General features: G+C 35.4%; 9 protein-coding genes across 10 annotated transcripts; 7 read left to right on the forward strand and 2 right to left on the reverse strand.

Moving 5' to 3' along the window:
• Nucleotides 1-7461: 7461 nt before the first annotated feature.
• LOC110938140 (plant UBX domain-containing protein 4) lies at nucleotides 7462-11389 on the reverse strand. Its single transcript, XM_022180611.2, has 4 exons — nucleotides 10869-11389; nucleotides 8608-8893; nucleotides 8435-8530; nucleotides 7462-7954 (listed from the first exon to the last, which is right to left on the reverse strand). The coding sequence occupies exons 1-4, from the start codon at nucleotides 11312-11314 to the stop codon at nucleotides 7580-7582; spliced, it is 1203 nt and encodes a 400-aa protein (XP_022036303.1). The 5' UTR covers nucleotides 11315-11389; the 3' UTR covers nucleotides 7462-7579.
• A 39413-nt stretch (nucleotides 11390-50802) lies between these two features.
• LOC110935337 (chromatin remodeling protein EBS) lies at nucleotides 50803-52648 on the forward strand. The gene is made up of 4 exons (XM_022177754.2): nucleotides 50803-50976; nucleotides 51170-51503; nucleotides 51678-51746; nucleotides 52421-52648. The coding sequence occupies exons 1-4, from the start codon at nucleotides 50922-50924 to the stop codon at nucleotides 52515-52517; spliced, it is 555 nt and encodes a 184-aa protein (XP_022033446.1). The 5' UTR covers nucleotides 50803-50921; the 3' UTR covers nucleotides 52518-52648.
• A 9280-nt stretch (nucleotides 52649-61928) lies between these two features.
• Nucleotides 61929-66539, forward strand: LOC110938141 (serine/threonine protein phosphatase 2A 59 kDa regulatory subunit B' gamma isoform). The gene is made up of 2 exons (XM_022180612.2): nucleotides 61929-63528; nucleotides 65232-66539. The coding sequence occupies exons 1-2, from the start codon at nucleotides 62386-62388 to the stop codon at nucleotides 65634-65636; spliced, it is 1548 nt and encodes a 515-aa protein (XP_022036304.1). The 5' UTR covers nucleotides 61929-62385; the 3' UTR covers nucleotides 65637-66539.
• Nucleotides 66540-68710: 2171 nt separating this feature from the next.
• Nucleotides 68711-71810, forward strand: LOC110938142 (ribonuclease 3-like protein 3). 2 transcript variants are annotated; one of them, XM_022180613.2, is made up of 4 exons: nucleotides 68711-68868; nucleotides 69867-70216; nucleotides 70658-70804; nucleotides 71341-71810. In XM_022180613.2, exons 1-4 carry the CDS (start codon nucleotides 68763-68765, stop codon nucleotides 71605-71607), a joined length of 870 nt encoding a protein of 289 aa, XP_022036305.1. In that variant the 5' UTR covers nucleotides 68711-68762; the 3' UTR covers nucleotides 71608-71810. The 2 variants fall into 2 exon arrangements, with proteins under 2 accessions (XP_022036305.1, XP_022036306.1); XM_022180614.2 differs by lacking the exon at nucleotides 70658-70804.
• Nucleotides 71811-75512: 3702 nt separating this feature from the next.
• Nucleotides 75513-79462, forward strand: LOC110938144. The gene is made up of 3 exons (XM_022180615.2): nucleotides 75513-75844; nucleotides 77269-78552; nucleotides 79088-79462. Exons 1-3 carry the CDS (start codon nucleotides 75662-75664, stop codon nucleotides 79313-79315), a joined length of 1695 nt encoding a protein of 564 aa, XP_022036307.1. The 5' UTR covers nucleotides 75513-75661; the 3' UTR covers nucleotides 79316-79462.
• Nucleotides 79463-84327: 4865 nt separating this feature from the next.
• On the forward strand, nucleotides 84328-94760 carry LOC110938145 (condensin complex subunit 2). The gene is made up of 13 exons (XM_022180616.1): nucleotides 84328-84689; nucleotides 84811-84912; nucleotides 86070-86187; nucleotides 87295-87365; nucleotides 87445-87505; nucleotides 87577-87777; nucleotides 88938-89227; nucleotides 89947-90091; nucleotides 90861-91114; nucleotides 91208-91238; nucleotides 92201-92346; nucleotides 93291-93386; nucleotides 94335-94760. Exons 1-13 carry the CDS (start codon nucleotides 84429-84431, stop codon nucleotides 94527-94529), a joined length of 1971 nt encoding a protein of 656 aa, XP_022036308.1. The 5' UTR covers nucleotides 84328-84428; the 3' UTR covers nucleotides 94530-94760.
• Nucleotides 94761-96499: 1739 nt separating this feature from the next.
• Nucleotides 96500-100393, forward strand: LOC110938147 (fatty acid hydroperoxide lyase, chloroplastic-like). The gene is made up of 2 exons (XM_022180618.2): nucleotides 96500-96941; nucleotides 98945-100393. Exons 1-2 carry the CDS (start codon nucleotides 96549-96551, stop codon nucleotides 99977-99979), a joined length of 1428 nt encoding a protein of 475 aa, XP_022036310.1. The 5' UTR covers nucleotides 96500-96548; the 3' UTR covers nucleotides 99980-100393.
• A 1196-nt stretch (nucleotides 100394-101589) lies between these two features.
• On the forward strand, nucleotides 101590-105416 carry LOC110938146 (fatty acid hydroperoxide lyase, chloroplastic-like). Its single transcript, XM_022180617.2, has 2 exons — nucleotides 101590-102052; nucleotides 104213-105416. Exons 1-2 carry the CDS (start codon nucleotides 101663-101665, stop codon nucleotides 105245-105247), a joined length of 1425 nt encoding a protein of 474 aa, XP_022036309.1. The 5' UTR covers nucleotides 101590-101662; the 3' UTR covers nucleotides 105248-105416.
• Nucleotides 105417-106102: 686 nt separating this feature from the next.
• Nucleotides 106103-110856, reverse strand: LOC110938149. The gene is made up of 3 exons (XM_022180620.2): nucleotides 110475-110856; nucleotides 108058-108081; nucleotides 106103-106778 (listed from the first exon to the last, which is right to left on the reverse strand). Exons 1-3 carry the CDS (start codon nucleotides 110686-110688, stop codon nucleotides 106453-106455), a joined length of 564 nt encoding a protein of 187 aa, XP_022036312.1. The 5' UTR covers nucleotides 110689-110856; the 3' UTR covers nucleotides 106103-106452.
• Nucleotides 110857-119214: the final 8358 nt, after the last annotated feature.

The following is a 119214-nucleotide window of genomic DNA, read 5'->3' on the forward strand; positions in this document are numbered from 1 at the left end:
TATTAATAAAACTTTGGTTGGCACCAGAGTCAAATAATACTTTAGCAAAAATATCATTAACTAAAAACGTACCAGCAATGACGTCTGGGATCATCTTGGCTTCGTCTGCAGTCAGAACAAATGCTCTAGAATTTCTAGGATTCTTGTTGTTTGCAGCTGAAGTCAACTTTGGGCAGTTTGTCTTAATATGACCTGGTTCCCCACAGTTGAAGCAGACCCTGCTATTAGCTTTCCTCCTGCAATCTTCTTCCTTGTGACCTGAGAATTTGCAGAAATTGCAGTATATGGGGCATTTTCCAGAATGCTTCCTTTTGCAATACTTGCAATAAGGTGCAGATGTAGAACCTACATTCTTACGGTTGAAATTCCTAGAACGGAATTCTTGAGTAAGCCGTTGGGATAAATTTTTCCTCTGATCTTCTTCCCTAGTACGGATTAGTTCATCTGTCAAGGTATTGGCTAGTTCTACAGCTTCTTCTATGGTTTGAGGTCTAGCTGCCTTGACTACATGTCTAATTTCTCCAATTAATCCCCAGATGTAACGGGAAATTAATACCGGTTCAGGTGATGCAAGGCTTGGTACTATCCTAGCATATTCAAAGAATGTGGTAGTGTAACCTTTACTGTCTACCCCAGTCATTCTAAGATTTAGAAACTTATTTGCTATTTGTTCTTTTTCATTGGGAGGGCAGAATTTCCTTTCTACCATGTTCTTAAATTCCTCCCACTCCATGTTATAAACCCTATCACTTCCTCTAGTTTGGAGAATAGTGTTCCACCATTCTAGGGCTGCATTCTTAAACAGATTTGAGGCAAACATTATTTTATCTTCTTCAGCACACTTGCTTATTTTCAGAACAGCCTCAGTTTTCTCTATCCAGCGTAAAGCTGCAATAGGTCCTTCATTGCCCGAGAATTCTATTGGTTTGCAGGACCAGAATTCTTTGTAAGAACAACCAGTTGGCATGGTTCTTCTTCTTTTGGGAATGGGCGCTTGAAGTATAAGTTCATTATTCACGCTGTGTTCTGGTTCAGTTGGTCGCTTACTGCTATGCTTACTTTTATTATTCGCTTCTTGAACAGTTTGAATAATAAAGGGCATTGCATCTATAATTCCCTGTGCCACAATATGCTGAATGGCACTATTATCCATTTGGTTTCCGTTGTTATCGTTGTTCAGAATTTCGTTAACCACGTTATTGTTACTCTGGTTATCGTTATTCAGATTTTCTTGATTTCCCGCGTCGGCCATCTGAATTTTTAGACATTTACCAGATATTAATATCACAAATAATATTTATATATAACCAATCACATAACACGCACGTTTAACCAAAAACGTCGAGCATTGCGACTTTTACTCTTTTTATATACTATGCATCGATACACAACAGTACAGAAATTTAAAATTACAGTACCGACTGAAATGTAAAGCTACAATACTATTAGTATGCATCCGTAGTTTTTTTTTTTTTTTTTCACACATACACAAATATATTATTATATTATTATTATATTTATTATTATTATTACTACCATTTTTACCATCACCTTCACTGATATGGATTCATCCAAAAATCCATATTACGCTCATCGTATTTCCATACGAGGCGTTCTCCCACCTGTCGCATACGATCACTGCTTTCTAAAATCTCTTCCCCAAAAGTCCTAAGTTCCTGAACATTTTCTGCACTCATTGGGGGTGCAGGTTCTAGGATTGGGTTTGGAATTTGTGGTGCGGGTGCCTGATATGGGGCCTGGTAAGGGTATGGGTTTTCTAAGATTTCCCTAACATAAGCATCAGTAATATTGTAGGGATCTTGTGGATCTAACCCTGGGTAAGCTCCTAAATTTGGCATCGGCACATTTTCCTGAATTGGGTTTTGTTGCACATAGTCCCTAACATCGTCCCACCAGGGGTCGTAGTTGTTTGGGTCTAGAGGATCAGGTGCAGGTACCCTAGGTATTTCCTCCGGGTTGAAATCAGGCATTTCTATCTGGTTTTCTATTTCCATGGGTTGATCAGGATTTTGTGGTTGGGGTGCTAGCATTTGTTCCAGGTTTGGATTAGCAGCAGTGGTTGCTAAAATATGGATATTAGCGATACCCCTATTGAGCATATCCTGATTATAAGCATCAGTTTCTCTTTTTGCTGCGGCTAACACTCGCTGTTCCTGCAACTTTTTCATTCTTTTCCTACGCTCGTGCGCTCCCCTACTGAACCATCCCCTCTTTTTCTGAGGAAATGGCTCTTCAGACTGAGCCTTAAACACAAAGATTCCTTCTTCTGTGTCAGCAGAATACCCTGAGAGGGCAGGCTGAGAAGAGGAGGTGCCTTCGCTCCTAGGCGAACCAGACAGTTGACGATAGGCGTCAGAAGGTCCTTGGTCACTCATACTGTAAACTAACAAATAGTCAGATAACACAGAGCAAGAAATACAATTATATACGTATTTCCATAATTTATTTCCTAACACTTTGAATTTTGATGTCAGCAGAACACTTCTGTGGCTGAATCAGTGGCATAGCTCTGATACCACCTCCTGTCACAACCCCCGATCCCTATTTCCCAGGAACGGGCGGCCGTGAGCCAGTTGCGGTGGTATCACGTTATTATTTCATTTGGCAGCGGAAATTTTCATCAGGACCGTAGTTAGGAAATATTTAAATCAGAGTAAACCACCTCGTTTTATAATATTAAACAAATGGGTAAAACCCAAGTTTTTATTACAAACTAAATTACAGGGATAAATCCCACTTTATTGAAATAAAACGCTTTCTTTTATTTAGGTAACTTTTATTGCCACTTTTCCAAGCCTTCAGTGCTGTCCAGCTGGCTTCTATTTGGCTTTCACATTTTGTTACCTGAAACGCGTTTTAAAAACATTTTGTCAGTGGAAAATACTGGTGAATAATCTCAATTTAATGAATTCAATTTAAACAGTATTGAGGGCGATTACAATGTTTATATCTACCCAATTACTCATTCAGTAGTGTCAAGTCTGACTAGAGGGTCATATTACGCATTGGCTAACTCTTCGTCCAATGGTAACGTTACTCCAATTTTGTATACAAAACCCCAACTTACCGGCAGTAATTGTAGAATTACAAAGACTCAATCACTGCTAAATTGCGTTGTAAAAAGGTTAAGGTTTTGTAAAAACAGTTGGTAAAAAGGAGATTACTCACATTGCTATTTTAGGGTTTTCCTTTATGATTTCCTGGTGAATATCTATAATTTACACAAATGCACGTGTGTTAGTATAATAACCCAATTTAACATTAGTAATACCCTTCCCGAGACGGCATTCCAACGACTACGTCGGGCAGAACCACGACAGCCGTTACGGAACCCTAGATCAATCGGGCAGCGTATCTAATACGTCTCCAGGGGTTATAATACTTACATCGTAGCAGAACCTCGCTATTTTAGGGGGTATAATACCCGGGTATAGTGTACACTACTCAGAATTTAAGAAAGAAAGAAAAGATTTGAGCGAGCAGACTGAAGGCCCGATGCCTCCTATTTATATTGCTGAAATTGGACTCCCACGCGGCCCGCGTGGAGTTTGGGCCAAGTCTACGCGGCCCGCGTCAACAGGCGGTCAACACGTAGCTTGGTCCGGTCAGCGTATAGCTTCGACACGAGTTGGACACGTGGCTTTTCCGGGTTGTGCCACAAACCAGGACACTCGCGGCCCGCCTTCACTTATCCAACTATGTACGCGGCCCGCTTGGGCTTGAGGTTTTGGCCATGTCTGGTTCTCCTACTCGCGCGGCCCGCGTTAGGTTGAGGTGAGGTCCATGCGGCCCGCCTCAACTTAACTTTTATTTATTTTATATAATATAATATATTTTGGGGCTCGGTTTTCACATACGGGGTACATATAAAGACACATTGGGCTATTTCAAGATATATTAGGGCGTTAAAATTATTATGAGGATGTCGGTTTTACCGAGGGTTGTTATAGTTTGCAGCCTTATCCTAAACTACAAAACATATATAACACTTGCACGCATGGGCGGTTCTTAGAAGAAGAATGGCAGGGCCACGGCCCGGGCAAGTTTTTCGGCCGTAATGCTAATTTTCCGCATTTTGATCGAAATTTTTTATATATACTATGTTTGGCCCAGGCTTTTTTTAGTGTCTGTATCTTTCGGTCCTGACACGTTCATCGGGCAAGATCCTCCACTGCTTGCACGAGATACAACATGGACCTTCTCATATACATGGTGCTCATAAAAGGTATTGCCTTGGGCGATAAACCTCGGTGGTAAATTTTTATTTTGACTCATACTAGGTTTTTTTTTTTAAATATATATAATGATAGTAGAAACATGTGTATTGTAAGTATTTAATAAATGAAATATTAAATAGTTTAAAATTGTGATTTAGGAATTATTAATCGATATTAAATAGTTACTATGTGATAACTTAAAATATTATGGTTAAATATTATACTGAGTCTGAATGGTTAATACCTTTTATCTGAATTGGTCAGACATTTGACTTTAAATTGTTAAACATTATAGTGACTCTTAATAGTTCAAACATTTTGCTGGTTCAGCATTTAATGGTTCAAACCTCTTACTGGTTCGGCATTTATTCATTCAACTTCAAGAGTTGCCAATCATCTCCTAAGGTTTAAGAGGCAAAATTCTCTTAAACACAATTCTAAAATATAACACAATTTATCCAAAAACTAAACTAGTTTAAAACACAACTCAACTCAAATTATGTTATTTCTTCTTGTAACAAATAGTTCTATATAACCAGGAAGTCTAAAGTACAAAAACACCGTTTTTTAATTAGAGTAAATTACGTTTTTGGCCCCTGTGGTTATGTCAGTTTTACTATATTAGCCCAAAATAAGAATTTTTAACGTATCTGCCCCCATGGTCCCTATATCTAACCATTTTAGCCCCTAATTCTAACCAAACCCCAACTCTGGTTAACTTCTTGGTCACATGGGTTGCACATGATGGGTAATATGGTAATTTCACCTCCCCCTTTTAATGACTTTGTAAAAAAATCCCAGATCTTCAACCAAAAAAATCTCAGATCTTCAACCAAACATCATCATCTTCAACCAAACATCATCATCTTCATCTCTATGGCAGCCGCAGGTGGCGGCGCACGGTGGTGCACAGCGGTGGCCCCACATAAACTCAGTGAATGATGATGATGGTTATGTAATTAAAGATCTCCGTTTGATGATGATATGTTCTTGAAGATCTGGGTAAGAAGACGAAGTTGTTCTTGAAGATCTGGGTTTGAAAGTGGTTTGAAGATATTCTTGGCAACAAGATCGTCATCTTTAACCATCATCATCATCCCCACATAAACAACATCCAAACACCCCCTAACAAAACACAAACACCTGACCACCTTCAACCATCATCATCATCCCCTAATCATCTTTAACCATAATCATCATCCCCTAACCAAAACCCACATTTCAGTTTCCAGATCTTCATGAACAATAACAAATCAAAAACAACCAAAACCCAAATTCAATAACATCTTTTCTTCACAAATCAATTTCCAGATCTTTGCGACCGTCTTTTCTTCATGATTTCACCCTCTCTTTCTGCTGCAACTACCACAAATCCCCCAAATCGGTATAAATAACCCAGATTTACTTCTACCAAATCTTCAAACGAAAAAAGAATCATTCAAAAAGAATCACACACAACCAACACCTGGTCTGACATCGCTCGTCGGAGGACCCTCAACCCACCGCCGTCGCTTCCACTGCCGCCGCCGTGAGCGGCGGCGCCTAATCATCTCGTCGCCCTCTCTCTCTCTCTCTTCGATCTTTGTCGCCGGAAAACGGGGGTACGGGGGAGGTGTGGGTGTTGTCGGCTGCTGGCCTTCATCGAGAAGGAAGAGGGTGAGCAGGAGAATGCGTCATGTGTAGGTGTGTTTGAGATGTGAAGGAATTGAGGAGTTGTTTAAGTTTTGTTTGTGTTTTTTGTTTAGGGTTTTCTAAGGTAGAAGAAGAGAGAACAAGATTTAAAGGGGAGGGGAAATTACAATTTTACCCATCATGTGCAACCCATGTGATCAAGAAGTTAACCAGGGTTGGGGTTTGGTTAGAATTAGGGGCCAAAATGGTTAGATACAGGGACCGTGGGAGCAGATACGTTAAAAATTCTTATTTTGGCCTAATATAGTAAAACTGGCATAACCACAGGGGGCAAAAACGTAATTTACTCTTTTAATTATTAATGTCTAACTCAAGTCAAATTATGTTATTTCTTCTTGTAACAAATAGTTCTATATAACCAGGAAGTCTAAAGTACAAAAACACAGTTTTTTAATTATTAATGTTTAATATCCAGAACCTAAAATTTGTTTTGTTGAATAACAACTTAATAATTCAATTATAACAATGGTTTCTGAAGGGGTATGGTCCCATATCTCGCACCAGGTTTGGGCGCGAGTCACCATCACCCGGCTTATTGTCCCAATCGACAGAGAACTTGCCTCAGTTCGTGCGGGCACGCGCGAACCCGGTTTGCTTTCCCACTCGGGGAAAGATGAGAAATTTCACATTGTGTATGAAAATGGTTGTTTTCGTCAACATTCACATGATGCGGTGATCGCTGCTAAAGCTGATAGTAGTTTACTACATTCACTTTGTGTCAAACACATTTCCATGCTTCGTTCCTGCATGGGCGCCCGCAGGGCGGCGAAGGAAGCGCAGAGCGACGTACAAATGTGTTGACCTAGATATACACAGTTTAAGCAACGTAGTGAAGCTGCGCAAGACCGCATCCTATTGTTATACAAGTGGAACTGTCACTTTAACTTTTGTGACCAACCAGCAAGTGGTATCCCTGGGCACTGACAACAGTGGTCAGCTGACCGCCCAATACGTAGCTGCCCAGCCCACTTGCATAAAAGCTGATGGACAGACTGACAACCCCAGCAGGCCACGTGGCGGGTATTATTTCGTGTAATCAATACAGCAGGACACGTGACAACACCTCCGCATGCGCCCAACACTCCTGTGACCTGCACCCCTATCAGGTCTACGAAAAGCTGCAAGTTGTCAGTCGGGCCGTAGGCCCATCAAGCGACCCATTGGCCCTTCTCCTTCACTCTTCGTCCCATCAAGCGGCCCATTGGCCCTTCTCCTATACTCTTCGGCTATAAATACTTCACTTCGAACCAGGTTTGAGGTAATTCTAATCTGCTCACTCACAATTACTACTTAACACTTTTCTTGCTTCCAAAGCAAATACTTATTCTCACGCCAGAAGATGGTAACAAGGAGCAACCCCCACTCATTCTCCTTGTTAAAGAGTCACGGTATGTTTTACTGTACAGGTGACAAATCAGAGGACAACCCAGCCATCAATGGAGGAAAGGAGGGATTAACCTTACTTGACGAGAGTCGACCCATGGACTAAACCCCTGATCTGTTTCTTCACTTCCTTACCCACACATAAATATTAAAAATAACCTTAATATAATAATGTAACCATTCAAAATAACAAGCGTCAATATAACCCAAAGGTTCACTATCCAAAAAAATTACAAGAACAAGTAGCAAATTTAGTGCAAAACATATTAGAGCTTTTGGATCACAACCGAATTGGCTAACCCGGCTTCTTCAATTGTCTGGTTCAAATCATTAAGCTGTTTTGGCGGGAACCCCATCGTCAATAACTGATAAGCCCGAGGGCCACCGGGCCTTGATGCATCAATGAAAGAGCGAATGTTGCTTATCGTGTGATGGAAATTGAAACGTGAAACCATACGAGTCCCGTCAGCCAGTCTAAGTTGAATAGAGGTTGACGGTAATGCGTTATCAACAACTAGCCCAACAAATGGGGTTGGGGCTGCGGTTGCAGGTGCCGGGATGGCGGCAGTGGCGTCTTCTGAAGTGGTGGAGCCAAGTGTTCTACCGACCCCCACAAAGGCGGCCTGGCGGTGTTTCTGGACCTGCATTATTCAAAAAAGTTTAGATTATTCCCCTCGACTTTAAAAATGACATGTTTAGCCCCTCAACTATAGGGGTGAGCAAAAGGAAAAACCCGACCCGACCATTACCCGACCCGAGAACCGATCAAACATAAAATACAGAACGGATTCACTACCCTAAATATAGGGTCGGTTCCAGTCCATAGGTCCAAGTCGGGTTTCACCATGAAAAGAACCGAGAACCGACCCGACCCGACCCTATTTTATATGAAAAATTGGAACCGATCTAAATACCTAGGTACTTGGGTTCGGGTCGGGTTGGATATATTTTCGGTTCGGTTGTCGGTTATTTTCGGTCCGGACCTAAACTTGCTCACCCCTACTCAACTAAAACATCAAACAACTTTAACTCACGGGATTTGCTTATTTTTATCTACGTTTCGAACCCGCTGCGGAGCGTGGGTGGTAACCGACGCATTAGAGGTAAAAAAAAGGACTTACAGGATACTCCTCCAACTTTCTTACAAGACTAACATGATCGGGAGCTCTTCCTGTTGCAGACTTAAGTTCTTCTGGACACTCGGATTTCCTTATGCTCTGTATAACCGAAAATGTTAAGTAGAATAAATAATAATTAGAGGTCAAAATCAATGTTAGATATGAAGTTATATTACCTCCAAGAATGATGCATTTTGGGGATCATCAAGCCTCCTCAAAGGGCCATCATTTACAGTGAAACCATTGGTCCAGAAAGTGATAGTGTGTGTGAGAGGTTCCGGTTGCTGAGGTGGAGCTGATGTCGTCTCTCCAGATAAAAGTCTTCCTCTTCCAGCGAAGCTTCTAGAGCTTGAAGACGGTTGAAATTGATCAAGAGGTCGTTCTTCAGCTCCTGCTTGTCTTGCTTGATTAAACAGAGATTCCACATCATTCATCTTTCTTGGATCTTGAACAAGCATGCCACTGCAATCATTCACAAATGCCAGATTACATCTTTATGTATATATAATTAGAGTAAACTTCCGTTTTGCTCCCTGTGGTTTGGTCACTGTAACGGTTTTGCCCCAAACCTTTAAAAATAGCCATTTTACTCCCTGATGTTTTGGTTTTGTTGCCAGTTTGCTCCCTGCGGGGAGCAAAATGGAAAAACAAACAATTTGGATGGAGTTAGAGGCGAGGAGCAAACTGGCAAAAAAAAAACGAAACATCAGGGAGTAAAATGGCTATTTTTAAAGGTTTGGAGCAAAACCGTTAAAGTGACCAAACCACAGGGAGCAAAACGGAAGTTTACTCATATAATTATGTGGAAAAACAAAGCAATTCACAAACAAACAGTTTTAATAAAGAATTCCAAACACCCCTCTTAACACAAAAGCTAATGCAACAAGGTTGTGTGTTACTATAGAAAGACAACCATGAGATCGTGTACTAGGGGTGTGCAAAAAAATCGAATTAACCGAATTAACAGACAAAACCGAACCGAAATAACTGAACCATATAAAAGCCGTTGGGTCAGTTAATTGTTTTTTTGAAAACCGAAAATAGCGGGTCGGTTATGGTTATCAATGTTTCCATACCCGTCATAACCGAACCGAACCAACACATAGTAAAATATTTGTCAAATTTTGGACTTTTCACCATTTTTTTTTCAATATTTGATGTTTTTGGTTGAAGATTGTTTGAATTTATGGTATCATTTTGGTTAAACATTTGTTTGAATTTATATGTATAACTTTTATAATATACTTATCAGTAGGGGTGTAAACGAGCCGATCCAAGCCAAGCCCGGGCTAGATTAAGCTCAAGAACAATTTATTCCATGGTTAACCGACACAAATAATGCACAATTATATTGTTTTAATATACATTTAGCTAGGCCCAAATTTACGGTTAACCGACCCGCTATAACCTTCAAACCGATTAACCAAAACTACCATAACTGATCGGCTATGGTTATGATTATCCATTAACCAACATCTTAGTTAGGCCACAGGGTGTGGCTTAGCGCCACCCCGCCACCTCTACATCTATAGCGCCCTGGGGCGCTATACACCATCCCCTCCAAGTTAATAGGGGGGCGCTATGGGTTCTCCGCCATGGTGCTAACGAGCGTTAAAGGTGTATGCAGGTGGGGCCCACCTCTTTTCAGCCAATAAAATCTTCTTTTTTTTTTTAATTTTGTTTAATAGGGGGCTTTAAACCATTGCATGCAAGTTAAAGGGAGGGGCTTTAAAGCCCCCATATGACGTGGCGCCTAGGTGGATCTTACGTGGCGTGATAAAGCCCCCTAGGGGCTTTATACCACACCCTCCAGCCTTAGGCTGGAGGGTGTGGGAGGAGGGGCTTTATCAACGTCACGTCACACAGGGGCTTTAAGGCCTCTCCCCTTAACTTGAAGGGTGTGGGATAAAGCCCCTATGACTCTATTTCCCAAAAAACTCAATATAAAACCAACGAAAACCACAACTTTTATCAAACATGTGTAATAGGAATCATACACCTCTCTTCATCAGTGCCCTTTGCAAAATATATATTTTTTTGTTAGAATTAACTTAAAGCTAAAGGAAGCATATACTTCCCTTCAGTTCCAATCAACCAGTCTGGAGGTCATAACTTAGCCCCAAATCAAATTTTATCAATCTCAAAGGTTTAAAAACTAAACAGATAATCGTGTTCGTGTTTAACCTAAAAGATCATAATTCATGACATATCAATTTCAACATAAATCATCCTATTGATTAGACCATGAAACTACACAACTGAACCTACATTTAAACCTATAATAATCACAATAACAATTAAACCTATGAAACTAAAAAATTAAACATATAAATCACAATAAAAACTAAACAATTAAACATATCATAATCACAATAGCTATCAGGTACTCTCAAAAACCTAAAAACCACAAAAACAAACACTACATTATTATTATTACCTCTTCTCACCACCAGTATAATACTCCTGAGGCTCATCGGAATCACTCCCGGAGTCACCACCAGTCCGATTCAGATCCGAAAAAGTCCGAATCCGTCCACTAGACCTACTACCAGACGCCTTCTTCTCCGCACCAGTATTCCTCGACCGCAAATTGTACGGATTTGCACCGTCCAATTGCTGTAACCCTAGCGACGGAGGCGGAGAGATTGATCGCGAACGAGACGGTGATGAAGACACCGGAGAACGAGTGTTCTCCGGAAGAGCGTGTTCTCCGGCGTCGGCGTCGTCTGCGGCGGTGGCTTCGAAGAAGGTGGAGAGGGCGGAATCGAGATCGTAGTTGTGTGATTCGAGGTAGAAGGTGGCTTCTTGTGTGGAAGCAGATGTGATGTTGGAGAACTGTGCGATGATGGCGTCGTTAGGGTTTGTTGCAGGTGCGTCTTCCATTGTTGTTTCTTGCGTGAGAGGGTAACTATTGATGTTGATGAGTGAGAGAGTTTATATGATGGCAAAGGGTCGGTCTATTTGGGCTGGTATTGATTGATTGATTGCGTATGGATTTGAGAGTATTCAAAATTACTCGATAACGATAACGGATAACAAGATGTGTCGCTACCACTTTTTGAATAACATAATGTTTGTTTGTTTTATAGAATGTAACGGATTGGAGTTGAAATTAAGGTGTGTTTGTTTAATAGAAATGAATGAAACCCTTGTAGATTATGAAGGGGTATGGTTTTAAAACCTGTGCCGACCAATCAGGTCGCGCGTTGGACCATACTCTTATGTGACTAATCTGGTAGGTTTCTCAGCCTCGCGCCGGCTAATCAGGTGCAACCTAGGTCGCGTGTGGGTTCAGGGCCAACACAAGACCAGATTTTACACTTAGCTCCTTGGATGAAAACCCCTTACTTCCTGGACCTCGGGTCGGCTAATCAGGTTAGGTCGCGTGCGGGGTCAGGGCCAACGCAAGATCAGATTTTATCCTTGGATGAAAACCCTTACTTCCTGGAGCTTGCGTCGGCTACATGAGATATCCCCGATGGCCGCGCGGAGGACAGAAGCGCATGTAATCATAGGACAAGTACCAAAGGTACAAATGCAGAGCAGTAGTCCAATGAGCATCCAATGGGCTGTATCCGATCATGCTCCACGATTGACAATCGTACAGGAGACAAAAAGGTATACAAGGACGCATACGTGGCACCAATCAGCGTGCGCCGACAACTGTCCACACACTTAACCGCTGATGATATACCAGACAACAAGGACAACGGTCAGACCACGTGGATTCATTCAGCGTGCGCCAACTTCCCTCTCGCCTAAAAGCACCAACGGTCGTGGCAGAAGGGACAAAACAGATATTTCTTGTTGGCGACTACGTGCCCATCAGCCCATCTCCTCCCCAAACCACTCCGGCTATAAGCAGTGAGCTTCACCTACAGGTTTAAGGATTCCGCTTCCTTGCTCTCTCACTCTTAATCACACACTTTATCCTCAAAATATATACTTATTCTCACGTCGGAGGGTGGTTACGAGGAGAACCCCCCTATTCCCCACCTCATAACGAGCTTAACGGTGTGTTTAGTGTTTTGCAAGATAATCACCATAGCAGCTTGGACGAGATAAAGAAGATTAACCTTATTTGTCGAGGCACAAACCACAAACTAATCACCAGATTAGTTTGGTGTTTCTTCATTGGCGCCCACCGATTTTTTTACAATCACTTTTCGTCTTCTTTTCTGAGTTGTTCTTTTTCTCTCGATTAATGGCTAATCAGGGAATCCCTTTTTCCACCCGTCGGTGCACGCTCTCAATTAGGTACGGTGGAGGACATCTCACATGTCCAAAACCTACCCAATGACGAGTATATCGAAGGGGAGGGCACGAATGTTGGGGCCATTCGCGCAAGTGGTATCCGTACCACTCAAACGGTGACTCTAACAAGTCATGGTGCTAGTCCGTCAACACTAGCGCCATCAGGAATATCTGCGATGTTAGGACTACCAAGGGGGGAAACTCCCGCCTCCTGGTATGCAAAGAGTCAAGCGACATTGAATCTCATCTACGCGCAGCTGAGCGCGCAACAGACGCTAATTCAAACCCGGACACAACCATCTCCACTGGTGACACCTGCACCGAGACAAGTGGATAACCAGACTCCGCACCATGTACGCGCGCGGAGTCAACAGCATGAAAGGTTGTCCTCACCAAGAAGGCAGAGTGCGCGCGATACGCGCGACACGTATGGAGAAACAGAGAGTCACTTCGACAATCAATCTCACCCACAGCGAAAACCTCTGTTGAGTAGCCGGCTCAGGTCGCACAACATAAACAGCGAGTGGGACCGAGACACCGTTGAAGAGGACTCGAAAGAACCTATGATCTATCGCTATAGCTGTGAATCTGAGTACCATGCAATGGCTAACACTCCTATAGAAGTTGTGTGGATTACGCATCTACTCCCTGAACTTCATGCGTTACCACCAATATCATCCAACCATACTCTGCGATAATCGTAATGCACTATTTCTTACACACAATCCATTCTCACATATATGTACTAAAAATATAGATCTTGATTACCACTTTATTCATGAACTTGTTGCCTCAGGAAAATTTTACACGAAGTTTGTTCCTACCGAGCTCCAGGTGTCTAATATATTTAGAAAAGTTTTCCAAAACCTCAATTTTCACACCTAGCTTCGTTTGGGTCCTCCACCGTCTCACTTGAGGGGGGATATTAGCATATAAATAAATGTTGTATTTAGTCTTTTTGTATCTTACATATCTACTACTTCTAATAAAGCAAAATAATTTTAAGCCATTTGTCATAGTTTTAACCTATTACTTGCCACTTGGCAATTGACTAATCCATTTTTTTTTCTAATGACCGCCAAAACCAAGAATCCTCACTTTTCTTTTATTTTCCTTCTTCTTTCTTTAACCTAATTAATTCACCACCGTTTCACAAAGAAATCTCTTCATCTTCACTCCAATCATCTTCCCAAAATACATTTGGTTTCCTTACATAAGAATGAAAATCGCTGGTTCTACATATAATCATTGGATTCGATTGTTCTACTTCTTCATCGACGCATACGTTTTCTTTTATCGGCGATTCATAGAAGATTCTGAAATCGATATACAAATCCGTAAGTTGTTTATGTTAAATTTCTTCTTTAATCATTATGTTGTGTTTCTTCGTTTCTTTACTTTCTTAAATTTATGTTTATGTTGAATAAACCCTAAATATGATTGTCATTGATAAATCTGTTGATTTTGGGGTTTTAATTTATGTTTATCTTTACAAATATGATGTTTATGAAAAACCCTAAACCCGATGCAGGCTGCTGAATTATCTTAATTTATATTGTTTTTTCATTCATTCAACTTTGTATGAAACCCTATTCCCGATTTGGATGCTGAATAACTTTGATTTCTATAATTTTAACTTTTGTATATTAATATTATTTGATTTTTTGATCTGTAATTGTTAATAATTCTGTGATTCTGATTCAACAGTCTATATCCGATTTTGCATATAAAAATGAATTGATTTTGGGGGTTTAACAATTTGTTTTGGAATGAATATATTTTATTTATAATGTTTATGTATTCTATCAAGTTTATACGAAACCCTAGATCCGATTGTTATGGAATATCTGTCTTAAGTTTTATTTAAATTGATGTAAAGTAAGTTTTATTTGATTGTGATGCAAAATAAGTTTGTGATTGTGATGCAAAAGCCTAAATCTGACTGTGAGGGATTGTGATGCAAAAGCCTAAATCTGTTTGTTTTTGTGAGGGATTGTGATGCAAAAGCCTAATTCTGATTGTGATGCAAAATAAGTTTTACTTGATTTGATTTTGTATTCTATGAACCTCATTCGTTTATATCGTTGTTATGAAGTATAGTTTTTTATTTGATATGATTCTGTTTATGTGTTTTCAGTCTGATTTTTTGCTTATGGTTATGTTATACAAACCCTGATTCTGATTTTCATGGAAAATCTGATGATTTTGTTTTTATTTCACATGTTTATGTAATCTATGAACCTCCGTTTATATACTGTGTTAAAACTGATGAATGATTTTTCGTGTTAATGTTGTTTTTTTTGCTTAACGATTTGATATTGTGATTGATCATCGGATTATGAGTGTAGTGTTTGTAATTTGTTGTTAGGCTAGATAAATTTGTGGAAATTTAGAAGTGTTTGGTTGTTTTTTATTTCATTATATTGTCGAATCTTTGCTCCACTTTCCTATTGTTTTGTTTGAAGATTGATTGAATATCATATGTGTTCTTGAAGTTTAATGGTTTGATCCTTGATGTTTGACAATTTATTTTCGGATCATGATAACGGTTCGGTACTATCCACCAGTTTGTTACAAAAATATTATTGTTAATTATTATTTCCTTCTTTAGAGGATAGATAATAACTTGATTTTAAATTCAAAAATTTGATTTGGTTGATAATATGGAAGTAAACGATTCGGAGTTAATAACATTAATTGGATTTCCTTTTTAGGTGGGTTCAATGTACCTAGACATGTTAGTTGTTTAAAATTTAAAATTTTATATATAATTTTGATTAAATTCTTCCAACATATTATAGTAATTTTAAATTTAAATTATATTTGACTTATTTTTAAATAAAGTTATCTGAAATAGAAGTTGACTACATTCATTTTTTATAATTGCTAATTATCCCCTAATTTTTAGTAACCTCTAATCAACAATTATTGGTTTCTAAATAACTAATTAGATTCAAATTATTCAACAATTATATTAAAAACATTTATTGATTGTTATTATATATGCTTTAAATCACTAAAATAATAGATACGGAATTGACTTTTGAACTTTCAGTGTATTTTAGATGATTATGTCCCTCAAGATACTAGCATTTGTATGTTTTCAAATATCGTTTTAATTATTAGAACTCTGTTTAAAGAATATATTAATATTCTTAAAAAACATCCAAAAATGTGTTTTTAGTATTTTTGGCTAATAATTTCCTTATTTAGATTATAGATAATAACTTGATTTAAAATTAAAAATTTTGATTTGGAGGATATTATGGAAGTAAACGATTTGGAGTTAATAACAATAATTGGATTTCCTTTTTAGATGGGTTCAATGTATCTTGAAATGTTAGTGGTTTAAAATTTAAAATTTTATATATAATTTTGATTAAATTCTTTCAAAATGTTATAGTAATTTTAAATTTAATTATATTTGACTTATTTTTAAATAAAGTTACCTAAAATAGAAGTTGACTACATTCATTTTTTATTATTGTTAATTATCCTAATTTTTAATAACCTCTAATCAACAATTATTGGTTTCTATATAACTAATTAGATTCAAATTATTCAACAATCATATTATGAACATCTATTGGCTTTTACCATATATGTTTTAAATCATTAAAATAATGAATGCGGAATTGACTTTTGAACTTTCAGTGTATTTTAGATGATTATGTCCCTCAAGATGCTAGCATTTGTATGTTTTCTAATATCGTTTTAATTATTAGAAGTCTGTTTTAACAATATATTAATATTCTTAAAAAACATCAAAAATATGTTTCTAGTATTTTTGGCTCATAATTCTTTATTTAGAGGATAGATAATAACTTGATTTTAAATTTAAAAATTTGATTTGGAGGATAATATAGAAGTAAACGATTTGGAGTTAATAACATTAATTGAATTTCCTTTTTAGTTTGGTTCAATGTACCTAGACATGTTAGTGATTAAATTTTTATTTGTGTGTTTTTAATTATGGGAAATCTTGGTTTTTGAAATATGTTAATTCGTTTTTAGGAGTTTATGGATCAAAGTAGTTGGGTAAAAAGTCAATCTGGATTCAAGCTTTCGATTCGGTTGACCCAAATCATTTTTAATTTAGTAGTGTTTTCATTTGCTTGAATAAAATGAACTCTGATGTTTTGGCATGTTTTCAGTATTTATATTATCTGTTTGACCCACTTATAGAGAAAACATAATATGAATCACAACCCAAACACAAAATCTATATAACCTTTGATACTATTATCTGCAATTCTTGATTTTATGGCTTTTAAACGGGTAGCCATGAGGTATTATCATTTGTTATCTAAGTGAATCTTATTTGAGTAGTAACATACCAAGTTCATTAATTTTCCACTTCAAATACTTGGCAATTTCTATGGTTTTTTGAGGTTTGTTTGTTTTTAGTTCCAGGTTCTACTTTTATTTTTCCTTCTATAAATCTATAATATGTAGGACTGTAACCGTAATGAATGAAACATTAAAGCATGTCGAATGCTTGCCGACTCGGACATGCTTTGCCATGATGCAATATTGTGAAGGAACCCTTGACGCCATCAGGTGATTTTGCAATTTTGGGTGTGTCATCGTTCCTTCCCAGAATTTTGGATTTTTATTTTTTTAGTTTTCTATCTTTTGAGTTTTTACTTGCAAGTCCTTATTCTAATTCAAGATAATGTGAAACATTTTTGAGTTTTTCTTTGTCGTTCCTTTGTTAAGATAATCATAAACTTTATAGGTTTCATCATTTTTTTTAATTTAAGAATTGTCATTGTGTTGTCTTTCATCTTTTGCAACTTTTCATTTTTTTAACACATCCAAACATGTCTTCCATGAAATCTTTGAACAGATTATCAGGACACGGTATCAAAAGGCGCTGGATCTGAATCTTATGCAGGTTTTCTTTTGATGAGTTAGATATTTACATGATAAAAACCATGTCTTTTATGGAAACAGACTGAATTAAAACTATAGTGAAGCTTTGCAAATTTGTAGGGCCTTCAAAGTTGTTCATGTTCGTCAAAGCTTCTTTTTCTTTCAATGTGCCTCTCCACTTTATTCTCAAGCGTGATTATAGATTCAATAAAAAGGTAATGTTTAATTATCGGAACATTTTTATTTGAGCATGTTGATGGCTTCAAAAGACCTATATTATTTTAAGTACTTTTAGAATGACCAGCTCTTTTTAAATTATTAAATCGTATCGAGTTTTCTTTACTAATGGTTCCTCTTATAAGCAACTTTACTAATAATTGATAACATATATATTGTATATATTCATACAAATCTATAACCTAGAGCTTGATACTGCACATTCATATTTATTTGTTTGTTATCTATTTTTTTTTTTTTGCCACATTTAAAACTCCATCTAGAGTTTCAAGTTATAGTTGCTTTTAGAGGTTGCAAGATTAGTGGGATGGGTAATTGGTCAAAACGGGTAGTAGGTTTGGATCATATGTGATGCTGTCCTTTTACAACTCTATTTAGATTTACAGGCTACACTTGCATGTAGAGGTGGCAGGTTGGGTCACATGCTAAAATAATTAAATTTTAGTTGTTTAGGCAAAGCTTTTTAAAGGCGTTTGGAGGAAAGCATACTAGAGTTGACCAATCAAGTCAAGGTAAGACTAACAAATTTTATCAAGCTTGGATCTTTGACTACAACAAATGATCAGTTCGAAATAAAAGCAACCTGATATTTTCTAAATGTCGTTACAATTGATCATTTTATCTTAAGGCTTCCTAATCGCTTAAATACACTAATTTGCATTTTCTCCTATAAGTAATAAAAATTCTTCTTATTGTTGTGACCTTATAAACTCCATTTCCTTAGTCATGTCCTGAACAAAATGTAACTGAAATCTGTGGTATTGTTTTGCTTGGAGTGCTCTGAACCTTTGATCATATTTGCTTTATGCAGTAGCAACTGATCTATGAAGGACTGGAGAGGCGAAAGATCGGTTTTTTCAGCATTATTCCTATCGGCACCAAAGCTGCCAAGGTATAGACCCACATTTAAAACATTCTCAAACTTACATTGCTTCATTTATTACAAGTTAGGAGTGTTTTGTTTAAAAAAAAGACCAAGTTCTTATCAAATGGATATAAAACACAACCCAAATGGGTTTGAGTGAAGAGTCAAAAAGTCATGACTCTTCAACTTTTAACATAAACAAACTTAGTCAGTTGAAATATGGTTTGTATACTAATAGTTTTTCATCCATATTTATAAACCTTTTGTAAATAAATAATGCACTAAGTGTGATAATTAAAGACAATATTATCACATTAATAACATGCATTTAGGAGTTTTATGCACAGTTATGATGAACCACAACTCAAATGGGGTTGAGTACCAGGTGAAAACGTTAAACAAGTCCTCTTAACACAACTTTTATTAAATAACCGGTGCAACAAAGATTATTATTATTACAATAATAGTTGTAATTAACTACCTATTTGATCCGTTTGAGATAAGAGACAAATAACATGGTTTAGTGACTCATCTTTTGCTTATTCTAGCATCTGTCAATTTAGGAAAACCAAGATTGTAAAACATATTTCATTCCTGTTCTTTGTAGGTTATCGAGAAAGTTTTGCTAGCCCTCAATGGCACATTGAGCCAAATCGCCCTCCGTGTGACAACCATGGATGTCTCGGACTTGACCATGAGAATTGAAAGGTCATCTACTTATGACTAGGACAAGGCCGCCACAAGCAACTTTTGAAAGTTTGTAAAATGTAAATAATCAAATTATCTTTTATCCGTTATATAAGGTTTAATGTCGTCGGGAAAGGTGATTTGATGAAGGTTATACGAAGCCACTAGGTATTGTTTCTCGAATGGTTGGTCTGCTATGGTTCGTAATGTTGGTCTGGAGGATAAAGATGTTATTGTTTTCCATGTTTTTGATGCTCAGATGCTAAAGTTCACTCATTTTAAGGCTGATTGTCTTTCCGGTGTTAAAAACAAGTTTTTTTTTGTAGAGATGTTATTTCCCGAGAACGGTAACTTGGTAATTTCTACTTTACTACTTAGGATGAAGAACCAACTGACCTTTTTATTGACGATTGCATTTATTCTTTATTTAGTGGTTGCCGAAAGAGTTTATGAACAGGTATTTCAAAACGACACTTTGGACGATAACTTTACTACAATTCGTTTTGGAGGTACATACATGTGGAATGTCAAAGTGAATAGGCTCAGGGGATCGAACTACTTCATTCAAGATTTCTCACAAATCAACAAAGAACTTCATCTCATATCAGGTGATGTAATCGTTTTTGAGTTGGTTGCGAGACGTATTTTCAACATTCTGGTTTTCCGTCCTAATGGAATATAGTCTGTTGTTCCCGAGGTTGCCAATAGTGTTGGTGTTGAAGAAGAGGAAGACACATAACAAATGGATGTTAGTGAAGATTTGTTATTAGACGGCGAAAATCAAGACATGGAAGATGACATTGTAGACGTGGAACATGATGTGCCAGTCATTGTAGTGGATCCTGTGTTGGAACCAGACTTTGTTGACGTTCCACATATTCCGGCCGTTGTTCATCAAGCCAACCAATAGGAACTAACATGGTGTCCATCTTTTCGTTTTGTAAGTTTTTCATACTCTAAATGCTTTATTTTAATATTATGTAACGCTTTGAAGTTTGTATTTTGTTTATTAGTTTTTTAATTTGTTTATTTTATCGGACTGTAATGCAGCGGTTCCCAAAGGCATTTGCAGCAAACGTAGATATGTCTGTCCTTGATGAGATGGTAGTTCAAACTGAAGACGGGTTTTCAATGACACTAGAGATCCGGCAAGAAACGGCACGTTGGAAAATGCTGCAGGCTGGGTTGGAAAATGGAGCTCAGTTTTTGCTGCGATATTATAGGGATCAAAACACGTTGCGAATTCTTAATCCGAAACCCTAAGTGATGTATCTATTGACAGATAGCGTCAGAAATAAACAGCTAATATCGTTACCAAGCATGTCGTATGTGTGGTAACAGTTTTGGAACAATTATTACTATTTATGTTTTGTTTACAAAAACTTAATGTGTAACGAACATTATGTCGATGTACTTTTGGGACGTGCTCAAGTGTCTCAAAATATTAGGTTTAACAATCAAAGTTTAAAGGTTCTACGTTTAAATTATTTTATGTGTTTAGTTGGTGTTTAGCCACCCGCGAAAGTCGCGGGGTCTTAGGCTAGTTCCTACTGTACCAAAGTGTAATTTGTTTATGTATATATTGTTGGAAATTTAGATATTATGAATGGATATTAATTTAGTGAGATTATAATTTAATGAAATTATAATTATTACTAGATTATTCATATGAAACATAAACTCTTAAGTAGAGATTTTATGTCAATTTATTAGTGTTTATTAGAGTTTATGTCTCTAATAAATCTATAATTAAGTAGTAGACTCTTCGTATGTAACATAAACTCTTAAGTAGAGTTTTTATGTCAACTTATTAGTTTTTATTAGAGTTTATGTCTCTAATAAATCTCTAATTAAGTGAGACTTGTCTCTACTCATGTCTTTTGTATTAAAAGTAGGCTATGTGCCTAACTTGATGAGTTGTAAATATAAAACTACAAGAGTAAAAATACAAGTCGGAGATATAATATATGCATGAAGAGTCTTTGGAGAAGTAGTATTGGATGACCCATATGTTGGGAACATATAGAGATAAGTTTCTCTACATGATTCAACTACTTTTCTATTTTTAGTTTCTAAAACGTTTAACACTATGTTTTTATCTGGTGTAACCTCGGGCGTGTGGCCTTCTCCGGCAGTACAAACTGCTTCGGCTGTTGTACCCTGGGAAACAGACGCGTCATCTTCAGTAGAGGCGCGAAATCTGTTTTAAGGGAAGCGTGTTGAACACGTGCCTCAGCCACAACCATCAACATCAGTTTGTTCATCTTTGCAGCCAAGAAGGATCTCACAAGGAGACGCGGTTCAAGTTCTCGTGGCAGAAATTATACAAGAAGACGCTTCTCAAGCTATTGTCAAAGACAACGATTTGAATCGAATTATTTAAATATGTTGTATTTCATATTTAATTTTGTATGGATTTGTACACGGTACGGGTACTACAATTTCCCAAATAATATGTAAAGAGAGTGTCTTTACAATTTTGTATTTATTTATATATTTTTATTATAATTGTGACCCAATATCCTACAAACTTAAAACAGATTTCGTGAGATTGTGGCTACAATCTTAAAACCTTATTTATAAGGATTTTGGGTTCACGAAAAAATTTATAATAAAAAAATTTTTTAGAGATTATGATCTTATAATATTTTTTTTTTTGGGAAATATGTTAGTAGTACAACTTGTTGTGTTTTGATTTATTGAGATTGAGATACAATCTTAAATCCTATAGCGTGGTACAAAACGAACAGTTTTGGTTCAAACGTTTGGTTTTGAAACGATTTTGGAAATGGTTAATTTTTCTAACTTTGTGTTAGATGGGTTTAATAGTGTAAACCATACGTTTAAATGTAGTATTTGTAACAACTTGGTGTTGTTTTAAGCATAATTGTCCAAGTTTAAAGTTTCAAGATGAAATGGGGAACTTGTACTTACAAGTGCATGGAGTCTTATTGAGGGAGTACCTCAAGACATGCCATGGGACGATATTGTTGAGAAGATTTCAGTCAGATTATAAAGTGTTGAAGATAAAAGCACTTTGCTATTTGATGTCTACATATTGTCTATGCTTCCGTTTAAATTTCAAAAGTGATTGACATTTATGATTTAGTTTCCAATGTATTTTATTGTTTTGTGTTCAATATCTTCGGATAACACATGCAATTTTTTACAAAGAAACAAATCACTAATGTTTGTGACGTATAAATTATTTTTGAGAAAATAATTATAACGCCAATTATACATCGTTTAACAGAATATGGTTTTAAACGGATAGTACATGAAAATTCTTGGACATAAACAACTTAAGAGTTGTTGCATTTACTAAATGTCCAAGACGAGACATCAAATGTGTAACCACATCATGAGAGAATAATGAAAGAACGTACTAAGTGTATTGAGATGAAATACACAAACGAGATTCATGTCGACATACTTCGTTAGGAGTCATTGGAAAATTCATAAGTGTGAATAATAAATCTTGCGAGATTTGTTCCAAGTGATCTACATGTAGATGCGTCTACCACTTGATTATTGTTAGAACTATATGGAGATTTTACCTTTATTTGGGAGAGCATCCTAAATATACATATCTCCTAATGAATAACAATAATTGTGTGCAAATCACTTATAGCAAAATTATGAATGCCATGTTGTTGAGTGTCAATCTAATTGACTCTATGTCACACATAATAGTGATTGTAGACGAGGAACATTCATCTTGTTGGTGATGAATGTGTTCCACCAAGTGACTTGGATTAAGACTTATGTTTAAGTCCTTATGAGTCAATGGTAAAGTGTTGGAGATCAAAGGTAAACAAGTTATGTTCCTTAAATGAATGATAAAATTTAGCTATGTGCTATATATAATAATTTGTGAGACCTTCCTAAATATTGTTGTTTTAGGATTATGAATAACTCTCATTATTTTGTCTTAACAAGGGATGAATGTTGCAAAGTGATATTATGATATCCTTAGGGCTGTGAAGAATCAGAATGATGCATCTTCTGTTCACATGCTAAAGTATTGTAGTCTAAAGCATGCTAGACTAGTACTTGGTTAATTGTGGGTCTTGACGGAGACTAATTAACTCTAAACATTCAAATGTGTATGAACACCAAAAGAATTTGTGTATAGACAAAGTTGAGGGAGAATTTTCATTCATTATAAGGAAAAGGCATGTAACATTTTAAGAGTTTGTTCGAAAAGCTAATGAGGAGAACTCATTTTCTAAGCTTATTCTAGATGTTAAATTAGAATTATTCTAAGTTGGTGACAAACTTATGCTAATGGCATGTGTTGCTTTGCTTAGCTCGGAAGCTTATGTAAGCTAATGCAATATGAGTTGAATCAAATGGCAAGAAATGTGGGGGAAGATCCATTTAAGAAACAACCCTATAAGGGTATATAGAAATGGTTCTCATTAACCCATCTAGATGTTATCCAATAACACTTAAATGTGGGGGTGTCTTGCATTTGTACCATAAAATTTTGGCAATAGGGATTTTGTAATCCAATCTAACATTGCAAACAGACGACTAAGTGGAGGACACAAATGTCGTACTGCATAATGGAGATGTGTTTGCCTTATATAATAAATGTATCATTCTAAGACAAATATTATAACCAGATTCAGGTGGCCACTGAGGTTATAGTCTTAGAAGTTGACAATAGGCAATGTTAACTTTCGAGTTACGAACACGTCATGACAATTGATCTCAATTGCAAAGTTATCTTCAGTGACTTGTCAAAGACAAATATAAAGTTATGGATCCAACAACCTGAGGGTCTATTAGAGATCAAGTTGTGGAATGAGACTAAAGCTCATGGAAAAAGGGTGTGTGAAGGAAACCTACCTTAGTTGACTGGAGATCCCAAGATCTAAGTTCAATAGGACAACGAATTCATATGCCTATGGGCGGTCACTGTGGGGGCATAGCTGATATGCATAAGCTAGTATATATGGTCATATATACCCCCTAAACGATAAAAGGGTGTTTAAATACGTCCTAGTTCATTCCTATGAAATTCAGTGACAAATTGTGAGGCTAAGCATATTATGAGGTAAATGATTTTGCGTAATCATGATAACTACGATGCTTTTAATGATTTAAGGAGAATCACCTATGTTAGAGAGAAGTGGGGTCGCTTCGAATGGAATTGGGGGCACAATTCCTAGAGCTCTCGCAGAACCAGGAAAGTGTTCCACGACCATTATTGGACACGACTATGAGGGGATGACCCGGCTAAGGAGAGTATTGTGTGAAGTGTATTGTCGTCTACACAAATGGGGGTTTGTTCAAGGACATCGTGTCTACAAACCACTAGGAGGCTAAGTATGCTTCACAACGGAAAGTTCAAATGGACACCTACTTATCCGGCAATACTCAACTGTCGAGGTTCCATTGGAAACTTTATGTGTTTTGATCAATCTCCATTCATGTGGGGGATTGTTGGAAATTTAGATATTATGAATGGATATTAATTTAGTGAGATTATAATTTAATGAAATTATAATTATTACTAGATTATTCATATGAAACATAAACTCTTAAGTAGAGATTTTATGTCAATTTATTAGTGTTTATTAGAGTTTATGTCTCTAATAAATCTATAATTAAGTAGTAGACTCTTCATATGTAACATAAACTCTTAATTAGAGTTTTTATGTCAACTTATTAGTTTTTATTAGAGTTTATGTCTCTAATAAATCTCTAATTAAGTGAGACTTGTCTCTACTCATGTCTTTTGTATTAAAAGTAGGCTATGTGCCTAACTTGATGAGTTGTAAATATAAAACTACAAGAGTAAAAATACAAGTAGGAGATATAATATATGCATGAAGAGTCTTTAGAGAAGTAGTATTGGATGACCCATATGTTGGGAACATATAGAGATAAGTTTCTCTACATGATTCAACTACTTTTCTATTTTTAGTTTCCAAAACGTGTAACACTATGTTTTTATCTGGTGTAACCTCGGGCGTGTGGCCTTCTCCGGCAGTACAAACTGCTTCGGCTGTTGTACCCTGGGAAACAGACGCGTCATCTTCAGTAGAGGCGCGAAATCTGTTTTAAGGGAAGCGTGTTGAACACGTGCCTCAGCCACAACCGTCAACATCAGTTTGTTCATCTTTGCAGCCAAGAAGGATCTCACAAGGAGACGCGGTTCAAGTTCTCGTGGCAGAAATTATACAAGAAGACGCTTCTCAAGCTATTGTCAAAGACAACGATTTGAATCGAATTATTTAAATATGTTGTATTTCATATTTAATTTTGTATGGATTTGTACACGGTACGGGTACTACAATTTCCCAAATAATATGTAAAGAGAGTGTCTTTACAATTTTGTATTTATTTATATATTTTTATTATAATTGTGACCCATTTCCTACATATATTATCCCCTCCTCTTATTTGTGAGGCAAGGAATTTAATCTAAATAACGAGAAGACTTGATAGGTGTGTATAGTTGTATTCGAAGCTTAGATCTTTGGCTTGAAAACTTGCTTTAGGCATTGCTTATGCGGTTGTTGCATTTGGGTATAAATTAGAGTTGTAGTATTCCTTTATACGTTTCCTATGTACTAAGATACACGTCTTTGTAAAAGTTTAAATCCGGGTGCTTAAATATTTGATACAATTGGTCACAATTAGGGCTCATTTATGCGGGGTGTGACACCTTGGATGCCTTAGGATTTGATGGTTACAATCTCTTTTTTTTTGTATGAGTGTGGCCAACATCTTATAACTCACCCCTCATAGCCCAAATATCTCATTCTTTGCTTCTTGATCATCACCCTGATTTCATTATGAAGGCTTGAGGCTTTCATTCCATAAAGTATTTGTCAAGAAATAACCTTTTACGTTCATTCTTGTTAACAATTTAACGGAAACAAAAAAAGTTAACACACGAAGAAAATGATAGAACTGAAGCAAGAAAACGAAGAACAATAAGATCAAAGGCTTAAGGTTTTCATAATTGATCTAAGAAAGATTACAAAGCACTACTCAATTGAAGAAAAGAACAAGTAATTGAATGGAATGAAAAAAAAAGACTAAGATAGCGTTTGGTATGAAGGAATGGAAGGTGGAATGGAATGGATCATTCTGATGGAATGAAAATAAACATGTTTGGTTATCATGTGGTAATGGAATGGAGCATTCTAAGGGAATGTAACTCCTTCCAAATATAATAATTTTCATTCCTTGGTATGTAGGTGTTTTTTTTCCATTCCCTCAAGGAATGGAAAGAAATATGTTGTTGTTATTATTATTATTATTATTATTATTATTGTACTTATACTTTTATTTGTATTTATATTTATATTTATATTTATATTTATATTTATATTTATATTTATTAATATTCATACTAATATTAATATATATGAAAAATCTATTACTAATTTTTTATCATTAATATATTATTATTATTATTATTATTATTATTATTATTATTATTATTATTATTATTATTATTATTGAGTCAATTATATTTTTGTCGTTTTTAATACAGTTGTGTTTCGTTACTTCATCTTTTTTTGTTTATCAAATTGTACAAAGTAATAATTCATTCTATTCACATATGAGTAACCAAACATCACAATGGAATGGAATGATCCATTTCATTCCGTTGTCCATTCCATTACCTCGTCCATTCCATTCTCTCATCTATTCCATTACCCCATACCAAACAGACCCTAACTATTTAACCTAATCTCCAGCTCTAACGGTCTTTAACAAACATCTTTCCACCTTTACACTTTGAGTCCTCCATCTTCTGTCATGTTGTAAGAATATAACTAAACTTATTAAACACTTCTAAAACAATAGGATTGCACTTTTGGTTCTTCAACCTTATTTGAGCCTTTGACTTTAAGCATAAACAACATAAAAATCTCCACCTTTTATGCTTCAAGATTAGAAAACTTTTAAAATTTCAATCAAGCTTCTCCAACTCCCAACAGATTAAAAAAAAATACTCCCTCCGTCCCACTAAAAGTGTCATGTTTTGAATTTTCAAAGTCTTTATTTGTAAACTTTGACCTTAAATAATTTTGTTTGTGTTAGATAATACTTGATGAAAGTTATATGATTTGAGTGTGTTTTACAAGTATTTTTATCGGGTTAATTTTCATCAAGTTTTATATAACACAAAAAATATATAATAAAAGTCAAAGTTTATAAATAAAGAGTTTGAAAATTCAAAATAAGACACATTTAATGGGACGGAGGTGGTACTTAAATTTTGACACTGGAGTTGACTTGGTCAATACATCAGCAACATTATCCTTAGTGTCAACATACTTCACACTAACCTCCTTAGAATTAGGTGTTGTTTGTTTTTCCTGAAAAGGTCTTTAGAACCTCTTATTTCTGCGCCGCGCAGACCTTTGGGTCTGAAGACTGTTTGTTTTCTCGAAGACCTTTCATTAAAAAAGGTCTGCGAGACCACTTATTGGTGCAGACATGGACCAATGTCTTCATGGGTCTACAGACTTCTTCTTCTTCACAAAACCCTAGCACCTCTTCACCCCTTTTCCTTCACCCCTTCTCCTCCACCCACCGTCCGCCACCACCTCTACCTCCGCCGCCCCTCCACCTCCGTCGCCCCACTCCAGCCGACACCCACTCTCCTCCACCACTCTAGCTTCTCACATCTTCTCCTCTACCACCTGTCCTCCACCACTCAAGTTGCCGCCGCCGCCTCCACAGCCCGTCACCTCCATCGAGATCTCCGTTAGCTGTCACCTCCGTCGAGATCTCCACAGCAGCGACACCTCCACAACAAGTAACTTTGTTTCGTTTGTGATTTTTTTTTCATGATTTTGCCCTAATTTTGACAGCCCTATACATCGTGAAAGATGAAACTATGTTGCTGTGAATTTTGTTTCTTGATTTTGCCCTTTTTTTACCGCTCATCAAGGTTTTTATTTTTTTCGAATTCAAACAAGTTAATGATACATTAGTTTCAAATATTAATTAAGCTTTTGTTTGCGTTGTGTAACACTTCTGGATAGTTACTACTTACTAGTTTGTAACTATTTATGTTGGGTTTGGGGTTTTTTTTAGAATTTTGTTGATGGTATGATGTTTAAATGCAGGTGTTTGATACACCAGAATCATTTTCCAGACATAAGACATGTTCACAAGAATTCCAATCCGATTGCTTGTTATCTTAACCAAAAACCTGTATTTCTGCAACATAGTATTCATTCATTAAAGTCACATGTTCGATTTGCGCCTCTGTGTTAGGATATAAAGGGGGTCGTTGCTGAAATCCAAAAGGACAAAAACACGCCTCTTGTGCAAAAAGTCTCAATAATGTTCATTGTTATGGCTTTTTTTTTCATTTGATAATTTTGTTCTAGGCACCATATTGAGTACATTTGTGTTTAATTACGAAGAAGAACACGAAAACTGTTGTAATAAGCTTTTGTCTTTTTTTTTAATATTATTTCAGTATTGTATCTTGCAGAAGGTAAAAAACAAACAGTCTTTTTCTTGCAGACTGCAGAGGTTTGGTCCACCTCTTCAGCTGCAAATGTCTGCAGATTTGGTCCGCAGACTACAGATGTTTTTACCTTAGATGTCACACTCAACCTTGTATCTTCAAACATTTATAATGCCATATTATTTAATTATCAATAAAGAAACAAATCATTTTCCAATCGTTATTGATACACCTCCAATTATTTTGCAGGTTTCATCCATCTTGCAAGTGTATAAAAAATAAAGATGCAAAGCGACTAAAGAAGTTATTTGCTCTAATAAGTGCTCCAATGATGATAAATGATCATAAGAAGGCTAAATAACTAGGGTGTTTTTTAATATTTTTTAATGGTATCGAATTAATCCTCGTACATCAATTTGAAATTTGGAAACTAGAAGAATTGATTTTGTATGCAGATCTTATGGATCACAAACTTGCCTTACACGAAAACAGAATACATGGAGGCAATTTATTATGTGAACTTTGACGACGACAAAAAAAAAAAAAAACAACTTTAGCCCCTCATGTATTTGTAAGGTTAAAAAAAGAGTTAAATAACTGGTTAGTCCATGTGGTTTGCACTTGTGTGGTCCTTTTCGCTAACCCATGTTAGATTTCTTAGTCTAGTATGTATGAAATGACATGATTGCCCCTGAACAATTAAAAAATAAGGGTAAATTACACTTTTCGTCCTTTATGTTTGTATCAGATTGCAATGAATAGTCTTTAACTTCAATAATTACAGTCACAGTCCTTTATTCGGAGAACTCATTACACGCTAGGTCCTTTTCCACTAACCTAGTTAAAAAAACCAGCTAACTCTAGTCATGTGCATTGCACATGAGGACAATTTGGTCATTTTAAACATTAATAATATATAGTATAATAAATAAAATAAAAAAACTTCAAAACAATTAATTATTTAGTTAATATTTGTTTTGGGTAAGTATCATTTCAGAAACATAAATATTTACAGAACTCGCAGAACTTCTAATAAACAATCTTTTTATTTATATATTTTTATGTTTAGGATAATTTTATCATTTATTATGTGTATTTTTATGATTACATACATGTTAAAAGTAATTTTATTATTATTATTTTTTTTGTAAATTTATAATTACACATATGTGAACTAGTTTTTTTTACATATATGTAATTAGTTATTACATATTTATATAATTTGGCTATTAAACATATGTAAACTACTTTTAACATGTATGTAATGATAAAAATACATAAAATAGATGATAAAAAGATCCTAAATACAATATATATATATATATATATATATATATATATATATATATATATATATATATAAAATGATTGTTTATTAGAAGTTCTGAAAATTCTGCAATTATTTAGAATTCTGAAATGAACCCAACCCTGTTTGTTTTATAATTTATAATACTATGTATTATTTATACAACCCATCATCTGCTCTAACCTAACCACAACCATCTCCATCTCCTCCACCACCACCACCATCCCACCACCAACTTCGCACACAACCACCACCATCTTTGCAACCAACACCGTCGGAACTACTTGGGAAGTAGGGTGCAACAAATGAAACCACTGATCCGCCGTCGCTGATCTGTGCACCTCCGACCAAAATGGTGCTGATAACGTCTCTTCGCTAGGCTAAACTGTACAATCCAGCTCACACGAATCAAACCTATGTGACGAACTCCGCCACCGCCACCATCGCAATCAACTCCGGCCAGGTTACCATCTTGAGGCAACTTTGATACCAATCAACTCGTATATAACTACTTAATGAAAGCCCTATGTTTTTGTTCCTAATCTGTAGTCACAAAACTCCAATTTTTTAATTTAAATGGGGGAGATAGTAGTGCTTTTGTTCCTAATTTGTAATCACAAAACATATTTCTTGTGTTTTGGGGGTTGTGTGGTTATAAGTCAACTTTTGTCAATGAGCTCCATATGCACCGGATCGCTGCCCCCGTCTTCCTACATATAGAACGAGACCAAAAGATATAAAAGGTATAGGTCATATTTCTGAACTTACTTGTTGACCATAGAACTCCAGATGCAGCAGGGTTGTGTGGTTATAAGTCAACTTTTGTCAATGAGGCCTTCTAAATGTGGCTTTGGTTTGATCATTGTGGAATGATGTTCACGTTCAATACAGAACTCCAGATGCAGCAAGACTTTGCAGATCTGCGAAGGGTTAGGGCGGTGGGTGTGACGTGGTAGTGGCCCGACTAGTGAACGGTGGCTGGAGCAGTGGTGACGAGAGTTGAGGCGGTGGGGCGGATGTGGTGGTGGTGTCAGGATATGGTGGTTAGGATTAGAAAATTGGGGAAGATGTAGTGTATATGCAATTTCTTTGGTTTTAATTATGAAACATCTAAATAAAACATGGATCGACCAAAATACCCTTAAGTGAATAAACTTAACTGAAAGTTTTAATCTGGTTAGTGCTAAAGGACGTAGAGTGTAACGTGTTTTTCAAATAAAGGATTGCGACTGTAATTATGGAAGTTAAACGTTATCCGTTGCAATCTGGTACAAACATAAAGGACGAAAAGTGTAATTTACCCAAAAAATAAAAACAAAAAGAGATGGACCCACCCTTCACTTCTTCTTCTTCTTCCTCCTCCGCTCTTTTTCTCTCTCTAAAACAATACAACCACCACCACCTCCACCTTCAACCCACTACCACCTCCACCGTCAATCCACCACTACCTTCAACCCACCACCATGAATCTGGCCGGAAAACTTGTATGCCCTCCACAAGCTACCGCCCAAAAACGAATCTGGCCGGAAAAACGAAATACACGAGTTGTCGCCCTCCTATATGCCCTCCACAAACTGTCGTCCTACGCACCACAACCTCACCTAACACTCAACCACCACAACACCCCCCAGCCGCCACACATAATTAAGGCCAAATCAAAATAGATAAACAACAATCCGCACATAACTAAGCAATCAAATTACCAGAATTGGAAAATTTACCTGTGAATTTTTGATAATGTATCTGTGAATTTTGATTATGGATCTTGATGGGATCCAGGTCAAGAGGTTATTGTCTTGTTTTGTGAAGGTGGAGATGTGGAGGTGGTTTGTGAAAGTGGTGCTGATGATGAAGGTGGTGGGGAAGCTACAGGTGATCAGATGGCGGAGGTGGTAATGGTGGAGGTGGTTTGCAGATTGTGGTGTGTTGTGAAGGTTAGGGCTAACATATCGTGTATACCTGTACACGACAAGACACGACACGATAAGACACGATACACGAAATCCCATACACGAACATGACATGATAACTTATCGTGTCCTTTTTTTCAAACACGAACACGGCACGATATACACGAAAATTACCTGTTAATGCCTGTTAACATGACTGTTCGACTATTATGCACGAAAATTACCTGTTAATACCTGTTAACACGAACAAAAACATGAACACGACATGCTATCAGAGAGCTACAGAGGGAGTTTAGGGTTTTATTTTTCTTGAATCGAATGAGGAATGGAAATAGAAAGGAATTAAGGAACCCACACGCACATGGCTGATGAGTTTTATTTAATTTAATTTCTTATTGTGTACTAACGGGTATTAACAGGTAAACAAGTATTTAACAAGTTTATACACGAAAATTAATAGGTAATCTCGTGTCTACCTGTTTGGTACACGATACCTGTTAAGACCATACACGATATATGTTAACTTCGTGTAGGTTCGTGTCGTGTATTCGTGTAAAATTGCCAGCCCTAGTGAAGGTGGAGGAGGTGGTGGTTGTAGAGTTTTTTCAGAGAGATAAAAGGAAAAGATGAGTGGTGGCCATCTTTATATTTTTTTTAACTGTTCAGGGGCAATCATGTCATTTTACACACAGTTAACTGAGAAATCTAACATGGGTTAGCGATAAGGACCACACAAGTGTAAAAATTACAATCACCGGGATCACGTATGTAATTATTGAAGCATCGGGACAAGGTCTGCAATTTTTGAAAACCACAAATACCAACCAAGCATTTAACTCTTAAAAAAACATTGAACTTTGTTTGCACTCTCATGTTACATTTCGAATATTAGCATAAAAAGGTCCTTGTAGTTATTTTGTTTGGAAAACATGAATTCAACTTTATAAGACTTTATATTTTTATAACTTTATTTATATAAGAACAAAGTTATTATAAAAGAATTTTAACATTAAAATAGAAAACAAGTTTATAATATAAAAATATGGGGGTACAAATACAATGATAAATATTTGGATGATAAAACACGTTAGAAAAATATAGGATGTTACAGTTCTATGAAGATTTTTATCATATATCTAGACTAGCCTAAGACCCCGCGAGCTTCACGGGTGGCTATACACTAACTAAACACATAAAATAATTTAAACGTAGAAGCGTTAAAGTGCGATTTGTTAAGCCTAATATTTTGAGACAGTTGAGCACGTCCCAATAGTACATCTACATAATGTTCGTTACAAATTAAGTTTTTGTCAACTAAACCTTCATGATGTCTTCTTTAACTCCACTATCGCATTTATCCTCTGACATTATCAATTCCAATCAGGACGACTTAGAATATAAAGCTCTATAGCTAGATTATTAAAAAGAGTTAATTACTGTTTTCGTCCATGTGGTTTATCAAAAATCACTATTTCAGTCTATTAGTTTAAAATTTGCGATTTCGGTTCTTGTGGTTTCACTTTCATAACCATTTCAGTCCACCTCATAACCATTTCAGTCCATGTACTTACACGATAAATGGATTGAAATGGTTACGAAAGTGAAACCACAGGGACTGAAATAGTCACGAAAGTGAAGCCACACGGACTAAAATCGCAGTTTTTAAACTAGTGAACTGAAATAGTGATTTAACAAACCACAGGACGAAAACAGTAATTATCTCAAAAGAGTTATATAGAGAAAATAATAGAGGAAACAACAAAAATACCATCACATTGGAATTTCTATAATAGAAAAAAAAATTAAAGTAAAGTACACCTCTATATTTACAGGGTCACATATATTCAACCCTCAATATTATTATTCTGAGTGTGTAATATCTAATATGATTTTGAAAAGCTTCATTTATACCACAGCCTCACCAATTTTGAAAAGACTCATTTCATCAGTCATCACAACTTGTTTTAAACGAGTTAATCACAGGTTATCCTCTAAATATCTTTTGACATCTATACATAAAATAAATACAAACAAACTAATCATAAGTCCGTCTTTAAACAATTTTTTAAAGTTTACCTACTTGAGCAATTAGAGATAAATATAAAGCAAATCACCCGTTAGGTAAAAATGGTTGAAATTGCGTTTTTTTTAGTAAACCAAACTTTATTAATCACCAAAAGAGGCATACAAACAACAATTAAGCTTCCAAAAAAAACACACTAAGATACGTCCAAAATACTCTTACCCCATTACACATCCAATCACTTTTAAAAAATTATCTATACACATACACTAACCAAAGTCTAAACCAGAGAAAGTGGACCAGATTGAGAGATTGACGCCTATCGATCTGTTAATCATCCACCAGAGAGTAGCCTCCTTAATGTCTTGCACTATTTTAGTTTGAAAAGCATCGAGCCCTTTGAAGATCTTATCATTTATCCTTAACCATAGCCTTCATACTGTCATGAGAAATACAATATAAATCGGCATTTTTTTCGTGGGTGTATCCAGACTAATTCTACATACACAAACCTTCCAACATATTGATTTAGCGAAGATACGTGAAGCGAACAAAAGACAGGAAGAACATCTTTTATATTTTTTTATCATACCTGTAATCATTTTATATATAATGCTATACAAAATTACAGGAAGAGAAACTGTTATAGTTATTTTTTTATAATATCAATCATAATGCTATACACACCTTGTCATAGCATAAACACATTTCTTCAGATTATGGCCCAATTTGATCAGATTCTAAAAAAAACAAAGAAAGATTATCATGAGATACTGTAAAACTGGGGTTTAGGATGTAAACCATAAAAATAACAAATTAATTTAGATGATAGCCTTGCAGAAAACCCAAATCGGGAAAGTTTACCTGAATCGTTAATGGAAAAAATTAGACTCAGATTGGGTTACTCAAGCGGATATTAATCACTGGAATAAGATCGGGTATCAAACATAAGAGCACACGTGAGTTCATAAACGGAACAAAATGGTGAGGAGAAGAATATACATCGGTGAATCGAATAGAGATCAATTTCCCACGGATCCCATTTAAGATATATAGATATAGATAAAGAACGATGCAAGATATATCTTTCCTTCAACTTCTCATAGGATCCCATTCAAAAGTTCCTTGTAGGGGAAGGAGTCTGAAAGAAGCCCATCACCTAAAATTACAAAACACAATATGAATTAGATATGCAACTCGAGTACAAAAACAACAGTCGAAGAAGACTCGAAGCATCCCTAAAATTACAAATAATATAGTCAAAGCATCTCATAAAAAAAACAATAGTCGAAGAAGACTCGAAGCATCCCTAAACTTACAAATAATATAGTCAAAGCATCTCATAAAAAAACATCAAGATTTCAAAGCATTCAAAATTTAAAATCAAACACGATAATGGTTCACTTCAAAATTTAAATTTAAAATAATGATTGACTTCAAAATTTAAAATTTAAAATTTAAAATCTGAAAATCAAATCACTAATATCCAATCCCGTAAATCAAGCAAACTTATTAGGAAAGTCTAACATTTCAAATTTAAATTCAATTTACAAATTCGAAATTTAAAATCAAACACATTAATGACAAACTTTCAAATTTAAATTTAAAATAATATATGACTTCGAAATTGAAAATTTAAAATCAAACACAATAATGGTTTACTTCAAAATTTAAATTTAAAATAATGATTGAATTCAAAATTTAAAATTTAAAATCTGAAAATCAAATCACTAATATTCAAAATTTGATTAACATGTCCAACGAAGTTTAATAGTCCGGCAATGGCATAATATTTAGGGGTAACCATGAAAAAATAAAAAAACAAAACAAAAGAATCATTAATACATATTAATACAATACAAAATTTATTAGTAAAAAAACAAAGATTTTCAAATTTCAAAAAATATCATAGTTAGATTTGCCAAAAAAAAACAAAATAACATAAAAATTACAGAGATTAGCATAAATGATGAAAACTATCATTATACCGGATCAAAAAACACCAAAAAAACGATAACATTAAACTTATCTCTTGTGTTCGAAAAAGATTCAGACTCCTGCAATTGCATAAAAATTAGGGTTTATCATGAAAAAACATAAAATAAAATAAAAAAATCAGTAAGAGCATCACTATTTCAAAGACATCAAGAATAAATTCATTAATAATATTAGATTCGAAAATTTAAATCATCATCAGCAACACAAAAAATACAGAAAAATGATTAAAAAGAGTGCGATTAATAGGGCTGTAAACGAGCCGAGTCGAGCCGAGCTCGACCCAGCTCGAGCTCGGCTCGAACTGAATTCGAGCTGGCTTGGCTCGATCTCGAATTTCAAATCAAGCTGAGATTTGAGGCTCGAGCTCGACTCGATTAAAATTCGAGCTAGCTCGACTCGGCTCGATCTAGCTCGAACTAACAAAGAACCGCAAAATTTACTAATTAAAAAGCTATAAAAATGAATATTTTCATATACTAAGGGCCATAATTGCAATTTCATTTAACCAAATGGCTAAATATGCAAGTATAAATAGTTAACTCACTTTGTACATTTTCTTACATTCTTTTATAGGGGAAATACTCCCTTAGTTTTTGTCTTCTGAGCGATATGGGACAAAAAATGAAAGTTGTAAACCTTATCGAGCCAACTCACGAGCTCAGAGCCGAGCCAGGCCAAGCTCGAGCTCGGCTCGTTTACAAACCGAGCCGAGCCGAGCTGGCTCGTTTACAACCGAGCCAATTTCGAGCCGAGCTTTTTTCGAACTTTTTCGAACGAGTTTCGAGCGAGCTGCGAGCCACGAGTTTTTTGAACACCCCTAGCGATTAAGCATTTAAATATATAACAATCTAATCTAGTTTACATACCTGCAGAATAAGTGGAATGATCTACAAAAAAATAAGAAGAACAAATTCTTAGAAACTTGAAAATTAACGTGATTGTCGAAAATTATGGAAACTAACCCAAAATTTGGAAGTAATTAAAACTTTATATAAGTTATCTTGATAAATTTGGAAATACGTTACAATTTAGACAACTTTGATAAGTATCCATAATTGATATAAATTTCAAAAATCCATATTTTGAAATAAGCAGTCATAAGAATTTACCTAAATAGTTAAATATTATTCAAACTTAAATTCAAAACCAATGAGTTAATATATTCATAATATAATCAATATCTAAATGATTGTGAAAAAAAAAAATCAATCACAAAAAATACAGAAAAAGGATTAAAAAAATGCGATTAAACATTTAAAATACAAAACAATCTAATCTAGTTTACATACATGCAGAATAAGTGGAATGATCTACAAAAATAGAAGAAGAACAAATTTTGAGAAACTTGAAAATTAATGTTATTTTAAAAAGTTATGGAAACTAACACAAAATTTGGAAGCAATTAAAACTTTAATATAAGTTATCTTGAAAAATTTGGAAATACGTTACAATTTAGACAACTTTGATAAGTATCCATAATTGATATAAATTTAAAAAATTCAAATTTTGAAATAATCAGTCAAAACAAAGGACCTGCTTGCAATCGATTGGAAGAATGATCAGCTCTCTAAAGGACATGTTGTCAACAAAAACATCACAATTTTAAGGATTTAAATAGAGAATGATGGATGAAACATTGCTTAAGCTTAAACAATAATCTGTGCTATAACCTTTCTGGTATGCCAAATCATCACTCCCAACTGTTGAACTGTAATAGTGTCAGCAAACAACGTGACCTCTGACAATTGCTCAAAATCTACTTCAATACGTGAATTTAATCGGAAAACCTAAAGATGAACATATGATAGAGAACATCAAACAGGAAGCGACATTATCAAACATGAATCGATATTTGAAGAATTGTTACCTATTTGTTGAATCGTTTGAAGAAGACAGTGATGGATCCCATCTTTCAAAAGCACCAAATCTTGAAAAATATCACAGAAGCACTCAAGAAATGAATATAGGTATTGATGAATGCATAAATCAGAAATCACTAAAACCCTAAGAAGAGGCGGCGGCTAGGTCTTCCAGACACCAACAACGCCGCAAAAAGAAAATTGAAAACACGGATACATACCTTATACGCCTCATAATAAGGACTGGTTGCTTCCACTCGCGATTGAAGATGAAGAAATCTAGGGTTTAGGAGATTGCAAATAACATATTAAAGATCGATAGATGATATCTAGGGTTTAAGAAAGAAATAGATAGTGTTTAACAATGACAAAGAAAAATCAAAGAGGGAAAAGAAAAATAACATACCTATGTTTTTCGAAGATCAATCGATGAAGAAGGAAGAACCGGATGCAGGAGATGGGTATTAGGGTTTTGGAGTGAAGTGAAGCGTATTAAAGAAGCTAAGGAGGATGGTTTTGGCGGAAAAAAACAAAAAAAAAATGGTGTAAGCAAATGCCACGTGGCAAGTAATGGCTTAAGCTAATGTCATGTGGCTTAAGTGTCACGGTCCCTGACCTGGTTTGACCCGTTCAGGACCCGTGGAACAGAAAATCTGCGGTAATCTGTTTATTGTGAGTTTAGCAGCGGAAAATTTATTTCACAGGATCGGCTAAGTTAAAACTTTTCCCGATTATTTTTATTTCATAATTCGGGTTAAAATCCCGGGTAATTTACAATAACAAGTTTTTAGTAATAAAACACATTTCTTTATTTTATATCGAGCCACTATCTTAAGCTTGAAATGCTTCCCCTGCATTTTTCCTGAATTACAGCAGATCACCTGAAATAGGTTTGAAAAAGATTTTGTCAGCGGGGAAATACTGAGTGAATTATTCTAGTTTCTGCAAATGACACATTTGTTATAATTCACAGTGATAAGATCTTTTACAATGTATCCTGATATCAACCAACTACCCACAGTACTTTACCACTCGATCCATTGGCCCATACGTCCAATGGTATCTGTGATTATGGTCATATCACCCAATGGCTGCCCCAATGGTGACGATTATCAAGTAATGTATACAATACCCCACATACCGGCTGTAATTTGGTGATTCACATAAACTTAATCACTGTAAGTTATAATTCTGAAAATACTTTGGAGTATTGTAAACGATCACAAACTGTGATAAAAGAATTTATAAAAAGAGAATAACTCACATTGCAGATTTAGTGTTGGTAGAATTTAGATTTAATCCCTGTTAACCTAATTTCACAATAAAGCACACAAAACAGGATTAGTGATCAATACAACGATTATGATAATTCCCCGGGATCAATTTTGACAATGAATATCCAAGTGCAATACTTCGGCTCATTTATCAAAATGACAAACGATAAAGTATGGTACTTCAACTCGTATATCGAATTATCGACAACGACAAAGTACAATGCTTCAGCTCATTATCGAATTATTGACAACGATAAAGCATAGCCCAATGTGGGCAGCACTTAGACATTCTTTGGGTATATTGATCCCGGAAACTGAATCGTAATAGCGATCGACTAATTACCCTGTTTTGCGGCAGCGATTCGATAATTGTGTGTGTGTGTTGGACTGTTTTGCTTATAACTCGACCTACGTAACTCCGATTTTCGTCGTTCAAGTGCCAAAATTCAAGTCCCAACCCCTGCTATTTATACTGAAATTTTGACACCGTCGCGTAGCGCGAGGGGTACCCCCTTAGCCGTCGCGCTACGCGAGTGACCACCCTATTTTCATAGAGTAGCCCTTCGTGCATGTAGGCTTGCTGTGTCGATGGTTTTATAAATTTCGAATTTTATAATGAGTTATGAAGATAATCGTTATTAGGGTTTTGCCCCCCCCTGAGTTTTAGGGCCCCTGATCCTGATTCTGATTGCTCTGGAAATTCTAGGGTTAGTGCAGAATTACTTGGGTGTCTCAATTAGGGTTTTCTTAATAGCTAATTACTATCCTAATTATTTAAAATTTAATGAGAGTTGTTACATCCTCCCCACCTTAGGAAAAATCTCGTCCTCGAGATTCACTGGAATAGATAAGGATACTTGCGCTTCATTTCTGATTCCAGCTCCCAAGTGTATTCTGGTCCTCTTTTTGAATTCCATTTGACTTTGACTAATACCAGTCGTTTGTGTTTGAGAAACTTGATTTTCCTGTCTTCTATTTGTAAAGGTTTTTCTATGAATTTCAGCTTCTCATTTACCTCTATGTCTTGAAGAGGTACTACCAGAGATTCATTTGATAAACATTTCTTGAGATTGGATACATGAAATACATCATGTACTCCAGCTAGTTCTTCTGGTAGCTGTAAGCGATAGGCAACTGGCCCGATTCGTTGAATTACTGGAAATGGTCCAACATATCGGGGACTCAGTTTCCCTTTCTTACCGAATCTTACAATACCTTTCCAAGGAGAGACTTTTAAAAGTACTTTGTCTCCTATTTGGAATTCAAGCGGTTTGCGACGATTATCTGCATAACTCTTCTGGCGATCTCTTGCTGTTTTTAGTCTTTCCTTGATCTGAGTTATCTTATCAGTAGTTTCTTGTACAATTTCTGGACCTGATAATTGACTTTCTCCGATTTCTGCCCAACATACTGGAGTTCTGCACTTACGTCCGTACAGTGCTTCGAATGGTGCAGCTTCGATACTTGAATGATAACTATTGTTATAGGAGAATTCAATTAATGGTAAATGGTTATCCCAATTACCTCCAAAGTCAATTACACATGCTCTGAGCATGTCTTCCAGAGTTTGGATTGTCCTTTCACTTTGTCCGTCGGTCTGTGGATGATATGCAGTACTAAGATTAAGTCGAGTTCCCATGGATTCTTGGAAACTTGTCCAAAATCGGGAAGTGAAACGACTATCTCTATCCGATACAATGGAGAGTGGAACTCCATGTAAGGATACTATTTCATCCACATATAGCTTGGCTAATCTTTCCATGCTAAAGGTTTCCTTGATTGGTAGAAAATGAGCTGATTTGGTTAATCGGTCCACGATTACCCAAATAGCATCATTACCTTTTCTGGTTTTGGGTAACTTAGTAACAAAGTCCATTGTTATAAGTTCCCATTTCCATACAGGCATTTCTAATTGTTGCAGTAAGCCTGAAGGTTTCTGGTGTTCAGCTTTAACTTGTGAACAAGTTAAACACTTAGATACATATTCAGCTATGTCCTTTTTCATTCCTATCCACCAGAAATGTTTCCTTAAATCTTGGTACATCTTATTATTTCCTGGATGTACAGTATACCTAGATTTATGAGCTTCTTCTAAGATTTTTGATCTTAAATCTCCTTGTTTAGGTACCCAAATTCTGCTTTGATGAAATTTCCAAATTCCATCATTTCCTTGTTTTAATTCTTTTAGGTAACCTTTCATTCCTTCGGTATCGTCCTTGATTGCCGTTTTCTGGATTTCTTTCACTTGTTCCCGTAAATCTACTTGTAGATTTATTCTAAGAGCACGGACTCGCTTTTGCTTTTCATGGAACTTACGACTTAAGGCATCTGCTACTACATTGGCCTTTCCTTCGTGATATTGAATATCACAGTCGTAATCACTCAGGACTTCCATCCATCTCCTTTGTCTCATGTTTAACTCTTTTTGCCCGAATATATACCTTAAACTCTTATGATCTGTATAAACAGTAAATTTACTTCCATACAGATAATGTCTCCAAATCTTAAGGGCAAAAATTATGGCTCCTAGTTCTAAATCATGAGTCGTATAGTTTTCTTCGTGCTTTTTCAACTGTCTGGAGGCATACGCAATTACCTTCTTGCGTTGCATCAACACACATCCATATCCTAATTTTGAAGCATCACAATATACTTCAAAATCTTCTGTTCCTTCTGGTAAGGCTAGGATTGGTGCATTGGTTAATTTCTGCTTTAAGATTCTAAAGGCTTCTTCTTGCTTTGGACCCCACTCAAACTTAGTGGCTTTACAGGTTAGCTTAGTTAATGGTACAGCTATTTTGGAAAAATCCTTAATAAACCGTCTATAATAACCGGCTAAACCTATAAAACTTCTAATTTCCATTGCAGTTTGTGGAACCTTCCAGTTGGTAATTGCTTCGATCTTAGCAGGATCTACGTGAATACCTTCGTGATTCACCATATGGCCTAAGAATTGCACTTCTTGTAACCAAAATTCACATTTTGAGAATTTAGCATACAACTTTTCTTTTCTTAACAAAGTTAAGAGTGCATGCAAATGCTGACAATGCTCGGCTTGACTTTTGGAGTAAATAAGTATATCGTCGATGAATACGATCACAAATTTATCCAAATATGGTTTACAGATTATGTTCATCATGTCCATGAATGCAGCTGGGGCATTGGTTAATCCGAAGGGCATGACTGTAAACTCATAATGACCATACCTAGTTCTGAAAGCAGTTTTAGGTATGTCTTCTTCTTGAACTTTCAATTGATGGTATCCAGATCTTAAATCTATCTTAGAGAAATACCTAGCTCCTTGTAATTGATCGAAAAGATCATCAATCCTAGGTAATGGGTATCGATTCTTAATTGTAACTTTATTCAATTCTCTATAATCAATACACATTCTCATTGATCCATCTTTCTTTTTCACAAACAATACTGGTGCACCCCAAGGGGATGAACTAGGTTGTATAAATCCTTTGCTTAATAATTCATCTAATTGCTTTTTCAATTCTAACATTTCGGTAGGAGCTAATCGATAAGGTGCTTTGGCTATTGGTGTAGTTCCTGGAATTAGATGAATCCTAAATTCTACTTCTCTATCTGGTGGTAACCCAGGTAATTCTTCGGGAAAGACATCTGGGTATTCTGACACTACAGGAATTTCCTTGAGTTCCTTGTCCTTAGTACAGATGATTACAGAAATCATATATACTATTCCTTGGTTTCGTTCATAACTAGCAACTTTCATTACTGATATGAACTTCAATGGTTTCCGAGGTTTATCTCCTAAAATCTTAATTATCTCTCCTGTAGGTGTTTGAATTTCTATAGAATTCTTATCACAAATGATTTGCGCATGGTTGGCTACTAACCAATCCATTCCTAAAACCACATCGAATTCAGCTAATTTCATAGGAAATAGGTTTGCAGTAAATTTATGACCTACAAGTTCTATGTCTACTTTCTGCAAAACCTGATTGATTTCTACTGAATTCCCATCCGCAGTTTTGATTATCAAAATCTGTCTAACGGTAGATAATGGTAACTTAAGAGCTTGACAGAATGAAGTATTGATAAAACTTTGGTTTGCACCAGAGTCAAACAATACTTTGGCATAAACGTTGTGAACTAGAAACGTACCGGCGATCACATCTGGGATGAGTTCTGCTTCTTGAGTAGTTAGCTGAAATGCTCTAACATTCTTCTTAGTAGTTCCTTCAGCCGTCTTAGGTTTGTTATCAGTGATTTTGTTCAGTTTAGGACATTCGGTTTTGTAATGTCCCGTTTCTCCACACTGAAAACAAGTTACAGTTTTCTTCTTACAGTTTTCTTCATTATGTCCTATGGATTTGCAGAAGTTACAAACTGTATTGCATTTTCCAAAATGCTTCCTTCTGCAATTTCTGCAAAATGGCGGAATGGAAGGTTGTCTCGCTCCTTTCTTCCTGAAATTATTACTGTTACCCACCTTAAATCCTTGGGTAATTTTCTGAGCCAATTCTTTCTTCCTATCTTCATCTCGTGTGCGGATTAGTTCATCAGTTAAGGTGTTAGCTAATTCGACTGCATCGTCAATAGTGCGAGGTCTCGCAGCTTTAACGATATTGCGAATTTCGCTAATTAATCCCCAAATATATCGAGAAATGAGTACCGGTTCTGGCGAAGCCAAGTTAGGTACCACTCTCGCATATTCGAAGAATGTTGAAGTATAACCACGACAATCCACCCCGGTCATTCGATGATTTAGGAATTTATTTGCCATTTGTTCCTTCTCATACTCAGGACAAAATTTCCTTTCAACAAGATTCTTAAATTCTTCCCAGGTCATAGCATAAGCCACCCGTCTTCCTTTTGCCTGTAGCACCGTGTTCCACCATTCTAGTGCTCCTTCCTTAAATAGGTTTGAGGCATACATGACTTGATCTTCCTCAGCACATTTACTTATTGCAATTACTGCTTCGGTTTTCTCCAACCATCGCAGCGTTGCAGTTGCTCCTTCGTTGCCTGCAAATTCAGCGGGTTTACAAGCAAGAAATTCTTTGAAAGTGCAACCAGGCGTTGCAGACTTTCGCTTCTTAGGGCGCTGGGTGTGCTGAGATTCATTGTTATGATTTATATGGTCATTGCCCCCGTTGATACTATTACTGAAATTATCTTCAATAGTATGTTTGCTAGGTACAATATGTTGCGGATTACTTGGATTTTTCATAGCAGCAACGAACATTGGAATTGCGTTGGCTATTCCTTGGGCAACCATATTTTCAATATCTTGTTTAGTCATATATTGATCTTCTGGTTGTTGCTCCGAGTGATTAACTTCATTTACTGGTTCGTTATCGTTATTTGCCATCTGATGATAAGTTTTTTATGAACAATTAGCAATTAATAATAAATTATTTAAACAACTTATAACACATAAAGCCAAAATTATCGATTTCTCGATTGCATTTCATATCAGTATAGTATGCATCAATACACACCGATATTTTACAATGTTTTATTTGTTATGTTACAACTGGTTTCACTATTTACTTTTACTATTATACAAGGATCATTTCACCACCCTCCTATTCGTCATCTCAGAAACGGAATTCCCTCTCGTCATATTTCCAGGCAATCTGTCCCCCTATTTCCCTAATTCTATTCCCTGCATCCATTAACTCTTCACCAAAATGGCGAAGTTCAGCCAGGTTTTCATTGCTCATCGGTGGATTAGGTAGGGGTTCTGGGTCGAATTGTGGAAGAAACGAGTAAGGACTGTTGACAATGTTTTGGAATTGCCAATCGTTAGTCCACCATTCTTCTGGTTCTATAGGTTGGTCATGGACTATTGGTTCAACGATTGTTGGTGTAAGGTTCATCGGTATTGGGTTTTCAACAGGATAGGTAAAGATACCTGAGTTGATAGGTTGCATAGTTTCACACTTTTCTAGTAAAATATCTATTTGATCCTGAAAAGTAACTCTCCTGGTTTGATTAGAACTCTCTCCGACTTCTACCTGAGTTGGGTTGGAATCTTTTCCTATTTCTATTGCTATTTCCTGAGAGTACTGCTCGAACTGCTCCTCCATTTGCCTACCCTCATTAACGTCAGTTTCCTGTTCCGGTGAATTAGGGTTTTCCTGAATTATAATTGCTTTTCCTTTGTCTAAGGGTTTACTAGTTTTAGGGGTTTTTGTAACTGTCCTTCTCTTACGTATACGACTTCCCCATACATAATTTTTCTTTGGCCTTCTTTTTGGTTTGGTTACTGGTGGAGTAGGGAGTTCTACAGGTTCATCCACATCAGCAACGTATCCCGTAAATTCATGAGAAACTTCAATATTTACTGGGTACAGATTGAGGTTCTGAAAAGCTTCAGAGATCTCGTTCATGCTGTGTAGCATATATGCAAAATGCACAAAATATCAAGTTAAAACTTTGGAACAAAGTTTACCAAATAAACACAGAAGTTTTATTGCATACTTATTTGTACAAAATACAGGGAATGCTAAATTTTATTTATCTACTTACTGAGAATTACTAGTACTATATTCAAGATACTTTTTAAGGATTAGCATTTTCTGCTACAGTAGCTAACATATATAAATTAGCCCATTTTTCATCAAGTTTATCCTCCCAAGGGGATTTCTTAAGTAATTCCAGGGTTTCCTTTTTAATTTTCCTTTCCTTGATTTGCTCCTTACTTTTCTTAATAATCATACTCCTTTTTCTAGGAGAAAGCGGATTTTCGTAATTCGCTTTTTGCACAAATATTCCTTCCTCAGGAATTGTAGGGAGCTTTGAAATTTTTGTTTTAGAAGAACTACCCTCTTTGTAAATTGATCTATTTAATTTAAGATGGATATCTTGCAACTTCTGTTTATTCATACTGTAACTAACAAATAATCAGTTAGAAGCATGTAAACACATAATCATATATAGTAATCAGGAAAAATTAAGTATCGTTTAAATACTTAATTAGCTTAACTTAGTGGCTCTGATACCACCTTATTTCTGTCACGGTCCCTGACCTGGTTTGACCCGTTCAGGACCCGTGGAACAGAAAATCTGCGGTAATCTGTTTATTGTGAGTTTAGCAGCGGAAAATTTATTTCACAGGATCGGCTAAGTTAAAACTTTTCCCGATTATTTTTATTTCATAATTCGGGTTAAAATCCCGGGTAATTTACAATAACAAGTTTTTAGTAATAAAACACATTTCTTTATTTTATATCGAGCCACTATCTTAAGCTTGAAATGCTTCCCCTGCATTTTTCCTGAATTACAGCAGATCACCTGAAATAGGTTTGAAAAAGATTTTGTCAGCGGGGAAATACTGAGTGAATTATTCTAGTTTCTGCAAATGACACATTTGTTATAATTCACAGTGATAAGATCTTTTACAATGTATCCTGATATCAACCAACTACCCACAGTACTTTACCACTCGATCCATTGGCCCATACGTCCAATGGTATCTGTGATTATGGTCATATCACCCAATGGCTGCCCCAATGGTGACGATTATCAAGTAATGTATACAATACCCCACATACCGGCTGTAATTTGGTGATTCACATAAACTTAATCACTGTAAGTTATAATTCTGAAAATACTTTGGAGTATTGTAAACGATCACAAACTGTGATAAAAGAATTTATAAAAAGAGAATAACTCACATTGCAGATTTAGTGTTGGTAGAATTTAGATTTAATCCCTGTTAACCTAATTTCACAATAAAGCACACAAAACAGGATTAGTGATCAATACAACGATTATGATAATTCCCCGGGATCAATTTTGACAATGAATATCCAAGTGCAATACTTCGGCTCATTTATCAAAATGACAAACGATAAAGTATGGTACTTCAACTCGTATATCGAATTATCGACAACGACAAAGTACAATGCTTCAGCTCATTATCGAATTATTGACAACGATAAAGCATAGCCCAATGTGGGCAGCACTTAGACATTCTTTGGGTATATTGATCCCGGAAACTGAATCGTAATAGCGATCGACTAATTACCCTGTTTTGCGGCAGCGATTCGATAATTGTGTGTGTGTGTTGGACTGTTTTGCTTATAACTCGACCTACGTAACTCCGATTTTCGTCGTTCAAGTGCCAAAATTCAAGTCCCAACCCCTGCTATTTATACTGAAATTTTGACACCGTCGCGTAGCGCGAGGGGTACCCCCTTAGCCGTCGCGCTACGCGAGTGACCACCCTATTTTCATAGAGTAGCCCTTCGTGCATGTAGGCTTGCTGTGTCGATGGTTTTATAAATTTCGAATTTTATAATGAGTTATGAAGATAATCGTTATTAGGGTTTTGCCCCCCCTGAGTTTTAGGGCCCCTGATCCTGATTCTGATTGCTCTGGAAATTCTAGGGTTAGTGCAGAATTACTTGGGTGTCTCAATTAGGGTTTTCTTAATAGCTAATTACTATCCTAATTATTTAAAATTTAATGAGAGTTGTTACATTAAGCTTGTTTTGCTTTATTAAAAGTAGTAGATCTATATTTGTACTACTATATAATGTATTTTAGATGTGTAAAATTTTACCTGGGCTAGGATGATTAATTTAGAATTATTGGGATAGTAGAGTAGAGTAAATGTAAAAAAAGACGGAAAAAAAATTAAATTCATACTCATGTTACAAATTCAACACAAGTCATTAATTCAACTAGCAATTAAATAGATTGAAATTTAATGAAGTTAGCCTATTAGCTAATTATATATTTATATCAATTATTATTATTATTATTATTATTATTATTATTATTATTATTATTATTATTATTATTATTATTATTATTATTATTATTATTATTATTATTATTATTATTATTATTATTGGGTGGGGTTCCTCTTTATAAAGTGTGTTTTTTTTCTAATAAGTGTAAGAAGTGATCATGACTATTAGATTATGGTAATGGATGGATGAGATTAAATAAGTGGTAAAATTGTAATATTTGTTTTAATTAAACTGATTTATTAGATTAAGGGTATAAATGTAAATTTAGTGTGCCTTAAATTTATGAACTCACATGCAAGTCACATTCAACTTCCCCCGTCTTTTTAAAACACAAGTAACTTTTTTATACGTAACTTATTTAAAAAAAGTTACAGCATAATAACAAGCGTTTTTTAACTTTAATATGAGTAACATATTGCTACATACATTAAAATATTACTTTTCAACTAGTTGATTTGTTTTACCAGTTATCGTGTGTTTTAAATAATAGCGTGGTGTGTTTTATAGTTTGAAATTGAATGACCAGTTATGATGTGTTTTATGTATGGCGTGTTATATATAATATAACATATCGTGAAGAACCTCAAAAATTATAAAACACAACGTCAAGAAAATACAAAGGCATGTCATCTGTGAATCAAAACTGGTATAACACATCATGGTGAAACCAATACATGATAAAACACAACGTCAATAATTACACAAATACATCTCCTTCTTGAAACATAAACTGCTATAACACATTGTGAATACACTTGTAACTGGTAAGACACATCGTCAAGACATTGCTCATGCATTATCGTTTTACATGCAAAAATGAAAGCTATAACACATTATGAATGAACCTATAACTGGTAAAACACAACGTCAATAATTCATAAAGAGTTAGACATCAACATTTTTTTACCCGTAGAATTCAATTGAATCAAACAAAAAATCGTGAAGAATGACGATCGAAGTATGCTTGAGTCGTAACAAAAAAAATGAAGTTTTAAAAGATACAACGTTTTCATAAAAATCTCCTTTATTGTTTTAGAAAAAAAATCCAGAACAACTTAATTATTGAATTACTTTTGTCCTTTTTATTAAAATCCACTAGATGTCACATGTCACCACAAGAACCCTTCTTACACTTTGTAGGAAAAATGAACTATGTAACCAACTCCTACCCTGTTGTTGTTGTTGTTGATGTTGTTGTTGTTATTGTGAGTGCAAGAAATATTGATAAAGGTGGAGAGTTAATAAAGTTATTATTAATAAGGCATCTCCAAAGAATTTAGTTAAGGGGTAGGGATCTTGTACATTAATTCAGAAGTGTGAGAAGTGTATTATAACAGTATATATAACACTATATAACACCATATAAACACCGTATAACACTATGTAACACCATATAACACTATATGACACTATATAACAATATATAACACTATACATCTATCATAGACATGCTATCAGACAAAACTATAGTGTTATATTTGTTATATAGTGTTACATAGTGTTATATGGTGCTATATGGTGTTACATATTGTTATACGGTGTTTATATGGTGTTATATATACTGTTATAATACACTTCTCACACTTCTGAATTAATGTACAGGATCCTCTATCTTTAGTTAAGTATTTGATCTTTGGGTAATATTCATAAACTTAGTTAATCATTTAATGCTCTAGTAATAGTTAAAGAATTGTGGTGAATCGCATTACGCGAGTTCCCTTTAGTAATATTCAAAGAATTTTCCACTTATCCCAGCTCAGTTGGTGGGGAAGCCGGCTGTCTTCTTAGGAGGCACCGGTTCGATCCCTGGCTGAGGCTGGGTATTTGGACATCTCGGTGAAGGCTTGGCCCGGGGTTTTACCCGGGATCGAGTCCAAGGGGGGGCGCGGTTTTACCTATTCCACGGGGTTTCCGCGCATCAGGGGTGTGCTACGCTTTCTAGCGGTGGTCGAGTAGTCGGCCTTTGGACATAGCTCCGAAAGGGTGGGTTTACACGTGGAAAGCAGTTAGCCGTTCAAAAAAAAAATATTCAAAGAATTTAGTTAAGCATTTAATGCTCATTGAATGTTCTCACCAAAATTTATGAAAATTGTGTTGAGGCCTTTTGTAAGCAGACAAACCACCGTGCTTTTGTAGACCATAATTTGATGGTCTTATATTGGTTACACTTTTGAGCGAGGATTTTTCAAATCATTTGATAAGGATAATAATCTTTCATTGTATTATATTTGTTCCTTGATAATCTTTAGCTTTTCTTGACTTTAGTAAACGTTATACTTTGTGTTTCAAAATATTTTTAAATACCATTTAATGTTATGTCTGATAAATTCATCACCCACCCCAGTTAAACTGCATCCACTCATTCCCCCTTTACACATATGTATGCAAAAGAATAAAGTTCAAAAACTATGAATTAATTGAAAAAAATGAAATGATAGATTTTCTTTTCTCGCAACAATTAAGTATTCTATGATAATTTTCGCCAGATGATCAAGTGGTGAAAAGCTTGCATTTCTCTTGAGAGATGCAAGTTCAACTCCTACTTGGCACAGAGTGAGGCATTGATGGGCAATGATAGGAGACCTAGGGAAACCTGGGTTCGATCCTTGAGCCAAACGGGTTTTACTGGTAATTTTACCGTCGTGCCTATGGGTGGGTGGGTGGCTTATCGGGTTTTCCTCGGAATTGGTGGTGGACTCGGGTTACTCTTGGAGTACTCTGTTTGGTCTAGTGGGTGCCTCGAGAATTTTCGGGATTGATTCTGTTGGCCGTTAAAAATATATAAAATAAATATGTTTTTACATACCATTTAATGTCTGCCATAAATTATGTTCGCGATATATTCATCACCCACCCCTATTAAAACACATCCGTTATTGTCGACTTTTCTCAAATTCTCAAGTTCGCCATTTTTTCTTTGCGGTCTCTCACATTTCTGTTTCTTTTGGTCATTTTCTTCTTCTGTTCCTGTTTCAGTTTCAAAAAGAATTCTGGCCTTAATTTAGTATCAACAATGGTGCAGAACGTAAATTCCTACACAATCAACGGTACCAACATAATCATCAAAGGTATGACATGTATATTTTACATCGCGCATTATGTACGCATATCATGTAAACACTCAAAGTTCAGCCATTATGATTGTGTAACCTGAAAATTAAATGATGTGGAACTTTTTTCATAGTTATATATTTTTATCTTACACTAAAAATCTATTTATTGCGAGACTTAACGATGTTGTTGGTTTGTTTGTATGTACAGTCGGTGATTATGTGCGTATAAGGTCTCATGACCCTAAAACATCCGTTTATGTTGCTCGAGTACAGTCGTTGGATGTTGAGCATCAAATGGTTCGGATTCAGAGGTATTATTTTCCAGAGGAGACAAAGCAGGGGAGGAAAAGGTTTCATGGTACAAAGGAGGTGATTTCGTCTAATCACTATGATGTACAGAGCATTCATGCCATCCAAGGGAAGTGTGTTGTTCGTTCCTTAGAGAACTACATGACCCTAAAGTGTGTCGGCGTTGACGATTATTTTTGTCGATTTGAGTACGATTGTGTTGAAAAATGTATCGTCAATGATTCTGTTGCCGTGTGAGTATTTTGATTCTATCAACTACATGTTATTCACTTTATTTTATGAGTGTTCATGTCCCAAAATGGCATATATTATGTTGCTTTTAATTTATAAATGTTATAATCTTCATCACTTCATTTTTCTATTTGACAAGATTTATGAACTAACTGGTATATACATGATACATGAAGGTATTGTGATTGTCAAATGCCCTGCAATCCAGATCTCTTTATGGTGCAATGCAATGGATGCGAATGCTGGTATATCTTGTCCAAATATCATCAATAATCACATGCATAATGTTCATGCTACAGATGAGACATTTTTTTATTTTGTATTTAAAAAGTTATTTGTAAGCTGACAGAATCAACATTATATCATTAACGAATTTATAATGCTAGGGTAAGGATAGCGTAAAAAGTGCTCAAAGTGTGAGAAGTGTATTATAACACTATATATAATACTATATAACACCATATAAACACCGTATAACAATATGTAACACCATATAATACCATATAACACTATGTAACACTATATATCATTATATAACAAATATAACACTACAGGTTGTCTTATAGCATGTCTATGATAGATGTATAATGTTATATTTGTTATATAATGATATATAGTGTTACATAGTGTTATATGATATTATATGGTGTTACATATTGTTATACGGTGTTTATATGGTGTTATATAGTATTATATATAGTGTTATAATACACTTCTCACACTTTTTACAGGATCCTCTACCTATAATGCTATTTTGATTAGTTATCATTAAATAAACAAATCATTTTTATATATTTAATTTCTAAATTGTGGATGAGAAATAATTTCCAATAGTTTAGATAATTATTAGCTTAATTTATTATATGAGGTTGTTCTTGGATTTGTACATGTTATTGATGCACATCCGGTTATTTTGCAGGTTTCATCCATCATGCAAGGGCATGAAAGATAAAGATGCAAAGCGACTAACGAAGTTTCTCTGCTCTAAGAAGTGCTCCGATGATGATGCAAAATAATCCTGAAAGTGCTAAATAACTTGGGCGTTTTTTAACATGTGCATCTTTATGGTGGTTTTGTATTTGTTTCTACATTAGTTAGTATGTGGTCACAAGATTAAGCAATAATACAACTTAATTTATCTTACTTTCTAAGCAGACATCAGTTAGTATATGGTTACAAGATTAAGCAAACATACAACTTAATTCATCTTACTTTCTAAGAAATATGAGTTGTGTGGTTCATAAATGCCCATATATATTAATTATTAATAACTATTTGAGTTAATTGCCAAGATGATCCCTATGGTTTGTCATTTTTTACCTTTAATCCCCACCTTCTCAAAATGGCATGTTTGTTCCCTGTGGTTTGATCAACTATTACTCGAATAGTCCCTCAATGGACAGACATTGGTTTACTTAGTTAAGTCTATGTAAAATAACTAAAATAACCTTCTATATTATAAAAGGAAATTTAAAGGATGTATTTAATTAAGGAAATTGGCCTGTAATAATCCTTAGCAGACGTCATTGGCCATTGACAGTCCTACTGTTGAATATTCCCCCTGCCAGTCCAACCTTTCACCTATTTTTTCTCCACTGGTCTCCCGTTAAAAAAACTTAACTGAGTTAAGTTTTTTTTTTTTGAATTACAAACAAATGTTTTAGGGCTTTTGATAAGAACAACGATATGAGTCAATTGATGGAAAACTTACCTCGAAACAGTGCTCAAAACGACGAAAATGATGCTTTAATTTAGGTGTTTAAACTTCCAATTAACAAAAATCAAGTCGTTTGGAGCACCGTTTCGAGGTTAGTTTTACATCAGTCGACTCATATCATCGTTATGGTAAAACCCCTAAAACATTTTTGTGTAATTCGTTAAAAAATTTAACTCTGTTAAGTTTTTTTAACACCAGTGGAGGAATGTAACAACCGTAAATTTTCGTCCAATTGTGAGATTCTTAAATATATATATATATATATATAGAGTAAGGTTAACATACAAAAAGCCTTATCATACATCACGTAGGAGACAATGGTAACCGTTGGATCAGGGGTATAATCACGCATGGGACCACATAATCACACATGGGACCACATAATTACGCATGGGACCACATAATCACGCATGGGACTATAATCACGCACGTTCTATGATAATAACGCACGTTATATTTTTTGTCATGTATGTTAATGTAGGTTAAGCCTTGAAGTACATTATACTTTCTCTATATATATATTATTTAATATATAAAATCATTTATTCAACTGTGTAATAAACGAAGTTTTTAAAAATAAATTTGTTTTATTATTTAGTATATATAAAGTTATATTCATTTAATCTGTGTAATACACTACACGGGGTTCTAATCTAGTCTTACTATATAATAAAATAAACCACTTTAGGGACACTTGTCATCATATTAGGCAATCTCTTATAGATAATCATTATTTTAGTTTAATCTCTTTTAATTAAATATAATTAATTATAGATAACTCTCCTACTAAATATTATTAGTTTAAGAGTAGGAGTTGGGTGGAAAGTGTGTTTTTCCTAGAAAGTCTAGGAAGCAATAAGAATGCGACATGTGGCATTGAAGGATTTTATCTAAAAGGGCATTTATGTACTTTCACAATCTATTTTTATTTTAGGAAATTATCTTCAATAACTAACTATCCATAAATTTCGGAATTTTTTATTTTAGATTTCTGATCTCACGTAATATCAATAATTCCTTCGTTTTCTTGCTGGAATCTATCAGCATGTTCTTGATACTGTGTTTTAACAGTTTGTTCTTGGTGATGTGTTTTAACAGCAAGCAGATTCATACAGTTGTGTTTTATTATTCAGATTCATACAGTTGTGTTTTAACAGCAAGAAGATTCATACAGTTGTGTTTTAGCGTTTTAGATTCATACAGCTGTGTTTTAACAGCAAGCAGATTCATACAGTTGTGTTTTAGCATTCAGATTAAAACAATTGTGTTTTAACAGCAAGCAGATGCATACAGTTGTGTTTTAGCATTCAGATTCATACAGTTGTGTTTTAACAGCAAGCAGATTCATACTGTTGTGTTTTAACAGCAAGCAGATTCATACAGTTGTGTTTTAGCATTCAGATTCATACACCTGTGTTTTAACAGCAAGCAGATTCATACAAATGTGTTTTAGCATTCAGATTTATACAGCTGTGTTTTAACGGCAAGCAGATTCATACAAATGTGTTTTATCATTCAGATTCATACAGCTGTGTTTTAACAGCAAGCAGATTCATACAAATGTGTTTTATCATTCAGATTCATACAGCTGTGTTTTAACAACAATTCAGATTCATACAGCTGTGTTTTAACAACAAGCAGATTCATACAAATGTGTTTTACATCAGCAGATTTTGCCCCAGCTTTCGATCGGCTTCCGGTAACTGTTCCGCTGCTATCTATCCTTTCCAAAGTTTCCTGTTTTTTGAATCTCTTCCCTGCAACCAGCAAAATACCGTCAATTACAAACAAGAATCACCCGTAATCGCTTTGTAAAACACGCAGTACAATGAAAGCTTGATCATACGTATATGGAACAAGGAAAATATCTTATCTTCATCCATGATTTTAGGTATTTTTGGTATGATTTTGGGGGTTTCCGAATTTGGGTTTAGAGAGAGAAAGAGAGAGAGAGGGAAATTGGCGTGATTTAAGGAGATGTGATATCTCTGGCAGTTATTTTTGATTGGTTTAAAACACACATAAGGACGAAATTGCCCTTACTCATTTAAAACAATCTATTAAATATAGTTAATTAATACAAGATTGCCATTGATTTAATCTCAACCCTTAAAAACACCAATCGGATGGACAAGATCGCTTTCTAGAATTTCTAGGAAAAACACACTTTCCGTAGGAACCCTACTCATTAGTTTAATATCTTACGGATAATTATTATTTAGTTTAATCTCCTACTCATTTATAATATTATTTATTTGAATTAATTATATTTAAACGTTTTGTTTAGTTTGATATCAAACAGATTTTACGAAACTTAAAATAAACTAACTAATAGTATTTATCATTTATAGATTTACATAGTTTTAAATAAAGGGTTAAATTTATTGAGACTTTGTTAACAAATTTTGCAACAACAGAATAATTTATTTTTATCACGAAAATCAAACTGTGTATTAATATATTAAATATTTTTATTTTCATTATATAAAATTACATTTACTCGACCCATGTAATACATGAGTTTTTTAAGATATAACTTTTTTTATTATTTAGTACAGAAAACTACATTTATTCTAACCGTATAATGCACATATGTTTAAAGATGTAATTTTTTTATTATTTGGTATATAAAATTACATTTATTCAACCCGTATAATACACATGGTTTTAAAGATATAACTTTTTTTATTTGGTATATAAAATTACATTTATCCAACCCGTACAATATGGTTCAGATATATTTTTTTATTATTTAATATATAAAATTAAATTTATTCAAACCGTACAATAAATGAGGTTTTTAAAGATATTATTTTATTATTTGGTACATAAAATTTATTTATTCTACCCTGTAACACCCCAAAACCCGAATGTTTATATTTGCCGTATGTTCCTATATAACTTAGTATTAAATAACTAACTAGGCTGTTTAACCTAGTTAAGTGTGTGGTTAAAAGTCTTAAATGACTAAAATAGTGCAATTTATGTTAAGTGACAAAGATGAGGGGCCAAATGGAACAAGATGAAAGTTAAGTTACTAAATAACAAAACTCTCACACACAAACACACATATCGTGTGTTCGAGAATGAGCAGGAAGCTCCCATGGAGCTAAGAACCCTAGCTTCATCCTTTTCATCAAATTGGAAGGATAAATGAAGCTCAAACTCAGAACCGAACGCGAATTTGTGATCACCTACACTAGGGGATCATAAGGTATGTCTTAGATTCTAGTTTTGGTGATTACCCACGAAGTGGGTTATGTTGTAGATCACGAATTGGTATAAAATTGAGCATGAGTATGTGTTAGATTCATCATTTGGAACATGGATTATGCATGGTTTAGGTTAATTTGATGTTTAAGGGTGAAACCCGTTTGTTATGGTGAAGATGATGACATGGGTAAATCATCTATGTTTAAATTCTTGCTTAAAATTGATGTATTTTGATTTGTAAGATGGATTCTTATGAGGGGAATTGAAAGAAATGTGGTACTAGTATGTTTGATGTTTATGCATGTATGATTCTTGTTGATTAGAAGGAAGAAATTGATGAATTATGTATGAGATTATAAGGATATGCATGAACTAGTTGTACACTATGCTTACAAGGTAGTACACATATCAAAAGTATGATGAAATTATGAAGAACTTAAGATTAGATCACTTGTAAGTGATTAATGAGTAGTTATGAAGTGGGTTTTAGATGATGTAATGTAAATTGATATTTACTTATGTTAACAATGTTTGGAATCATAAATGTGTGTGAGTGTTTAAAGAAATTGGATAAGAAATGGTGAATTGTTGTTAAATGAAGTGAACAAAATGTGATGATAATATGTATGATGTTTAATTTTAAATACCACATGTTGATTAGTAGAAGGATTTGATGAACTATGTATGAATTTAGAAGATTGTGCATGAATTAGTTGTACATTATGCTTAAAAGATGGTACGCACCCCAATCGTATGATAAAATGTATGTATTGTCGTCCGTATAGTCGATTATGATGTTGCGGGTATATAATGATAAGTCGAAAGTTAAACTAAATGAACCGTTGACTTCTAAAAGTCAACCGTGTATAAGAAGGATAGTTAGACGGGTTGTCATAATTGTAAGATTAAGGTAAGTTATATGGAGCGCGTTTGACGAATGTGTGTTTAATGCGATGACATGATGGTTTACATGAGTTTGAAATGATATGAATTTGGTCACATGTATTAAGCTTGCTAGAAGTAACTAATGAAAGTCAAATAGGAATTATACGATCGATATGATCGTTAACATGTACAATTATGTATGCTAATAAGAATGTGATTTCGATGACATGGAAGTATAGGAATCATGTCGAGAAGGAATCAAGCACGGAAGGCTAACGGGTCAAAAGTGGCGAGGAAACGAGTATGAACATGGACGCACGAGGTAAGTGATTTCTTTGTAATCACTTCTTAGTTGTTTATGTAAAGTTATGTGCAATTTAATTAAGTATGATGATCGAGGTCAAGTAAGAAAGAATTGTATGAGACCGATGAAGTATTAAACGGATCTTAATTTTGATCCGAGCGAGGTATGTGTGATTAAGAACTGTAGCTAAGTAGCAGGATTGGTTACTTATGCAAGGGAGTCCTTTGTTGTTAAGGATAGAGCAAAGTTGACAAAAACGCCCTTGATGGGTAAAACGAGCAAATGGTCTTAAAAGTTGATTACAAACAAGCTATTTGATTAAACGAATGTTTTGAAAAATCAAGAAAGCGAGAAGTATGGTTGTCGTAAGCTAAAGACCTTAAAATGCGCAAATACCCTTAACGGGTCAAAATAAGCCCTTGAGCGAAAATGGGTCAAGAGGATGCAAGACATCCGAGAACTTAATCTTGTATGATATACAATGTTGACATTATTAGGTTCATAAGAAGTCTTGGTCAAACAAACAAGTTTTGTGGATGAAGGCATGAACGGGTCGAATAAATCATAAATGAATAATAAGGCGATAGCGTGTAAGTTAAGAATTTCCTTAATCCGAATATGGGATTTTAAGTTCATATGATAGAATGTGAATTTACAAGCATGTAGGAAGAAACGGGAGGTCAAACGGGTAAACGGTTCAAAAGTTACGTGCGTTTTAGTGCGTACGGACGACGAAACGAACCTGCAGAAAACTGCAAAAACTAGAGGGCGTCGCCGACGGGTAGGGGGTCGTCGCCGACGGGCAAGGGAAAATCAGTTTTTGTGCTGACGGGTTAATTACCTGTCTACGGGTTTTTGGGCTACGGGAAAATGCAAGGCCCGTCGGCGACGGCCCTAGGGGCGTCGGCGACGGCCTTCCCAAGTCCCAAAAGCTGAAATCTTGTTATTTAAGTTAATTTATGTACCGTGGGCTTCGATTTGATATCCGTGGACTACGGTGGACTTTCCAAACATGATTTTGATGGTTCCTTAGATGTTTATGGGCTATAAAGCTAAGTCTAAGACCCATGTTAATAATGTATGATTATGTAAGTGGTACGCGTGACCTAGTACGTGTTCGTTAAAGTATGTACGTATGTAGATGTATACGTATGTATGTATAAAGATATGTACGAGTGTATGCATGTATATAACGATGTAGGAAGGGTATATATGTATGTAGAGGTGTATGTACGTATGCATAAAGATATGTATGAGTATATGCATGTATGTAAAGATGTAGGAAAGGTATGTCCGTATGTAGATGTGTATGTATGCATGTATGTAGAGACCTATGAATGTAGGTATGTATGTAGAAGCGTATTTATGAATATATGAAGATACGTATGATAGTATGTATATATGTGATGGCGTAGAAATGTATGTATGTATGCAAATGTGTATTTGTGTATGTATGGGAGTACGTGTGATCGTAGGCATGAATGTAGAGACGTATGAATATAGGTACGTATGTAGAAGCGTATTTATGTATATATGAAGATACGTATGATAGTATGTATATATGTGAAGGCGTAGAAATGTATGTATGTATGCAAATGTGTATTTGTGTATGTATGGGAGTACGCGTGATCGTAGGCATGAATGTAGAGACGTATGAATGTAGGTACATATGTAGAAGTGTATTTATGAATATATGAAGATACGTATGAGTGTAGGCATGTATGTAATGAGGTATGGATGTATGCACGAGTATATGAAGTATGATTTTGGATACGTTAAGTGCTAATGATATTAATTATGTACCTAGAAAACGAAGGTTTACGCAGGTACATTATTGAAGACTCACAAGGGAATAGATACGCTAATGATATGCTTAAAGTTAGAGAGAAAGCTGAATGGAAAGTGTACATGTATTGAGTCTTGTTTATGTATTGTATACTAATGTGATGAATGTATGTGGTGAGTGCAGGTTGTACGAATCACGGGTGGTTATCACGAGGAACAGAGCTCGAAGAGCGAGCCACAAGCTAGATTGTACGGGAATAACTGAATATGTATTATTAGTAATCAGGGCTTATGCTTTATTTTTTTGTAAAAGATACATATTAAAACGTACTTTCAAGTAAGTCATGACATTGAATGAACTTCTCCTTTAAAAAAAAAAGTAAGTCATGACATTAATAATGAAAGAAATTTTATGGCACGAGTTTCCGCTGCGACTTTTTGTCAAATACGAATTAGGGTGTAACATACCCTGTGTAATACACAGGGTTATAACCTAGTATTTTTATATATTAAACTCAAAATGGGTTGTTGAAATGTTTTCTCAATAAATAATCTTAAAAACTACTTAACATTAATATAAAAAAAACCCACACCATTTTGCCCATCGCCCACCCATCACCCGCCACCCCACCCACCATTAAGTTTTTTTCTTTATAAAAGTTTTAATTAAACAATATTAGCAGCCTTTGTTTATAAAAGTTTCTAACTTTTAATTAAACAATATTAGCAGCCTTTGGTCGATGTTTTATGGACATATTGCTTATTATTTTTTTTTAAACAACTACCGAACTACACATATAATAATCTGCCCGGGACTTGTACTACTCTTTCTAGTTTACGAATTATAAAAGGAATCTTTTTGTTTCTTTGAGTTACTGAAATTAATCGAGTCGAGTCCAGCTGAACTTAAGCTCGTCTAACTCAAGATTAACTTGTTTTAAACGTTACAACTAAAACTGAACTTGTCTAATGAATAATTTTTAAATCACTAGCTTTATTTGAGCTCTACTCCTTTTATGATCATCACCTATGTGATTATTATATATTGTATATATACATATGCCTAATCTTATGTATATTTATAACTATAGTTTTATATATAGTGTAGCATAGATTTTTCTTTAAATATTTTATTAATTTTTGGAACGACGACTTTCTTGTGTTTGGCCACCGTATTCCTCAAATTGGAGAACCTCATTGCCTAACTATGGCCAAATTATGTTGTCTTAACCGGGCTTACGCTAGCTTTAGATTTTGGTTTGGACGTTCCCCCGAGAAACCATACTGCCGACTGTCACTTTACAGTCGGTGTGCCACCACAAGAGTAGAACTCTCTTAGCGTAACACACGATGGAACGAAAACCTCAGTGGGATTGAGATTCGAACTAACAACCTCGCACAAGGCCTAGATCAAATTCTCTACTGCCTTAATCCACCAAAAGTGACACAAGGGGGATCGAACTTGGGTCTATGCTGGAGAAACTAAGCCTCCTACTACTAGACCATAAGCGGTGCATAACTACTTTTTTTCATAATTAAACACAATAATATTTAGTGTGTGCGTGTGTGTATATATATATATTACTCTAAACAAAATTTACAATATTTATATATAATAAGACTTATTTAGCTATACGAGCCTAATTAAGCTCGATATATAAAGTTTGGAGTCAAACTAGTATAGTAAATTAACTTTAATTTAGACTTACATCGTTTAAGTCTGTGTCGATTCAATATTTTACTAAGCTAATCTGGATAGCGACTCCACTGTAGATGTCGTGAGCTTGATGACTTGACGATGAAAAACAAAGCTCTCTTAATTTATGCAATTATTACCCTTTTCATTTTTGTATTGAATGAAACATAACTTGTAACGCATGTTGTAAAAAGCGCACAAGGCGAGCACCTAGGCACAGAAGCACAGCGCAACAAAATCATTGTGACAAGAAAGGAGCGATTTCCAAGGTGCAACTTCAAGTCAAACTCTTCTTAAAGTTCGGCCAAAAATCGTTCAAAACCCTTAAATAAACATAAACTAACCCTAAACAACTCTAAAATTTTCAAAAATAATATTTTATACTATACGCTGGCTTGGCTTAAAAATAAGCCCTCACTTTTTAAGCATTTGGCGCCTAGGCTAGGCCTTTACATCTTATGCTTTTGACAACATAGCTAGTAACTTGCCTATGTACTTAGATCCTTTAAATTCTGCAAAGTGCAATACCTCCTTCCCTCACATGACAGACTGCATTGGCAAAACTAGTATCCATACACATATCCACTCTTCCAAACTCACGTTTGTTACAACACTCATGTCTTCCTCTTAACGCCCCTATGAAAGACGGTGTTTAGCGTCTCTACATGAAGACGTGGACTCAGACGCCAACCCACTACTCAATCATTAAATTTTAACAATTAACAATTAAACACCACCTACCATTCTAATAAACTATCTCCTTGTTTTAGGCATTTAGTTTCCACTTCATCCACTAAACAATCATTAGCATCATGTTTATTCTTAATCTTTATCTTTTATCCCCTTAATCCCCACCTTCTTCTTCTCTCTCTCTCTCTTCTGTCGGTCACACTCAACTTTCTTTCTCTCTCTAGAACCTTTTCATTTGAATTCAAACTAAATTTCGAAATCACTCAGAACCCTCTTCCCCTGTTCCTCTAAGCTTCTTAATCCCACAACCCCATCACCATAATAACAATCATCATCAAAATTATGCACTCAAAAGTCAACATGACTCACTTGAAGTCAAACCCCCATCAAATTTCAACTCAATTCGACTGTTAGAGACTCAAAGGTACGAGCTTTTGTCAAGATTTTGATATTTGAAGCTGCTGATTAAGTTTCAGAAACGAATGTGATCTGGGTATGATTAAAGGTTGAATCTTTGATTAATTGGGGGTTAAAATTAGGGTTTTTCGTTTTCAAATTAGGGTTTTTTTTTATTTTTTTTTTTATTTTGGAATTATGATTAAGCAAATATTGAATAAGCTTCCTAGGAAATCATCTTCTAAATCAGTTCATAATGATGAAAGAAGCAATGAATTGGATTCTGCTGTTGTGAATTCAACTGGTGTGAGTGATAAAGTTTCAAAATTGAGTTTGACTGTTAAGTCAAAGTCAAAGTCAAATGTTGACTCAGTTCCTGCTTCTTATGAAGCATTACCGAGTTTTCGAATAGTGTCGAGTTCCGAAAAACACAACTTGTTCATCAAGAAGTTGAACATGTGTTGTGTGGTGTTCGATTTTAACGAACCCGAAAAGAATGTTAAAGAGAAAGACGTGAAGAAACAGACGTTGCTCGAGCTCGTTGATTACGTGTCGTCGGTTAATTCGAAGTTCAACGAGGTTACGATACAGGAGATAACGAAAATGGTGGCTGCGAATCTGTTCCGGGCTCTACCGAATTTGAACCACGAAAACAAAGCCGTGGATTTGTACGATCAAGAAGACGACGAGTTTTTTATGGACCCGTCGTGGCCGCATCTTCAAATCGTGTACGAGTTTCTTCTTCGGTTTGTGGCGTCACCCGAAACGAATGCGAAGCTTGCTAAACGGTACGTCGATCATTCGTTCGTGTTGAGGTTGCTTGATCTGTTTGATTCGGAAGATCAACGAGAACGCGAGTATTTGAAAACAATCTTGCATAGAATTTACGGGAAGTTCATGGTTCATCGACCGTTTATCCGGAAAGCGGTTAACAATATCTTTTATCATTTCATGTTCGAAAGTGAGAAACATAACGGGATTGCGCAATTACTTGAGGTGTTAGGGAGTATCGTTAACGGGTTTGCTTTGCCGTTGAAGGATGAACATAAGCTTTTTCTTGCTCACGTGTTGATCCCGCTTCATAAGCCGAAATGTTTGTCGATGTATCACCAGCAGCTCGTGTATTGTGTTTGTCAGTTTGTCGAAAAAGATGCGAAATTGGCGGATACTGTTGTTCGGGGGTTGCTCAAGTATTGGCCGGTAACTAGTAGTTCGAAAGAGGTCATGTTTCTTGGTGAATTGGAGGAAATTCTTGAAGTTACACAAGCTGCGGAGTTCGAAAAGTTTATGGCCCCTTTGTTCGGTCGAATCGGTCAATGCATCAACAGTTCACATTTTCAGGTAAACTTGTGGCCCTTTTTTCTAGGGGTGCTAAACGGGTCGTGTTCGCGGGTTGGCGGGTTCAACCCGACCCGAAAATTGTATCATACATAAGAACCCGAACACGACCCGAAGTTTCGTGGGTTGACCCGAACACGACCCGTTCAACCCGAATTTTTTTTTTTTTCTGAAATTAATATATTAAAATTAAAATTTACTTAAAAACACAAATGTATATAAAAGTATCATATTTAAATTATAAAATCTATGTTAATTTCTCTTTTTAAGTTATAATCATTGCATAAAATACACACTCCATTTAATTTATGACCTAAAATATATTGTAAAAAAATATAATATAGTATAAATGTGTTAAATGGGTCAACCCGCCAACCCGACCAGGTTGACCCGAACCCGACCTGTTAACCTAAACGGGTTCGCGGGTTCAACCTGAAACTGACCCGAACCCGTTTATACTAAACCTAAACCCGCGAATTTCGTGTTAGGTTCGTGTCGGGTTTTCAGGTCGTGTCAGAAATTCACGCCCCTACTTTTTTCTCATCTTTTGATGTTGATGACATTGGTCTTAAGTTCAGAGGTGGTAAAATGGGCGGTCGAGATTTGGGTAGTGGGTAATGGGTCAGAATGGGTTCGGGTCAAAACATGTCAGGCCTGGGTGGGCAGATTGGGTCAATAAAGTTAATGTATGGAAAAATTACAAGTTTTGTCCTTTATCTTAATACCACGTATCAGGCGGTGTCCTTTTTAACGAATTTTGACAAGTTTTGCCCTTTACAAGGAATTTTGTTGCACGTTTTGTCCTTTAGGCTTAACTCAGTTAGATTTTCTTGTTAAATCTTGTCACCCAAGGGTATTTTAGTCTTTTTACCCATTTATTTCAAGAGTCAACCCTAAAATATTTTGTTTTATTCTTTTAAATAATATTAAATAAATGCCATTTTGCTCCCTGTGGTTTGGGTCATTTTGCCAGTTTAGTCCAAATGTTTCATTTTTCGACTGTGGGTCTCACCGTTGCCATTTTAGTCCACTGGGTTAAATTCATCTATTTTTTCTGTTAACAAGAAGGGCAATTCGGTCATTTTATATGGCCGAATTGCCCTTCTGGTTAACAGAATTACATATAAAATGATCGAATTGCCCTTCTCGTTAACAGAAAAATAGATGAAGTTAACCTAGTGGACTAAAATGGCAACGGTGAAACCTTTTTGGACCCACAGGCGAAAAATGAAACCTTTGGACTAAACTGGCAAAATGGCCCAAACCACAGGGAATAAAAAGGAATTTAACTCTAAATATAATTACCATCACTAAAGAATGAAGCGTTTAAAATAAAATAATTTACGACTTTAGAACATTTCCGATAGGACGTTTTCGGGAAATGTTTTTGCCACATCATCCGCATCTATAAGAATGAGTGATCTTATGATATGACAGCTGACTAGGTACGTTTTAGGTGTTTTTAAAGTTTAATGTGGATGGTCTTATAGATGTTGGATACTTGGATGAATATTGACCTTTTTGGCAAGCTTCATTTCCAGCTCCCCCCCCCCCCCCCCCTTTTTTGATCTGTTATCAATAAAGTACAACTCGTTTTCGATTTTTCTTTGTCTATTTTAATTTTTTTGTATTTTTGTAAATAGTTGATGTATCAAAGTGTATTCGTTCATTCAACTGCATGATGGTTTCATCTGTTCTGGTGACAGGTGGCAGAACGCGCGTTGTTCTTGTGGAATAACGAACACATAAGGAATCTAACGACTCAAAACCGCAAAGTGATTCTTCCCATCATCTTCTCTCCCTTGGAGAAAAACACGCACGGTCATTGGAACCAAGCTGTTCAAAGCCTAACCTTAAACGTCAGAAAAATATTCTCAGACGCCGATCAGTCAACGTTCCAAGATTGTCTGGTCAAATACCAAGAAGACGAAACCAAAGAGAAAGAAAACATCGCAAAACGACAGTCAACATGGAACCGCCTAGATGCTATGGCAGTCGCCAAAACCAAGCCTATGGTCGTCTCAACGTCTGCCACTATCACCACCACCGTTGCCACCAGCACCACCGCCGAAACCGCCTCCACCGTTAAGCAAAGTACTGGTGGCAGGTAAATAACTTAAAAAACAACTAGAGTAAATTGCCAAAATCGTCCCTGAGGTTTGGGCATGTTTGCCATTTTCATCCAAAACAATTTTTTTGTACAATATAGTCCTTCACTTTTGGGATTTTTTTGCCATTTTCATCCAAACATCTAATTTGCTTTATTTTTTCTAGAGTTAAATGTCATTTTGGTCCCTGTGGTTTGGGTCATTTTGCCAGTTTAGTCCAAAGGTTGAAACGTTGCCATTTTAGTCCAAATAGTTTCAAGCGTTGCCATTTTAGTCCACTTGGTTAACTCCGTCCATTTTTTTATGTTAGCTAGAAGGATAATTCGACCATTTTATATTGTCGAATTGCCTTTCTAGTTTAAAGAATTACATTTAAAATGACCGAAATGTCCTTCTAGTTAACAAAATAAAGGGATGGAGTTAACCCAGTGGACTAAAATGGCAACGTTTAAAACTATTTGGACTAATATGGCAACGTTTCAAACCTTTGGACTAAACTGACAAAATAACCCAAAATACAGGGACTAAAATGACATTTAACTCTTTTTTCTATCAAACATTTGGATAAAAATGGCAAAAAATCCCAAATCTCAGGGACGATTTTGGCAAAAAAAGTCAGACGTTTGAATGAAAATGGCAAAAAAACCAAAAAATGAAAGACTAGATGGTACAGAAAAGCTGTTTTGGATGAAAATAGCAAACATGCCCAAACCTCAGGGACGATTTTGGCAATTTACTCAAAAAATATCACCCATCTGTTATTGACCCATTGGTCAAAGATGACTTGGGGATAGAAACTAAGGTTTTGCTCTGTGTATCTTATTTTCTTTTGGTTTGGATTTATTCCATTTTCTGTTGTATCATAATGTTTTTTTTGTGATATAAAATTGTTGTTGAGATGAGATACATGAGGCTGTTCCACTTTGATACTCATAAGTCTCTAAGTAGAGACAGTAAGGTGTTGTTTGTTTTTTCTGAAAAGCTCTGCGCAGACTCTTCTGTCTGCGTCGCAGAGACATTGCCACCCACAGACTGTTTGTTTTTCTGAAGACGTTTCATTAAAAAACGTCTGCGTGAGCTCTTCTTGGTGCAGACTTAGCCCAGGCACTTCTAAGATCTTCTAAGGTCTGCAGAGGGTTAAACACCACCACCCACCACCACCGTCCATCACTAGAGGTGTACAAAAAAACCGGTTTTAGAACCGAAACCGGGAAAAAAACCGAAACCGGTTTTTTTATAACCGGACCGGTATTATAACTGGACCGGCGGTCTGAAAAACCGGTTAATAACCGAAACCGGTTTTTAAAAAACCGAAAAAAAAAAACGTTTTTTTTTTTTGGGAAAAACCGGTCCTAACCGGTTACACCGGTTATTGTTTTGGACTTGAAAAACCGGTTAGTAACCGAAACCGGTTATAAAAAAAAACCGGTTTTCGTTTTGGGTGAAAAAACCCGGTTCGGTTAATAACCGAAACCGGTTTTTGAAAAAAACCGATTTGTACACCTCTATCCATCACCAACACCGTCCATCACCACCACCACCGCTTACCACCATCACCGTCCACCTCCACCATACACCACCACCACCGTCCGTACACCACCATCAGTTTATTTTAGAAGTCTATATACGTTAAAAAACAAACAGTGTTCTTCTTGCAGACTGCAGAGGTTTGGTCCACCTCTTCTTCTACAGACGTCTGCAGATTTGGTCCGCAGACTGCTGACATAACAATGCTAACTTAGATACGAAACATTCAAACAATAGTGATAACTAAAGATCTGATGATCGACACAAAGAAAGTCACACAATTGAGTCGTGTATGCACACATACCCAATCAATGCACACAAGAACATTAACAAACTACGATAACATTAAACGCAAAAGAACCAAACATCATCATGCAAAACACCACGATGCATATAGAAGTTACAAATCAACAATATCAAATTTAGCTTTTTCAAATTTTTTTTACATTGACGGTACTTAGCACTTTGTAGATCGAATTTAGCCGCCTTAACATCTTTCCGAGCTTCATAACGTGCATATAGCATGCTAGGTACTCCGCATGTCTTGTTATTCCCCTCTTTCTCTCAAGTTCTTTTGTATCTCATCCACCTTCTTTAGAGTCCGCATATCATATTCCCAAATGTGTTTCATAACGTTTAATTGCTCCTTCAATTTTTCAATTTTGAGCTCGGCTACATGTTTTGAATCCAACTGTTTCCCCCGAGCATAATAATTTTCTCGTGAAGTTATTCTTTTTCACTCGCTGATTTTCTATAATGACCTTTTTTTTTCTTTTGCTTCCTGCCATTATTTTGGTAGATTATAAATACAAATAAATAATCCAAACAAATGATTTAAGGATAAAAATATGTAACAAACCTTATGTTTCTCGTCTAAGGGTATGTTTGGCAAAAGTAGCTGGTGGTTAGAGATTGGAAGCTGGTAGCTGTAGCTATAGTTTTTTAGATATATTTAGGTATTTGGTAAAGTAACTGTGGCTTTTAATAAAATGTATAAAATGCCAAAATGGAATTAACTAAAAACACATAACTAAAAAATGCATTATCTTTAGAGGTTAAAATAGTCATTTTTTTCTCTAAAAGCTTGTAGCTCTTTCTAAACGCTACTCGTAAGAGCGTTCAACCAAAAGCTTCAAATCCTTCAACTAAACAAGGTTTTTTATTTAGTAGGAGTTTTTTCTTACAAGATTAAAGCTGAATTACAAACCGGTGTTTTATGGCTTTTTATTAAACGAGGATACGGGTTTATTGATGTAAAATTTACCTTGAAATACTGCCTCAAACGACGAAAACATTGCTTCAATTCGGGTTTCGAGGTAAGTTTTACATAAATCGACTTATATCTTCGTTCTGATCAAAATCTCTAAAACATCAGTTTGTAATTCGGAAAAAAATTTAACTCCTTTAAGCTATTTTTAACGGCATACTATTATCGGTCAAAAGTGAACCAGTTCGGATTATTATCGGCAAATAACTTAGTTGAGATTATTATCGGTCAAATTGAGAAAATTGAGATTTATCCAATTTCTCAAATAATAATAGTCGTTTATAATTTAATGACCAAGAAACGTTCGATTAAACTGATATGGACCTCCTCCATCTATGGAATTGAACTCAATGGCGTCTTCTCCTTCATGGTGGCGGTCGCTCTTCTCTCCGTCCAGGAATCCGGTCACCGTTCACTGCTTTAAACGCCTCCAAGAATACGGTTAGCTTTCACCATCCTACCTACCTACCTCTCTATTTCATTCGAGTTAGGGTTTATGCCTATGAGCCTGTGTTCTAGGGTTACTTAATTTGTCATCTTCATTTTGCTTGTATGCTGATTTCACCTTTGAATTAGCCGAATTTTAGCTTCTGCTCTTCGTGTTTTCCTTTTATAATTTACAGTTTCTGTACCTATATCCATATAGTTAAGGGCAACTGTAGTTGGATAATACTCTCATGAGTTTTTTTTTTTTTTTTTTTTTTAATTTGAAAAATATATGTATTTGACGCTAAGTAGTTAATGCAGTAAAATATCGGATATCGGTCAAGAACCGGTATTTGAGATATCAGTTATCCTGATTGGATATCGGTAATTTTATTATCATGCTAAATTTATATATATAGCAATTTAACACTAACAATTCAGTATACTCTCTCCTACCATTAACAAATTAACCTTTTGCAACTTGCAAAACACTAACAATTGTACCACGTAGGAACTAACTAAGACTTAAAACACTAACATTTAACGCTAACAACTAACAATTAAGACTTAAAACACTAATAGCAACAATAAGAAGAAAGACGAATGGTAGAACTAAGAAGAAAAAGTACTAATATCGGGAAAATCGGTGATATATTGGTCAAATATCAGTCAATATTGACGATATTATCGGCACCGATATTGTAATCGATATTTTGCACCGATATCTCGGCAGGGGACCGATATATCACTGATATATCAGGATGTTAACTACACGTCAGACTTTCCTTGTATGCCCAACATCTCTTTGTACGACTATGTGGGATTTACCTAGGTTCTATGCAGTTAATGTCGGTTATCGGCCCTCTACAGATATCAATGTCAAATATCCATCCGGAATATCGGTTCTGATATTATCAGCGATATTGAACGATTAATAAATACTTGCAACTGTTAATACCTGGGATTTTAAATGCTTACTAGCTTAATTTTATTATTTGACAAATTTCTAACAGCCAATCTTAAGTTGGTGACATCATCACAAGAGAAGAAAGCGTTAGCAAGTCTTAAGGAAATGGAGAAGATTATAGGGTATAAATTCAAGGAAAAGTCGTTATTACAACAAGCTTTTACGCATTCAAGTTATCAAGAATCTGAATCGTATGAAAGACTCGAGTATGTCGGTGATTCAATTCTCAATTTTTTAATCAGTAAACAACAATTCTTTATGTACCCGAATCTCTCACCAGGGTCATTAACTGCGCTACGAGCTGCTAATGTTGATACCGAAAAATTAGCACGTGTTGCAGTTAAGTATAACTTCCATAAGTACCTACGACATGAAAATCCGATGCTTAGTAAGCAGGTATGTCACACCCTTTACTAGTTTTGTTTGTAAATAATACATAGAAATAAGCACATGGATGGTCCCTGTGGTTTACCAAAATTTTGGATTTGGTCCCTAGCTTTCCAAAAGTACACGGATGGTCCCTGTGGTTTGCACTTTGTAACGTATCTAGTCCCCAACCAACAAATCTAAAGTTTTTAGCATGTGCAAGTTAGGGTGTGCAAGTTAGGGCGTAAATGCATTACAAAGTGCAAATTATAGGGACCATCTATGTATTTTTGAAAAAAGTTGGGGACTAAATATGTTACAAAGTGCAAACCACAGGGACTATCTGTGTACTTTTGGAAAGCTAGGGACCAAATCCAAAATTTTAGTAAACCACAGGGACCATCTGTGTACTTTACTCTAGTACATATCTTCAACTTCATCATCTCTTTTGTATATATGTTATTTGTACAGATTCAAGTATTTATTAAAGCCATTGAAAAGTATCCTTTTCATTCATATGGATTGATCGATGCTCCAAAAACTTTAGCTGATGTTGTTGAGTCCACAATCGGGGCCATCTATGTTGACAGTAACTCTTCGATCGATACTACATGGGAGGTTTGGTTCATATATGTCTACTTTCTTATAAAATAAAGTTTTGAGTAAACTTCCGTTTTGCTCCCTGTGGTTTAGTAACTTTAACGGTTTTGCTCCAATCCTTTAAAAATAGCCATTTTACTCCCTGATCTATGAAGCCCTTCATGATTTTACTCCCCGCCCTAAACGTCATCCATTTTAAATGTTAAAGCCTGTCACGTGCAAAACACCTGATGGGCAATTATGTCTTTTCCCAACCCATATTAATGAATTACTTGTTAAAACCCTAATGTTTAAAATGGATGACGTTTAGGGGCCTGGAGTAAAATCGTGAAGGGCTTCATAGATCAGGGAGTAAAATGGCTATTTTTAAAGGATTGGAGCAAAACCGTTAAAGTTACTAAACCACAGGGAGCAAAACGGAAGTTTAGTCAAAAAACTCAAGTTTTTTATTCCAATAACGTCACAGTTATTTAATCTGTTCAACCCATTTCCTTTTAGCGAAACTTTGAAAAACCGTAATCTAAGTCAAGACTTGTTTTTATTGTGTTATTTAGGTGGCTAAGAATCTACTGGAGCCTATGATCACTCCCGAAATGCTCCAACAGAATCCAGTAAGGAAGCTTAATGAGCTCTGTCACAAAAAGAAATTAAAGGTTAGATTTAGAGATAAGTGGCTAAAAGAAGGGATTTATGAAGTTATTATTGATAATAAACTTAAAGGAAAAGGTGTGTACAAAGCCAAGAAGGAGATTGCATTAAATAGAGCAGCTGAAGATGCATGTAACAACATTTTGAATAGCACATCTGAAAGTTTAAAATAGGTAATTTAAAGGGGGTGTTTGGGACTGGTTTTTTGTGTTTTAGTACAACACAATTAGAAGTTTTTCTGATGTTTGGGATTATGCATCTGGTTTTTGTGTTTTATTAGAACAATAAGAAGTTTCGGGGGACCCGCAAGGGGTTAACGATCCCGCTGCCGGAAATAGCTCCTCCAATTAGGGATAATTTGAAACACTTTTACGGATTTGAGACGGGTATGGTATTAGGTGATTCTCGACCCGATTACCTGAAGCATACATACTTGTTTATCTTAACCATACCCTTAATTGAAAAAAGGAAATCAATATTTCTTTGCCATTGGGTTATAGAGCGTCTACTAGTCCTTTGTGGTTTTTATATTTCTGATTTCCCTGAGTGATATAAATTATATGTTTAAAAAGCAAATTGGGCCAGGATCATTTCAGAACCATAAATACTTACAGAACTCGCAGAACTCCTAATAAACAATCTTTTTATTTATATATTTTTATGTTTAGGATAATTTTATCATTTATTATGTGTATTTTTACTATTACATACATGTTAAGAGTAATTTTAGCATTTTTTATATGTAATTTTATAATTACACATATCTAAACTAGTTTTTTTACATATATGTAATTAGTTATGACACATATATATAATTTTGGCAATTAAACATATGTAAACTACTTTTAACATGTATGTAATCAAAGAAATACATATAATAGATGATAAAAAGATCCTAAATACAAAAACTTATATATAAAATGATTGTTTATTAGGAGTTCTGAAAGTTCTGTAGTTATTTAGAGTTCTGAAATGAACTCAACCCAAAGCAAATTAGTAAGAAATGTATTTGAGAATTCCAACTTACAATTTGTGGGTATACTTGATAGCTTACGGGTAATGAGTAATTGGGTATCCGACGGGTATGAAATAGAACACGTTTTAGACTAGGATCACCAATATGTCTCATGAAAGTTACAAAGATCATAACAAAAGTTGCATTAAATAAAATTTATTTAGCGCTAACCTACTTAGAAGATTCTTAGGAATTTCAAATATCAACAGTGTCGTCTTGTCCATAGCATTATAGCCTAATGACACCTTAGGTATTGGATAAGGTTTAGGGACCATGAGGTCCTAGGTCCGGTTCCTAACCCGGGGGGGGGGGGGGGTCATGGGTTTTCTCCTGAATTAGTGTATGTGCATTATTGTCTAGTGGAGATGAATATGATTGGGTGGTTCAGTTGGAACTAAAGTCGAGCGGAAAACATACGTTCTATGTAACGACTTTCATGGTTCATTTGGAACTAAAGTCGAGCGGAAAAACATACGTGCGTATGGAACGACTTTCATGGTTTAAAAAGGAGACAAAAGTTTAGCGATTTCATGTGAGAAATCAGTCTAGATGATTAGGTGTCGATGAAAGGAAAGAAAACCTGACTTAAAAACGGACAAACAGATTCCACCTCCATCGTAGCCTAGAACCATATCATGACAGAACTATTCATTAACAGTTATATGAAAGGTATATATAATATATGTTAGAAAAAACTATGTTAAATTTCATAAACTTTATGATTATTTTATGGAATATTGGATGTTGAACAAATCTTTACAATCTTTTCATGTAGTTTACTTATTTTGTTGTTTAAAAGAGTTTTTTTTTTTTTTTTTAAGTTCTAACTAGTTTATTTTCCACCCGCGCGTTGCGGCAAGGACCCAATGACTGCAAAACGTGTGTCAACAACGGCAAGCAAATACCGAATATCAAAATATAAATAAAAATGACGTGGTAAGGATAGTCACTTCGTCCTAAAAAAACGATTTTAAATAACCTAATATATAATAATAGGACCAACACGTCTTACACGTTGGAATTTCGGTTGTTTTCCGTTAAGTTATTACGGTGCTAAGACGTTAAAATATGGATGAGCTCGGTATCGATAACGGCACCGAAATTACCGATCCAGAAAATCTTGAAATTAGGTACCGGCACCGAAATTACTCGGTACAATACGGTATGGTATTTGAAGGGTAAGATCAATAAATACAGATATGGTGCTAGACCGGTGTCGAACCGAATGTAACGATTCTGAAAACGCCAGAAGGTGGATACCAAATTAGTACCGAAAATGATTTGGTATAGTAAATTTGGTACCGATACGATACCGGTTTGATTACAGGATTTGATACGATTTGCTAATCAATAATCTAAATATTCAAGTTAATTTTACATGCTACAATTTATTAATTAAAAAAAGGACAAAAAGGAAAGCAAAATAAGTTGTGTATATAAAACCTCATTCAAACGAAATACAGTTTATTTACCGTGTGTATGAAAAGTAATCTAAACGGTGCAATTATTTGCATTGATACAGGATTTGATGAGCTCGGTACCAACCGGTACCGAAAATACCGTTACCGAAATCCCCAAAAGTGGGTACAGGTACTAAATATACCTGGTATGGTACGGTTCGGAAAAAGCTCATTCAAACGAAATACAGTTTACTTACCGTGTGTAAGAAAAGTAATCTAAACGGTGCAATTACTTGCATTGCTACAGAATTTTTTAGGGTAAAAACTGGTGAATACCGGTGTCGAACCGGTACCGAAAATACACCTGATTTAATAAATTTAATACCGATATCAGTACCCGATAATTTTTGCTAATCACTTAGTAATATTACTATTAAATTATAATATATTATGTTACTGTTCAATCATTTGGTTTTTTAATTTTTAATTTTTAATATATAGGGTAATAAGCAATTAATTCATTATATCGAATGATGGTAGTATGAATTTAACAAAAGTAGAATGGCAAAAGTGTGATGTTGGTAGCATGAATTTAACAAAGTGTGATGTTTTGGTGTGGTAGTGATGGTGACAATTGTGTGGGAGTGGTGGTTGATGGAGGTGGAGGTGGTAGTCTAGTGATAATGGTGTGGTAGTGGCGGTGGTGGAGGTGGTAGTCTGGTGTGGTGGTGGTGACGGTCTGCTGATAATTGTGTGGCAGTGGCGCTTGAGGGAGGTGGAGGTGGCGGTCTGGTGTGGTGATCTCGTGTTGATAATGGTGTGGTGGTGGTGGTGATTGGTGGAGTGGTTGGTGTTGTTAGGTGTTATAAGGCTATAGGGTGTGGTAATGACCCTCTTGACCACCATGACCCTCCTTTTCAGTGTCATGTCACCCACCTATAATTTACAATCCAAAACCACTACCCTAAGGATGTGGTCATGACCCAAACCACTGTCCACTTGTTTATTTTAATTTATCTTTGTCTAAAGAAAAAAGAAATGATTACTTGAAAATGAAAAGGACCATGATTTAATCCATGCAAACCATGGTGGATTAGAGAAGGGAGTGGTATAGTCTTTCATTCATGTTTCTACGTGACGAATCATGTCCCAACCATGACCCACACACCCAAAGAGAGAGCTAGAGAGGAAGTCCACATCATCTTCCACATAATATGAGCCAACTTAAGTTTTTTTTTATACATCAACATCCATGTCAGCGTCCACGTCACCGTGAATTAACTGGGTTAGACCCAGGGGCACAGAATAGAGGGGGGGGGGGTTGAATTTGTCGCTCAGTAGTGTCCGGTATATAGTTTTTTATATATTTTTTAGGTATATAGCTTTTCGACCCTGGTTTTATAATTTCTTTAGATATATAAGTTTTCGACCCTCGGTTTTATATAAACTTTTTAATATATTAGTTGGTTGTTTCCAACTTTCCATGAGGTTCATAAGATAACATACGTCACACCCGGTGATTTCTTCTAGAGGAAAAGAATCCATGACGTTTAAATTGGGCCTCCATGACCCAAAACCGAGTGAAGGCCCTGGATCCTTCTCGATCCATCACATGTTAAAAAAAAAACTACATATAATAAAATAAAAAAAATCAATAATAACCTAAACGAGTTTCTTGGAGAACAGGGCAACCTGAATCCGTATATATATCTGCAATTATCCCTACCGATCCATAATCATCAACCGTATAATAATAATAATCAAATCATCAAATTCAACAACTTCTACAGATCTGTAAACTCCACAGAGAATATGGATTTTGAGTTGAGAAGAGCGAGAGAGAAATTGGAGAAAGAACAAAAGGATCGAAAAGAAAAGGCCAAATTACGATTGGAAAGAGAGAGAAAAGCCAAATTAGAAGCTAATCGCCACCGTGAAGCCATTGAATCTGCTCAGAGATCTCGTAGAATCCATGCAATGGAAGCACAAATTAAGGTATATTTTCATTGATTGGTTGATTGTCAATCGAGATTCGTTGATTATCGCAACTTCATAAGGATTAAATTGCAACATTTGATTGTAAACTAGTATGATTTGGATTTGGATATGTTGATTGTTGTTATGGAAGCAATTGATTGATCTGTTCAGGAACCCTAGAAAAGTCATTTGGGGTAAATTTTAGGGTTTACTTGATAAGAACATGGTCTATAATCAGATTATGATTAACCTGATACGCGGAAATAGTTAATCAGCTTATCGAAAAGACGAAAACAACTTATGTGTAATTTCTAAAATCCACTATGAAAAATCAGATTGAGATAAGTAAGCAATTTCAAACTGCTCAATGAAAGCAGTTTATTTCACCCTGAAATAAGCAAAACCAAACACTATTCTTCATTTAAACTCAGATACGAGTTTATCTGCTTTTAATAAGTGTTTGGATTGAGCAATGCACCCTCACAAGTCACAATGACAAGGATGCTTAAAGCTCAAATGCTTCCACTTAGTTAGTTGCTAACACTTGTTATTGTAACTCTAGTTAAGATTAGGGAGCCAATTTTGAGGAAGAGTTAATTACTGTTTTCGTCCTTGTGGTTTGTCAAAAATCAGTATTTCAGTCCATTAGTTTAAAAGTTGCGATTTCAGTCCTTGTGGTTTCACTTTCGTAACCATTTCAGCCCCTGTGGTTTCACTTTCATAACCATTTCAATCCATTTATTCTGTTAGTACAGGGACTGAAATGGTTACGAGATGGATTGAAATGGTTACGAAAGTGAAACCACAGGGACTGAAATCGTAATTTTTAAACTAATGGACTGAAATAGTGATTTTTGACAAACCACAGGGACGAAAATAGTAATCAACTCTTTGAGGAATCATTCCAAGATTCTACTTTGAGTTAATTACTGTTTTCGTCCCTATGGTTTGTGAAAAATCACTATTTCAGTCCATTAGTTTAAAAATTGCGATTTCAGTCCCTGTGGTTTCACTTTCGTAACCATTTCAGCCCATTATTCTGTTAACTACAGGGACTGAAATGGTTACGAGGTGGACTGAAATGGTTACGAAAGTGAAACCACAGGGACTGAAATCGCAATTTTTAAACTAATGGACTGAAATAGTGATTTTTGTCAAACCACGGGGACGAAAATAGTAATTAACTCTTCTACTTTTTTCTTGTATTTCTGCCGGCATATCAGCATATCGTATTAGACTGATTTTCTAGAATCATTAGAAAACATTGATCTTTGGCATTATCAGTAGAATAGCACAAGTTTGTTAGAATCTTTTTTTTTTCGTATTTATTAGTAACACGAGTTTACTAGAATCTTTCATCTGTAAATTTAGCGTTTATTTTTTCTTCTTCTGTCGGTATATACGATTGTAAAAATGTCTCGTATTTTTTAACTACCCTTCAGGCAGAGCAACAAATGGAAGAAACTATATTTGCCGGTAGAGGAATTTCATTCAACCGCGTTCTTGAAGCGGTACCGTTTGAGGGTTCCGGAGATAAAATCAAACTACCACCTTCGTGTTTCAATGAACTATCAGAGCAAGGTGCTTTTGACAAAGGCCCCCTTCATTTCCAGTTATCAGTAGCTCACCAAGATCACGAGTCAACTCACGGGTCAACTCATGCTGGGGTCTTGGAATTCACTGCAGACGAAGGTACAGTCGGGATCCCGCCTCATATTTGGAATAACTTATACTCCAAACAAGATCCAAACACTCCTTTAGTTGAAGTTAAATATGTTTGGTTATCGAAGGGAACGTATGCGAAACTTCAATCGGAAGAACTCGGGTTCTCGGACATACCCAATCACAAAGCGGTTCTTGAAACGACTCTTCGCCAACACGCAACTCTTTCTCAAGATGATGTTTTGACGGTCAAACACGGTGTGTTAACTTTCCATCTACGCGTTCTTGAACTAAAACCGTCGTCAAGTGTGTCTGTTCTCGAAACCGATATCGAGGTTGATATTATGGGTCCTGATTCACTTCCCGAAAAAACCACCCAACACGTGTTGAAACCACTAACGTTTGGGAAATCAGAATCGGGAATTATAAACGAAGGAGAATACGCGTATTACAAGTTTTCAATAGACGATGACACATGGAAAATAATCGCTCTTGGAGATGTTGAAATTGAAGTGAATTTGGATTCGGAGTCGAATGGAGATACCGATCTTTATCTTTCCCGACACCCGTTATTGTTTCCAAACACGCACCAACACGGTTGGTCTAGCCACGATTTGGGGTCAAAGTGTTTGGTTCTCGGGTCAAAGGACCACACCTTGGGTCCGGGTAGCTATAGTGTCGGTGTATACGGGTTCAAAGGAACAACAAAATATAACGTTTCAGTAACCGTTAAAGACACGTCGAAGTCAAACGTTGGTCAACAACCCATGTCGTCTTCTTCAGATGGGTTAACATCAACAGCGGATACGGTAGAGTGCGGGAACTGCAAACATTATATACCCGTGAGAACCATAGCGCTTCACGAGGCGTATTGTAGAAGACATAACGTGATTTGTCAGCATACGGGTTGCGGTGTCGTGTTGAGAACCGAAGAGGTTAAGAATCACGTGCATTGCGTGAAATGTGAACAGGCTTTTCATAGTACCGAGATGGAAAAACACATGAAGGTGTTTCATGAGCCGTTATCCTGCGCGTGTGGGGTCGTTCTTGAGAAGACACAGATGGTAAGCTACACTTTCATAGTTTCATATAATTGTTAGTAAACTGCCATTTTGGTCCCTGAGGTTTGGTTACTTTTGCCACTTTAGTCCAAAACTCAAACCTTTTGCATCTGGGTCCCTGTGGTTTCAGTTTTATTGTCATTTTGGTCCAAAAATGAAATCAGGTCATACTTGTCTTATAAAATCCTGCAATTTTGTCATTTTCCTCGGGGGTAAATCAGGTCATATTTGTCTTATAAAATATGGTATTTATTTATAAAAAAGAAAGGATCATTTTGCCCCTGTGGAAAATGACAAAATAATAGGATTTTATAAGACAAATATTACCTGATTTCATTTTTGGACCAAAATGGCAATAAAACTGAAACCACAGGGACCCAGATGCAAAAAGTTTGAGTTTTGGACTAAAGTGGCAAAATTGACCAAACCACAGGGACCAAAATGGCAGTTTACTCATTGTTAGTAAACTGCCATTTTGGTCCCTGAGATTTAATTTTAGTTTTGTTAAAAGAGTATATGTTTGTCTTGTTTATTGCAGGTGCAACACCAGTCGTCAGAGTGTGCCTTACGGCTAGTGACATGTCGGTTTTGTGGAGACATGGTCCAAGCTGGTTCACTAGCGGTTGATGCACGAGACCGGTTAAGAGGACTCTCGGAACATGAGAGTCTTTGTGGGTCCAGAACGGCGCCGTGTGACTCGTGTGGTCGTGCGGTTATGTTGAAAGAAATGGATATTCATCAAGTAGCTGTTCATCAGAAGAATTGATGCAACTATGTATTTGGTTTTGTTTGTGGGGCGGTTATTATTTATGATGTAATCCTTTCCGATTGTTTGTAAATGGATGTTGGTATCTATGGTGTTGTGCTCTTTGGGTTTTCTAATCAATGCTTTAGACATCATAATCTTTTTAAAGGCTTTGAGCCGGGGTCTCGATGGGAAGCAGCCTCTCTATTTCTACGGGGTAGAGATCTTACCCTTCTCAGTCCCTACTTTAGCTTTGCTATTGATGTGATTTACTGAGGATGATGATGATGATGATGATGATGATGATGATGATGATGATGATGATGATGATGATGATGATGATGATGATGATGATGATGATGATGATGATGATGATGATGATGATGGTGGTGGTGAACCTTTTTAAAGGCTACACGTTTTGTATATGTAGCGATTCAATTGAGCTATTGGTTAACAGGGTATTGGCGGGTCTATTTAATTAAGTCGTCAGTTAGCAGCAGGGTTTTGACGGGTCAGGGTTTTGACGGGTCTCCTGTGTTTTTCCATAATAGGTTCTCATGGTTTAAGAACTTTTTTTTATCAAACTAGTAAATTTCCCCCGGGTGTTTCCACAAGACGCAAGCGAAATTTGAACGGTATCCATTCTGTTTGTCACAATATCGGCACATGTTATAGCAAACGAAAAAGATAACCTTAAAAGTAAACTCGTAACATAACCAAAACGATATGCCCTTATGTACGAATTTTCATATATTTTTCTAATTTTCAATATTTACAACAAAAATAATTGTTAACATGAAATTCCAAGTAATTTAAATCACTTTTTTATTTATTTTCCTTTACGTTCATTAATTCATCGAATGCAAGGAGTTGATATTGTATTATTGCAAAAGAAGTAAAATTCATACACTACTAGTGTTGTGTTATAAGGATTTATTGAGTATGATGATGATAGTGAACCTTTTTAAAGGTTATGCGTTCTACATATGTAGCGATTCAATTGGGCTATTGCCTTGGTTATCAGGGTATTGACGGGTCTATTTGATTAAGTTGTCAGTTAGCAGCAGGAGGGTTTTGACAACAACAAAAAAAGACAAACACCGACATAGGGCTTTTATAGTATATATGTATAATAATTAATGGAATTGTTGGTTGGATGCGTTTCCCTACCTCACCTATTTTGGTCCTTGTTTTATTGTTACATTTTTTACTGACTCATTCCAATACGACTCATTTGTTACCTCACCTGTTTTCGGCTCATATCATGCTATGATTTAATATAATTTTGAGCATTCAAAACGATCACTCCCCCTACTATTAACGCATCATCGGCAAATAACAAGTGCGAAATTACCGAACCTTCATTCGGCTGAAAAAAACAAGCTTTTTTAACTGTAGAGGAGAAGGCCTCCATAACAATAACAATGATAAAAGAGAAAATGGAAAAGGGGATCTCCTTCCAATACCCCCAACTTAATAGTATATTTAATTTCAATATTTAACAAAAAGGGGGTTCGGGGTGTTCGCGGTAACACCATGCGGGGAGTAAATCCACCGAGAGTGGTGGTACCGCCAACATAGCGGTGAGGTAGAGAGAGGGAGTGAAACCGGTGGGGCTTCACCGAAGAGAGGGGGAGGAGAGAGGGAGGAGAGAGGATGAGTGGACCAATCAAAACCTTTTTTTTTTTTTAATAAAAACCAAGTCACCTAAGAGGGGAGTACCGCCATCAATTTAGGGTGTTAGGGGAGTTTAAGAGGGGAGTTAACGTGACACACGAGGATTGGTTAGACGTAAGAGAGGGGACTCACCTCTTAGATGAGCACCCCTTACACCCTAATAGATTCGAAAGATGCAAAAGGTGAGGAGCTTGTTTGAGAGTGCGGGCCTCATCTTTTTCATTATTATTATTATTTTTTGTCTAGTTTATTCAAATATGTAGGTAATAATTAATTAATTAATCATCTTAGTCTTAGTTGTTAGATGACGTGTTTATGTTCTGATAATTATTTCTTGTGAACAACAAATCCTTTTATGTAAAATGTAATAGAATTGAATGAATTTCTTGATAATTTAAAAAGATAAAAAAAATCATAGTGAAAATGAATTAAGTAAGAAAGTTTTGATACATAATAGTCATTTTAAATTAAATACTAATATAAGAATAGCATCCGCTAGTAATTATATAGACTTGGCAAACGGGTCGGGTTGGGTCGGGTCTGGTCATGGGTCAAAACGGGTTCGGGTCAAAACGGGTCAATTAAAAAACGGGTTGTTTTGGTTCAGGTCAAAACGGGTTCGGGTTGAAACGGGTTCGGGTCAGAACGGGCCGGGTCGGAACGGGTTTCGGGTCGGGTCGGGTTGAAATAAGTTGTCATTCTTAATAAATTGATGGGATTCGAAGATGGTGGTGGCACTGATATATGTTAAAATGGTGTCGGTGCTTATTTTATGAAGGTAGTGACATCCTAGGTTTAGATCTCGGTACGTCTTTTTGCAACATTAAATCTTTAAAAAAATCCTAGGATTCTCCATGATGATTGTTGCTTCTGCTGAATATCGATTCTCGATGGGGTGGTGCATGGTCATGATTAACTTCATTTTTTGGATCTGGTTTTAGCTTTAATTTCAATGGAATAGTAATATTTTCGCATCGTAACGGTACGGGTCGAAACGGTTCGCGTCGAAATGGTTCGGTTCGAAACGGTACGGGTCGAAACGGTTCGCGTCGAAATGGTACGGGTCGAAACGGTACGAGTGGTTTGCGTCGAAACAGTTTGATTCAAAACGGTACTGGTCGAAACGATACGGGTAGAAATGGTACGGGTTGAAACGGTACAGATCGAAACGGTTCGCGTCGAAACAGTACGCGTCGAAACGGTTCGTGTCGAAATGGTACGGGTCGAAACGGTACGAAACTCGGCTCGACCCGAAACTCTTCTCGTGTGGAAACTCGTGCCGGCCCAAAACCTATTGCGATCCGAAGCCCGTCCCGTGCAGAAACCCGTGTCGGCCCGAAACCCGACCTGAACTGACCCCGTTCCGATCCAAAACCTGCGTCGTGCCGAAACCCGTCTCAGCCCGAAACTCAATTTGAACTGAACCCGTTTCGATCCAAAACCTGCCCCGTTTCTTTAAGACACTAACCCACATCAACCTATTTCTTTAATGTTGTCGACCCGTTTTGACCCGAAAATAAAAAGATGGAATTTCAAGTGACCCATTGTGACCCATTTAGTTAAAATATCTTACCCAAACCAACCCATATAATTTTAAAAGCAACCCAAACTAACCCATTTAAAATGCTTTGGGTCAAGATTGCCCCTTCTAGTAATCAAGTTTAACTTTATTTACTATTTACAAAGTGAACTAAATAAAACATATATAAAAATTGATTATTTTTTCGGTAAGTTTTTGTTAAGAAAGCAGTAAATATGACTGAAGTTTAGGTTACATAATTAAGCAGAGCTGTCTCCGAGAATTCTCAAAATAATTTAAGCCCCGGGCGAAATAAAAACCTGGGCCCAAAATTGTGATAAGAGGTAATGAATTAAAAAAAAGTAAGACTCTAGTGGTGGAGACAAACTTTGAACTTGAGACCTCTACAAAATGTTGAGATAGTTTTTCCCACAAACACCACCAATATTTTTATGTATAATAAATGAATGCATGTACTAAACATATAATATACTATATATATATATAAAAGCTTTTAAAAACCTTTTGAACCCTTTAAAAATTTGGGCCTCAAGCAACTACACGGGTTGGCTGGCCCAAGATTCGGCCCTGTAATTAAGAAAAAGTAGTGGGTAATTGTATGTGCTTCACAACAAGTCGATTTTAAAAAAAATTTATATGAAAACATAAATAAAAATAAGGAAGCCGCAAGGGTTGTCACGACACTGATATGATACCAATACTTCGTATATATACCAATACTTCGTATATATCAATCGAAATAGAAAATAAAAAAAGGTCGTGATATGCTCAAAATGATATCTATTATTGGTAAAAAAAACGAATATTGTTACGGGTTTCGATAATTCTGTTAACGGTACCGATATAGGTATCGATTCATCATACCGGTACCTACTATCGCTATAGTCATTGATACCAAATAAATACTTTACTTTGAATACATCTTTATTTTCAACCATTTATAAAAACATGAAGAGAAAAAATTAAACAACATGCGTATCTAGTTTTAATAAAGTGTTAGCAAACACAAATTTAACAAACTATAAATTAATTAACAAACTATAAATTAGGAACATATTTGGGCATATAGATATTTTTTACTCAAAGCTTTGAGAGTTTTTTCTTTTTTTAAATTGACATTACACACTTTTAACCAAAATCTATTTGACCTTTTACTTTTAATCCAAGAGTTTTCATCTATTGCAATTTAAACTCCCAACTTTTTACTTTGAACTTTGATCCCCCAGACTTTTCATATTTCGCAGTTTTTTCGTTTTACATCTCGTTTTAAATTTTGTGAATTAACACGACGTAACGTGTGTGTGGTTCAACGTTTTAACACTTCGAACTAGATTTTGCGAGTTAACACGGCTCAACGAGTGTGTGTGGTTCAACGTTTTTACGTCATCTATTTTTTTCTCATTTGACAGGTACGTTACAACAAGCGGGGTCCTAAATCGACTTAATTATTATTTTCTATGTTTTACGTTATAGTCCAATTTTTTTGCACTAACATACCGTAACTTCAGTATTAATTGTCGCTGATGTGGCGTTGGTGCTATTTCGTATGGTTTTATACCCCGTCGCATTGCATCAAACTGTAAATCTAGTTATTAGAAAAAAAATCAAATACAATCAAATAAAAGTTAAATGAGTTAATGCAGATATTTAATAAACTATAACGGCTAAATCAAAACTTCAAAAAAATATTTTAAAAATGACTGTTCAGTCTCGTATCAAAATTAATACTACTATTAAAAATTAAAAATAAATTAAATAATAAATAAATAAATTAAATAGTTTCAATAATAATTTCATTCCCAAATTCAAATTAAAGAGAGGGAAAACCCCCAAATTTTTCAGAACAACAAACCCATCTTCATCTCTCAAACCCTAACGCTTCAATTCTCCACAGATCCAGCAACTGTACTCCAAAAAATGGCTGAAATCCTAAGCCCTAGCCGTACTCCGGGCTTCAAACAGCGAGCGCCAGTCTTATCACCGGACCGAACTCTGTTTTTAGGCTCCAACGATGACAAACTCGAGCGTGCTCAAGCACGCGCCGCCCGTGCTGCTGCCAACCGCCGGAAACCGGTCGCGTTTCCGCAAGCAACCGATGCTAGTTCCGCCGATACGTATCTAGGTCAAGAGCAGATCATGGAAATGTTACAGAATTGCATCAAATTGGCCAGTGAAAATGTGTGTCGACTTGTTTGAAAGTTTATGATTACAGATTTACTTGATTTAAGTTTGAAATTGATAATTTGATGATTTTATTTTATTATTATTATTATTATTAATTTTTTTTTGTGGAGTGTAGAAAATTAATCAGAAGAATACGTGGGAGCTGAATCTGATAGATCATCTCTGCGATATTATTAAGGTTGAAGAGGAGAATGACACCGAGACTAATTTTCAGAAGGTATGAGACATAACTTTGTGGTTGAAATTAGGGTTTTATCGAATTAATTTGGTGTATATGTAGTAATATCATGAATTATATAGAATTTATTTTTGTTGTGACAACTATCTGGGAAGAACTAATAGTTATAGAGTACCAAATGACAAATAGTATGTTATTTGAAATAAGAAAACCCTAGTCATGGGTGATTAGAATGTTGCAGGGGCCTTAGTGAGTCTAATTAGTTGAATTCGAGGTTATTTAGTTTCCTTTCGTAGTTTTGTTCTTTCTAGCATTTACTTTTTTTTAAAAAAATCGGTCGAAAGTCGCCATAAGTGTATTTTTTTAATCTATAAAGTGTACAACCTATTAATTATTTATACAAAAGTTTAGATTGTTATTGAAATGATATGGATATGGTTTAACCTTACTTAAAAACTAATTATTTTTTAGAATTTAGACATAAAGTCTTTTGGTCAAACCCAACTTAACTGGACCTGTTACCCAGTGCGCGCTGACCGGTTCATAACTTCATATGCCAGCTTTATGCCCATCTGTTAAATATTGGGACCTTGGTTTAAAAAAGCGTGAGGCGCTTCGAAGCGTTTTGGTTCCAAAAGCTTTAAGCGAAGCTTTAAGCGCGAAGCGAGAGCTTCACGTATACGAAGCGCCCAAAATAAATAAAAATCAAAAGAATATTGTACACATCAATATGACCTATTCTACTTGTTAATCAATAATACACACAAAAACATGATTAAAAAACACACTTAACACATAAAAAACATAGTTAAAACATAAATTAAAGTCGAAACACGCTTAAAACATAAACATAAAAATAGTCTTTAATCAATAATCATCATAATCAAGTAAAGATAGCGGCTGATTATTAGGGTAAAGAAGTAGGGCCTCATTTAAACCCTATTTAAAGACTATTGGGCCTAAAAAATGGCCCAAATGTGACCTGATTGGGCTGAAGCGTCGCCTCAAACCATGGTCGCTTCGCGCTTAAAGCTCGCCTCAAAACGCTACACGTGTTGTGACGCTTCAGACCAAAAAAAGCGTTGTTCCAAACGCTTCATTGCTTCACGCTTAAAGCGCGCTTAAAGCTCGCTTTTTTAAACCCAGTTTGGGACATACATCGTTAATGTTATACTATTATATTTTTGCGAGTGAAGGCAAGCTGCACTCTGGAAGCTGGAGTTAGAATATACTCAATGAGGGTGGATTCGGTACATTCAGAAGCATATAAGGTTCTTGGAGGGATTAGTCGAGTTGCACAGGATGCTGAACAAGGTTAGCTTTGTTGTCTTGTACTAATGAATGGGTCGATTTGGTTATTAATCTCAAACAGGTTGAAGGGTTCAAACGGTTTGGAAGTAGCTCAACGCGTATTTCCAAATCATACAATCTTTTAAATCGTTTTATCAAAGTTAAGATTGGTATTGTAGTAGCATTGTTGTTGTAATGACATTTAATGCATGTATTATTTATTAAAATAAAAAATGGACAAAAACGTGTTCCCATTTAGAGGATTCAAAAGCTAAATTAAAAGCTTATACATTTATATTTTTATAATTTTTATAATTTTTATAATTTTTGAATGGCAAAGTTTCCTGTTTCCTATAAGATTTTTTTTGTTCACTTAAAACCTCGCAATTAACGGTAGTTTTCAAATGTGGCTATATTGTTATGTAAACATATTATATAAAACATGTATGGTGACACATTTTTAAACATACGATACGAGTACATAGTACTTCTATTGATGAAAATTGTAATGCACTAATGTGATTAAAAATACTTTAGAACATGACACATACTTATAATGCAAACATGAATTGCCTTTATGATGCCAAGCATTGTAGGATATTTTATTTCTATTTGCATAACCAATTTTAATAAACGATCTCACATTTTTTTTACAATCAAAATTTGATCAGTTTCATGATATCTAATTTTTAAGATGTGATTATCGTTTTACGATTATTCATGTTTATAAATTCAGGCTTACCACAAAATGTTTTAAGACAGGTTATGTTTTACTTGATGAAAATAATGTCACAAAGACAAGTTCTTTTAAGTTTCAGTTAATTTATGAAACTATATTTTACTTAATATAATCATAATTTTATAACAAATCATCATCATCATCATCATACTCAGTAAATCCCACCAATAGCAAAGTTAAGGTAGGGTCTGAGGAGGGTAAGATGTAGACAGCCTTACCTCTACCTCGTAGGAATAGAGAGGCTGCTTCCAATGAGATCCCCGGCTCGAATAATTTTATAACAAATAACGTTTTAAATCATAAGTGGTTAACTGAATAGTGGATAAATTTTGTAGTGGAACCTTATAAATATATATTGTTATAAAATTTATGGCTTTATGCCGTCAATACAGATATCGCACAGGATGGCAATACAGACAACAAGCAAGTCGAAGGCACTTCAAAGAAGGAAAAGGAACACAAGGTTTTTTTTTTTTTTTTTTTTAATTCTTTTAATCATCTCTTTTTATATGAACTAACTGTAATTTGTAATAATTTTGTAGTTATCTCCTCTAACAACATTGGAATCATCCTTTGAGGCTCTTAATGTGAAGAAATTTGATGGTACGGGTGCCACCTATGTATTTTCTTTATCCAAATTATATCATAAACTTAACTATTTTTTACATTTTTAGTTGCATTTGCTGTTGATCCTCTGTATCATCAAACAACTGCTCAGTTTGATGAAGGTGGATCAAAAGGACTTTTGCTGAATAATCTCGGAGTTTACGGTGGATGCCGAATGATTTTTGATTCACTTGAAGTACCTGGGAAGTGCATGTCATGCTCAAGTGACTATGATAAAACAAATACTATCGATATTTCGTATGCCAGAGGTTTGTTTCTTCCATGTACCCGTGAACATGGGCGGGTCAGACAGGTTGGATAGCGGGTCAAAATGGACTTTTCGATAGCGGTTGAAACATGTCAAATGGTATCTTTAGGATTACAAGATTGATAAGAAACAATTTTGTTAATTTATTTGTTAAATCGTTTATAAAAAAAGTAAGTGTGGCAAATACGATTTCAAAATATGTATTATGTGAATAATAATCTATTTTTTGGTTAAAATAATGTAGGTGATCATTGAATAAAATGATTAAGGAGGTTTTATGTAAAAAATACACTTTGGGTGAATTTTGACTTGTTTACTAGTTTAACAAATTGGTTATAAAAATAACACAAGTCGATCCATTGGTAAATAAATGGGTTAAAATTGGCGTATACTGTTATTATATTAGTTATAATGATATAGGTTTCAAATCAAAAGTTACTTTTAAGGTGACCTTGTACTCATTTAGGGACTGTTTGGCAACATCTGAATGGTTAAGTGCTGAACCAATAGTCTGAACCATTAAGTGCTGAATCAGTAAGAGGTCAGAACCATTAAGAGCCTGTATAATGCTTAACTGTTCAGAGACAAAATGTCTAACCAATTTAGATTAGAGGTTTTAACCATTCAGACTCTGTATAAATCTTAACCATTCAGAAACAAATGTCTGAACCATTCAGACATCTGCTCGTGAAATAAACAGTCTGAACCATTAAGTGCTGAACCAGTAAGAGGTCTGAACCATTAAGAGCCTCATTAAGAGGTAAACAAACAGCCCCTTAATCATACGTAGGGTTTTGAACTAACCAAGAACATGGGGTGTTTGTTCTAACTTAATCAAACACAAATGGAAAAATTTTGTTGTTCATGCTATAGTTTGTTAAGGAAAGAAAGTTGTTCGTTACTGTTTATGTTTGTTCATTATAGCCTACACGAACACACACACACACGCACAATTAGTTATACAAAGGAGCATAAGTGAACGAACAAGATTTGTGTGCTAGTTCTTTTAATTCAATGAACAACGAAAATCATTCATGTTTGTTTGTTTATCAAGTACACAAAGTCACAAACATAAACGGACATCTTTCTGACATTCATGTTTGTTTGTTTATTGCGAGTTGCATCATTATGAACTGTTAATTTTTGTTGTTTTCATCGTAGATTGTATCGAACAGATGGTATCAAATTTCACAACGAAACTTGAAATATCCCCAAGTCTTAAGGAGATAGTCAATCTGTTTGATGAAGATAATAAAAGACCAGCAGATACTTTTTCTTCTTCCCAAAAATCTGTAGAACCAGATAACGAAGCGTGCGATGACAATGATTTTAACGATGGTGGCCATGATAACTCAGAAGCCTGGGACTTTGTTAATGACAACCAAACAAATGTTAATGATGACTGCACCTATGAAGACGAGAATGATCTTTTTGATCCAGCTCATCATGAGGTGAGTCAGGCATGTTTAGGCCTGTAAACGAACCGAACGTTCATGAACTGTTCGTGAACTTGTTCGGCGGGAAGTTCGTTTGTTTAATAAGCAAACGAACATGAACACAATTTTTTGTTCATTTAACTAAACAAACGAACATGACACACATTTTGTTTGTTTATTTATGTTCGTGAACGTCCGTTTATGTTTGTTTATGTTCGTTTCAATTTAAATACATAAGTAGTCATATTTATAAATACTAAACATAAATGGAACTTTCCAAGTACTTATATAATATAACTAATTGGTAACTAGGCTTTCTAGTAATAAAAATATGTTTTCTAATGGAATTTTCATAATTTTTATAAAAACTACGTTATGTTCGTTTATGTTTAGTCAATTATGTTCGTTTGTTTACATTTATGTTTGTTCAATTATGTTCATTTGTGCTGTTTATTGTTTGTTAAATTATTTTTGTTTAAGTTTGTTTGCTTATGTAGCTTATGTTCGTGAACAGTTCGTTTAGGTTTTAAACGAACGAACATAAACGAATTGGAACATGCCCATAAACGAATTGATCGATATTTTACATGGGGACCGATAACCGATATATCACCGATATTAACTGCATAGTTCTTGGCCCATTAGAAATGTAACATAATTCAAGTTGGCCCATTGTTATTTGTAAAGTAGTTTTTAAGAAAAGAAAGGAGCCAACTGTTAAGGTTTGTTTGCAGGAAAACGAGCCGTATGTTTGTCATGATGGTGACGTGGATGTCAGATCAGCGACAGTTGACGGCTTCCTATTTCTAAGCCTTGGATTAACCGGAAAACAAAATGCCTGGGCTGGCCCGGATCACTGGAAGTATCGAAAGACTAAAGGTAAGATGCAGGTCAAGTAACGGGTCAAACCCGGTTTGGATCAAAAGTTCAAAACGGGTCATTTTCAGACTAACGGGCTGGGCTGGGCTGGGCTGACTGAGCTACAATTCTTATAATCTTATAGAGTAAAATGCCATTTTCGTCCCTGAGGTTTGGCCAATTTTGCGACTTTCGTTCAAAGGTTTGTTTTTTCTCATATGGATTCGTAAAGTTTGAAAACTTGCCATTTTCATCCGCCTCATTAACTCCATCTATATTTTTCCGTTAAGTCAGGGGTATTTTCGTCCTTTTACCTACTTGTTTTTTTTTTTTTGTTTAGTAAGGGCATTTTGAAATACTTGTACATTATGCTAAATGCTTGTACATAAAATGAAAAAGATCGAATTGCCCTTTAACTTAACAAAAAGACGGAAATACCCTTGATTTAACGGAGAAAAATGGATTGAGTTAAGGAGCCGGATGAAAATGGCAAGATTTCAAACTTTTTTGGATCCAGACGCGGAAAAACAAACCTTAAGGATGAAAATTGCATTTTACTCAAAACTATATTATATAATAGACTGATTCTTTGAATTATATTTTTAGGAGGTTGTATACAATATTGTTGCAATTTCAAATTTATAATTAACTCTTAAGCTAAATCTTTTTTGACTTTTTAAAATAAAACATAAGTAAACGGGTAAAGATTATCACCTCTACTTTGCTTCCATCTTCATGATTTAATTATGTGTTCTTGTATTAATTGATTTTTTTATTTAATTTTATGCAGGTTTAGACGATCCTGCTAAGGAAACCGGATCACCAAAAGTGCCTAAACGAAATAAAAAACAAGCTGAACCCGATATAGAATTCACTAAATCTTTAGAGTTGGATAACGAAACGTGTAGTATCTTTGCTCCTCCTAAAAACCCGAAAACTCTATTACTGCCTGCAAATAGGGAACCGGGTAACACAACACTTCCGGAAGATTGCCATTATCAACCCGAAGATCTAGTCAAGATATTTCTTCTTCCAAATGTTATGGTAAACTTGCAAGATTTTGAAGGATGCTAATTTAAGTTATTATTTAATCTATTTGAATATAATTCTTTAATCATATATTTATTTTATGTGTAGTGTCTTGGGAAGAAAGCAAGGAGGCATTCCGGTATTTTTTTGAATTCATTTATATTTTGTTACTCCATTAATATATATATCTTGACATACGTTAAAATTCAGAAATCTCATTGCCATCTTTGACCATGTGTAGTGGTTAAGAAAAATAATGCCCCCACCATGGGGCATTATCCGACACGTGGCAACCCAGTCAGCATGGGGCGTTATTGCAAAATTGGCGTAGTGGGATAATGCCCAAATAATGCCCCTTTCAATCCTTAAAAAAAAACAAAGTGATTTCTCATTGGTGGGTCAACCCAAGTCAAATCTCTAACAAGTGCAAAATGGCGTTTTAATAATAACGCCACTTTCATTTTTTTTGAAAAATAACGCCCGGTAACGCCCTGTGTAATGGCGGCCGGGGCGTTATGAGGCCTTTTTTTGAAAAATTTTTAAAAATCACGCCCCACTACGGGTGGTCTTAGAGGGTGTTCGGAATATTATTTATTTAAAGTTTAAACTGCTTATTTGCTTAGTGTGTTTTTTTTTTCCTTCTTAAAGCATATGAGCACGTTTGAGTTAAATATATGTTCTTAGTTCTTACTAATCAGTTTGAGAGTGCTTACTACAAACGATTTAAAATTACAAATTTACCATTAGAGGGAAATAAGTTGTTTCCATTAGAGTAAAGTACATCGATGGTGTCTCTGTGGTTTACCAAAATTTTGGATTTGGTCCCTAACTTTCCAAAAGTACACATATAGTCCCCATGGTTTGCACATTGTACATTGTAACACTATTAGTCCCTAGCTTTTTCCATAAGTACATGGATGGTCCCTGTGGTTTGCCCTTTGTAACGCATCTAGTCTCCAACTTGGACATGCTAAAACCTTAGAGTGAATTTAGTTGTTTTTAGTAAGCCTGATTACTTTATTACATTACACTTAACAGCATAAGCTGTTGTGTTTATGGTGTGCATTTTTAGGTTAATAAGATGGTTATTTGATTTTTCAGATGAAAATGGTCATCAAGGAGAAAGTAATAATAATGAAACTTTTCCATCTTGGGGTCATGATGATGATTGTGGTCAATTCGATGACGGAAATACTTATAACAGTGATGTTGATGACTCTACCACACTTGTCAGTCAACCCCGTCAGGTTTGTTCTCTCGTTTTCATAAGAAAGTACGTTAGTGTGATCCATTTATTTAGTTAATCATAATAATGAATAACCCAAGACAATGTGTAGGCCACCCGAGTTTGAAAGCAACATTTCAGTCACAAAAATGTCAAAAAAATCACTAACATAGAGTTGTATGCTTATTTTAGAAATCTGCGATAGGTATATACGTGGTAATCGTGCTATTTGTTTTCATGTATTTATTGAAAGAGTCCTAATATTTTACAGATTTTCTTTATCTTGTACAATGTTCATGTCTTTTTGAAATATTTTGGCATTTTTGTTGTCATGCATGGTTCTGCCCCGAATTGGCAGAAACGGAACCAAACTGATTCTTGAGTAGCAAGTAAAATGACAATAATGCTCTTTAGTGTGGTTTGTGTTCTTTTTGGTACTGTTTTAGTGATCATTGCAGTTTTTTTACATTGAATGGATTTTTACAAACATTTCTTCATCCTATAAAATCTTCGCACTTCATTAAGGTTATTTATTTTGTCTTTTTAAAAAGTTTGGGGCATTTTTCGTCATGTATCAAGTTTTTTATTTTTTGCTAGAATAGGCATTAATAAAAGCAAACTGATATTTGAGTAACATGTAAATTGACAAAAATGTCTCTTAGAGTTTCATGTGTTTTCACTTTTCAGGAGTAAATTACGATTCTGTCCCCTGTGGTTATATTACTTTTACCCTTTTAGCCCAAAAAGGAATTTTTTTTAACATCTGAGCCCCCAACGTCTTTTTTTCTAATCCTTTTTGGGCTAAAAGGATAAAAGTGATATAACCACAGCGGCCAAAATCGTAATTTACTCTTTCAGAAATATGAGGGACCTTAATGTAACTTTTGAATACTTGGATGACCGATTTAACATTATCTAATAAGTACCAACTATTTACCATTTGGACCCTAATATTTTCTTTTACAGGTAAACAAGATTGAAGTTGAGTATGACAAAACATCCAAACAAGTTGATGTTCAGGCACTTAAAGAGACTCTTTGGTCATCTATGCAAGAATCACCTGTGAGCTCTCTTTCTATCTCTTCACATTTACACACACACACACACATATATATAATTGAGTTAATTGCCAAAATCATCCCTGAGGTTTGGGCATGTTTGCCATTTTCGTCCAAAATGACACTTTTGTACCAAATTGCCCCCAACGTTTGTAACTTTTTGCCATTTTCATCGAAACCACTGACTTAGTTTATTTTTTCTGTTAAGTTGAGGATATTTGGATGAAATTGGCAAATATAAAACCACAGGGACGATTTTGGCAATTTACTCAAACCCTTTTTAATTTCTTTTATTTAATTATTTTTGTTACATATATAATAAAAACGAATATACTTGGAGTGCGAATTTAAAAGAGTAGAAGATGAATTACAAACTTGGTACATATGATAAGATTTTTTTATTTGACCTTTTTCAATAAGGTCACCAACATTTTAATTTTATAAAATTTAGAGGTTTAAGTAGATTTTATTCTTATAAAACTGATCTATATAAAAAATTAGAAATTAATTTCTGTCTTAGTTTATAAACATCCTTCGCCTTAATAGAAAAATTAACTTAGTTAGTGGTTGGATGAAAATTTATAAAAATTATGTGACAAAGCTATTATTTTTTTTTTCATATAAAAATTGCATGTATATTCTTTTTATTATATATGTAACAAAATTAATTAAATAAAAGAAATTTAAAAGAGTTTGAGTAAATTGCCAAAATCGTCCCTGTGGTTTTATATTTGCCAGTTTCATCAAAATACCCTCAACTTAACAGAAAAAATAAACTAAGTTAGTGGTTTCGATGAAAATGGCAAAAAGTTACAAACGTTGGGGGCAATTTGGTACAAAAGTGTCATTTTGGACGAAAATGGCAAACCTGCCCAAACCTCAGGGACGATTTTGGCAATTAACTCTATATAATTTGATAGTTCTAACATCATCCTGTATGTGTATTATGCAGGAAACAAAGACATTGTCTTTTAAGCACTTGTTAACATCATTCCCAGCCGATAAAAAGAAACCAGCCGCTGCATCTATTGATATTATCTCCCCACATTTGTGTTTCATCTGCGTGTTGCATTTGGCTAACGAGCATGGTTTGAGCATAATTGGGTGTAGCAACTTGGATGACCTCACAATAAACCTACCCGCGTAATCTTCAATGTTTCAACATGAAAAACGTTTACACCTTTTGTGTAGTTATGTTTTTACCTAGAATTTAAAGATTGAACTATGACTTTTATCATGCTATATTTCTTGTTATAGCGTGTTTAACATGATGTTGTAACACAGTTTGATTGTATTTGATTAGGACATTAGGTGGGATGTGTGATTTAAAAACCGGTTATTCTGCATTTGTTTTGAATAAATAGTTTTCTTGTAGGCCTTTGAAAATTGTTTTATCTAAGTACTTTTTCATAAACATGTTCAAATAATTTATAATAGTTATAGATGTTTGCAATTTGTTGTGGTATGTTTTGATGAAATTTTAAGCTGGATCACTAACTTTGATTTGAAAAAAAAAAGACTATGAATTGGTTGGTTTTTCAGTAAATAACTGTTTGCTTTTTCAAGACACTTATTAGACAAAAAAAAATAAAAATAAATATACAGTTTTTATCTTTTTTCACAATGTGAAACTGTAATTTATAAACTTATTATAAACAAATAATGTATTAATCACTACATAAACCTAATATATATATATATATATATATATATATATATATATATATATATATATATATATATATTTTTTATAAAAATGCCCAAAACTAGAATTTAACCTGAAGCTCGAAACCATCTCTAATTGCGATAGAAAACCAATAATTGTTAGAGGAGAAGAGAAAAATATGGCTGTTTATGGGAAATAAGAGAATTTGAACAATCTCCTGTAAGTCTAACGTGAAGGCGTCCTTACCCTCCTTACCACAAGTAGGGATGGCAATATTGTATGACTAATCTCATACCTAGTTCTAAAATCTTGTCCTATATCGGACTCATTACATATCGGGTATTTGGCGGGTAATTACCTATCAGGTATCGGGCATACCCATAGGTATCGGGTATACCAGTTGGGATTTTTATGTAAATATATTTTTTGCTCTCCCTTATAATTTTATGTTTTAAAAATCTATATCTACACTATATAAGGATGAAGGGGGTGCACCCCTCATGAGAAGGGGGGAAATTTCTACCCACCCAATCATGATGTACCATATTAATTCCCCTCTCGTATATCACTTTTGCCAAAAAAACATAAAGGATGGTTTCACCTAAACCATTAAAAAAAATGAAAAATGCATGATTGGTTAAAAGAGAGTGAGGTCCACCATTACCCCCTCTCCTCCCTCTTCCCCGCATGCGGTAAGTAGTCACCTCCCCCCCCACGAGCAGAGAGAGAGATTGAACCTACAGAAGGAACAACCCCACAATTTAACCTTAGTGTTATTCTGTGTTTCATCACTGTGAAAATAAGTTACCTGGTTTTATACAATGTATACAATTATTGTGCACGGGCTGTATAATCTTATACGGCTCGTATTCCTCGAAAATTGGATTTTTCTCAAAGTAAAAAAAAGTTATCTACAGGACGGGAGCTATCAACGCGGGGATGGGTACAGAAAAGGTAAAAGATGAGATTTGTCACGTACATTGTTTAATACGCCTCATTTCATCTTTTTTACTCTTTTCTTCGATTTCAACAAATCTTTTCAATCTTCATTGCTTCGTTAAAATTAGCAATGCGGTTTCGATAGCATATGATTGTCTAAAAAAACGCTTTTATCATGTGTTATATGATTGTCTAAAAAAGCGATTTTATAATGTGTCATGTGATTGTCTAATCCTATACCTATCTCATATCCACAAAATATTTTTTTTCATTCCCATACCCGGGCCAATACTAATCAGGTATCAGGTATATCAGTCCCAAATGCTTTGGGTTTCTGATAGTACCATCGGGCTCGGGTATACCAAAAAGCTATTTATGTTCCTTTATAGATATTGAGAAAAAATGGCATAGATATTTTTAATCTAAGTCTTAATAATGTAGCCCCACCACACCCCTATGGACCACGTTACAAAATTAGATGTTGGCCTTAAATTCTCGTACACGCTATATTAAGTTATTAACCTACAAATTTTGATCAAATCTTCCAAAACTGCACAAAAAATGGCTAACAACGACATAACTTCCTCCTCCTCCTCCTCCTCTTCGTTGCCGGTCCGTGAAATCCCCGGCAGCTACGGGTTACCGTTGTTGGGACCACTAACCGACCGCTTTAACTACTCGTGGTTTCAAGGGCCCGAAAAGTTTTTCAGGAAGCGGATAGAGAAGAATAAGAGCACGGTGTTTCGTACAAACGTTCCACCTAGCTTCCCCTTTTTTCTTGCTAATCCAAACGTTGTCGCGGTTCTTGATTGCAAATCATTTGCTCATATGTTCGATATGGAACTAGTCGAGAAGAAGAACACCCTTGTTGGCGATTGGATGCCTAGCACTAGATTTACTGGCGATAGGCGCGTTTGTGCTTATCTTGATACATCTGAACCTCAACATGAACAGGTACGATATGTTAGACGGATTGTTTCATTTGAATTTGTTCATTTTTTTTAAATGATCTAAACCTCAGCATGAATAGGAATGATTCAGTTTGATATGTTTTCATTTGGATTTTTGATTGCTGATTTTTCATTTGAATATTGTAGAAAAGTATTATCAACAAGTCTGACTGTTACAACATGCAAAAATATCTAAAGAAATCATTAATATTTCTTTTTTGTAAAAATATGTATTTACCTAATAATTATATTTTTACTTGAAATCTATATCTATATTTGTATCTATACTCTCCGGAATTGGTGACTCAGGTTACTCTCGGAGTACTTGGTTTGGTCCAATGGATGTCCCAAGAGTGCTCGGGATTGATTATGTTGGCCGTTAAAAATTAATACCCTAATATTTATTTATGGCATTAACTAGAGATTAATTTTTGACATTTAATGAAAAGAAAGTAATAGTGAAAATTTAACAAATAATAATAATAATAATAATAATAATAATAATAATAATTCCATTGAAAATCTTTTTATACGATTTATTAAAACTCCATTGATTAAGACATTATTGGTATTGTAACAGATTAAGTGATTCGTTTCACAAATTGATTTTTAACAAACTAACATGATGCATGCAGGTGGACATCAACGTTATAGATGTTAATATCAAAATTTGGTCGCACGAACATCTCACATGATTCACATGAAGAATTTAGCATGAATGATTTTTTGACTTTGACATCTATCAAGCTTGGCAACATAAATAAATAAATAAATAAATAAATAAATAATGTTTTAGTCTCGAAAAATTGGTTTTTAATAAACCAACATTTGTCCCGTTGGTAAATAATAATCTTACCTACGTAATTGGTATACAATAATCCTACCTATCAACATGTTGGTACTCAATGAACTTCCGTTATTTTTTTTTAACTGAAGTTAGTTTTTAAGTTTTATTTATTACACAAAAGTCTATGTAGTTGTAATTTAGTAGTTTTAATTACACAAACAGTCCCTGTAGTTGTAATTTACTTGTTTTAACTATTTTAAAACTAGTAAATTACAGTCCCTTGAGTTTTTTTTTTGTTTTATAAAATATTTAAAACTAGTAAATTACAACTACAGGGACTTTTTGTGTAATAAATAAAACTTAAAAATTAACTTCAGTTAAAAAAAATTAACGGAAGTTCATTGAGTACCAACATGTTGATAGGTATGATTATTGTATACCAATTACGTATGTAAGATTATTATTTACCAACGGGACAAAGATTGGTTTATTAAAAACCAATTTTACTTTTAGTCTCTATTAAATTGGTACGAGTTTAAGTTCCAAAAATGAACAATATATGAATTTTAGGATTAGTTTTTATAGGATGTGTGTAATTCAATGGACACACAAGCGTTACCTAATACAATACATGTATCTGGAAAAAAATTATAATTAATTTTATGCCTGGTCTCGTTACGCGAATACTCGTTTTATTATTTGTGCCGAATATTCCAGGCTTCCTTATCAGACCATGTGTAGTGGGAGGGGGAAGACCCTTAGGCATTTTGCGCCATGTGACGGTCAAGTCAGCATGTGATCATTATGGGGCATTATGTTAAAACTTAAAAGGGGTGTAGTGTGAATGTAGGGCATTATGTTAAAAGTGGTGCAATAGAATTAAATAAAAAAAAACCATTAAAAAGATGCTATTGGCCAAGCAAAAAGAAGAAGGCGTTTTATAAAACAAGCTTCAGGTGTTTTTTTGAAAAAAAAAAAGCCCAAGGGCGGTTTACAAGCGTGGTTGGGCGTTTTTTTGGAAAAAAATGCCAACCCCCCCACACTACGGGTCATCTCATGGTCAAGATCTTTCTTGTCATTCCTAATTCTAACGACTGTTTATCTGGCCTATTTCGACCATACACACGTCAAAAAAGAGTATACTTGTAGTAAAATGATTAAAGTTTGAACTATTATAAACTATTTTGTGTTATGGTTTAACTAGCTTTTAAAATTGGCAGATCAAGAACTTCGCAATGGACACACTCAAACAAAGCTCAACCATTTGGGTCCCAACCCTAACCACCTTACTAGACACAATGTGGGACACCATCGAGTCCCAACTCGACTCCGGTCCGGTCAGCTACCTCGTACCCATTCAAAAATTCATCTTTGCCTTCGCATCTTTATGCATAGCAGGTGCGGACCCGGCTAACTCACCAGACATAGCCGACAAAGGTTACATCCGTATGGACCGCTGGCTCGCGGTTCAGCTACTACCCATTGTCCCAATAACCGCCTTCCAACCCTTGGTGGAAATATTCCTACACTCCTTTCCCTACCCTTACTTCTTAGTGAGTCGTGACTATAAAAAATTATATGAATTCGTGGAAAGCGAGGGTAAAGAAGTAATTTCACGAGCTCAAACCGAGTTCAACCTCAGTAAAGAAGACGCAACCCATAATCTCCTTTTCATCCTCGGGTTCAACGCATTTGGCGGGTTTTCAATCCTTTTCCCATCTTTATTATCCGCATTAGCGGCTGATGAAACCGGGGTTCAAGAAAAGTTAAGAAAAGAAGTGAGAGAAAAAGCCGGGCCCACGTCAGGTTTAAGCTTGAGATCCGTTCAAGAAATGGATCTGGTTCAGTCTTTTGTTTATGAGACACTTAGACTGAACCCGCCTGTGCCATTGCAGTACGGGCGGGCCCGAAAGGACTTTGAGTTGAGTTCTCATGACTCGGTTTTTAAAATAAAAAAAGGTGAGTTACTATGTGGGTACCAGCCTTTGGTGATGAGAGATCCTAAGGTGTTTGATGACCCGGGAACGTTTGTTCCGGACCGGTTTACTGGCGAGAAGGGTAAAGAGTTGTTGAGTTATTTGTACTGGTCGAACGGGCCGCAATCTGGGATGCCAAGTGGGTCGAACAAACAGTGTGCGGCGAAAGACTATGTTACGCTCACTACTTCGTTGTTTCTTGCACATATGTTTTTGAGATATGATTCGGTTACAATAACTAATGCTTCGTTTACAGCTGTTGATAAACCCACACCATGAGTTATCAAAGATCGTTAAGAGGAAGATTGAGACTATTAAAAGTTCCTTCCTATTAGACCATGTGTAGTGGTTTAGCAAAATAATGCCCCCACCATGGGGCATTATTCGACACGTGGCAGTCCAGTCAGCATGGGGCGTTATTGCAAAAGTGGCGTAGTGGGAATAATGCCCAAATAATGCCCCTTCCAATTATTAAACAATTATTTTTGAGGTTTAAAAAAAAAGGAAACTACAAGTGCCCCAAACCCGTTGGCTAGTCAACATGGTTGGCCGGATCTTGAGCGTTGTTTTAAAAACGCTAAACAAAATTTTTTTTAAAAATAATGCCCCAAAACGCCCCATGTAATGGGTTGGGGGCGTTTTTAGGCGTTTTTTTTCAATTTTTTTTTAAAAACCACGCCCCACTACGGGTGGTCTTAGCAATTTTATGTGTTTAACTATTGTGAATAAAAAATCATGAGTCATAGGAGTTGTAAAAGGATTGATCTTATAAAAATATATATTTTTATTCTCATTTTAAACAAGCTAATATTAAACAATTTAAACTGGTCAACCTAAACACGACCCTCCGCTAAATTAAATGGATTGCACATGTGAACTCAAAGATGACATGTTTGTTTTACGGGTCAACCCGACTCAACATGTCTTGTTACAAGACAAAAATTACCGTTTAAGCCCAAACAAGTTTCCACGACTTCAAGTATGATATAACAAAAAAAAAAAAAAAAAAAAAAAAAAAAAAAAGGTTTATATTCTTTTTACTTTCATGCCTATTCAGTGATGGATTCAGAAATTTTTCCTATGAGTTCACTTTTTTCCGGTGGTTAGAGTTCTCACAACTAGACGCTGAAACTTTCAGGCTGGGTTAGATTGGGGTCGAGTCGTGTAACATGATTAAATACGATATCATTTCATTTGCCCTAAAATTTAAGTTTCTAACAAACTAAATCAAATGGAAATTTGTGACAGTGAAATATACCTGAAGATTAGAATTTTGTGTCACCCAAACAATATATGAAATAGCTGACTTTAGTGTCGCACAATCAATAGCTACTTTTTTGTTTTCTATTGTAGCATCCACAACCCTCTAATTTTCTAAAGAAGTAAATAACATTTTAGTCTCTGTAGTTTGGATCATTTTACCAGTTTAGTCTAAAGGTTTCATTTTTCGTCTATGTGTCCAAAAATGTTTCACCGTTGCCATTTTAGTCCACTAGGTTAACTTCATCCATTTTTTTCTGTTAACGAGAAGGACAATTCAGACGTTTTATATGGCCTAATTTCCCTTCTAGTTAACAGAGTTACATATAAAATGACCGAATTGCCTTTCTCGTTAACAGAAAAAATGAATGAAGTTAACCCAATGGACTAAAATGGCAACCATGAAACCTTTTTAAACCCACATGTGAAAAATGAAACCTTTGAACTAAACTGATAAAATAACCCAAACCACAGGGGCTAAAACGACATTTAACTCTTTAAAAAATAAATAAGTTCAAAAGGGCTTACCCACCATCTACACATAAGTCTAATAATGTTACCCACCCCTATGGTCCACGTTATAATATTAGACTATTAGTTGTTCTTAAATTAAATATTCAATGTATAATGTATTCTTTTCAACTTTACAAACTCAATATTAACCTCCAAATTCCAACCAAATTTTCCAAAACGTCAGCAAAAATGACCAACAACAACATAGCTTCCTCCTCCGTGAATACGTCGTTGCCGGTCCACGAAGTCCCTGGCAGCTACGGGTTACCGTTGTTGGGACCGCTAACCGACCGCCTTAGCTACTCGTGGTTTCAAGGGCCCGAAAAGTTTTTCAGGAAGCGGATAGAGAAGAATAAGAGCACGGTGTTTAGAACAAACGTTCCACCTAGCTTCCCTTTTTTTCTTGCTAATCCAAACGTTGTCGCGGTTCTTGATTGCAAGTCATTTGCTCATATGTTCGATATGGAACTAGTCGAGAAGAAGAACACCCTTGTTGGCGATTGGATGCCTAGCACTAAATTTACTGGCGGTAGGCGCGTTTGTGCTTATCTTGATACATCTGAACCTCAACATGAACAGGTACCATTCGGTTTAAACTGTTTTAATTTCGGTGTTTGATTTGACTAATTATTACGTTTAAGTTTGTTCAAATTTGAATACAACCGAAAGTGTAAGTATTCGATTGTATATTCTCTACATATTTTAGAAAAGTATATATGATCAATATTGGCATACCAAGATTGACTGTTACAGCATGCAAAAATGATTTAGACCTTTTGCAGGTTCAACACTTAATGGTTCAAAGTGTTTGTTTCGTAAGCAGATGTCTGAATGGTTCAGATAATTACTAAGTCTGAATGGTTAAGACATTTAATCTGAATTGGTCAGACATTTGTCTCTGAACGGCTAAGCATTATACTGGTTCTTAATAGTTCAGACCACTTACTGTTTCAGCACTTAATGATTCAGATATATTACTCGTTCAACACTTAACCATTTATAAGTTGCCAAACAGCTCCTAACTAAAGAAATCATTAATGTTTCTTTTTTAATTTAATAAAAATATGTATTTACCTAATTATTATATTTTTATTCTAAATGTAAGAATATAATAAGAATATTAATGTTGAATTATTGCAAAGTTGGAGGCGCTATGATTAGTATTGAATTATTGAAAAGTTGGAGGCACTTTGGTTTTATTTGTTTTATGTTTAAAATCATTGAGTTTAAATTAGTAACTTTTAAATAATAAAAGATGTTTAATGATTAATCATTCTTTTGTTTTTTTGAAAAAGCCAAACTTTCTTATTCAAAACAAACAGAACCATTCTAGTTATTAAAAATCCCACATTTGTTACTAGTTATTGTTGAACCTAAATTAAGGATGAAATTTTAACAAATAAAAAGCAATGATAATATTTATTTATTGCATAAACTAGAGATTAATTTATGACATATAATGAAAAGAATGTAATAGTGAAAATCCAACAAATAGAAAGAATACTAATAATTCTTTCTTTTTATATAATTTATCACGACTCCATTCATTAAGACGTTATTGGTTTGGTTTGTTACATATATCATGTTTAAGTGATTTGTTTCATAAATTATTTATTAACAAACTAACATGATGCATGCATGTGACATCAATGTGGAAATTTCTTTTTATATCCTCACATGAAGACTTTAAGTTTAAACAAATAATAGGGTTGCTTTCTTAATATAATCATTGGCACAACTAATCTTATCTTCCCTGTGAATTATCATATAACATTATCATATAAATAAATAAATAATTGTGAATTACCTTTTTTTTTTGTATGAAGTGTTTATCTTTATTAAAGTGGTTTGGGTTCAAATTCCATAAAGTGGACAATATATGAATTTAGGAGTAAATTTTACGAGGTATGTGTTTGCAATTCAATATATACAGACGTCTTGGTCAAGATCTTTTTTTGACATTCCTACTTATAACGATTGTTTGTCTTACCTATTTCGACCATAGTGGAAGGTTCAAATGAGAAGAATTTTTTTTTTTGTAAGAAGAAAAAAGAAGAAGTTTCAACCAATAAGAATGCTTCATTTTACTTTATTTAATATTTGCATTTAATTTTAATATAAGGATATATTGGTAAACTTACATAAATCATTAATTTGTATTCTTCCTTTTTAATAACTAACTAAATTAAATTTGTAACTCCTTTTCAAAATATATATTTTTTCCAAATTAAAAAAAACAACTTAATTTAAAGTGTAGAATAAATTACTAGTTGTGTAGGATAAATTACGTGTTGTGTAAGATATATTTGGAGGTGTGTAGGATAAATTTCGATTGTGTAGGATAAAATTCTATAATGTGTAGGGTATATATGTAGAAAAATTTTGATATGTGTAGGTTTTGTAGATTATATGTAGGATAATTAATTATTAGTTGACTAATTAATTAAAGAGAGAAAAATTAATGATATGAGTTATAAATGAAATAATATTTTACTACTATGCCCTTTCTTCTTTTTATTCTCATATTAAATTTCTTCTCAAATTAACCTTTCGACCATATACACGTTAAATAATACTCATCGAGCATACACACGTTAAATAATACTCAACAAGAGATTATTTTCTTTGAGAATTTTTTGTTCCAAAAAAAAAAACAATATACTTCTAGTAAAATGATTAAAGTTTGAACTCTTATAAACTATTTTGTGTTATGGTTTAACTAGTTTTTAAAATTCGCAGATCAAGAACTTCGCAATGGACACACTGAAACGAAGCTCAACCGTTTGGGTCCCAACCCTAACCACCTTACTCGACACAATGTGGGACAACATCGAGTCCCAACTCGCATCTGGTCCGGTCAGCTACCTCGTACCCATTCAAAAATTCATCTTTGCCTTCACATCCTTATGCATAGCGGGTGCAGACCCGGCTAACTCACCGGACATCGCCGACAAAGGTTACATGCGTATGGACCGCTGGCTCGCCGTTCAGCTCCTACCCAGCGTCCCGATAACCACTTTCCAACCCTTGGTGGAAATATTCCTACATTCCTTTCCTTACCCTTACTTCTTAGTGAGTCGCGACTATAACAAATTATACAAGTTCGTAGAAAACGAGGCCAAAGAAGTAATTTCACGAGGTCAAACCGAGTTCAAACTCAGTAAAGAAGACGCGACACATAATCTCCTTTTCATCCTTGGTTTCAACGCGTTTGGTGGGTTTTCAATCCTTTTCCCGAGTTTATTATCCGCATTAGCGTCTGATAAAACCGGGATTCAAGAAAAGTTACGAAAAGAAGTGAGAGAGAAAGTCGGGCCCGCGTCAGGTTTGAGCTTGAGGTCCGTTCAAGAAATGGACCTGGTTCAATCCTTTGTTTACGAGACTCTCAGACTGAACCCGCCCGTGCCATTACAGTACGGGCGAGCCCGTAAGGACTTTGAGCTAAGTTCTCACGACTCGGTTTTTAAAATTAAAAAAGGCGAGTTACTATGTGGGTACCAGCCTTTGGTTATGAGAGATCCTAAGGTGTTTGATGACCCGGAGACGTTTGTTCCGGACCGGTTTACCGGTGAGAAGGGTAAAGAGTTGTTGACTTATTTGTACTGGTCAAACGGGCCGCAGTCCGGGATGCCAAGTGGGTCGAACAAACAGTGTGCGGGGAAAGACTATGTTACCCTTACTACTTCGTTGTTTCTTGCACATATGTTTCTAAGATATGATTCGGTTACAATAGCTAATGCTTCGTTTACAGCTGTTGATAAACCGACACCATGAGTTATCGAGGGCGGCTCGAGGAAGATCAAGACCGTTAATACCTGTTAGTAGTTTATTGTTTATAATGTAAGCAACTATTGTGAGTAAAAAACCATCATTTGTTAACGCCTTTAACGGTACACTATTGAATTCTCCTATATATTAATAAGTGAATGGAATGAACAGTAAATTATAATATAATAAAATATTATATACAACTTTTTATACTTTATTATTTTAATATTATAATAATTGTTATCTTCTTTACTTTTTAAGTTTGATAAGCTTGGTGTTAACCGATACTTATATCGAAAATACCAGTTCGTTATCGGTACATGAAGGTAAAAAATAGCACCAGCCTGGTACATAAAACGCCAAAGTCGGTACCGGATTGAGTTTGATAATCTTTTAGTTCGAGAAATTTTGTACTGCTATCCAGTACCATTTGCTCATCCCTGATCACGGGTACCGTACGAACAACAACAGTATCGTACAACTTTTTTTTTTAGTTTCAGGGGTAGTGATGAGCTCGGTGCCAATTGATACCGAATCGGTATTGGTACAGAAAATACCGGTTACGGTATCGGTATATGAAGGTAAAAACCGGTATCAGGAACGCCAAACGTCAGTACCGAACTGGTACTTAGGATCTTTCGGTTCAGGAAATTCGGTACCGGTACCCATTACTATTTGCTCATCTCTGACTACGGGCTTCTACCGAACAACATCATTACCATACAACTTTTTTAGTTGATTTTCTTTCGGTTATTTTTTAGTGTTTTTTTCTACATTTTTTTTTCTTATTAGCAACTCCGTGTGCAACGCGCTCGTAGTGATTTCAAACATATATAAACACATACTAAATAATAAAATAAGTTCACCGCAACGCAGCGACGGTTATTATAACTAGTTTTATGAATAATGATACAACTTTTGTAATCATATATAACTAATTAACTAGATAATGCAAAAAAGCAGACAAAAGTATTTGCGGGTCGACCCGATTCAACATGATTTGTTACAAGGCAAAAATTACCCGTTTAGACTCGAACCAGCGTACGTGATTTCAAGTATGATATAACAAATAGAGTTCATACTAATGCATATGGAACAACAATCGATTTATTTTTTTTTTTTTTTATTTTTTTTTTTTTTTGAGAACTTGATCTCAGTAAACATCAAAACTCAAAAATCACTATGCATTTGTGACACTCACATACCTAATTTCACGCGGTGTTTACGGCCTTATTGCCGCCATCTTTCCACCCTCGTTGTCGGGCCCTCGACTCCCACATTTCGCTTAACTTTTTTTGTGCAATTAGCGCTTCTTCGGCCTTTTCACGCGCTTCTTCACAAGTTTCCATACCTGAGTTACACTTGTCGGCTTCTTTCTGGTACTGTGATGTCAGCTTCTTGGCCTCGAGAAGTGCCATGTCAGCACGTTGTTGACTTTCTAAAGCTTCGGCTTCGCGTAGCTTTAGTTCTTCGGATAAAAGCTCGGCAAAATTCTTTTCTGTTTCTCCGTTCACTTCAGGATCGTGTTTTGCACAATCTGTTCGAGATATAATCAACAATTAGAAAAAAAAGAGTAAATTACAAAAATCGTCCTTTATGTATGTCACTTATCGCAAACTGTGTCCTTTATCTTCAATAATTAGAGAAAACGTACTCGATGTTTGCAAACCCTTGCAAGTTATGTCCTTTAGCCCTAACTCAGTTAATTTTTTGTGGTTAAATCTGACCAAATGGACCCCACATGAGGGTATTTTGGTCATTTTACTCTCATGTGAGATCCATTAGGTCAAATTTAACCACAAAACTACCCTCATGTGGGGTCTATTTGTTCAGATTTAATCACAAAAATTAACTGAGTTAGAGCTAAAGGACATAACTTGTAAGGTTTGCAAACATCGAGTACGTTTTCTGTAATTATTGAAGACAAAGGACACAGTTTGCGATAAGTGACATACATAAAGGACGATTTTTGTAATTTACTCGAAAAAAAATAATCACATTATGTATAAAATAAACATATTGGTCAATAGTGAATATCTAAAATCTCGGTTGACCCTATTTGTGTTTCCATTCTATAACTGTAAAAGAGATGAAACTCCAAATCCGAAAAATTCATCGGGTCAAAGTTAAAAACTTACCTGAAAACGAACGGGTCAAGTGGGCCAAATGAGTTAAAAGTCACACAAAGTTTTGTTAAACTGTTTTTAACAAATTAATTTATTCAAAGAGTGACTTTCAAGGATTGTTCTTTATCTTTATACCCATTTTCAGGCGCTATCCTTTATGTTCAAACTTGACGAGTTTTGTCCTTTATGTTTTCATATCATACACGTTTTGTCCTTTAGGCCTAACCCAGTTAGTTTTTTCAGTTAAATTTGGTCATGTGCTTTGCACATGAGGGCAATTTTGTCAATTCAAAGGTTGCAGAAGCTTTGAGCTGTATATCTGCCGTTGAACTTACATTTGAATTGACAAAAATGCCCTCATGTGCAAAGCACATGACCAAATTTAACTGAAAAAACTAACTGGGTTAGGCCTAAAGGACAAAGTGTGTATCATATGAAAACATAAAGTCATAAAGAACAAAACTCGTCAATTTTGAACATAAAGGACAGCGCCTGAAAATGGGTATAAAGATAATGGACAATCCTTGAAATTCACTCTTTATTCAAATATACTAGACGTTTATTATCAATTTACCGTGTTAATTATCTAAACTTCATGATACAACATATTGACGGGTCAACCCCACCCGACCCCTATAGTCCAAATGTATAAATGATAGAGAATAATTATTTCATGCCGGTGATACCGACCTGTGAGAGAACCGTTGCTTAGCGCTGCAAAAAACATAAACCAATTATCAGTATCGCGTGTCTAATTAATAAAGATAAGTTGAAAAAACCAACGTGTTGCCACAACATTATCATTAAGCCGTAACAAAATTCTCTAGACACCAACGGATTCCAATAATTTATAACAACAAATATAATCCAGGCAATAATTTAAATAATATATTTGTGATAATTAAGATTTAAGGGGTGTTTGGGAATGCTTATTAAGATCGCTTATGCTTACAAGTAGAAGCACATACTCAGCTTAGAGCATCCACAATGTTTTGTTTTTAGGGTGTTTTTTTGAGACCATGTGGCGTCGGTTTTGGGTGCCCCATTTGTGTACGAGGATGGGATCAAACGGATTATGTCAGGGGAGGTGGTGACGTGGCAGGCATTTTTAGGCTTCCCAACTAAAAACACCTTATTCGAATTTTCACCCTGCGCATGAATGTTTTTTATTCATTTGAACCATAGTTGTTAATGGCGAATAGCGACAAGGTACCTATATGCTACATAGCGAATAGCGATAAATAGCAGGAGGCTATTTTATAAATTGCGATACACCAGAAATTTTTTTATATGTATAGCGATAAATAGCAGGAGGCTATTTTATAAATAGCGATACACAAGAACTTTTATTATAACCAAGAAAATATAACTCAAAAAACTTATTTACAGTAACTCATAAACCATAACTCAGTTTCTCTCTAGTCTTTTTCTCTTAATAATGTCTAACCCTAACTTAGTGGTCAAGACATTACCAAATATAATTATAGTGTAATTAGGAAACTTAACCAACTATAACCGACTTGTCAACATTGATCCCCTCAGTTCACTGACTTGTGACTTGAAGTCCGTAAATTACCAACATCCCAAACACCCCTTAAAACTAAGATCAATACCCTGCAAATTTAATATGAAATGTGTCAAATGGCATGTTTATACACAAAACAACATACAGATGTTGTCAGTCATATAATCTTTAAGAAGCAGGCTATACGCACACCACTGACAGGCTATACTTGCCGTAAAAGCCTTTTTTCCACATGTCATACGGGCCGTATAACCTTACCACTGTCGTACGGTCCATATAACATGTGAAAAGGTTTGCACAGCCAGTCTAAAACTAAAATAAGGTTTTTTTTCCCTTTTTTCGAGCAGTTATACGAATAGTTTAAGGTGGTCTACAAAAGTTATATGACCTGTATAAGCTTATACGACCTGTATGACATGTAGGGGGTGCAATAATATAAGTAGTTAATGCGGTAAAAAATCCGATATCATGAAGGACCGATATTCGAGATATCGGTAATCGCGGTGGGATATCGGTAATTTTAATATCATGCTCAATTTATATATATAGCAATTTTAACACTAACAATTCAGTATACTCTCCTACCATCAACAAATTAACCTTTTGCAACTTGCAAAACACTAACAATTGTAGCAAGTAGCAACTGATTAAGACTTAAAACACTAACATTTAACGCTAACAATTAACAACTAAAACTTAAAACACTAATAGCAACAATAAGAAGAAAAATGAATGGTAGAACTACGAAGAAAGGTACTGATATAGGGAAAACTGGTAACATATCCGTCAATACCGCCGATAATAACGGTACCAATATTCTAACTGATATTTTGCAACGATATCTCACCAGGGGACCGATAACTAGGGGTGCAAACGAGCCGAGCCCGAGCTCGGCCAGGCCCGAGCTCAAGCTCGATTAACTTATGAGAGCTTGGGCTCGAGCTCGGCTCGTTTGTATTTTATCAAGCTTGAGCTCGGCTCGGGCTCGGCTCGTTTATTATCAATTAATTAGTATATTAAATAAAAATAATATAAATAATAGACTTTTTAGGCTTACGAGCTCGATAAGTAAAGCTCGGGCTCGGGCTCGTTTACAAAATAAGCTTGTTTTTAGGTTCGAGGTCGGTTTGTAAACAAGTTTAAATAAGCTCGGCTCGTTTACACTAAGGCTCGATGAGCCTAACGAGCTTCACATGTGAGGCTCGAGCTCGGACTCGATTTGAGGCTCAAGCTCGGCTCGGGCTCGATAAGGCGCGGCTCGTTTCGAGCTTTTTCTCGAGCCGATCTCGAGTAGCTCGCGAGCCGCTCGGCTCGTTTGCACCCCTACCGATAACCGATATATCGTGATACTAACTACATAGGCAATAACGAGATCAACCGTAAAGCTATTGATCTATAAAGTCTTGAAATAAATAGCTAATAAGATCTAACTGTTAATGCCATTTGCCAAATGGGTTTTGAGATCCAATATTTCCAAACTGGGGGGGGGGGGGGATAATGAGATCAACAATTCTAAATCTGATATATCTGAACAATAACTAGTAATACCCAAATTGGTAAAAAAAAGATAGTTGTAAGTAACCTTGAGGGATGGAGAGAAGGGGTTGAGAGTCGCAGTCGCAGTTGCAGGTGGGGCAGGAGACGGCGGCGGAGGAGCGGCGGACGGCGGCCAGTCCTTCAAGAAGATGCCAGTAGAGAGGTGGGCCCACTAGATAACCCACCAAACACACTCCCAGAAATGTTATTCCGATCTTCACCATCGTCGGATTACACGATCCGCCCCTGTCTAATGCCATCTCTCTCTCTTTCTCAAACACACACACTCTCTCTCTGTATATATAGATAGAGGTAAAGTATACGTATATGTGTATAGAATTAGAGCTGATCTTGAGGGGTTTGTGTATACAGTGGGAAAGTGGAAGCAAATTGAAGAGGAGATAATGGGGTCGCTTCAATTAATCACCGACACAATAGTTTATATTTATACATCAAATAAGGGCATGTTTGGCAAAGCTTTTTGAAACAACTTACTGACTTATTGGCTTTTTGGAAAAATCAGTATGGAGTAACTTATTGACTTATTAGGTTTTTCCCCTCACATACACCCTCATTGCCAAACATCATTTTGGAGCTTATGACTTTTCAAAAAGCCAATAAGTCAATAAGTTGTTACAAAAAGCTTAACCAAACATGCCCTAAATACAAGAAGAAACCCATTAAATTTTTTTTTAATTGAAAACGAACGCGTTATTTGGCTGAGCTTTTTGAAACAACTTATTAACTTATTGACTTTTATCACACCATAAACTAATCCAAATACTTTTTTAAAAACTCATTTTCAAAAAATTATAAGTCAATAAATTCTTTTAACAAAAGTCCTTTTTGAGTTAAATAAGGTTAGCCAAATAAGGCCTAAGACTCAAAAGAAGGCTTATGGATCATGAGGTCCTGGGTTTGATTCTCACAAGTGTTTTTTTTTTTTTTTTTTTTCCAGATTTATTGGGTTTCATTCTAAATTGGTTTATAGATGTTATAGCCAAGTGGAGATGAATATTGATCGGGTGGTTCCGCCGGTGGCACGATGATACTACAGTGGTCTGTCATTGATTGGCAAACCTTAACCTCCAAAAGAACAAGATCATCTAAAAAGTAAAATAAAGAAGGTAAATAATAACGTGATATGACGCATTGTGATTCACGAGCAATTGGTCAAAAGAATGTGGTTTACACCCATTCTCACATACAGACCCTATTTGAAAAAAAAGGCAATTCCAGTCCTTGTGGTTGTCAATTGGAATCAATCACGTCTTTCTATGAGACGTCCATTAGTGAAACATTAGTATTATGGTTAAATGACTATAATGCCCTTGAGGGACTGATATCGCAACCGAAAAGCCATATCTCTTTATAGTCTCTGCAACACACAACTAACATTCATCCCTACTCTTTTTATCATCTTCCCATAACCCTAAAATGGCAACGTCGTCATCCTGGACGATAAATACGACCGCTCGTTCCAATGCACTATGCTGATGTGGGGCTCCTACCTGCATTCGAACTTCCTCGATCGAAGCAAATCCACTATAACAACCCTCCTAAAAATATTTTGGACACTTGAAATGTCCTAAATTATACCCCGTACGCGAAAACCAGACCCGGAATAACCCTATACTTAGAAAAATCAACAAAAAAAGGATCAGGAGTCGCTCGCGGGCCGCGACCTAGTCCTCTAGGTCCTTCGCGGGGCGCGAGCCGCCATAGATCAGACCTATAAATTGAGGTGAACGGCTCATTTGTTCGTCGTTCAAATTTCAGAATTCTCTCTCAAATTCTCTAGTAGTAGAAACTCTGCTCAGGCATAATACCCACTATTTAGCGAAGCTTTGCCTCGTTGTAAGTACTATAACCATGCTATTACCCTACACGATCGATTTAGAATTCCGTAATGCATGTCGGCTCTGCCCGACTCAGTCATTGGAATTCTGTCTCGTGTGTACACCCGATTGATTTAGAACTTCCGTAATGCATGTCGGCTCTGCCCGACTCAGTCATTGGAATTTTGTCTCGAGTTGTACGGTTAAATTGAATTGGGTTATTTTACTAACACGTGTGCATTATTTGATTTACTAGATAATAACGGGGAGATTCTCAGGAAGCCTTAATATTATCTAAACTTGCAATGTGAGTACATTCTCTTTTTATAAATCTTTTGTGAGTCAGAATGTTTTACCAAAACCTCAAATGTTTTAAATTATACTTAACAGTAATTGAGTATTTGTAAGTCTACAATTACTGCCGGTATGTTGGGGTTTTGTATACAAAATTTGTGAGACGTTACCTGTAACAACTCTCACTAAAGTTAATACTTAGTATGTTAATTATCTATTAAGGAAACCCTAATTGAGAAACCCAAGTAATTCTGCATAAACCCTAAAATTTTCATAACAATCGGAATCAGGATCAGGGCCCCTAAAACTCAAGGGGGGTAAACCCTAGTTGGTAATATCCTAACAGTTTAACGTGTAAATTGAAATTTCATTCGAAACCAACTCAGCTGAGCTACTTAGACACGAATCCACCCTATGGTAGACTAGGGTCTCTCGCGCCACGCGACGCGCACAAGGAGACCTTTCGCGTGGCGCGAGGGGGGCAAAATTCTGGGTATATATAGAAGGCAGTGGGACTTGGTTCTGTGCGTTTGTTCGACGTCTAAATTCAAATTCTACTCTGAGTTATAGTCGAAACAGTTCACAACACACACATCAATCACGAATCGCTGCCGCAAAACAGGGTAATAACTCGATCGCTATTATGATTCAACGTCCGATCGATTAAAACTATCCAACAATTGTTTGAGTGCTGCTCAAATTGGGTTTATACTTTATCATTCATCGTGATTTCAACTTGAATGTTTGAGTGCTGTCCGAACTCGGGCTATACTCTGTCATTCGTTGTGAATCCGCTGGATTTTTAAGTATTGCACTTTGTAAATCGTTGTGAGGGTTTAATCTCGTGAATTGTCGTAACTGCTGTATTAGTTACTAACCCCGTTTGTGTGCATTGTTATCTAAATTAGGTTAAACAAGGCTAATCAGTAGGCTTATACACTGCTCATTAAATCTGCAATGTGAGTCATTCCATTTTTATCAACTATTTTACAAAACTCCAAGTTATTTTCAAAGTTATAATTACAGGGATTAAGTCTTTGTAATCACCAAATTACAGCCGGTATGTGGGGTTTTGTATACATTACTTGATAACCGTCACCATTGGACAACGGGTTAGCCAAGGGGTGATATGACCATAGTCACAGACACCATCGGGCAATGAGGCTACCGATGGCTGGTCGAGTGACAAATACTGTGGGTAGTTGGTTGATAATCAGAAACATTGTAATCGCTCTTAATACTGTAAATTATAACAAATGTGTCATTTTTAGTAAACTGAATGATTCACTCAGTATTTCCCCGCTGACAAAACCTTTTTCAAACATGTTTCAGGTGATCTGTTGTGATCCAAGAAAAGTGCGGTGAAGCACTACAAGCTTAGAGAAGTGGCTCAATGTAAATAAATAAAGAAACATGTTTTGTAAATATAAAGATTTCCCAGTGAAATCACCTTATTGTAAATTACAAGGTTTTATCACTAAATTATGTAAACGAGCAGTTTTAATATTAAAAGATCCTGTTTAAAAAGACTTCCGATGTCACTTAAATTAATACCACGGGATTTTCTGCCTCGCGGCTCTGGACCGGGTCAAACCGGGGCCGAGGGCCGTGACATTACCATTGGACAAAGAGTTAGCCAATGAGTAATATGACCCACAAGTCGGGTTGACAATACTGATTGGGTAATTGATTAGATCAAGCAAATGTAATTGCGGGTTGCCCTCAATTTTGTTAAAGTGTTAAACCGTTTTGATTAAACTGGGATGCACTCACGAGTATTTCTTGCTGACAAAATGTTTTTAAAACGCGTTTCAGGTAACATAATGTGAAAGCCCAATAGAAGTCAGCTGGAGAGCACTGAAGGCTTGGAATAGTGGCTATAAAAGTTACCTAAATAAACAAGACATTTTATTTTCAATAATTAGGGTTTATCCCTATCAATGTATTATCAAAGGAACTTGGGTTTTATCCCCATGAATTATTCTTATAAAAGTTTTGTGTTTTACTCTGATAAAATAATTTTCTAACTACAGTCCTGATGTATTCCGCTGGCAAATTAATAAATACAGATACCACCCGCTCTAAGGCTCGCGGCCACCCGCTCCCGGGTCGGGGTCGGGGGTTGCGACATCCACGACGTTGTTTTCTATGTTGTGTAAGTCTTAATTGTGCATTAATCGATTGATTATTTGAGTGGGATTAAGTTGAAATGAATAATTTCATAACTTTACGTGTAACATTTGAGAGCGACAAGTGTGGTTTGTTACGTTGGCTAGAACCTCTAGTTTCATGTCCCAGATGCGAGAGGGTTGTTCAAGCCTTGTTGAGGTCAAGTAAGCAGAAATATGAATTGGTGAGATTGAAGGCATTGGAAGCTGCGGAGAATGGGGTTGAAACTCGAAGACTTAGGTATGTGTTAGGTTTTAGTTGGTTTTTGTTTGTCCTTTATGTACTTATGTCCTGGTGTATTGTCTTTTTAATGTTAACCTGATTGTGTAAGGTACTTTTCAATGTAATGCAACCGCTACTTCATGTATTGTAACGTTAACTTCTCAAAATGTGATCTATAAATACTAATGTTTGTGTTATTTTGTTATTTCGACACCAACTAATCCTGAAAATGGATAAGATATGTAAGAAAGATTTGGTTCCATTCTCATACCATCAAAACAGGGTAATGGATAACAAAGACAAGCAAGCTTGTGTCAAAACAGAAGATGAAACACAATTACTGGATTATGGTGAAAGAAAGTGTGTGGGACATGTCAATGAAGGAGGTTCATCTGCAAGTGTTGTTGTGAGTCAGGATCTTGGCAAATAGAAAGATGTTGCTGCCAAACACAAAGAAAGTGAAGCAAAATCTGGGAAGAAAACTGTTGATGTTGTGGAAGAACTTGATTTCAACCCTAACCTAGAGAAGGATTATGACTCGAATGTATTAAAGGATGCATGGAACTATTAATAAAAAAAAGAGGATTGGTCATGCGTTTGGCATAACCCCTATGAAGGAGAAGAGTCTTATTCAGATCTATCATCTAGAGGAGTTTGTCATTGGAAATAAGGACATCCACTATGTGTCTTAATAAGTTTGTGTTTAGTTTCTAGTTAGCGTCTTATGTTCAATAATCAATGTACGCTGGTATTGTGTTAAATGTGTTTTTCTTACTAAGAAATGTATGCTTGTATTAAGGTGTCATGTTTTTTGTGAACAAGTATGAGAAAGTCAACATTGGCAAGACATGGTATATATTTAACATTGCATAGTAGAGTAATTGTTCAAAAACACGCAACATAACCATCCTAGTAAGTGTTCAACGACAACCATCCTAATAGTTCAATAACAACCACCAAACTAAACTTAAAAACATGAAAACATAATTGTTCAAACATAAGCCCTCACATAATTGTGTGGGGAAAGACTATTACTTGGCTTTTTTATCTTTTTTTTTTCTTGAGGGCTAATTCATCAATGTTTTTTCCCTACCTACCACACAAGTTGCAGTTTTATTATTTTAGCCCTCAAAGTTTCCAGGACTTCTCAAACTTGGGTTTTTCCCTATGCACACCATCCTAAACCTCAACCTATCATTTTGTTAGGGTTATTAGATTTTATCACCCTTAACTATTATCTATTGGCCGCTGCCACCCCCAGCTATCACTTTGACGTCCGTCACCCCCCAACTTAACACTTAGTGTGTTCTGTCACCACGTCGTTAACCGATCCCTAACTTTTGAACCTGTTACTACACTTTTTAGGGTGTCATAAGGATATTGGGAAGGTTTTAGGGATCTTAGAACACCCCCAAAAGTATAATAACAGGATCAAAAGTTAGAGATCTGGTGACAGAACACACTAAGTGTTAAGTTGGGGGTGACGGGAGTCAAAGTGATAGTTGGGGGTGGCAGTGGCCAATGGCCAATAGTTAAGGGTGATAAAATCCAATAACCCTTTTTTTATTATATATAGTTGTCGTTTGGATTCAAGAGTATACGTTTTGACCATGTTAGTAAGCTTGGACTTATGAACAATCAATTGCCCAATGAAAAAAAGATTACATGATGCATCAAGGCCTATAAACTTCAGGGTTAATTTCTAATCTTCCTCGTTCTTTTCATAGCCTTATCTAATACCGTATGATCATCATCTTCATTTTCAGTTTCAAAGTCATCTAAATCCACATAGAGGTCATCCTCAAACACATCATCTTGACTGCCATTTTCCTTTACATCAGAGTCAACATTGCCCCGGAATTGTTGCATGTCAACATCTACATCATACAATGGATTATCCTCTTCCTCCTAGTAATCAGGATCATCTCCACCCTTATCATCCGCCTAACCGTCATTTTCTTCTTCATCAATTTCCACCTTAGCCTCATCATCACTATCCTTCTTATTTGCTTCATCAATATCCTCCTCAGCCTCATCATCTCCATTTTCAGTGTCATTGTGATCACATTGGAACAAATCAACAAAAGGAGCCTCATGCACTTCAACATCTTGGCTATTAGGTGGAGGACCACCTAGACTCTGTGTAATGACTTCTTCACCACCAAATGTCATAAACACACGAGGGGTCCAGTGTTCAACATAAAGTTCAATAAATTTGACCCCACTGCATACATATTCAAACAAGCTTGTAAAATCATCATCACTAGACAAAGTCTTCAAACCCAGATCCAAACATACATAGATAATTTTATAATGGAAATAAAAAACCATGTCAACAGAATAACAAAGTTGCTTAACCATTTCATAGCATATCCATGCCAAAATCTTCAATGTCAGCACAATTTATGAAAGTAAACTTTACCACCTATATATGCTCGACCAGGACTGTCAGAAAACTCACCACTAAGGAATACTTTAAGAGTGAACTTCGTAAGTTCATCTTCATCTATTATAACACATAAAAAATGATTTTTAGTAGTATCAAACGATACTCTGTTCTCAGTGATCATTATACAAGCTGATTCTGAACCACATTGAAAAACTAAAGTTCAAAACACATAAACTTTAACTAACTATAATAATCTTTCGGATCAGCGTATATATCATCGGGTTGTATCCTCCAAAAAACCTCAACCATTTTCGATCTTAACCTCAAATCATTAACATAACAGTGTTTTGGCATACTAGAGAAGATTGAAAGAGTGAATGATGCAATTTGTGGTTTTGAAGAGGATGAAACCTGCTTTGAGGAGTTGTAAAGAGCGAAATGACCATATTACCCTTGAAATTATATGGTAAAAGACATCCATGCCCTGGTCAACTAACAGTTGACTAACAATAAATGCTCTCAGGGACGTGATGATTACAATTAACAACCAGGAATGACCGTTTTTTTCAAATAGGGTTTGTATGTGAGAACGGGTATAAACCATAGGGAAAAAAATTGTACTTTACTCTAAAAACAATGACAGGTTTTATAAAAATATTTAAAGTCTTGATTTGATTTTATATTTGCTTATATAAACATATCTAATGTCTTAAGTGTATCTTACAAGCACTAGTTTTTTAAAATTTCATTTGATTTTGTAAAAGCTACTTAGTTATTACAACCATTTTACTTATTATAGAATTTTGTTTAACTTTAATAAAAGTTTTTAAATGATCTTTGTATTTCATCACTTGATGCTTTATTATTCTTGAATTTTTAATTGTCCATTATCAAAAACTTTGAAATTCATTACAGACGATCCACGGTTAAACCATGTAATAACCGTGGCTGTTTTATTGTCCGGATCTTTAACTTTGATGCCGATCTTGGTGAGATTGATTAATGGTCGAGCCATGTCATCAATCCTAATTTTTTCTGTTTGACATTTTTTGAATCTTTGGATATTATTTACACGACTTTTTTGCTTACACCATTACGACCTAGATTATGAAAATATGATTATTTTGCAAGTAAGATTCATATCATATGTTATAATATTTTCATCACAAAAAATATATTTGTAATAATAATGATCCATCTCTCCACACTTAACTATTACATTTTTTTAAATAATGTCAACCATTTTGGACATTAAAATTTATAAATAGACAGGATCACTTTTAGGTAATGTTTAAACTTAGTATAAACACATGTCATCTTTCCTTACTTTGATGTATCTTGTCCACCTAAAATTGTTGTTGAGATAAATAAATGTTTTAACTTGTTTAAATTACTCATAGATGAGATAAATAAATAAATGTTTTAAGTAGTTTAACTTACTCATAGATAATACTTTCAATTTACACACAATCATATATGAGTAGTGAGATCGAAAAAACATCAATTTTTTTTACATTATCGACGGAGCGTCAAGGGGTAGCTGGAACTATCCCTTGTTACATGGTATATCCGCCCTTGGTTTCCGCAACAGATGACCAGCTCTGACCGGCCACCTTTTGAGCACCAAATAAAAAGCCAAGCCTACCTTAATCTAGTTATAAAGAGTGACATATATCATCATCACAATTCTTCTTAGGCTAGTTAGACAAAATCCACTTTTTAGTGGATCCTTCCCTCTTCGGTTTAGTTAGGACCAATGTCACACACTAGCTGCCTTAGTGTTATCAGATTGATTTTACCACATACGGGTTGACCCGAAAACCCGATCTAGATTCTAAAATAAGATCTTTGGTTTTGTAAGTTGTGTTTCATGC

This window comes from Helianthus annuus, chromosome 4 (assembly GCF_002127325.2).
Source record: "Helianthus annuus cultivar XRQ/B chromosome 4, HanXRQr2.0-SUNRISE, whole genome shotgun sequence".
NCBI lineage: Eukaryota > Viridiplantae > Streptophyta > Magnoliopsida > Asterales > Asteraceae > Helianthus > Helianthus annuus.

Bases quoted from the DNA above. Each gene is read 5' to 3' on its own strand.
- LOC110938140 (XM_022180611.2), bottom strand. From the start codon at position 11,314: ATGGAAGACGCACCTGCAACAAACCCTAACGACGCCATCATCGCACAG. The intron at 8,531-8,607 runs GTAATATAACTT...TCGGTTATACAG, and splicing joins AAAATGCATCATTCTTGGAG to AGCATAAGGAAATCCGAGTG. The intron at 7,955-8,434 runs GTAAGTCCTTTT...TGAATAATGCAG, and splicing joins GAAAGTTGGAGGAGTATCCT to GTCCAGAAACACCGCCAGGC.
- LOC110935337 (XM_022177754.2), top strand. From the start codon at position 50,922: ATGGTGCAGAACGTAAATTCCTACACAATCAACGGTACCAACATAATC. The intron at 51,504-51,677 runs GTGAGTATTTTG...TGATACATGAAG, and splicing joins GTCAATGATTCTGTTGCCGT to GTATTGTGATTGTCAAATGC. The intron at 51,747-52,420 runs GTATATCTTGTC...GTTATTTTGCAG, and splicing joins TGCAATGGATGCGAATGCTG to GTTTCATCCATCATGCAAGG.
- LOC110938141 (XM_022180612.2), top strand. From the start codon at position 62,386: ATGATTAAGCAAATATTGAATAAGCTTCCTAGGAAATCATCTTCTAAA. The intron at 63,529-65,231 runs GTAAACTTGTGG...TTCTGGTGACAG, and splicing joins TCAACAGTTCACATTTTCAG to GTGGCAGAACGCGCGTTGTT.
- LOC110938142 (XM_022180613.2), top strand. From the start codon at position 68,763: ATGGAATTGAACTCAATGGCGTCTTCTCCTTCATGGTGGCGGTCGCTC. The intron at 68,869-69,866 runs GTTAGCTTTCAC...AATTTCTAACAG, and splicing joins TAAACGCCTCCAAGAATACG to CCAATCTTAAGTTGGTGACA. The intron at 70,805-71,340 runs GTTTGGTTCATA...TGTGTTATTTAG, and splicing joins CGATCGATACTACATGGGAG to GTGGCTAAGAATCTACTGGA.
- LOC110938144 (XM_022180615.2), top strand. From the start codon at position 75,662: ATGGATTTTGAGTTGAGAAGAGCGAGAGAGAAATTGGAGAAAGAACAA. The intron at 75,845-77,268 runs GTATATTTTCAT...ACTACCCTTCAG, and splicing joins CAATGGAAGCACAAATTAAG to GCAGAGCAACAAATGGAAGA. The intron at 78,553-79,087 runs GTAAGCTACACT...TGTTTATTGCAG, and splicing joins TTCTTGAGAAGACACAGATG to GTGCAACACCAGTCGTCAGA.
- LOC110938145 (XM_022180616.1), top strand. From the start codon at position 84,429: ATGGCTGAAATCCTAAGCCCTAGCCGTACTCCGGGCTTCAAACAGCGA. The intron at 86,188-87,294 runs GTTAGCTTTGTT...CCGTCAATACAG, and splicing joins TGCACAGGATGCTGAACAAG to ATATCGCACAGGATGGCAAT. The intron at 91,115-91,207 runs GTAAACTTGCAA...TTTTATGTGTAG, and splicing joins TTCTTCTTCCAAATGTTATG to TGTCTTGGGAAGAAAGCAAG.
- LOC110938147 (XM_022180618.2), top strand. From the start codon at position 96,549: ATGGCTAACAACGACATAACTTCCTCCTCCTCCTCCTCCTCTTCGTTG. The intron at 96,942-98,944 runs GTACGATATGTT...TAAAATTGGCAG, and splicing joins CTGAACCTCAACATGAACAG to ATCAAGAACTTCGCAATGGA.
- LOC110938146 (XM_022180617.2), top strand. From the start codon at position 101,663: ATGACCAACAACAACATAGCTTCCTCCTCCGTGAATACGTCGTTGCCG. The intron at 102,053-104,212 runs GTACCATTCGGT...TAAAATTCGCAG, and splicing joins CTGAACCTCAACATGAACAG to ATCAAGAACTTCGCAATGGA.
- LOC110938149 (XM_022180620.2), bottom strand. From the start codon at position 110,688: ATGGCATTAGACAGGGGCGGATCGTGTAATCCGACGATGGTGAAGATC. The intron at 108,082-110,474 runs GTTACTTACAAC...TGTTTTTTGCAG, and splicing joins CCTTCTCTCCATCCCTCAAG to CGCTAAGCAACGGTTCTCTC. The intron at 106,779-108,057 runs GTCGGTATCACC...TATCTCGAACAG, and splicing joins AAGCAACGGTTCTCTCACAG to ATTGTGCAAAACACGATCCT.